The following is a 131,865-nucleotide window of genomic DNA, read 5'->3' on the forward strand; positions in this document are numbered from 1 at the left end:
ATGTTCTTAGAATTGCTTGTATTTCTTTGGTGTTGGTTGTGATCTCTTCTCTTTCATTCATGATTTTGTTGATTTGGGTCATTTCTCTTTTCTTTTTGATAAGTCTGGCCGGGGTTTATCAATCTTGTTAATTCTTTCAAAGAACCAGCTCCTAGTTTCGTTGATCTGTTCTACTGTTCTTTTAGTTTCTATTTCATTGATTTCTGCTCTGATCTTTATTATTTCTCTTCTGCTGGGTTTAGGCTTTAGTTGCTGTTCTTTCTCCAGCTCCTTTAGGTGTAGGGTTAGGTTGTGTACTTGAGACCTTTCTTGTTTCTTGAGAAAGGCTTGTATTGCTAAATACTTTCCTCTTAGGACTGCCTTTGCTGCATCCCAAAGATTTTGAACAGTTGTGTTTTCATTTTCATTGGTTTCCATGTATTTTTTAAATTCTTCTTTAATTTCCTGGCTGACCCATTCATTCTTCAGTAGGATGCTCTTTAGCCTCCATGTATTTGAGTTCTTTCCGACTTTCCTCTTGTGATTGAGTTCTAGTTTCAAAGCATTGTGGTCTGAAAATAGGCAGAGAATGATCCCAATCTTTTGGTACCGGTTGAGACCTGATTTATGACCTAGGATGTGATCTATTCTGGAGAATGTTCCATGGGGACTAGAGAAGAATGTGTATTCCGTCGCTTTGGGATAGAAAGTTCTGAATATGTCTGTGAAGTCCATTTGGTCCAGTGTGTCATTTAAAGTCTTTATTTCCTTGTTGATCTTTTGCTTAGACGATCTGTCCATTTCAGTGAGGGGGGTGTTAAAGTCCCCCACTTTTATTGTATTGTTGTCGATGTGTTTCTTTGCTTTTGCTATTAATTGCCTTATATAAGTGGCTGCTCCCATGTTAGGAGCATAGATATTTACAATTGTTAGATCTTCTTGTTGGATAGACCCTTTAAGTAGGATATAGTGTCCTTCCTCATCTCTTAGTACAGTCTTTGGTTTAAAATCTAATTTGTCTGATATAAGGATTGCCACCCCAGCTTTCTTTTGGTGTCCATTAGCATGGTAAATGGTTTTCCACCCCCTCACTTTCAATCTGGGGGTGCCTTTGGTTCTAAAATGAGTCTCTTGCAGACAGCATATCGATGGGTCTTGTTTTTTAATGCAATCTGATAACCTGTGTCTTTTGATTGGGCATTTAGCCCATTTACATTCAATGTAACTATTGAAAGATAGGAATTTAGTGCCATTGTATTGCCTGTAAGGTGACTGTTACTGTATATTGTCTGTGTTCCTTTCTGATCTATGTTGCTTTTAGGGTCTTTCTTTGCTTAGAGCACCCCTTTTAAGATTTCTTGTAGGGCTGGTTTTGTGTTTGCAAATTCCTTCAGTTTTTGTTTGTCCTGGAAGCTTTTTATCTCTCCTTCAATTTTCAATGACAGCCTAGCTGGATATAGTGTTCTCGGCTGCATATTTTTCTCATTTAGTGTTCTGAATATATCCTGCCAGTCCTTTCTGGCCTGCCAGGTCTCTGTGGATAGGTCTGTTGCCAATCTAATGTTTCTACCATTGTAGGTTACATATCTCTTGTCCCGAGCTGCTTTCAGGATTTTCTCTTTGTCTATGAGACTCATAACTTTTACTATTAGATGTCGGGGTGTTGACCTATTTTTATTGATTTTGAGAGGGGTTCTCTGTGCTTCCTGGATTTTGATGCCTGTTTCCTTCCCCCAATTAGGGAAGTTCTCTGCTATAATTTGCTCCATTATACCTTCTGCCCCCCTCTCTCTTTCTTCTTCTTCTGGGATCCCAATTATTCTAATGTTGTTTTGTCTTATGGTATCGCTTATCTCTCGAATTCTGCCCTCGTGATCCATTAGTTGTTTATCTCTCTTTTTCTCAGCTTCTTTATTTTCCATCATTTGGTCTTCTATATTACTGATTCTCTCTTCTGCCTCAGTTATCCTAGGAGTTAGCGCCCCCATTTTTGATTGTACCTTATTTATAGCCTTTTTGATTTCTACTTGGTTAGATTTTAGCTCTTTTACTTCTCCAGAAAGGGTTTCTCTAATAACTTCCATATTTTTTTCAAGCCCAGCTAGTATCTTTAAAGTGATGATTCTGAACTCTAGATCCAACATCATAGTAATGTCCGTATTGAGTAGGTCCCTGGCAGTCGGTACTGCCTCTTATTCTTTTTGTTGAGGTGATTTTTTCCGTCTTGTCATTTTGTGCAGAGGAGAATAGATTAATGAGAGAACAAAATGCTAGCAGAGTAACCACGTCCCCAGAAAATATACTCTAAACAAATCAGAAAAGACCTGAAGCAGTGGAAAAAGAAATGGAAAGAGAGAAAAAAGAAAAAGAAAAAAAAAAAAAGAAAAAGATAAAGTTAAAAACAAACAAAAACAAACAAAACAAAACAACAACAACAAAAAAACCCAGAATGTGATCAAATATGATCAGGCTGGTATACAGATCAGTGCCTCACACTAGATTTTGGGTATATTTTGGTCTGTTAGAAGAAAGTGCCTCCCAAAATTTTAAAGAAAGAAAAACTTATATATGTACAAAAATAAGGGTTGATATGATGAAGGGATGGAATATGACTGTAAAGATGGAAATTATAAAAAATTTTATAAAAGGAATTGATAAGAAGTTATTTGAAAAAACAAAGAAGAGACTTAAAAAAAGAAAAAAGAAAAAAAAAGGGAGAGAATATGATCAGGCAGGGGAGTAGAAAAAACCATATACTAGAGATTTAGGGTGTATTTTAATCTGTTAGAAGAAACTATCTCAAAATTTTAAAGAGAGAACAACTTATCTATATATATGCCAAAAATACAGGTAACTACTATGAAGGGGTAGAATATGACTCTAAAAATGAAAAATAAAAATGTTTTTTTTTTTTAAAAAAGGGATTGATAATATGTTGGTTGAAAAAGGGAAAAAGAAAAATTCAAAATAAAAAAAAAACAGTTAAAAAAATTAACTTTGAAAGACTAAAGAATCATGGTAAAAAAAGCCATGAATTCTATGTGCAGTATTCCCCTAGCGCTGGAGTTCTGCCGTTCTCATTGATCGGTAACCTTGGTCTTGGCTGGCTGTTCTCGCTGATCTTCTGGGGAGGGGCCTGTTGCCGTGGTTCCCAAATGTCTCTGCCGGAGGCGGAATTGCCCCGCCCTTGCGCCCTCCTGGCTAAGTAATCTGCTCGGGTTTGCTCTCCGGGGCTTTTGTTCCCTGCGAGCTTTCCGTACAGCTTTGGAGGCGGAGAGTGAACATGGCGGCCTCCCAATCTCTGCCCCAGAGGAGCCGAGAACTTGGGGCCCCGCTCCTCAGTGAGCTCCCAGAGAAAAGCCGTCAGTCACTCCCGTTTCCCCGGTCTCCGGCCGCACTCCGTGCTCACCCGGCCTGCGACCGCGCGCCTCTATCTCTGGCACCCGACCCCGGGTGGAGTCTCCAAACCCAGCAGATCCCTGCGGTGCACTCCCATGCGGCTCCTCCCGGGGGAGGAAGGTGAGTCTCCCCGGATCTGCCGCTTGTTGGGTGTCTGCTGGAGGAGCAGTGGTCCGACTGTGCCACGGATCACGGTTTATGGCCACCCCGAGCTGAAAGCCCGCACCTGGGCTCCGCCTCTGCAGCCGGCTTCCCTGCTCCGATACCTGGGAGCTCTGCCGCACTCAGGCACCCCGGTCTTTCTCTGGCCCCGAGGGTCCTGAGACCACACTGTCCTGGAGGGTTCCACCCCCCGCTTAGCCACCAGAGTGACGTCCCTCAGCGGACCAGACTTTTAAAAGTTCCGATTTTGTGCTCTGCGGCTCTATCACTTGCCAGAAGCGGCGGACGGACGCCCCTCCCCCGCGGTCTATCCTCCTGAATATCGCCTGGGATTCACTTCTCCACACGTTCTACCTTCCAGAAAGTGGTCGCTTTTCTGATGAGAGAGTTGTTGCTATTCTTTTCTTCGATCTCCTGTTGATTTTGTAGGTGTTCAGAATGGTTTGATCCCTATCCGGGAGAATTCCTGAGAGGAGACGAAATCCAGGTCTCCTACTCCTCCACCATCTTGCTCCACCCCCCCATCATTAGTTTTTGATGTAGTGATCCACGATTCATTGTTTTCATATAACACCCAGTCCTCCAGGTAGTATGTGCCCTCTTTAATACCTGTCACCAGACTAACCCATCTCCCCCCCCCCAAAACCCTCAGTTTGTTTCTCAGAGTCCATAGTTTCTCATGGTTCATCTCCCCCTCCAATTCCCCCCCCTTCATTTTTCCCTTCACTCTCCTAATGTCCTCCATGCTATTCCTTATGTTCCATAAATAAGTGAAACCATATGATAATTGACTTTCTCTGCTTGACTTATTTCACTTAGCATAATCTCCAGTCCCATCCATGTTGATGTAAAAGTTGGGTATTCATCCTTTCTGATGGCTGAGTAATATTCCATTTTATATAGGGACAACATCTTCTTTATCCATTCATCTGTTGAAGGGCATCTTGGCTCTTTCCACAGTTTGGCTATTTGTGGACATTGCTGCTATGAACATGGTGCATATGACCCTTCTTTTCACTACATCTGTGTCTCTGGGGTAAATACCACAGTTTGGTTATTTGTGGACATTGCTGCTATGAACATGGTGCATATGACCCTTCTTTTCACTACATCTGTGTCTCTGGGGTAAATACCCAGTAGTGCAATTGCTGGGTCATAGGGTAGCTCTATTTTTAATTTTTTGAGGCACCTCCACACTGTTTTCCAAAGTGGCTATACCAACTTGCATTCCCAACAATAGTGTAAGAGGGTTTCCCCCTTCTCCACAACCTCCCCAACATTTATTGTTTCTCACCTTGTCAATTTTTGCCATTCTAACTGGTCAAATCCTCTATTTCTTGTTTATCTTCTGCCTGGTTGCTCTATCCATTACTGAGAATAAGGTATTAAAATTTCCTCCTATTACAGTAGAAGTATCTATATCTCCTAATTCTGTCAGTTTTTCCTTTATATGTATTTTAAAGGTCTGTTATTAGATGTGTAAATATTTTTAATTGTTATATCAGCTTGCTGTATTGAAATTTTATTAATATAGAATGTCTCTCATAGACTTTTCTGATTTAAGGCTATTTTGTATGATATTCATATACCCCCCTCCCATTCTCTTGGTTACTATTTATATAGAATATCTTTTTCCATTCTTTTATTCTAAATCCTTTTGTGTATCTGAATCTAACGTGAATCTTTTGTAGGCAGCATATAGTGAAATCATTTTTAAAAAAAAAATCCATTTTGCCAGTCTATGTCTATTCATTTGAGTTTAATCGATTTATTTTTAAACTATTTGCTGATAAGGAGAAATTTATTTCTGTCATTTTGTTATTTGTTTTCTGTAGGGTTCATAACATTTTTGTCCCTCATTTCTTGCATTGCTATGTTATTTTGTGCTTAATTGAAACATTTTCATTCCTTACTCATTTTCTTCTGTGTGTATACAATAGCTATTTTTTTAAAGATTTTATTTATTTATTTGAGAGAGAGAGAATGAGAGAGAGCGAGTACATGAGAGGGGGGAGGGTCAGAGGGAGAAGCAGACTCCCTGCCGAGCAGGGAGCCCGATGCGGGACTCGATCCAGTGACTCCAGGATCATGACCTGAGCTGAAGGCAGTCGCTTAACCAACTGAGCCACCCAATAGCTATTTTTTTTAAATAAAGTTTATCTATTTATTTATTTAAGCAATCTCTACACCCAACATGGTACTCAAACTTCTGACCCAGAGATCAAGAGTCACATGCTCTTCCAGGCAGGTGCTCCATAACTATTTTCTTTGTGGTTATCATGGGCATTATATTTAATATCCTAAAGCTATAACACTCTAATTTGATTATATTAGTTTGAGTTCAGTAGCATACAAACTCTGCTCCTATATAGCTCCATCCTCACCCTCTTTAGTTATTGGATGTCAAAAATGATGCATTTATATAGTGTGTGCCCAAAAACATGACTAGCAATTATTTTTCTATGTATATCTTTCAAAACTTATGAAAAATAAAAAAGTGGAGTTACAAACCAAAATTACAATAATACTAGTTTTTATAATTACCCATGTATTTACTTTTACTGAAGATTTCAATTTATTCCTAAGGCTTTGATTTCCTGCCTAGCACCCTTTCATTCCAACCCGGAGGATTTCCTTTAGTATTTCTTGCAGAGAGACCTAGTGCTAATAAAATCCCTCAACTTTCGTTTATCTGGGAATGTCTTAATTTCTCCCTCTTTTTTTGATGCAGAGTTTTGCTAAATATAGAATTCTCAGTTGCCAGTTTTCTTCTTTCAGCACTTTGAAAATCTCAACTCAGGCCTTCTCACCTCCAGGTTTATGGTGAGAAATATGCTGAAATTTTGTTGGGGGTCCCATGTATGTTATGAATAAATCCTCTTTTACTACTTTGAAGATTCTCTTTTTATCTTTGTCTTTCAACAGTTTGATTATAACATGTTTAAGAGAGGGTCTTTTTGACTGTTTGGGGTTCATTGAGCTTCTTGGATTTATAGATCTATATCATGCTTCAAATTTCAGAGTTTGTAGCCATTTTTTTTTTTCAAATCTCTATTTATCTCTCTCTTCTCCTTTTGGGACTCCACAATGTTTATGTGGATCTTCTTGATGATGTCCTCTAGTCCTCAAAGCTGCATTTATTTTTTTTTAATCTTTTTAAAAAAAATTTCTGTTCCTCAGACTTGATAATTTCAATTGTCCTTTCTTCAAGCCCACCAATTATTTCATCTCCTTGTTCAAATCTGTTTTTAAATTGCTTTATTGTATTTTCTTTATTTCAGTTGTACTTTTCAACTCCAGAATTAAATTTTGTTCCTTTTATGTTTCCATATCTTTACTGATATTTCTATTTTGCTCATACATCATTTTTCTGCTTTTGCCCATGTCTTCTTTTACCTCTTTCAGTACCTTTAAGGAGACTGTAGTAAAGTCTTTGTCTAGAGCTAAGATGGAGGCATAGTAAGGGGACCCTAGGGTTGCCTTGTCCTTTGAACACAACTAGACAACTATCAAATCATTCTGAATACCCAAGAAATTGACCTGAAGATTGACAAAACAAACTGCACAACTAGAGGGAGAGAAGTGGCCACATCAAGGAAAGTAGGAAGTGAAGAGACATGGTTTGGGGGAGAAATAGATCATGGGTGCAGGGGAAGGAAGGGAGTCCTGATCCTGGAGCAACACAAGAGAGAGTGAAGAATACCAGGATACACACAAAAAGGACATTTCCCCAAAGTCATTGGCTGGGAAAACAAAAGGGGCTTATTTTGGTGAGTTTTTGCAATCACTGGGGCTCAAAGACTAGAGTTTTAGAGGTCAGCAGGCTTGGCTGGAATAGAGACCTGAAGGCACTGCCCTACTCCTGGAGAGAAGGAAGCAAGCAACCTCAGGGCAGACAGCACAATCTGAGGATCACCTAAGTAGCAAGGGGAAACACTGTTCACTCTTCTTGGAGCACATTTGTGAGAGGTGGTGTTCACAAGACACCTCTCCCAGACAAAAGAGCTGGAGGGCACCATCTCTCCCCTGCACTTCAGCATAGGTACAGAGACATGTGCCGAGGGCAGCTAACCAAGACACTGGCTGTTTAACCAGCTTTGCTCCAAATCCCATGCTCTTGTGCTCTAGCATGATTGCCCTTCTGAGTCAAACTTGCATCCATACCAGTGTGGTGAGACCCTCCTACAGAAGACCAGCACAGGCTCCTGCCACAGCAAATTCTTAAAGTTTAGAGTTTTAAAAGCCAGTAGGCATGGCTGGTATAAAGGCCAAAGTGCACTGTGCTGCTCCAGGCAGGGAAGCAACCTGGAGATAGTGTGAAACAGTTACCTGAAAAATGCCTGGGACACATAAGGGGAAATTAGTCCCTCTTCTGGGAGTGCTTCCCTGAGAGCAGCAAACACAGAGATCCCTCTCCAGGGACAAAGGGCATGGCTGGTGCCATTTCCCTCCCCCTGCCCTTAGCAGAAACTAACATCAGTAACAGCATGGTGCCAACACTGGCTGTCTAATCAGCTTACACTAAGTCCCACCCCCCTGCATTCTATTGGTACAGATTTTCTTGGGCAAGTATGCCTAAGGACCAGTACAGTGGGCCCCTTCCCAAGAAAACCACCACAAATCCCCACATGCACCACATCTACTGACGATATAGGTCTGCAAGGCTTCAGTTATAGTGGAAGTAGCATCAGGTCTCATTTAACAAGCAGACCAGAGCACACCTAGTTAAAACTTGCCACATTTTGGCCAACATCCAAACTGCCCACTGCAGGCAAGGAAAGCTTCTGCAGATGACTGACCTAAGGGATAGAGCAGTCAAAACATAGCAGCAGAGTAAATGCAGCACACACCAATGACACTCCCTAAAGCACCAGGCCCTGGATATTAAATGACCTCTTTTCATAAAGCCATTACTCTCAGGAGCAGGAAACACAACAGGCTTTCCTAACACACAAAAGAAGAGAGACCTAGACAAAATGCCAAGACAAGGAATTCATCCCAAAAGAAAGAACAAGACAAGGTCATGGCTAGAGATTTAATTGAAATAGATATAAGTAATATGCATGATAGAGAATTAAAACAACCATAGGATACTGACTGGCTTGAGAAATGCATGGAAGACTTCAGAGACCCTTCCTGCAGAGATAAAATAGTTAAAAAACAATCATCAGAAGAGAAAAATGAAATAATTAAGATTGAAAACTGACTAGGTGTAATGACCACAAGTATGGAAGAAGAAGAGGAACAAACAAGTGATATAGAGGATAGAATTATGGAAAATAATGAAACTGAACAAAAGAGAGAAAAAAACTATGGATCATGAGAATAGACTTATGGAACTCAGTAACTCCATCAAATGTAATAACATTCATATCATAGGAGTCCCAGAAAAAGAGAGAGAAGAGGAGCAGGTTTATTTCAGCAAATTATAGTTGAAAACTTCCCTAGTCTGCAGAAGGAAACAGACATCCAAGTCTAGGAGACATGGAGAACGTCCATAAAAATCAAGAAAAGCAGACCAACAGCAAAACATATTGTGTTTAATTGTAAAAATATACTGATAAAGAAAAAAATGCAAAAGAAGCAAGGAAAAAGAAGTCCCAAAATTACAAGGGAAGACCCATAAAGCTAGCTGCGGATCTCTCCACAGAAACTTGGCAAGCCAGATACACACATGATATATCCAATATGCTGAATGGAATCTGCAGCCAAGAATACTTTCTCCAGCAAGGCTATCATTCAGAATTGAAGGAGAAATAATTTCCCAGACAAACAAAAAATAAAGGAGTTTGTGACCACTAAACCAACCCTGCAAGAAATATTAAAGGGGACACCTTGAGGGGAAAGGAAAGACCAAAAGTGACAAAGAGTAGAAAAGAACAGAGAAAATCTCCAGAAACAATGACAAAACAAGTAATAAAATGGAAACAACTACATATCTATTAATAACTACTCTGAATGTAAATGGACTAAATGCTCCAACCAAAAGATACAGGATGCCAGGATGGATTTAAAAAACAAAAAACAAAAAAACAAAAAAACCCAAGACCCATATATATGCTGCCTAGAAGAGACTCATTTTAGACCTAAAGACAACTGCAGATTGAAAGTGAGGGGATAAAGAAAGATTTTTCATACAAATGGACCTCAAAAGAAAGCCAGAGAAGCAATACTTATATCAGACAAACTAGATTTTTAAGACAAAGAGTGTAACAAGAGATAAAGACGGGCACTATATCATAATAAAGGGGGCAATCCAACAAGACGATCTGACAATTGTAAATATTTATGCCCCCAACATGGGAGCACCCAAATATATAAAACAACTAATAACAAACATAAAAGAACTCATTGAAAATAATACAATAATAGTAGGGGACTTTAGCACCCCACTTCCATCAATGGACAGATCATCTAAGCAGAAAATCAACAAGGAAACAATGGCTTTGAACGACACACTGGACCAGATGGTCTTAACAGATATGTTCACAACATTTCATCCTAAAGCAGCAGAATACACGCTCTTTTCAAGTGCACGTGGGACTTTCTCCAGAATAGATCACATACTAGCTCACAAATCAGGCCCCAACAAGTAGAAAAAGTTTGAAATAATACCATGCATATTTTTCAGACCACAATGCTATGAAACTTGAAGTCAACCACAAGAAAAAAGTTGGAAAGACCACATATACATGGAGGTTAAACAACATCCTACTAAAGAATAAATGGGTCAGCAAGGAAATTAAAGAAGAAACTTAAAAAATACATGAAAACAAATGAAAATGAAAATATGACAGCCCAAAACATTTGGGATACAGCAAAAGTGGTCCTAAGATGGAAGTATATAGCAATACAGACCTACCTCAAGAAGCAAGAAAAATCTCAAATAAACAACTTAACCTTACACCTAAAGGAGCTAGAAAAAGAACAACAAATAAAGCCTAAAGCCAGCAGAAGATGGGAATTAATAAAGATTAGAGAAGAAATAAATGAGCTATGAACAAACAAACAGTAAAAGAGATCAGTCAAACCAGGAGCTGGTTCTTTGAAAGAGATGAATAGAATCAATAAGCTTCTAGCCAGACTGATCAAAAAGAGAAGAGAAAGGACTCAAATAAATAAAATGACAAATGAGAGAGGGGAAATAACAACCAACACTTCAGAAATAAAAACAATTATAAGAGAATATTATGAAAATGTATATGCCAACAAATTGGAAAACCTGGAAGAAATGGATAAATCCCCAGAAACATATAAACTACCAAAATTGAAATAGGAAGAAACAGAAAACTTGGACAGACCAACAACCAGCAAAGAAATTGAATCAGTAATCAAAAATCTCCCAACAAACAAAAGCCCATGGCCAGATGGCTTCACAGGGAAATTCTACCAAACATTTAAGAAGAGTTAATACCTGTTTTTCTCAAACTATCCCACCAAAATAGAAATGGAAGTAAAACTTCCAAAATCATTCTATGAGGCCAATGTTACTCTGATACCAAAACCAGACAAAGACTCAACTAAAAAAGAGAACTACATGCTAATATCCTTGATAAATATGGATGCAAAGATTCTCGACAAAATACTAACAATATATTAAAAGAATCATTCACCAAGATCAAGTGGGATTTAGTCATGGGCTGCAAAGTGTTCAAAATTCACAAATCCATTGATGTGATACATTACATTAATAAAAAAAAAAGGATAGTAACCGTATGATCATTTCAACAGATGCAGAAAAAGCATTTGACAAAGTATAACTCCCATTCATAATAAAAGCCCTCAACAAAGTAGGGATAGAGGGAACACACCTCAACTTAATAAAGCCCATATTTGAAAAACCCACAGCTAATATAATCCTCAATGGGGGAAAACTGGGAGTTTCCTAAATGATCAGGAACAGACAGGGATGTCCACTCTCACCACTCTTATTTAACACAGTACTGGAAGTCCTAGCCACAGCAATCAAACAACACAAAGAAATAAAAGGCATCCAAATCTGCAAGGAGGAAGTCAAACTTCTATTTGCAGATGACACGATACTCTAGAGAAAACCAAAACACTCCACCAAGAAATTGCTGGAACTGATACAGGAATTCAGTAAAGTCACAGGATACAAAATCGACATACAGAAATATGTTGCATTACTATACAGCAACCAATAATGAAGCAGCAGAAAGAGAAATCAGGAATAGATCCCATTTACAATTGCACCAAAAACCGTAAGAGACCTAGGAATAAACTTATAACCAAAGAGGTAAAAGATCTATACTCTGAAAACTATAAGACACTGATGAAAGAAATTGAAGATGACACAAAGAAATGGAAAAAGATTCCATGCTCATGGAGTGGAAGAACAAATATTGTTAAAATGTTTATATTATCCAAGGCAATCTACACATTTAATGAAATCCCTATCGAAATACCACCAGCATTTTTCACAGAGCTAGAACAAACATCCTAAAATTTGTTATGGAACCACAAAAGACCGTGAATAGCCAAGCAATCTTGGAAAAGAAAAAAAAGCTGGAGGCATCACAATTTCAGATTTCAAGTTATATTAAAAAGTTGTAGTGATCAAGACAGAATGGTACTGGCACAAAAACAGACACATAGATCAGTGGAACAGAAGAAAAAACCCAGAAATCAACCCAGATTTATATGGTCAATATATCTTTGAAAAAGCAGGAAAAAATACAGTCTGCTCAACAAATGGTGTTGGGAAAACTGGACAACAACACGCAGAAGAATGAAACTGGGCCACTTTCTTACACCATAAAAATAAATTCAAAATGGATGAAAGACCTACTACATGTGAGACAGGAAATAAATTCAAATAAATTCATGTGAGACAGGAAACCATTAAAATCCTAGAGGAGAACACAGGTAGTAATCTCTTTGACATTGGCTATAGCAACTTCTTACTAGATATGTCTCCTGAGGCAAGGGAAACAAAATAAAAAATGAACTATCATAAAGACAAAAGCTTCTACACAGTGAAGGAAACAATCAACAAAACAAAAAGGCAACCACCTGAATGGGAGAAGATATTTGCAAATAACATGTCTGGTAAAGGGTTAGTATCCAAAATATATAAAGAACTTAACAAACTCAGTACCCAAAAAACAAAAATCCAATTTAAAATGGGCAGAAGACATGAATAGACATTCTTCCAAAGAAGATACACAGATGGCTAACAAACACATGAAAAGATGCCCAACATCACTCATCATCAGGGAAATACAAATCAAAACTAAAATGAACTATTACCTCATACCTGTCAAAATGGCTAAAATTAACAACACAGGAAATAACTTTGGTGAGGATGTGGAGAAAGGGGAGCCTTCTTACACTGTTGGTGCTAATGCAACCTGGTACAGCTACTCTGGAAAACAGTATGGAGGATCCTCAAAAAGTGAAAAGCATAACTACCCTATGATCCAGCAATTGCATTACTAAGCATTTACCCAAAGGATACAAAAATATTGATTTGAAGTGATACATATAGCCTGATGTTCACAGCAGAATTATCAATAATAGCCAAATTATGGAAAGAGCCCAAATGCCCTTCAAGTGACGAATGGATAAAGATGTGGTATATATAGTGTATATATATATACTGTATGCATACATATATGAATGGTAACTGAGTGGAGTTACATACATATATGTATAGAAATATGTTATATACATATACATCTATGTATATGTTTACACATATACATCTATGTACCATTTATTATATATATGCATATATATTAAATAATGGTAACTAAATAATGGTAACTCTACTCAGTTACCACTCACGTATATATGTATATATGTATATGTATGTATATAATATATATATGTGGTATATATAGTGTATATACATATATATAGTGTGTGTGTGTATATATATATACAGTGAGCCGTGAAACAATTAAATCTTCAGATTTGCAACCAAGTGGATGGAGCTAGAGAGTATTATCCTAAGTGAAATAAATCAGTCAGAGAAAGATAAATACCATATGATTTCACTCATATGTGGGATTTAAGAAACAAAACAGGTGAACATAAATAGAAAAAAAAGAGAGAGGCAAATCATGATAAAGACTCAACTATAGAGAACAGACTGAAGGTTGCTGAAGGGGAGGTGGGTGAGGAGATGGGTTAAATGGGTGATGGTTATTAGGGAGGGCACTTGGGATGAGCCCTGGGTGTTGTATGTAAGTGGTGAATCACTAAATTCTACACCTGAAACTAATATTACACTGTATGTTAACTAATGGGGAATTTAAATCAAAACTTAAAAAAGTAAGTCTCTCATTTGGTCTTTCTCAATAATCATTTCTGTCAATTCATTTGTACCTCTGAATGAGTCAGACTTTCTTGTTTTTTTCTTTTTGTGTGTGTGTATGCCTTATAATTTTTTGTTTGTTGAAAACTGGACATTTGAATCTTACAATTTTGTAACTCTGGAAATCAGAAGCAGAAGAAAGAAAGGCAGACTAACTTTTGAAATATTGAGTGCATTGGGGCACATCACACACTCTGACATTTTCATGTGACTTTTTATTGCTGGAAATTATTTATGAAATGGGATAAGACATCTTATTTTTAAAATATGTAGTTGTATAATAGATTTTTGAAGTTTGTGAGAATACTTTCTAACCTTTTTCATTTCTCCAACCTTGCAAATATATTTGTATCATAGCAGTTGAATTTCTTTTGAGGCAATTTCTTTTTTATTTTTATTTATTTATTTATTTATTTATTTATTTAAAAGATTTTATTTATTTATTTGAGAGAGAGAATGAGACAGAGAGAGAGAGAGCATGAGATGGGGGAGGGTGAGGGAGAAGCAGACCCCCCGCCGAGCAGGGAGCCCGATGTGGGACTCCATCCCGGGACTCCAGGATCATGACCTGAGCCGGAGGCAGTCGCTTAACCAACTGAGCCACCCAGGTGCCCCATCTTTTGAGGCAATTTCACAAAGAACAAAACTTCTATCTATTTATGGTGATGAATAGAGTACAAACAAACCCAAATGAAATTTGGATACTGATCATTGGGTAAATACACAGATCAACTAAGTGCGTTCATTCTATACATTATGAAATAGAAATGATTCAAATTTGCCTCAGCAAAATTACACATGACCATTTGTCAAAGACCTTTAGTGTCTCTCATGTTGAATCTTTAAATGTCATGGTACTGCTTTAGACCATAAATGGCATTTGTATTGTTTATTTTAGTTCTTTCTACTTCTCTCTCCTTCCCTTCATCTCTCCCTTCTTCCCTTCCACCCTCCCCCCCATAGCAAAATATCTAAACTTCTCACTTAGGGCAGATTTTGTCATTGTGTTTAATGAAAAAAAGACATGGCAGCCTTAACGAAAAATGATAGAAGTCCTATATGCTGTACATAAAAACCATCAAGTACTTACCATATCCTAGACACTGAGATATTTACATGTCTCTTTATCCTGCCCATGCAGTATAAAGCATCCAGGGAACTTTTCAAAACACAGATACCCAGGTCCAGGCTCAGACCTGCTGAATCAAGGGCTTGTCACCAGTGGGGTCCTGTGCTCATAGCTACCTCAAAAGCCACTTTTATACTATCACCTTATTCTCATAACACTAAGCCATAGCTTGCTCTGTGCTATACTTGAGGAGACTGACTTACCTTAGTAACTTTCCAAGGGATACATGCCTGCTAAGTGGAGTTACTATTATTTAAACTCAAATCAATTTGATGCCATAGCCTATTTCATTTCCACTATGCAATATATTAGCAGTTTTTCTATTCCAAATGCCACAAAAATTTAACTTTTGTACGTTTTTTTCTCTCTTTCCCAAGATTTCTTCCTGGTATCTTTGGCTGCATTGTGGTGTTTTGTTTAAATGGAAAAATATATCAAGAAATTCACTTTTGTGGCTGAATAATATTCTGGGGTGTGTGTGTGTGTGTGTGTGTGTGTGTGTGTGTGTGTGTGACCTCTTCTTTATCCATTCATCTATTGATAGACACTTGGGCTGCTTCCATCATTTGGCTATTGTAAAATAATGCTGTTTTTATACTTTTTTGATTAGTGTTTTTTATCTTTTTTTAGGTAAATACCCAGTAGTGCGATTACTGGATCATAGGGTAGTTCTATTTTTAACTTTTTGAGGAATCTCCATACTGTTTTCCAGAACGGCTGCACCAGTTTGCATTCCCACCAACAGTGCAAGAGGGTTCCTTTTCCTCCACATCCTCGCCAACACTTGTTTCTTGTGGTTTTGATTTTAGCCATTCTGACAGGTGTGAGGTGATGTCTTATTGTAGTTTTATTCAGCCATAAATAGAATGAAATCTTGCCATTTGCAATGACATGGGTGGAACTAGAGAGTATAATGCTAAGTGAAATAAATCAGTCAGAAAAAGACAAATACCATATGATTTCACTCATATGTGGAATTTTAGAAACAAAACAAATGAGCAAAATAAAAAAAAAGAAAGGGACAGCAAACCATGAAGTAGACTCTTAATTATAGAGAACAAACTGATGGTTACCAGAGGGGAGGTGGGCGGGGGGATTGGTGAAATAGGTGATGGGGATTAAGGAGTGCACTTGTTGTGATGAGCACTGGGTGATGTTTGGAATTGTTGAATCACTATATTGTACACCTGAAACTAATATAACACTGTATGCTAACTATACTGGAATTAAAATTAAATTAAATTTTTAAAAAAGAATTTCACTTTTGCAAACCCTTATTTTTTCCTATATTTACCAGCTCCACTTCCATTTCTCTAATACATTTTTTTAGTTTTATTGAGATATAATTAACATATAAGATTGTATTAATTTTAGGTGTACCAGATAATTATCTGTTATAAGCATATGTTGCAAAATGATCACCATAAAAAGTTTAGTTAACATCTATCACCTCACATAGTTACAAATATTTTTTCTTGTGATGAGAATTTTTAAGATTTACTCTCTGAGCAACTTTCAAATATACAATACAGCATTGTTAAATATAGTCAACATGCTGTATATCTTAGAGCTAATTTATCTCATAACTGGAAGTTTGTACATTTGACCAACTTTATTCATTTCCACCACCCACTCCAACTGCCTCTGGTGTCCATCAATTTGTTTTCTGATTCTATAAGTTCTATTTTATGGGTTTTTTTTTTTTAGATTCCACATATAAATGAAATCATACAGTATTTATATTTTTCTAACTTATTTCACTTAGCACTATGCCCCTACATCTATCCATGTATTCACAAGTGGCAAGAATTTTTTATGGCTAAATAATATTCTGTCATGTATCTGTGTATATATATAATATTTCCTTATCATTCACGCATCAATGAACACTTAGGTTGTTTCTATGTCTTGGCTATTTTAATACTACAATGAACATGGGGGTGCAGCTATCCTTTTGAGATAGTGATTTCATTTCCTTCAGATATATACCCAGAAATGGAGTTGCTGAATCATATAGTAGTTCTTTTTTTAATTTTTTGATGAACCTCCATACTGTTTTCCACTATGTCTGTAGCAATTTATAGTCCCACCAATAGTGAACAAGGGTTTCTTTTTTTCACACCCTTGCCAGCATTTGTTATGTCTTGTCTTTTTGATGATACCCATGCTATCATGTGTGAGATGATATCACATTGTGATTTTGATTTGCATTTCCCTGATGATTAGTGATATTGAGCATCTTCTCATGTAGCTGTTGGCCATATGTATGTCTTCTTTGGAAAAATGTCTAGTTCCCTTTCCCATCTTTTATTCAGATTTTTATGCTATTTAGTTATATGAGTTCATTATATATTTTAGATATTAACTTCTTATCAGAAAAATGATTTACAAATGTTTTCTCCCATTCTGTAGTTGCCTTTTCATTTTGTTGATGGTTTCCTTTGCTGTGCAGATGCTTTTTTAGTTTGATGTACTCTTATTTGTTTATTTTTGCTTCTGTTGCCTTTGCTTTTTGTGTCAAATTTAAAAATTACTGTCAAAACTGACGTTAAGGATCTTATCCCCAATGTTTTCTTCTAGAAATTTTATGATTTTAGGTCTTATGTTCATTCTTTAATACATTTTGAGTTTATTTTTGTGGATGGTGTAAGATAGGGATCCGGTTTCATTTTTTGCATACAGCTGTCCAGTTTTCCCAACACAACTGTTGGGAAATACACTGTCTTTTTCTACAATATATTCTTGGCTCCTTTGTCATAAATTAACTGACCACACCTGCATGGGTTTATTTCTGGGATTTCTATTCTGTTCCTTTGATTTATATGCCTGTTTTTATGTCAGTGCCGCATTGTATTGATTACTATAGCTTTGAATTATAGTTTGAAATCCAGAAGGGTGATGCCTCCAGCTTTGTTCTTTTTCAAGATTCCCTTAGCTATTCAAGATGTTTTATGGTTCCATATAAATTTTAGATTGTCTGTTTTATTTCTGTGAAAAATGCCATTGAAATTTTGATAGAAATTGCATTATATATATAGATTGATTTGGGTAATGCAGACATTTTAACAATATTAATTCTTCCAATTCATGAACATAGTAAATCTTTCCATTTATTTGTGTCTTCTTCAATTTCTTTTACTAATGTCTTATAGTTAGTTTTCAGTAAACAGGACTTTCACCTCCTTAGTGAAATTTATTCATAGGTGTTTTATTCTTTTTGATGCAACTATAAATGGAATTGTTTTGTTAATTTCTATTTCTTTTTTTTTTTTTTAAAGATTTTATTTATTTATTTGACAGAGAGAGAGATAGCGAGAGCAGGAACAGAAGCAGGGGGAGTGGGAGAGGGAGAAGCAGGCTTCCCGTGGAGCAGGGAGCCCGATGTGGGACTCGATCCCAGGACCCTGGGACCATGACCTGAGCTGAAGGTAGACGCTTAACGACTGAGCCACCCAGGCGCCCAGTTGTTAATTTCTATTTCTGATAGCTCACTGTTAGTATATAGAAATGCAGCTGATTTTTGTATATTGATTTTCTATCCTGCAACTTTACTTAATTTATTCTAACAGTTTTTCAGTGAAATCTTTAGGATTTTCTTTCTTCCTTTTTTTATTAATTAATTAATTAATTAATTAAATTAAAACAATTTTTTTTATAATGTTAATCCCCATACATTACATCATTAGTTTTAGATGTAGTGTTCCATGATTCATTGTTTGTGCATAACACCCAGTGCTCCATGCAGAATGTGCCATCCTCAGTACCCATCACCAGGCTAACCCATCCTCCCAACCCTCTCCACTCTAGAACCCTCAGTTTGTTTTTCAGAGTCCATCCTCTCTCATGGTTCGTCTACCCCTCTGATTTCCCCCCTTCATTCTTCCCCTCCCGCTATCTTTTTTTTTTCTTAACATATATTGCATTATTTGTTTCAGAGGTACAGCTCTGAGATTCAACAGTCTTGCACAATTCACAGTGCTCACCATAGCACATACCCTCCCCAGTGTCTATCACCCAGCCATCCCATCCCTCCCACCCCAACCCCGACTCCAGTAACCCTCAGTTTGTTTCCTGAGATTAAGAATTCCTCATATCAGTGAGGTCATATGATACATTTCTTTCTCTGATTGACTTATTTCGCTCAGCATAACACCCTCCAATTCCATCCACATCATTGCAAATGGCAAGATCTCATTCCTTTTGATGGCTGCATAATATTCCATCGTATATATATACCACATCTTCTTTATCCGTTCATCTGTCGATGGACATCTTGGCTCTTTCCACAGTTTGGCTATTGTGGACATTGCTGCTATAAACATTGGGGTGCACGTACCCTTTCGGATCCCTACAATTGTTTCTTTGGGGTAAATACCCAGTAGTGCAATTGCTGGATCATATGGTAGCTCTATTTTCAACTTTTTGAGGAACCTCCATACTGTTTTCCAGAGTGGCTGCACCAGCTTGCATTCCCACCAACAGTGTAGGAGGGTTCCCCTTTCTCCGCATCCCAGCCAACATCTGTCCTTTCCTGACTTGTTAATTTTAGCCATTCTGACTGGTTCTATTTTTCACCCTTTCTTGCAAAAGAAAAAAAAAAGTGGCCATACAGCCCAGTTCTAACCATGGATATGTAAGAGAAGTTTGGAGGAGGGATTCTGGAATAACTCTCCCTCTTCCTTCTGGCGTTCAATACAGACATAGTGCTTGGAACTGCAGCAGCAGCAAGCCAACACATTAAAGATGGTAGAGTAGAAAGATGAAAGAGACAAGATCATGATGGACCACCCAGTTCTGATCTCACTGTCTCCAGACCTCATTTTACCACAGAAAAAAAATAAATCCCTATTTCTTTATAAGTCACTATAGTCAGATATTTAATTTGTTTCTACAAACATTCTTCACTAATGCTTTATGATAGCCAGAATAGTAGTCCCTCAAAGATGCCCACATTCTAATCCCAGGTACTTGTAAATATGTTGCTTTACATGGCAAAAAAAATGACTTTGCAAATGTAATTAAGGTTAAGGACCTTGGGGAAAAAAATTACCCTTGCTCAATCTAAAATGTGAGTCCTTAAAAGTGGAAGACAATTAAAGAAGAGTGAGTAAGAAAAGATGAAATGTGAAAAGGATTCAAGCTGCCAATGCTTTGAAGATGGAGGGAAGAACTCAGTGACTTCTAGAAGCTATAAATGGCCCTCAGCCTACGGCCAGCAAGAAAACATGGACAGGTCCTCCAACTGCAGAAACTGAATTTTGCCAGCAAACCAATGAGAGGGTAACAGATTTTTCCTTACAATCTCCAGAAAGGAATTCAGCCTGCCAACACCTTGATTTTAGCCCAGTGAAACCCGTGTCAGACCTCTAACTTACAGAACTGTAAGCTAATAAATGTGTATAGCTTTAAGCCACCAAGTTTGTGGTAATTTGTTAAAGCATGAATAGAAAACTGATACATATATGGTAACATCTTAGTAAATTCAGTTCATCTCCTCTAGAACTAAAAGAATCTTCAGTAATTCAATAATATAGCCTTGTAAAATTAAACCCATATATTCTCTGAATTAAAAATAAAATAGGAATGTTTGTTAGTTCTTCACTTATTAGTCTAAGATAGTTATTTTTTTGTTTTAAGGAAAAGTATTAGTCCATGCTTTGGGAGATAATATCACCGCTGAGGAACTGTCATGTAAAACCTCTTCCTGAGTGGGAACTGTACCTTCTGCCTGTGGTGGGGCAGATGGCCTGTTTGCAACATAGGAGAACAAGGTGGCATCGTGTGGGCTGTTACCCCTCACTTAAATTTGGACAACAGTGCCTTACATTATTTTATGAACTGTAAAAAAAAAAAATTAAATATCCATTATTTCATTGCTATTTTATAAAAAAGGATATTTTCATATTGAGCTTGTAAACTGTGCATTTGTTAAATTCACTTATTAGTTCTAGCGATTTTTTGTATATTAAGATTCTCTATGTAGGTAATCATGTCATCTACAAACAGAGACAGTTGTATTTCTTCTTTTTCTTTTTCTTTTTTTTTAATTTTTAATTTTAATTTTTTTTAAAGATTTTATTTATTTATTTGAGCCAGAGAGAATGAGAGAGAGAGAGAGAGAGAGAGAGCACATGAGAGGGGGGGAGGGTCAGAGGGAGAAGCAGGCTCCCTGCCGAGCAGGGAGCCCGATGCGGGACTCGATCCAGGGACTCCAGGATCATGACCTGAGCCGAAGGCAGTTGCTTAACCAACTGAGCCACCCAGGCGCCCTATTTCTTCTTTTTCAATGTCTATTCTTTCTCCTCCTGCCCTTCCTTGGTGCATTGACTAAGATCTCTAGTATCATGCTGAATAGGAGTGGTGAGAGTGGACATACTGGCCTTGTTCCTGATCTTAGAGGCATAGCATTTAGTTTTTCACCATTAAGTATGATGTTAGCAGCAGGATTATTTATATTATATTTATATTATTTTATTAATTTATTAATATATATTATATTTATATTATATATTTATATTATTTATATATAAGTATATATATATACACATAAATAGTAACATCTTAGTAAATTCAATTCATCTGAATATACTAAGTATATAAGGGTATATATATATATATATATATATATACCCTTTCTCAGGTTGAGAAAGTTCCTTTGTATTCCTAGTTTGCTGAGCATTTTATCAGGAACATCCAGTTGGGTTGTGTCAAATGTTTTTTTTTTTTTTTTTCCTGGATCTATCCAAATGGTTATTTTTTTCTTTAGTATATTGATATGGTGAATTACTTTGTTTGATTTTCCAATATTGAACCAACATTGCATTCATGGAATAAATCTCACTTGGTCATAATCTATTATATTTTTATATATCAGTGGATTTTATTTGCTAACATTTTGTTCAGGATTTTCACAACTATATTCCTGATAAAATTGGCCTGTGGTTTTCCTTTCTTGTGTTGTCTTTGTCTGATTGTGATGCCAAGGCAATACCGGCTTCACAGAATGTGAATGTGGATAAAAATTATATAAATATTTTGAAACTATTTTAGGTTACTATGTGTTACTCCCTTGACTAGAATTTAAATTCTTCAAGGATAACAGTTTTATTTTCTGGGTTTTCAAGTCAAAGCTTTAGTTCTATAGGGGAGAAGGGTTTGGGTGGGACTCATGATTTTCCCCAGTGGCATCACTCCCCTCCTGTCTGTCTGCACCACCATAGGAGGCTCTCTCCAATCTCCTGCCTGTCCTAGCTTCTAATCTCACCAGTGAGAATCTGGTGAAAGTCTGTGGGAAAGAGCCTGTGGGTGGGTACAAATTCTCATATGATTTAGGTGCCTCTCACACTAGCTCATACCTGCTTTCTAGCATCTGTCAAAAAACATTTGCCTCCTACTTACTTCTGTGGTATCTGACATCTTTTCCTGCCATGTTCTACCATTGGTTGGGCAAGTGCTTGTATCCTGTTTATCCTTGAGACGGCCTGCCTTTCTTTGAATTTGGAGGTATTTAGTTAACCTAAGACCTCAGGTCTCTAATGGGTTCAAGAAAATTATAAATATATAGTTTATCTAGCTTTTGCCTATTTGAGTGGGAACAATACTCCTTATTTTCTATATACTTAGAACTCTCCATCTTTATACTTTCTTATATCTTAATTGAAGTCTCAATTAATATATAATGAAATAGAATTTTAAATGTGTGCATTGAAATCTTTTCTAATTGGCCTTACAAGTACATAGGTTTTTCTATTGTAATAAAGAAAATGCATAGTACCTTATCTTTATTATTGTACAGTATATATTAGGGACATTATTTGACCAACGGTGTAACCACACAGTTTTCAGAAGGGACTTTTAGGAGGATTGAGAGTCATCTTTCAATGAGGTTGTCTCTCTTTTATACTACTGGAGGCTAAATGTCCAAGACCAAGGTGTCAGCAGGGTTGGTCCTTTGTGAGGTCTCTCTACTTGGCTTGTAGATGGCCACTTTCTCCTGTGTCCTTACAAGGTCTTCTGTGTGTGTGTATGTCCTAGTCTTCTCTTCTTATAAGGACAGCACTCAGATTAGGGCCACCCCAATGACCTTATTTTACCTTAATTAGCTCTTTAAAGACCCGATTTCTTTTTTTTTTAATTGCAAAAGGCATTTTATTTTTTATTTTTTAATAAATTTTATTTCATTATGTTATATTAGTCACCATATATTACATCATTAGTTTTTTTTTAATTTTTTATTGTTACGTTAATCACCATATATTACATCATTAGTTTTTTTTTTTAAAGATTTTATTTATTTAACAGAGAGAGACACAGCGAGAGAGGGAATACAAGCAGGGGGAATGGGAGAGGGAGAAGCAGGCTTCCCGTGGAGCAGGGAGCCCGATGCGGGGCTCGATCCCAGGACCCTGGGATCATGACCTGAGCCGAAGGCAGACGCTTGACGACTGAGCCACCCAGGCGCCCCTACATCATTAGTTTTTGATGTAGTGTTCCATGATTCATTGTTTGTGTATAACACCCAGTGCTCCATGCAATACGTGCCCTCCTCAATACCCATCACCCCCCTCCCCTCTAAAACCCTGTTTGTTTCTCAGAGTCCATAGTCTCTCATGGTTCGTCTCCCCTTCTGATTTCCCCTCCTTCATTTTTCCCTTCCTACTATTAAAGACCTGATTTCTAAATATAGTCACATTCTGAGGTACTGAGGGTTAGGGCATCGACATATGAATTTGGGAGAGCACAATTCAGCTCATAATGCTCAACTACAGCTCCAGTCAGGTGGCCCACTGCCCTGGTCCCAACTTCTAGTAGGCTCCAATCAGTATAGTCTTCCTCTCCCTGATTCAGGCCTAGGGACAACAGCTTCCCACTGTACTAGTCTCCTGCTGCCTCAGCAATTATCTTGGGTTCTGTTTACCTTGACACACCTTTCACTAAGAAATTCTTCATTGTAGTTACTTGAACAATCTCATTGTTCAATCTGATTGGATTCTATTTCCTGCTGAGATAGTGTTCTAGCACCTTCTCTGTGGATCCCCTTATCAACTTCCCTCTCCTGCTTCCAATGTGCCTGCACAGTGTATGGCAACTGTCTGACTCCTTGTCCATGTGCCCTATGGAACTGCAAATTCCTTGGGGGTAAAATCCAGGCTTTTTCATTTTTGTATATTTAGGGCTTAACCTGGTATCTGGTGTATAGTACACGTGCTAAAAAATTGTTGTACAATTAGTCATTGCCTAATGACTCACTTCCCTCCAACTCCGCCATCACTCTCTTTCCAGTATTACATTTATAGAACCCGAATACATCATCTCTAGGCTATGGAAACAGCTTTCTAGTGGATCTTACTGTTCCACCTTCAGTACTAATGACAGGTTAATCTTCCTAATAAATGATTCTCAGAGAGATGTAACATTCAAGACATGCACACTCAACCTTAACCTACCTTCAATTTCTCATTCTCCTACTATGACCATAACCACCACCCACTTTCCAGCTGCCAGCTTTTATGCTACTGCTCACACGCTTCCCTCCACATGAAGAAGCTGTTACCCTTTTTGTTTTCAGCTGGAATCTTATCAAGCCTTTGAGGTATGGATGTTCACAATATCACTAAATCATGGGTATTGTAAAAATTATAAAAGCAGCTTGGAGTAGGAGCAGGGTTTAAAGTCCTGAAGGCTTGAAGTTGTGCCATGGGTTAACCTAGTTTCTAGGTGGTGGGAAGGTGGGGGAATCCCAGAGGACAGGTCTGGGTAATGAGAGGGGGAACCTGGAACAGCAAATAATTTCTGCCACTAAAATCAGTTTTTGACTTCTAAGCAAGAGCACAATCTGGTACTGTCCTTATTATATCTAAACATAAGTCACATACATCATTCCCTCTATTACCACAGTTTTGGAAATGATACTTTATGAACCAAGAGTTTCAGAATGTGGCATTAAGACAGACCAATCCTGGGGTGCCTGGGTGGCTCAGTTGTTAGGTGTCTGCCTTCGGCTCGGGTCATGATCCCAGGGTCCTGGGATCGAGCCCCGCATCGGGCTCCCTGCTCCGCGGGAAGCCTGCTTCTCCCTCTCCCGCTCCCCCTGCTTGTGTTCCCTCTCTTGCTGTCTCTCTCTGTCAAATAAATAAACAAAAATCTTAAAAAAAAAAAAAAGGCCAATCTTATATTCCTGGCTCTAAAAAACCAAAATCATTGTGCTTGAAACACACGTGAGTGTATATGTTTATAAAGAACTTGCATGCCAGAAATAAGGAAATAAGAGCCAATTAAGGCAGTTCCATGAGTGCCTTTCTCTAAGTTCTCAAAGCAAATTTTACAAATTCAAAGTATATCACATTACATGGAAATTATGTATGAGACCTTTCCCAAAGACTTAATAAATAAATGTGAGTTAAGTATGGGGCAGTTTTGTTTATATTTCTGTATCCTCAGCTTCTGGCACAATGCCTAGAATATAGGTTTTCAATAAATGTTGGTTGAATAAATTAATAAGCTGCCTCGATGCTTGGAGATGGAGAATGTGTACAAGGACATCCAAGACCATGTCACCTGGAGAGCAGTAACTGGACTGAGGGAGAGTAGGCAGTGAGGGATTTAAGAAGTGGAAGAAGATGATTCATTGCTGAGATAGTTTCTAGGAAAATATTCAAATGGAACCTAACACAACTTTTGACTTGTTTTGGGAAAGATCAAAATGTATTTTTCTCCAGGGAGAAATACTGACATTGACTTTTCTTCAGCCAATATTTCCCTCTAGAAAGTATCAGTTGCCCATTACAACCCTTTAGGAGAACCCAGTTCTTGCTTAATGTGAAGCTTTCAGAGCTGAAAACTGCCCGGCCCTGCCCAGTAATGGAAGGGAGCTGCTCTTTTTCAACATTAAACACATAGATCTATTTTTAAATAAAGAAGAAGATGCTTAAATGATAATTAAGTATTTGTTCTCATTTAAAATGAATTCATATTTCCCCAAAATACAACATAGCTGTAGGGTGACTGTCCTGGGTTGCCCAGGACTAAAGGGCTTCCTGGGATACAAGACTTTCAGTTGTAAAACCAGGAAAATCCTGGGAAAACTGGGACAAGTTGGTCACCCCACATGATAGACGCTTTATACCTACTTAGAGAACCAAACTGTTCCCTCTTTTTATGTGATAACTAAATATCTTAGAAATAAGAAATTCGACAAAGTTGGGGTGCCTGGGTGGCTCAGTTGTTAAGCATCTGCCTTCGGCTCAGGTCATGATCCCAGGGTCCTGGGATCGAGCCCCGCATCGAGTTCCCTGCTTGGCGGGGAGCCTGCTTCTCCCTCTCCCACTCCCCCTTCTTGTGTTCCCTCTCTTGCTGTCTCTCTCTCTGTCAAATAAGTAAAATCTTAAAAAAAAAAAAAAAAGAAATTCTACAAAGTTAAGAAGAACAGAGAGTGACTGATGCAAAAACCATATATCTCTTTAGGAAGTAGGTAAAGAGGGCTAAGGGATTATTATCTTAACTCTGTGAAACTATTACACTTAATAACTGGAAGTGAGCATGGTCTGTTTCAAAGTAGTTCTGCAATACTTGATTAGACATTTCACCTCTGCAGTCCTAAAACAGACAGCTATGTAATTCTGACAATCAGAATCAACACTTACACTGATTCTAAAGTTCTAGATTTGCTATTATTCAAGAAAAGAAAAACCCACAAACATACTTTTATACCAAAAAGAAGCTTCATACCATGGTTTGAATAAAATAATCACAATGCAGAGAGCTTCCTGCTCCACTTGCTTGGTTGTTGTGACTGCAACAACAATAGTGACTTTTTTTTTATATTTCTTTTTTTTTTTTTAAGATTTTATTTATTTGTTTGACAGCAAGAGAGACACAGCAAGATAGGGAACACAAGCAGGGGGAGTGGGAGAGGGAGAAGCAGGCTGCCCGCCAAGCAGGGAGCCCAGTGCGGGGCTCGATCCCAGGACACTGGGATCATGACCTGAGCTGAAGGCAGATGCTTAACGACTGAGCCACCCAGGCACCCCAAGAATAGTGACATTTTAAAAGCAAAGGTTCATTTTAAATTGTGCATATCTTAAAAAGCATTGCAATGAGGATGCACTGAAAATACCCACATATCACACTGTCTTATATATCATTTATCTAACTATCTTTCTACCCATCTACTGTGCTTGCCACCTATTGCTGCCCACAAAAACCTTGACAAGCAGGAGGAGGAACTGCCATTTAAAAATCACAAGGTTTTCAATCTGTAGAGATAAGATTTCATATCACTTTCAAGACAAACTATGCCTTTGATAGGGAAAAAGCACCTTCATGGACCCTTTGATTACAAAAGAGCTAAAAACAGCACTCCCTTGTATTCTGGAGCAGAATAGAGGAGAAACTGATGTCATTATAAAGGCAAATATTAAATGTTTTTAGATTGAGACACTGTTCTAGTCTGTTCGGTATGCAAGTTGTGTATCAGTGAAGCAGGGGAAGCTTTGCCTTAGACTTTCTTGCCCTTTCTTAGGGGTTACTGGATGTATGAAAGGTCAAAGAGAAATATACATTAACTTCTTCTGAACTGAATGTACCCCATACTGCAACAGCTTGAATTTCTCTGCAGCTGTTCTTGCATTAGCCATTTAAACAGACCTGAAGTTGAAGCCCTGCAGAGATGAGGCACACAGGGGTGAAAGAGATGGTAAAAAGTACAAGTCAACCAATGCTTGAAGGGTGCTGGTCTTTGAATAACACCATGTGGCTGTAGCTGAGATCTTGGCGGGGGGTAGTGGGTAGAGTTTAGGGGGCAAAGGAGAAGGTAGTCTCCTGCAGAACAAGTTTTGATTGAGAAAATACAAGCACCTTAGTGTGGATAAGAAAGAAGATGATGCTGGTCTGTAGTTTAGCCCAAGCAGCTCTTTATGTATGATGGTTTTCTTATAATTCACAGGGTTTTAATGATGAATGACTAATCAAAATAATGATAAACATTAACAGATGTAAAATCCAACAGAGTGTTAAATAATGACACCATTATGTCATATGAAATGGACTTCCCCTCTCATGGTAAGTGAAGTTTCTCTTGGGACATTCCATTCTCTGAGGAAACCCCCTCCTCTCTCCAGCCCCCTACCCAGACTTTTTGAAGTATCTTCAGATTTAGTTCAATTTCTGCTTCACACAGAAGGGTGAAAACAAACAAACAAAACTAATCAACACAAAGCTCTTTAGTAGAGAAAAACCTTAAAGTAACATTTAGCAGATAGGTGTTATATTTGCTGAGGAGAGCTGTTCTTGACAAATCATTCCTCAGAGCTGGGGCTTCCCTTGACATCTTCCTTTATATCTTCACTTCTGGGGGGCCCCAGGCCCCTGCAGGCATATGAAGAAGTAGAAGCGTGCCTTTAAGAGGGTGGCTGGCCATGCAGATGTCATAAATGCAGACAGATGTGATCCTCTGACCAGGGACACTTAGGGACCATCCCACTTCCCACTAGATATAAGGCCATGTGGTCACTTTGAATAGGGTTTTATGAAAATTTAGAGGCCATCAACATAGTACTATGTAGAAGGTAACTGGTCAGGGCTCCTGGGTGTATCTCTTCATGCCCAGGTGAGTTAGGGTAAGAAAGCAAGGCCCAAGCTGTATCTTACACCAGTACTGTCAGGCAGATTAAAAAGTTATTCTACTGAATCTAAAAAGACATTAGTGGTTCAAATTTTAGTAGCTTTGGGCTGTGATCATCAACCTTGTAAAGTTGTGGGGGTTTTTTGTTGTTGTTTTTGTTTTTTTAAACCATGGAAAGTTTTAAAGAACGTGTTTGTCGTCTCAGGTAGACCTTTCTGGACAGAGATAGGGAAGTATGTAGTCAAGGCAAACTGTTCCAGACAAGGAAAATAACCATAGCCAACCAGCAAAATGGATGTTCATAAACCAGGAATGGTTTCTTAACCAAAGCTCAAAGAACAACATGATATCAAGGGCACAACTACAGACAGTACTGGGCTCTGCCAACTACAGCTAGGGCTGCAACTCAAGTGGCAGAGTACAAGAGTACAGGAAAGCATGAAAGCACTGTGTGCAAGGACTCCCCCCAACCCGCCTCCAGTCACACCAATGTGCACTGCATCACTTTCAAAAACAAAGGACAATAGGACTTTGGTCATCCCTAGATCAAAGAGCCATCCCACCTAGAAATTGCTCTACAAAAGGAAAAACAGGTAGATGAGGTGATGATAAGAGTATCTATCATAAAAAAGAATGAATGATTAGTGAACTCACATCTAGATAAATGCAACAACCTCCCAGTTGTGTTTTCTCTCTTTAACCAACAAACAGCAGAAAGTTTCCCCATATGCTAGGAACTATTGTAGGTGCTGGATATAAAGAGTGATGACAACTGGCCCCTGCCCTCATGAAGCCTACAATCCTGGAAGCTACGTATACTCACAATACACATGCATCCATGTTATAACCTGTAGGCTGTAGGCTGACAATAGTCACTTTCTACCTGATTTTTAGGAACCAGGGCTCTTATTCCCCCCTTTCCCTGGTAGTCTGCTCTATAAACTGCTTGATAACCCTATTCCTCCAGCACTGGCCTTAGCTCTGCCAACCCTCCCAGAAACTCTACACATAGCAGATTTTATTGACTCCCAACTATGTCTGCTAGCATCTCCATTTACCTCCTCCTAGATTCTCTGACCCCCTCTGCTGCCCTGCTTACCTACCTACATACCCATTCCTCTTACCATTCTTCTCTGATCTCACCAGATGCCTGTGCTCTGAGATCTGAGCTCTCCAAACCTCTAAAGGGGAAGGGGGACACCAAGTTCATAATCAGAAAAGACTACTTGGAGGGCTGGAAACTGGTAGCCTTTGAAAGGTTGAGGTCATTGAGGAGGCTACCCTTAGGTCAGGCTTCTCTGTGTGGCCTCAAACAGTCAACTGGGTAACCTCTTTCTGGACAGTTCTGGAGAAACAAAGAAAATGTTTTGTGCTTTTACTTAGGTAGTTCTAGACTCCATCTTTCTTCTTTCCACAATTCATTAGCTTTCTTTTACTTTTAGTCATGCTTTAGTTATGTAGCTCTTCATTTGAACTTCTTGTTCTTAGTTTGTTCTTATTTGACAGCATGGCCTAAGAATTCTGTGGAGGACTAACATTATCTATTAGTATAAATTTAACTTGTTATAAAGCAAGAGAAAGAGAGAGGGAAAGAGTGACAGAAAGAAAGAGTGACATTTTGTCTCTAAAAGATGTCATCCATGTGGTCCTAACATTCATTTTTTTTTAAAATGATTTTATTTATTCATTTGTCATAGAGAGAGTGGGAGAGAGCACAAGCAGAGAGAGTGGCAGGCAGGGGGAGAGCATGAGCAGGGGGGAGGGGCAGAGGGAGAGAGAGAGAAGCAAACTCCTGGCTGAGCGGGGAGCCCGATATGGGGCTCGATCCCAGGACCCTGGGATCATGACCTGAGCCGAAGGCAGATGCCCAACCGACTAAGTCACCCAGGCGCCCGGCCCTAACATTCAGAAGACAATGGCAGGAAATGCATTTTGCTCTACAAGGACTGGAGATATTTCTGATTGTCATGACACTGTGGGGATGATACTGACATATAGTAATAGAGACCAGAGATACTCTTAAATATCCTACAATGCACAGGACAGCCCCACAAGCAAAAAAAAAAGTTCAGCCCCAATATCAGCAATGCTGAGGTTGAGAAACTGGATTACAGTTTGTTCAAAAGGCCAAGGAAGATTACATAACTCCTTTTCACTTGGGCAGAGGTTTGTCTCAATTCTCTGAAATTATCAGTAATACCCCCAATGATCTGGCTGCCTTTAATGGTTGAGCTTCTGCTTGTGGGCTTTTGCACACTACCACCTTAAAGTTCAGTTATCACTCACTAAACACACCATTAATTGGTTATCCTTCATCACATGTGTATGGACTCAGCTTGTTAACAGATTCCTCCTCACTACGCACATGTGAAGGCTTTCCTTATTTGGAGTCATTACCAAAATTTATGGTGTTGGTTGTGTTGAGAGAGACAAAAATGGCAGGAAAGAAAGTGGAAGTAAAAATCTTACATGGGATGAAATTCCACTAGGCTTATGATGACTTAAAAACTTTATGAGTGAGAAAGAAAGCAAATAAATAGTTTCTACTTTAGATGTGAAACTTGCCAGCTGCTTCTAGGAGTCTCCTTCCCTTCTTTCTATAATCAGGAGCTATCAAGAATAAAAGAAGGAAGACAGAAAGGCAGTTGGAAATGGGCAGTTCACTGTTTGGTATGAGAACTGAACCTGAAAATCTCTGAGGTGTCGCTATGAAAATGAAAAGAAAGGAAACCAGGACATATTGCCCAAATTGGATCAGACTTTCCCTTTTCCTTTTCTTTAGTCATACACTTGCAAGATATGACAAACTGTTAATTATTGTGTGATGATAAAGAGAGGTAGGATTAAGCTCTAGGATAGGGTGGGGGGAGTGCAGGGAGACAGTCTCTCATGGAGAAACCTCCCACAGAACATATTTTTAAAATGACTCTTCTGACTTCTGATGTTAATGGTCTTCTCTTTTCTCATTTAACCAAAAATAAAAATTTGAGAATTTGAAATGAGTTCTGGGCATGTGGATCTTGTAGGACCATATTGAATGAAAGCCAGAGTATCCATTTTGACTGTTAGGAGATAACCATCACAGGTTGTGAGCTTAGGAGAGGTTATAAGAAATGAATAAGAGTACAGAAATGTTCCACATGGATTACAGAAGAAAAATTGCGTATGGATCTGCCATTTATGGGAAAGTACCAACTTATGAACTGGTTATGTTCTTGAAAGTTCATCTGATTACTAGAAACAACAAGAGCACAAATGAAGTGGAGGGAAAAAGTAGTTCATTGATTTCTGGATAGGATCTTCAAAAATTTGTAGTCCAATGCTCTCTAAAATGAGGAGGAAAAAACTGGTTCAGAAAAGTTGATCATCTTGCCAAAGATCACTATGAGATTTAGGAACAAAGGTTGGTCTTGGGATTCCCCAGGCAGTCTACTAACCATGTTGTTTTACCTATAAGCAGGAAGTGAGTAAAAATAGTGATGGTGAGGAGCAGAGGGATAGGAGATGTGCTGTCCAGGTGTCTGGAAGGTGAGGGAGAGAAGAGGAAGTGAAGGTGGTAGAGAAGGAACACTCCAGAATCAAGGGGGCGGGTCTGTATTCTGTCCAACCTATGGGAGACAATTTGCGTGTACACTGAGTGGGGGCTTCCTACATGTGGGGTTCTGGTCCCTGCTATTGCCCAGAAGATATGTGGCGTACAAGGAAAGAAATGACTCAGATGGAATCTGGAAGTTCTTTACAAAATGTCAGCATCAGGGCGCCTGGGTGGCTCAGTTGGTTAAGCGACTGCCTTCGGCTCAGGTCATGATCCTGGAGTCCCTGGATCGAGTCCCGCATCGGGCTCCCTGCTTGGCAGGGAGTCTGCTTCTCCCTCTGACCCTCCCCCCTCTCATGTGCTTGCTCTCTCTCATTCTCTCTCTCTCAAATAAATAAATAAATCTTTAAAAAAAAATGTCAGCATCCTTCAGAATCTAACTGATGGTCTCAGTCCTCTAGAATTCATTAATTTATTCAACAAATATATACTGAACCCCTATTTTATGCCAGGTACTGTCCCAGACCATGTGGCTATAGTAATGAATGAGACAGGTAAGGTCCTTCACATCAGGAGGCTGCTTTCTAGTGAGACAGATAAAACGTAAGCAAACAAGTATGATAATGTCCAATTATGTTAAATGCTATGAAGAAAATAATACAGGGTAACACGACAGTGACTGAAGAATCTACTTTAGATTGGGTGGTCAAAAAAGCCTCTCTGAGGAGGTGACATTTGGGCTGAGACCTCAAGGACAAGAGCCAGCTTTGCAAAGGGCTAGGTCTGGGTGGAGAGCACAGCCCATACAGAGTGCATGATCCAGCCTGGCAGGTTCAAGAGGCACACAGAAAGCCAGTGTGGCTGTAACTTGTTGAGCAAGAAAGAGCAGATGAAATGAGGTTATCAGGGGTGAGCCGAGCCATATTAGATTGATGTGTATGTTCATTTAACAATTATTAAGCACCTATTTTGTGCAGAGCATTGCTAAAGATATAAAAATAACACTGAGAAACCCCTACCTCAAGGATTCCGTCCCCAGGGAAGAAAGTTAAGAGCTTAGTAGGGGTGATAGAATTCTCAAAACAATTCTGCTACAGGTTAGAAAGTATTCTACTCCAGACACAATCATAATGCAGACATTACTATGCTGTTTAGCAAAGACAGGGGCTTTCCGGAAGCAACTGTGTCAATACAACCATGCACCTAATACAGCCAGTTTATAATTTGAAGATGGGCACATACTATAAATCCAAAGACACGGTATGAGGTCTGAGATCTGGCCATCTGCTCCCCCACGGTAGGGAGGTTAGGTCATCCCAGAGATGAGTCACTGAGCCCACCTTTCCCCCTTTCCCCACCGGGTGAGCCTTCTCGGTCTTCGTGGGTGGGGCAGGGCCATAGGAATCCCCCAACCGGGGCCTAAATCTGTCGCCCTCAGAAAACCCAACCAGGGGAGCCGCGAAGACCAAAGCTCTGATTAGCACCTGATTCACCGAGGCAGTCAAGGCAGGGCGGTGACTACTGGTAACAGGTCCCCCCAGCCGCCCCAGGGGAAAAGGTCTGCGGGAGTTTTGGTGACCCTGATCCCGGGGGAGGTGGCCGGGTGACGCGCTGCGGCCGGGTTGGGGAAGCGCCTGCGCGACCACCCGGCCCCGCCCCCGCCCGTAAGTCCTTCTCCCGGAACGCTCGCTGCCGGGGCTCCCGCCGCTGCGTTGCGCGTGCGCTTTGGGCTCCGGCTCCGGCAGCCTGGAAGCTGTGAGCTGCGCAGGGCGGGGCGAGCGGTCGCAGCGCCCGGGAGCCCGACGACGAGTACCGGGGAGCCGGCCGGGGAGGGGTTCTTGGGCGCTCACGGGGCGTGCACTGGCAAAGCGAGACCATTTCCCGGCAAGGGCGCCAGTTCCTCCGCTCTGCTCGGCCGGGAAGTCCGGGGCGGACTAGCGGAAAGCCCTACCGTCCAGGCCAGCTCCCTGGAGCAAACCGAGTGGCCTGGATGTCCCTGATTATTATTGTTGTTGTTGTTTATACTGCGAGCACGAAATTCCTCCCCAGGGCCTCCTCCCCCGCCCGCTCCACCTGCTCCTCCCTCCTGTTGTAACATGCCATTAGTGAGCCTGCGACCTCATTTCCAAGGGTGCTAGAGTTCGCATTCAGCCACCATGGGGAATGGGATGAACAAGGTAACGTGTCTTTCTTTCGTTTTTGCTGGTTTTGTTTCCACTTTCCAGGCTTCCCCCTGGCTGGTGTTTGCTGGGCAAGGAGAGCCCTCGACGGGTGCCCCCTCTTCGCGCTCCGACCTGTCTGACCAGGTCGTGTTCCACCGCGGCTTTGACACTGCGTGCGCTTTCCTCTAGTGGGAACGGGAGGGAGGGGCAGCGCGCCTGGCGCGGTGCCGGTGATGTCTCTGTTTTTGAGGCCCCCCCCCCCCCGGCCTCCTGCGGGCTTCCGGGTAAGCAGTCCCCCGCGCCTACCCTGCCAGCCGGTGTGCTTTGCAACTGAGAGCAAGCCGTGCCCTTTAAAAGCGTTGACGCTTGTTCTGCCGAGACCTCAGCTGAGCTCAGAGGGGTTGTGGTTTCTTTTTCTCCCTTCCCCTTCTTCACTCCCAAACTCGGCTCTTGAAGCGTCACCACCCACATTATTAGTAAACTGGAGTAGATAAATATCTTCTATTATTTAATTTCCTCTTTCTCCCACATTCTTTTTTTTTTTTTCGTGTGGACAGAGAAGTTGACAGAGACCTAAGTCCTGAGGTGTTACCTGGCAGGGATGGGGGTTTTGAGAAAACAGACTGAGAGCTGATTTATCCTGGATTATATGGGTTCTGCAACAAGGGCAACCTGTTGGCTGGCTGCTTGTGCTGATTTTGCCTTATACAAAATTCGTGTTGCTCTCTTCTTTTCGTCTCTGTTCTGGCCCCCACCGTCTGCTTTTCAGTTTCCCTAGAACCCCCTTCCTAGGTTGTGAGATAGTCTGTCTTTCCTGACAGTGGAAGATACCAGAAATTAGCTCTTGCAGTTGAGAGCTGCCTGGGGTGTATATTCATATCAACCACAAGGTTGAGGATTTTGTGATCTGGTACTGCTGGTTTAAAGGAGAGAAAAAACTTTTAAAAAGCCCTCCGCAAAAGCAAGTACCTCTTCACAGGTCTTTAAATGGTCCTGGATCAGAGGTTAGTTTCTGGCCTAATGCTTGTGTGCCCCCATTCTATTTCACTCACATACATCTCCACATAGATTCAGCTTTCATATTTGGTGGATAAAACCATGTGGCTGGCTGGCTTTCCTTCTTTCTTTCCTCTCTGCACTAGGGTCAGCAATGGTTTGGTTCTTTCAGCTAGAGTGTAAAGTGCGATGGGGAGTGTTAGAAGTTAAGGTTGGGAAGAAAGTGCAGTCACGGGTAATCCTGGGTACCCAGTTAACTTTTTTCTCCTGCCCACATCATGTTTATTGTGTTCTGCAGACTTAGTTTATAGAAGAACTGTGTGATTTGGCCCTGCATATCTGAGGCTTTTTGGTAACCAGAATGGTATTCCTTGTGTGGGGTTTTTTTTGGGGGGGTGGGGAAGCAGTGACCAAGATTAGAAACAGACTATTTCTCTTGGATAAATACTTGCATTATGTCCCCGGGCGCCTGGGTGGCTCAGTCCTCAAGTGTCTGCCTTCGGCTCAGGTCCTGATCCCAGCGTTCTGGGATGAGCCCTGTTTCGTTCTCTCTCCTCAGTGGGAAGCCTGTTTCTCCCTCTCCCACTGCCCCTGCTTGTGTTCCCTCTCTCGCTGTTTCTCTCTCTCTCTCTGTCAAATAAATAAATAAATAAAACCTTAAAAAAAAATCCATCAGCACCATAAACCTTCTGCTTGTTAAATGAAAACATAACAATAAAGATGCTTCCACAAGTTTGTGGGCTTGTAGTTGTACCTCGGTTTTCCTTTGGTTCTTTCTACAGTTTTTTTCACTTGAGTTGTTCACTCTCCATCGCTTTTGCATTTGATTTGTAGTATTTTATATTATGATTCAAAGAACATACTTAAGAATATGAATATGAATGATTGCCTAAGGTTCAAAATTAAGGCTTTTCAGCAAAAACAGTCATTCTTATTGTGACTTTTACCTTTAAAGGAAAGTAATAAATTTCTTGCTGTTATTATCATAATCATTTTGTATTGTAAATAGAGCTACTATACCTAATGTAGAGATGCAGAAACATAATAGATTTCGAGAGGTCATTAATTTAACAAATATTTATTGTGTACCTACTATTAGCCAGCTAGTTGAGAGGGCAGAGGGAGAGTACAATGGTAAATGACACAGTCTTTCATAGAACCTTTGGTATAGACCAGAGGTTGAGCCAACTGAAGTGTTTGCCTCCCATTGTCACAGGCTAGGTTTCCTATGAAATCCAGGGACAGCTCGATTTTTACCAGGTAGAATGCTTTTTGGAGGACACAGAGCAGCTAGGAAAGAAGAAGCCATCAGCCTGGGCAGCTGGGTTCCAGATGAAGTGAACCAACCCTGGCAGTCAATGGGGGGTTAAGATGTTGGATTGGGAGGGTCCTCACATCCTGCCTAGAATGGTAATACTTGCTTCAGCCCACAATCAGATCATTAATTCAGGTTGATCAAGATAAAAATATGCACATGGAGAGGGCGCCTGGGTGGCTCAGTTGGTTAAGCATCTGCCTTCGGCTCAGGTCCTGATCTCAGGATCCTGGGATGGAGTCCTGCATGGGGCTCCCAGCTCAGCAGGGAGTCTGCTTCTCCCTCTCTCTCTCTCTCTATCAAATAAATAAATAAAATCTTTTTAAAAAATGCACATGGAGAAGGATTTGGGGCAGATTTCTCTGATAAAATGCTTGGCCAGGTAGACTAGATTTTTGTTTTTCATGGGGTATTATAGTACTTAAGACTAATAAGGTGACAGTGAGTATAGGAGTTTCCATGATAGGTCCTCACCCAGAAGAATAGCAGGTTCAGACCCTTGAGAGAACTTTGAGTCAGTTGGGAGTTTTCAAAGACTCCACAGAAACATGACATTTGCATGCAACAGGCTGTTTAGTTTAACCCTAATCCCACTAGAGACATTTACTAGGTTGATCTTTAGCAGCATGGTGAGGCACTCTGCATTGTGGCTATGAGCCAGACCATCTGGCTTTGCGTCCAGGCTCTGCCACTTACCAGCTGGGTGGCTTTGGGCAGGTCACTTAACCTCTGTGCTCCTCATCTGTAAAACGGGGATGAAAATAACAACACTGACTTCATGGGGTTATGGTGAAGATCAAATGAGTTACTCTGTGCAGTGAAGTCTCAAAATAGGGCCTGACACACTATAAACTCATTAGTGATTACATTTTTGGCCAATTCAGAGGATCTATTTGAGAATTGCACAAAAAGTAATCAAAGATTATTTTAGTTGCCTGCCTTCCTCTCCTCTGGATGAATGTCAAACATGAAGGAAGAGAGAAGGTGGCTTTTCCTATTTTGCAATTAATTTGGAGCTCTGGGGAGTTTTTTCAGGTTACTTTTCAGAGTCTTTAGAATTCACTTAGGCTGAACTGCCATCCTAGCACAAAGGAAAGATTTCCACTACTTTCACAATCAACAGGAACTAGGTTTCAAACCTAGCATTAGGACCTTAGTAATGTTATTTAATCTCTCTGAGGGTCCATTTCCCAATCTGCACAAAGAGGATAAGACACACTGACTTCCCACGGTTATAGTGAGGCTTAGATTTTATAAGCTGTAGGCACATGATATGAGGCTTAAAAAATAATAGATCACAACTGCTGTGTTCTCTTTTTCTATTTCCTCGTCATCTTTAATAGGTCATAACATAGAAGCCTCATTCCCTTACATTGCCTGTGTAACATGCTGTGTCCTCCTAACTGAGATGGACATGATGTTCTGCCACACAGGAGACTGGAATGTATTGATGAGAACATCCTCCATGAGGACATGACATGTACATAAAAACTGCTATACTTGAAGCAGTCAGAAGAAAATCTATGTTGTTTAGTTCCTAAGTTTTCTTTTGCTAAGGATGACCAACTTCTGTGAGATGGGAAAGGAATCTTGTCCCAATAACCTTAGGGCACAGATACTGCAAATCATGCTTTTAGTTCCAAGGGCATTGTATGTTTTTATTTGTAAATGGTCTTAGAAAAGCATTTCTATGGTTAACATTTTGATTCTGCAAATCAACTTGCTTTTACAGATGGGAAAAATATGAAGCCTAGTTTAAGACACACAGGAATACATGAACAAATTCTAGCTAAGGCTTTTAATTTCTAGCTTCTAGCAAGGTACTTTGTCACTAATCTTGTAACTTTGGGCAGTTCCTTCTGATCTCAGCTTAAACACTTTTACTCCAGCAGGATCCTTGGCCGAGATCAAATGCCGCCTAAAATTATACTCATTATCTACTTACCCCACTCTCCTGAAGTTATCTGTCTTACCCTCTGGAACCTCCACACCTCCCCACCTCTCTCTTCCTTTTCTCTTTTCCCCCCACCCTCCCTCACACACACACACATACATACAACCTGTGTTGTGTAGAACAGTAGCCGTTAGTCACAGGGCTATTGAGTACTAAAATGTGGCTAATTGCAAATGAGGTGTGATTTAAGTATAAAATACACACCAGACTTTGAAGAGTTAGTACAAAAAATTTTAAACCATTCTATGAATAATTGTATATATTGGTTACAGAAATATGTTTATATATTGGTTGTGCATTATAACTATTCCGAATATATTTCAGTTAAATAAAATATATTAAAATTGATTTCATCTGTTTCTTTTTACTTTTTATGTGGCTACTAGAAAATGTTAAATTACATATATGGCTCACATTCTATTTCCATTGGGCTACCACTGTTCCATGAGAAGCCCACTGTGGGGAAAGACAGAGGGGCAGGGCTAGCACAAAGCCTGATTTGGAGTGCCTCTGCCACTCTGCTGCTTCATGAGTGTGATCTTGAACAAGTCACTTAATGTTTCTGAGCTTCAATTTCTTTACCTCTTTTGACTCATAGAGATGGTGGTTAGCTTATCCAGTCTCATTTGCTCAAAAATGAATATGGTGATACTTCCCAAATTCTTGAGAGAAGCAAATGAGAATTTATTAGAAGACATTCTTGCGACCTGTAAAGTGCAAATATGCACTGCTATTAGCGTGAGTCGATTTGTCCCATTAATGATTACAGTGATGACACTGCTTTAGGGTGGCTCTGTTCTCCATAGGAAGATAAGGGAGTAGAGCTGAGAAAGTTTAGTTCAAGGGGAAAAGATCAAAGACATGAATATGCCTCCCTAGGCATATGCCAGAGTTCCTCAACCTCTGCACTATTAACATTTTGGGCTGGGTCAGTCTTTGTTGTGGGGGTTGTTCTGTGCATTGTAGGAGGTTTAGCAACATTCCAGGCCTCTACCCACTAGGTGCCAGTTGCACTCCTCCCCCATAGTGACAACCAAAAATATCTCCAGGTATTTCCAGATATATGCTGGAGGGCAGAATTGTCCCCCATTGAGAGCCACTGGCCTAGGCTTCCCCCCTCAGCCGAGAGGGTCTGGCTGATCTAGAACTGGATCATTATCAAAAGTTGAATAGGGCTGGGCGCCTGGGTGGCTCAGATGGTTAAGCGTCTGCCTTCGGCTCAGGTCATGATCTCAGGGCCCTGGGATCGAGTCCTGTATCGGGTTCCCTGCTCAGTGCAGAGCCTGCTTCTCCCTCTCCCTCTGCCACTCCCTCTGCTTGTGCTCTTCTGTCTATCTCTCTGTCAAATAAATAAATAAAATCTTTAAAAAAAAAAATAAAAAAAAAGTTGAATAGGGACTTAAAGGTTGAGAATCTCTGTTTTCATATGGTGAGGGGCTAGAAGGTTAGACATCCTTGTGCTATTAATGCTGCTGTTTCCATGTGACAGCACCTGACTTGCCACCTTCATAATTTATTCATCTGTCCATCCACCCATTCATCAGATTATACTATTGAGCACCTGCTATTGTCAAGGCACTGTGCTAGAGCCTGTACTGGGAGATGAATGTGAAAGACAGGAAGCCCTGTCACCCTGGCCCCAGGCAGCTTACAGGGGACTCCCTCTGTGGGAAGTAGGCACACCATGTACGCTGCTGTATAGACAGACTGCTCTATGCTAGTAATCTGTCTTCTGTCCTCTATACTACCTTCTGGATATTTTCTCTTTTCAACATTATAGTTTTATTTCATATTGAAGGAACAAATGCTTACGGCTTTATTCTAAGTGCATACAAGATTATTCTCAGATTTTTTTATTTTCTAGAGAGAGCGCAACTGGAAGAGGGAGAGGGACAGAATCTTAAGCAGACTCTGTGCACAGAGTCCAACATGGGGCTCTGTCTCAATGACCCTTAGATCATGACCTCAGGTGAAATAAAGAGTTGGACACTCAACTGACTGAGCCACCCAGGTGCCCCAAGAATATTCTCAGATTCGTCTTTTTGCAAATGCAAACTGGTTAAGTCCATGGCCAAATGGCATTAGGAAAGTCTGTGACATTTGACTCTTCAGAGAATCCACCAAAGTTCTCCCCCTCATTCCTGGCTTTGAAATCCAGAAAGTTCTTTCTGACTTAGGAAGAATTAAGATTATCCCACCCCCACAATCTTGTGCTGCTGCCTGATCAGGAATTTTATCTCTTAAATCTGTTTGGGTGGTGTTCTTAGATTCCATGGCATCCTGAAGCACTAAGGGAAATGTTTAAAAAAATAAACTCAAAATATTTACTGCCCTTAGAAGCAGTATTGTTTTGTTCATAAGTGCTTTTTTGTGGTGAAGGATTTGATTTTATGCATTTCTGTATGGACAATGTTAGAACAGTGTGGGTGTGAAGGATACTGATCAAGAGGAGCCATTAACCATGGAGAATCTTTAGCATGGTCTCAAAGTATTTCTGCAAGTGTCTTCCTTGGCATTTTCTATTTCTAGACAGTCTTTTATCAGAAAACAGAATCTTTTTTTTTTTTTTTTAAGATTTTATTTATTTATTTAACAGAGAGAGACATAGCGAGAGCAGGAACACAAGCAGGGGGAGTGGGAGAGCGGGAAGCCCGATGTGGGACTCGATCCCAGGACCCTGGGATCATGACCTGAGCCGAAGGCAGACGCTTAACGACTGAGCCACCCAGGCGCCCAAAACAGAATCTTTTTTGACTAGCATAGTGCTAGAGAGCATCTTCCATTGCCTTTTATTATCTCTTCATGTGCCAGACTCTGTGGCAGGCTTTTGAAACAGAGCAGGGCGCACAATAGACATACCCCCTGCTTCAAGGTCAGTCAAAAAAGTAAGCAAATAATAAAATAATTTTAAGTACTGATAAATATGATGAAGAAAATAACAAAGGGATGTGATGGAGGGTGTCAGGGAATTTAGCAGTCAGGAGAGACTTCCTTAAGAGCTGTCATCTCATGGGTGAATAATGGGGGAAGAACATCCTCTGCAGAGGGAAAAAAGAAATTATTTCTGAGGCTCAAAGATGATTAGGACCAATCTGGTTGTTGTTATCTTAGAGTCATAGAATATTCCCAAACATATCCAAACTGTATATATAAACTTCTTTCCTTGATCTATGCTTTTCTTCCCTCCCAGGTGGTAATGATTTCACTCCCCTTGTGTTCTTGCTTCTGGCTTGAGTTGAGACTTCATGAATTGACTGACTGCCCAGCCATGTTGTCCAGATGAACATTCTGCTCTTCCATGGACTCCTCTATAAGCTATCTTTCTGCTGGAAAATTATTTCATTTCATTTTCTCTTTCTCTGTACTTAAGGATTACCAGAAACAATCATATCAGGGAAGTGGATGGGTCAAAATTTTTGTTTCAAGTTTGAATTATGAAGCTGACCAGAGTAGAAGTTTAAATATTCATGGGGTTTCTATTCTTCTTGAAAACAAAAATCTAATTTCTGTCTCTGCCAATGGCCAGCCTTCCTTTGTCTTATTTTGTAATTCTATATGGAAGAAACGACAAAAACTGGGATTGAGCCATTCGCTTTCTATTTCCGGCCCTTGAAACACTAGGTTACTCTTGTGGTCCTGAAAAGGAAGTTTAAAGTTTACTGACATCTAAAATCTGTCTTCTTTTTACATCTGTGGAATTTAAGAAACAAAACAGATGAGTATGGGGGGTAGAAAAGAGACAAACCAGAGATAAACTGAAGGTTGCTGGAGGGGAGGTGGGTGGGGGGATGGGTTAGATGGGTGATGGAGATTAAAGATGAGCACCAGGTGTTGGATATAAGTGATAAATCACTAAGTTCTATACCTGAGACTAATATTACACTGTATGTTAACTAACTGGAATTTAAATAAAGACTTGAAAAAGAAGAAAAGAAAAAAATTTTAGGGACACCTGGATGGCTCAGTTGGTTAAGCGTCTGCCTTCGGCTCAGGTCATGATCCCAGGGTCCTGGGATGGCTTGCTCAGCGGGGAGCCTGCTTCTTTCTCTGCCTGCTCTGCCTGCCACTCCCCCTGCTTGTGCTCTCTCTCTCCCTCTCTCTGACAAATGAATAAATAAGTCTTTAAAAAAATAAATTTTAAATAAATATAGAAATGTGCATCAAATGATTTTTAGTAAGTTGGCTCTTTGATTTTAGTAAGTTTAAGCCTCTTTGCCAGCACTGTGCCCTGGCATCCCTTTGGGATGCTGCTCTCGTCCAGCTCTGGCCCCTGTGTTACTGGTGTGGCCATCACTGGCCCCTCTGGAAACCTGCCCAGGGCAGAAAGGGGCAAGGTTTGATTTCTCAGGCTTTACTCACCATTGTTTTTCGTATCTCTCCTTTCCTTGCTTTACCTCTTCCCACCTTATTCACATTCTCTTTTTGTTCATTTATTCATTGAAAAAACATTTACTTGAGTATCTACCAATCAAGGGAGAACCATCTAAGTTTAGAGAGAACATACTCACAAATATGATGCAGGCAGCAGATAGAGGTCATAAACTGTAGTCCATGAGCTATAGTCGGCTTGCAGATGTGTTTTATTGGTCTATCACAATATTTAAGGTTTTGTGTTTTGTTTTTTGTAGTTGATAGCAGTTGAAAATTGGGCTGTTTCCCTTAAAACCTGGATGCTGGAATTGGGGGTCCCGCCCTGCATCTTTGTATGGTCACCTCAGCTATGGGGAACTTTGGGGGAAAAGTTAGGCATGGGGCTGAGGCTGCAGACATAGCAAACTTACTACTTGAAGGTCTCACTTGCTGAGGTGCCAGATTTAGGTTTTATGGTGATAGCTACTTAGAACCCTAATAAGGTTTTAATCTGAAGAGTTACATAGTCAATTTTGCACTTGGAGGCAGGTTGAGCATTCCTTTGGAGGGATAGGTCCAAAGGTAGAGAGATCTTTAGGAGGCTGTTTCATGTCAGAGGAGAGGCACTAAGAAGCTGAACAAAGGTACTGCACAGAAGTTTCAAGAGGAGCAAACAAATTGGGGTGCTATTGAGGAGTAGAAGTGTGTGGTTTTTTTTTTTTAAATTTTATTATGTTGTGTTAATCACCATACAACACCATCATTGGTTTTTGATGTAGTGTTCCATGATTCATTGTTTGTGTATAACACCCAGTGCTCCATTCAATACGTGCCCTCTTTAATACCCATCACCAGGCTAACCCATCCTCCCACCCCCCTCCCTCTAGAACCCTCAGTTTGTTTCTCAGAGTCCATAGTCTCTTATGATTTGTCTCCCCCGATTTCCCCCCCTTCATTTCTCCCTTCCTACTATCTTCTTTTTTTATTTCCTTAACATATATTGCATTATTTGTTTCAGAGGTACAGGTCTGTGATTCAGCAGTCTTACACAATTCACAGCGCTCACATAGCACATACCCTCCCCAAGGTCTATCACCCAGCCACTCCATCCCTCCCACCCCCCAGCCACACCAGCAACCCTCAGTTTGTTTCCTGAGATTAAGAATTCCTCATATCAGTGAGATCATATGATAACATGTCTTTCTCTGATTGACTTATTTCGCTCAGCATACCCTCCAGTTCCATCCACATCATTGCAAATGGCAAGATTTCATTCCCTTTGATGGCTGCATAATATTCCATAGTATATATATACCACATCTTCTTTATCCATTCATCTGCTGATGGACATCTTGGCTCTTTCCATAGTTTGGCTACTGTGGACATTGCTGCTATAAACATCGGGGTACACATACCCCTTAGGATCACTACATTTGTATCTTTGGGGTAAATACCCACTACTGCAATTGCTGGGTCGTAGGGTAGCTCTATTTTCAACTTTTTGAGGAACCTCCATACTGTTTTCAGAGTGGCTGCATCAGCTTGAATTCCCATCCAACAGTGTAGGACGGTTCCCCTTTCTCCCCATCCCCGCCAACATCTGTTGTTTCCTGACTTGTTAATTTTACCCATTCTGACTGGAGTGAGGTGGTATCTCACTGAGGTTTTGATTTGGATTTCCCTGATGCTGAGTGATGTTAAGCACTTTTTCATGTGTCTGTTGGCCATTTGGATGTCTTCTTTTCAGAAATGTCTGTTCATGTCTTGTGCCCATTTCTTGATTGGATCATTTGTTCTTTGGGTGTTGAGTTTGATAAGTTCTTTATAGATTTTGGATATAGCCCTTTATCTGATATGTCATTTGCAAATATCTTCTCCCATTCTGTCGGTTGTCTTTTGGTTTTGTTGACTCTTTCTTTTGCTGTGCAAAAGCTTTTTATCTTGATAAAGTCCCAATAGTTCATTTTTGCCCTTGCTTCCCTTGCCTTTGGTGATGTTTCTAGGAAGAAGTTGCTGCGGCTGAGGTCAAAGAGGTTGCTGCCTGTGTTCTCCTTTAGGATTTTGATGGACTCCTGTCTCACATTGAGGTCTTTCAACCATTTGGAGTCTATTTTTGTGTGTGGTGTAAGGAAATGGTCCAGTTTCATTCTTCTGCATGTGGCTGTCCAATTTTCCCAACACCATTTGTTGAAGAGACTGTCTTTTTTCCATTGGACATTCATTCCTGCTTTGTCGAAGATTAGTTGACCATAGAGTTGAGGGTCCATTTCTGGGCTCTCTATTCTGTTCCATTGATCTATGTGTCTGTTTTTGTGCCAGTACCATGCTGTCTTGATGATGACAGCTTTGTAATAGAGGTGGAAGTCCGGAATTGTGATGCTGCCAGCTTTGCTTTTCTTTTTGAACATTCCTCTGGCTATGTGGGGTCTTTTCTGGTTCCATACAAATTTTAGGATTATTTGTTCCATTTCTTTGAAAAAAGTGGATGGTATTTTGATAGGGATTGCATTAAATGTGTAGATTGCTCTAGGTAGCATTGACATCTTCACAATATTTGTTCTTCCAATCCATGTGCATGGAACGTTTTTCCATTTCTTTGTGTCTTCCTCAATTTCTTTCATGAATATTTTATAGTTTTCTGAGTACAGATCCTTTGCCTCTTTGGTTAGATTTATTCCTAGGTATCTTATGGTTTTGGGTGCAATTGTAAATGGGATCGACTCCTTAATTTCTCTTTCTTCTGTCTTGTTGTTGCTGTATAGGAATGCCACTGATTTCTGTGTATTGATTTTATATCCTGCCACTTTACTGAATTCCTGTATGAGTTCTATCAGTTTTGGGGTGGAGTCTTTGGGGTTTTCCACATAAAGTATCATATCGTCTGCAAAGAGTGAGAGTTTGACTTCTTCTTTGCCTATTCATATGCCTTTGATTTCTTTTTGTTGTCTGATTGCTGTGGCTAGGACTTGTAATACTATGTTGAATAGCAGTGGTGATAGTGGACATCCCTGCCGCGTTTTGCCTTAGGGGGAAAGCTCTCAGTTTTTCCCCATTGAGAATGATATTTACTGTGGGTTTTTCATAGATGGCTTTTATGATATTGAGGTATGTACCCTCTATGCCTATACTCTGAAGAGTTTTGATCAAGAAAGGATGCTGCACTTTGTCAAATGCTTTTTCTGCATCTATTGAGAGGATCATGTGGTTCTTGTTCTTTCTTTTATTAATGTATTGTATCACATTGATTGATTTGCGGATGTTGAACCAGCCTTGCAGCACAGGAACAAATGCTGCTTGGTCGTGGTGATTAATCCTTTTAATGTGCTGTTGGATCCTATTGGCTAGTATTTTGGTGAGAATTTTTGCATCCATGTTCATCAGGGATATTGGTCTGTAATTCTCCTTTTTGATGGGGTCTTTGTCTGGTTTTGGTATTAAGGTAATGGTGGCCTCATAAAACGAGTTTGGAAGTTTTCCTTCTGTTTCTATTTTTTGGATCAGTTTCAGAAGGATAGGTATTAATTCTTCTATAGATGTTTGGTAGAATTCCCTTGGGAAGCCACCTGGCCCTGGGCTTTTGTTTTTTGGGAGATTTTTGATGACTGCTTCAATTTCCTTAGTGGTTATAGGTCTGTTCAGGTTTTCTATTTCTTCCTGGTTCAGTTTTGGTAGTTGATACATCTCTAGGAATGCATCCATTTCTTCCAGATTATCTAATTCGCTGGCATAGTGTTGCTCATAATATGTTCTTAGAATTGCTTGTATTTCTTTGGTGTTGGTTGTGATCTCTCCTGTTTCATTCATGATTTTATTTATTTGGGTCATTTCTCTTTTCTTTTTGATAAGTCTGGCCAGGGGTTTATCAATCTTGTTCTTTCAAAGAACCAGCTCCTAGTTTCGTTGATCTGTTCTACCGTTCTTTTGGTTTCTATTTCATTGACTTCTCCTCTGATCTTTATGATTTCTCTTCTCCTGCTGGGTTTAGGCTTTATTTGCTGTTCTTTCTCCAGCTCCTTTAGGTGTAGGGTTAGGTTGTGTACTTGAGACCTTTCTTGTTTCTTGAGAAAGGCTTGTATTGCTAAATACTTTCCTCTTAGGATTGCCTTTGCTGAATCCCAACGATTTTGAATAGTTGTGTTTTCATTTTGATTTGTTTCTCTGAATTTTTTAAAATTCTTCTTTAATTTCCTGGTTGACCCATTCATTCTTTAGTAGAATGCTCTTTGGCCTCCATGCATTTGAGTTCTTTCCAACTTTCCTCTTGTGATTGAGTTCTAGCTTCAAAGCATTGTGGTCTGAAAATATGCAGGAATGATCCCAATCTTTTGGTATCAGCTGAGACCTGATTTGTGACCTAGGATGTGATCTATTCTGGAGAATGTTCCATGGGCACTAAAGAAGAATGTGTATTCCGTTGCTTTGGGATGGAATCTTCTGAATATCTGTGAAGTCCATTTGGTGCAGTGTGTCATTTAAAGTCTTTATTTCCTTGTTGATCTTTTGCTTAGATGATCTGTCCATTTCAGTGAGGGGGGTGTTAAAGTCCCCCACTATTATTGTATTGTTGTTGATGTGTTTCTTTGCTTTTGTTATTAATTGGCTTATATAAGTGGCTGCTCCCATGATAGGGGCATAGATATTTACAATTGTTAGATCTTCTTGTTGGATAGACCCTTTAAGTAGGATATAGTGTCCTTCCTCATCTCTTATTATAGTCTTTGGTTTAAAATCTAATTTGTCTGATATAAGGATTGCCACCCCAGCTTTCTTTTGGTGTCCATTAGCATGGTAAATGGTTTTCCACCCCCTCACTTTCAATCTAGGGGTGTCTTTGGGTCTAAAATGAGTCTCTTGCAGACAGTATATCAGTGGGTCTTGTTTTTTTTGTCCAATCTGTTAGCCTGTGTCTTTTGATTGGGGCATTGAGCCCATTTACATTCAGGGTAACTATTGAAAGATAGGAATTTAGTGCCATTGTATTGCCTGTAAGGTGACTGTTACTGTATATTGTCTGTGTTCCTTTCTGGTCTATGTTGCTTTTAGGCTCTCTCTTTGCTTAGAGGACCCCTTTCAAGATTTCTTGTAGGGCTGGTTTTGTGTTTGTAAATTCCTTCAGTTTTTGTTTGTCCTGGAAGCTTTTCATTTCTCCTTCTATTTTCAGTAACAGCCTAGCTGGATTTAGTATTCTTGGCTGCATATTTTTCTCATTTAGTGCTCTGAATATATCATGCCAGTCCTTTTTGGCCTGCCAGGTCTCTGTGGACAGGTCTGTTGCCAGTCTAATGTTTCTACCATTGTAGGTTACAGATCTCTTGTCCCAAGGTGCTTTCAGGATTTTCTTTGTCTCTGAGACTCGTAAATTTTACTATTAGATGTCGGAGTGTTGAGCTATTTTTATTGATTTTGAGGGGGGTTCTCTGTGCCTCCTGGATTTTGATGCCTGTTTCCTTCCCCAAATTAGGAAGTTACCTGCTATAATTTGCTCCAATATACCTTCTCCCCTCTCTCTTTCTTCTTCTTCTGGGATCCCAATTATTCTAATGTTGTTTTGTCTTATGGTATCACTTATCTCTTGAATTCTGCCCTCGTGATCCAGTAGCTGTTTATCTCTCTTTTTCTCAGCTTCTTTCTTTTCCATCATTTGGTCTTCTATATTACTGATTCTCTCTTCTGCCTCATTTATCCTAGCAGTTAGAGCCTCCATTTTTGATTGCACCTCATTAATAGCCTTTTTGATTTCGACTTGGTTAGATTTTAGTTCTTTTATTTCTCCAGAAGCGGTTTCTCTAATATCTTCCATTCTTTTTTCAAGCCCAGCTAGTATCTTTAAAATCATCATTCTGAACTCTAGTTCCAACATCTTACTAATGTCTGTATTGATTAGGTCCCTGGCAGTCGGTCCTGCCTCTTGTTCTTTTTTTTGAGGTGATTTTTTCCATCTTGTCATTTTGTCCAGAGGAGAATTGATGAATGAGAGAACAAAATGCTAACAGGGTAACAATGTCCCCAGAAAATATACACTAAACGAATCAAAAAAGACTTGAAACCGGGGGAAAAGAAAGGGAAAAGAAAAAGAAAAAAAAAGAAAAAGAAAAAGATAAAAACAAAGAAAGAAAACAGAATATGATCAAATATGGTCAGGCTGGTGCACAGATCAGTGACACACATTAGATTTTGGGTGTATTTTGGTCTGTTAGAAGAAAGTGCCTCCCAAAATTTTAAAGAAAGAAAAACTTATATATGTACAAAAATAAGGGTTAATACAATGAAGGGATGGAATATGACTGTAAAGATGAAAATTATAAAATATTTTATAAAAGGAATTGATAAGATAAGAAGTTGGTTGAAAAAAGAAGAGGATTTAAAAAAAAAAGGGAGAGAATGTGATCAGGCAGGAGACTAGAACAAAACCATACAGTAGAGTTTTAGGGTATATTTTGATCTGTTAGAAGAAACTATCTCAAAATTTTAAAGAGAGAACAACTTATATATATATACCAAAAATAAGGGTAACTACTATGAAGGGATAGAATATGACTCCAAAAATGAAAAATAAAAAAGATTTTTTAAAAAAAGTGATTGATAAGATGTTGGTTGAAAAGGGAAAAAGAAAAGTTAATAAAAATAAGACAGTTAATAAAAAATTAACTTTGAAAGACTAAAGAATCATGGGAAAACCATGAATTCTATTTGCAGTATTCCCTTAGCACTGGAGTTCTGCCATTCTCATTGATCGGTAGACTTGGTCTTGGCTGGCTGTTCTTGCTGATCTTCTGGGGGAGGGGCCTGTTGCCATGGTTCACAAATGTCTTTGCCAGAGGCGGAATTGCCCCGCCATTGCCGGGTCTGGGCTGAGTAATCTGCTCGGGTTTGCTCTCCGGAGCTTTTGTTCCCTGCAAGCTTTCCCCACAGCTTGGAAATGGTGGCCTCCCAATCTCCACCCTGGAGGAGCTGAGAACTCGGGGCCCCACTCCTCAGTGAGCCCCCAGAGAAAAGCAGTCAATCACTCCCGTCTCCCCGGTCTCCTGCCACACTCTGTGCTCACCCGGCCTGTGACCGAGCATTTCTATATCTGGCACCTGACTCCATGTGGAGTCTTCAAACCCAGCAGATCCCTGCGGTGCAGTCCCGCGCTGCTCCTCCTGGGAAGGTGAGTCTCCCCGGATCTGCCACTTGTTGGGTCCCTGCTGGAGGAGCAGTGGCCCGACTGTGCCGCAGATCACGGTTTATGGCCACCCCGAGCTGAGAGCCCGCTCCTCAGCTCTGTCTCTGCAGCCAGTTTCCCCGCTCTGATACCTGGCAGCTCTGCTGCACTCAGGCACCCCCGGTCTTTCTGTGACCCCGAGGGTCCTGAGACCACACTGTCCCAGCAAGGCTTCCACCCCCCACTTAGCCTCTGGAGCGACTTCCCTCAGCGGAGCCGACTTCTAAAAGTTCTGATTTTGTGCTCCGCTGCTCTATCACTTGCCAGAAGCGGCCGACGGAGGCCCCCTCCCCCGCCATCTATCTTCCCGTATATCACCTTGGATTCACTTCTCCGCATGTCCTACCTTCCAGAAAGTGGTCGCTTTTCTGTTCAGAGAGTTGTTGCTCTTCTTTTCTTCGATCTCCTGTTGAGTTCGTATGTGTTCAGAATGTTTGATCCCTATCCAGCTGAATTCCTGGGACCAGACGAAATCCAGGTCTCCTACTCTCTGCCAACTTGCTCCCCCGGCCTGGCAGGGTTTATAATTTTTTAGCATAGCCAAGGGTGATGAGAGCAAAGAAATGTGATACTGCAAAGTAGGACCAGTAAGGGGTATTGGGAAACTAGGGGTTACTTGGCTTGGCTGCAGATTGGAGAGAAATGGGGGAAATCCTTCAGGGGTAGGTTGGAGCCATCCTGTGGAAGCCAAATTGAAATTTTCAGTTGAATTTCAGTTTTGGCTTTCATTTTTCTTGGGAAAGTGTTTGCCACTCAACATCATCTAGAAAATGACCCAGTGAGAATATGACATTACAAAATTAATTGGATGGGACAGTGAATTTAATTCAGTGGAGACTGCTCTAGCCCATGCATGAACTGAGGCTCTGACTATGGGCCAAGGAGCCAGGACTGTGCTAGGACTTTGTAACTCGCTGGGCAGAGAGGCACTAGGGAGGGCGCCGGGGTGGGGAAGTGCCATGGTGGGAGTGGGGTCCAGGTTTTTATTCTGGGGGACTGGGAGAAGGTGACATCATCAGGAAACTTGAGGAGTTGATGATGGGGGTGGGAAGGTAATGTTCTGTTTTATATAGCCCTGACTGGAGTTGGCTTCTAAAGGATGGATTTAGGAATCATAAAACCATGGTTCTAGAGCAGCAGGGCACAGAGGTGATCTAATCTCATGTCCTTGCTTTATTTTATTTAAAAAACAATATGAAATCTATTATTTTAATACTAGAATTGCAAAAAGGAAAAGAAAAACTGGACCATAATCTTTCCCCTAAATAACCCCTCTTGATTTAAAGAGAAAAAAAGTAAATTGAAGTAATGCATGCACACAATTGTAACATCCAAACCATATAGAAAAGTGCAAAGAGAAATAGAGAAGTGGCCCTCCTCGGACCCTTCCCACCAGTCCCCAGTGTTCCCCTTATGTAGGTAATATGATAATGAAGACATTGGCTGCATACACAACTTTACCTTTCCTCTATTTTTATCATGGCATTTTCGAGATATATTAAATAAAAATATATGAAAATATCTTTCTAATGGCCCTACACATCTTAATCATCTTAGTGGTATTTAATTTAGAGCCCTGAAAGCCTTCCATGGCTGCCTGTGTCTGCTACATTCAGCCTCGCCCACAGCCTGGACCACAGCCTCCTCCTCTTCTTCTCTGCTGGTCTCTGCCTCCCTCATGCTCTCTTCTGGTAGAGACTGGCCTTCTTTCTCTGCAGTGGTGGTTTCCATTGCTCCCCTGCCTGTCCTTCCTTCTTTCCTGACCCACTGCTCTTGAATTGCAGGTCCCTTCTGCAAATCCTTGGGGATCCCAGAGTTGTCAAATCACCTCTCCTTCCCTAGGCAAGAAGCTCCACAAGGGAAGTAGTAGGCCTTTGGCGGGGCCCCGTGTCACTCCATCACACCTGTATCCTGAGTGCCCAGCATGAAGTCTACATGTGACAGGAATCAGTAAACCACTCATCTACTGTTATACGTTCTGTGATTTTGGGGTTCATTATAACTGTCAATTATACGAATCTGGAGCCATTTCTGGTCAATGTTATAAAAGAAAAATTATTCTTACTAAAAATAGCGAGGAAGCCTTTATTTGACACTATTGCAATAGGAGGAGATACTCGTGCAAGTGAGAAACTCAACTCCCAATACAACAGGAGCAAGTGGGGATTTATAGTCACCAGGCAAGGTGAGGGAAAGATGGAAAATTACTGAAAAGAACTTGATTAGATATCAGGGGTAGAGGAAGATGAGCTTGATTGGATATCAAGAATGGGAGGGTTCTTTTTTTTTTTTAAAGATTTTATTTATTTATTTGAGACAGAATGAGAGAGAGAGAGCACATGAGAGGGGGGAGGGTCAGAGGGAGAAGCAGACTCCCTGCCGAGCAGGGAGCCTGATGCAGGACTCGATCCCGGGACTCCAGGATCATGACCTGAGCCAAAGGCAGTTGCTTAACCAACTGAGCCACCCAGGCGCCCAAGAATGGGAGGATTCTTGATAAACTGGCTTAGCAGGATTCTTTGCTAAAAATGGCAGGCCACGGATGAGGCCTAGTCAAGAAGAAGGCTCAAAGGAGCCTGAATCAAGTTTGATTAAGGAGGAAGTCACTATAACTGTCAGCTAAGAGAGCCACGTGATGACTGTGCCCTTTAGTATCTAATGTCGCCTCCTGATAAAGATAGGAGAGACCCTGGAGAATGGGAGATTGCACACGAAAAAGCTCTGTGCAGCCAAGAGCTGCCAGAGAATATCAGTTTGATCCATCTCCAAGATGAACTTGTATTGTTCTTATATTTTAAAACAGGAACGATCCAGTATTTACTCCACCCTTCCTCCCAGGAGAATCCCAAAGATGGATTCTGTTTCGAGAAAGACCTGTCAGATGTTTTTGCTCCTGGGCAGTGGATGCTACTGTTTTCCTCTGAGATACTGTTTCACGTGTTCCTAGTTACAGAGCTAACCAGGCTTACCTCAGTGCTATGACTTCAGCCATGGATATAACTGACTTCTCAGTCCCATGGGGCACTCCAAACTAATTTTGCCTCCCTGAGTATTCAGTGAGCCAGGGTGATCGCACATTTCCATGCCCTGCTCACTTCTGGGCCTTGCCTGTTGTCCTGAAGGATAGATGACCCTTGAACAACACAGGTTTGAACTACGCGGGTCCACTTACGCAAGGACTTTGTTACAGTACTCTAAATGTATTTCCTTTTCCTTATTATTTTCTTAATAACAGTTTCTTTCCTTTAGCTTACTTTATTGTAAGAATATAGTATATAATATGTATAACATGCAAAATATGCATTAATAGACTATTTATTGGTAAGGCTCTCGGTCAACAGTAGGCGATTAGTAGTTAAGTTTTTGGGAAGTCAGAAGTTATTGATGGATTCTCAGCTATGTGGGGAGTTGATGCCCCACCCCCTCATTGTTCAAGGGTCAACTGTAATTTAATAGAGTGTCTTTTCCTTCTCACAAGTATCCCCGTTTGGTCTCTGATGTTCTGTTGTCCCTCAGCTTGGCAACCTCCCCACCCCAGCACAGAAGCTAGCCCTAGACCTAGTATTACTGAGCTCCAGCAGACTGCCTTCACAGTGCCACAGTGCATTCCCCCTGCAGTGACTTGAACAGATGCCATCAATTTTTAGCAAGGCAGCTGGTTGTCAGGAAGATGCTCAAAGAAATCTGCACACGTGAAGAATGTTACTACATGCCACTTTCAGCTTTCTTGGTGGGAATGGATAAAAAATAGGGAGTGTGAAACAGATGAAGCTGAGCAGGATGTGGGATGGTAATGCTGACAGGAGGGTGTCGCCAGGGCACCAGGGGTCTGCAGTGGCCAGTATGCTCTATGCACTTGGAAATCATGTCAGGTGATGTAACTTCCAAAGCAGTGTCTATATTTGGATTTAAGACTCTTCATACAAAGTAGTGGCAGGACAAGAATTAGCTTTGTATTTTGCAAAGTGGGGGGTTGCTTGTGAAAAACCTAGTCCCTGGTTCTTATCTCAGCTCTTTCTACTGAATCATTCTATATAGGGGCTGGGGCTGGGGCTTGTTCAGAAATCTGAATTTTTAACAGCTTCTGGTGATTCTGATGGATTGTCTTGTTTGAGAACCACTGCCTTAGGAGAAGTAGACATTTTGGAGCAACTGTATGTTCTTATTAACTTGTGCATTTGGACTGTTGGTGGGAATACAAGTTGGTACAGCCACTTTGGAAAACAGTGTGGAGGTGCCTCAAAAATTTAAAAATAGAGCTACCCTATGACCCAGCAATTGCACTCCTGGGTATTTACCCCAAAGACACAGATGTAGTGAAAAGAAGGGCCATATGCACCCCAATGTTCCTAGCAGCAATGTCCGCAATAGCCAAACTGTGGAAAGAGCTGAGATGCCCTTCAACCGATGAATGGATAAAGAAGATGTGGTCCATTTATACAATGGAATATTACTCAGCCATCAGAAAGGATGAATACCCAACTTTTACATCAACATGGATGGGACTGGAGGAGATTATGCTAAGTGAAATAAGTCAAGCAGAGAAAGTCAATTATCATATGGTTTCACTTATTTGTGGAACATAAGGAATAGCATGGAGGACATTAAGAGAAGGAAGAGAAAAATGGTGGGGGGAATTGGAGGGAGAGATGAACCATGAGAGAATATGGACTCTGAGAAACAGGGTTTTAGAGGGGAGGGGGAGTGGGATTGGTTAGCCCGGTGATGGGTATTAAGGAGGGCATGTACTGCATGGAGCACTGGGTGTTATACGAAAATAATGGATCGTGGATCACCACATCAAAAACCAATGATGTATTGTATGGTGACTAACATAACATAATAAAATTAAAAAAAAAAAAACTTGTGCGTTTGGACAATTCATTCATTCATTTAGTAACTCTTTATTGACTAGTAATCATGAGCGAAGCCCTGGGCCAGGAGCTGGGTATACAGCAGTGAGTGACAGGATGTGTTTGCTGTCCAAAGAGCTTTCCATTCTAGCGGAGGAGACAGACCTTCACCTAGCAATACCCCTGTGACATATCACTACAAGGGGAGTACTGAGGACTGTGGATGCTGAAGCCAGTGTCTATCCCAGAGTCTGGGCTCAGGACAGGCCTCTCCAGGGTGTGAGTCAGCGCTAGGACCTGTAGGATGAAGAGAGTAGGAAAATAGCTGCTGGACATGGGAACAGTATGCACAAAGGCCTCAGCAAAGGGAGATTTGCTGGAGTTGTGAGATAAGTGGGGGATGTTCACATTGTTTTGAGAAAAGGAGGAGTCAAGGGGGAAGGGTAGGCAGGAGATTTGGAGGGCTGGAGGCCCTTGGGTTTGGAACTAGACTCTCAGAATGCCAAGGACCCCGGAAGGGCTTGCATGTAGATCTGTTGGGGGGAATTCTGGTCTTTAAAGGCCCACGAGCTGATGGACACCAACGTGTGGCCATTCACAGGCTATTTGATCAGGCTTCCTAGTGGCCATGGGCAGGCCAGAGCCCTGGAGACAAGGATGCCGGGTCATCTATGCTAGCTATCTGGGAAGGTGCTGGGAAGTGGGTGTGGCAGGCAACAGGCCTGGGATGTGCTCCCACTGCTCTGGTGAGGGCCCGGCCTTTGTGTGCAAAACACTGTCAGCATCAGGTCTGTAACACTGACATCTGATCTGTGTCTCTCCCCTAGATCCTGCCTGGCCTATACATCGGCAACTTCAAAGGTGAGTTACCTTTTCTTATTAATGTGGTAAAATATGCATAATATAAAAGGTGCCACTTAGGCCATTTTTAAGTGTACACTTGAGGTGGCATTAAGTACACTGCTGTGCAGCCATCCATCTCTGGAACTCTTTCGTCATCCCAAACTGAAACTCTGTGCCCACTAGACACTAACTAGTCCCTCTCCCCCAGTGCCTAGAAAACACCATTCCACTTTCTGTTTCTGTGGATTTGACCGCTTTAGGTACTTCGCATGAGTGGAGTCTTTCATGCGGTGTTTGTCCTTTTGTGTCTGGCTTATTTCACTGATCATAATGTTGATTCATGTGGTAGTATGTCAGAATTTATTTCCTCTTTAAGACTATATGTATATATAGGCTATATGTATATATATTATTTTTATTTTTCCTTTCATCTGCTGATGGACATTTTGGGCTGCTTCCACCAAAGGTGGAATCAAGCATGATTGAGTGAAGGTATCGACTCAGTTTACACCAAGTCTGATCTGGACATGGCCACCACTTTTGTCCAGGCCCCTTGCTGGGCCCTCATACTTGTGAGGGCCCAGCAATGGATATGTGCATACTTAATAGGATGCAGTATACTTAGGAAACTTGCAAGGCTGCAAGGCTGGAGAGAGCCAACCGTCCTCATAGGCATCTGAAATTCCTCCCTCCTAGAACAAGCGAGAACACATTCCTGTCTGTTTACAGCTTGCGCCTTAAATTTGAGTTCAGGTTCAAATTGACTGTAAAAAAAATCTTTTTTTTCCCCAATATATTTTACTTTATTTTTATTTTATTTTATTTTATTTTGTTATGTTAATCACCATACATCACATCATTAGTTCTGATGTAGTGTTCCATGATTCATTCATTCATTCATTTGTTTGTGTATAACACCCAGTGCTCCATTCAGTACATGCCCTCTTTAATACCCATCACCAGGCTAACCCATCCCCCCACCCCCTCCCCTCTAGAACCCTCAGTTTGTTTCTCAGAGTCCATAGTCTCTCATGGTTCATCTCCCCATCTGATTTACCCCCCTTCATGTTTCCCTTCCTACTATCTTCTTTTTTTTAACATATAATGTATTATTTGTTTCAGAGGTACAAGTCTGTGATTCAGCAGTCTTACACAATTCACAGCAATCACCATAGCACACACCCTCTCCAATGTCCATCACCCAGCCACCCCATCCCTCCCACCCCCCCACCACTCCAGCAACCCTCAGTTTGTTTCCTGAGATTAAGAATTCCTCATATGAGTGAGATCATATGATACATATCTTTCTCTGATTGACTTATTTCGCTGAGCATAATACCCTCCAGTTCCATCCATGTCATTGCAAATGGCAAGATCTCATTCCTTTTGATGGCTGCATAATATTCCATTGTATGTATATACCACATCTTCTTTATCCATTCATCTGCCGATGGACATCTTGGTTCTTTCCATAGTTTGGCTACTGTGGATATTGCTGCTATAAACATCGGGGTACACGTACCGCTTAGGATCACTACATTTGTATCTTTGGGGTAAATACCCAGTACTGCAATTGCTGGGTCGTAAGGTAGCTCTATTTTCAACTTTTTGAGGAACCTCCATACTGTTTTCTAGAGTGGCTGCACCAGCTTGCATTCCCACCAACAGTGTAAGAGGGTTTCCCTTTCTCCACATCCTCGCCAACATCTGCCGTTTCCTTACTTAATTTTAGCCATTATGACTGATGTGTGGTGGTATCTCATTGAGGTTGATTTGGATTTCCCTGATGCCGAGCAATGTTGAGCACTTTTTCATGTGTCTGTTGGCCATTTGGATGTCTTCTTTGCAGAAATGTCTGTTCATGTCTTCTGCCCATTTCTTGATTGGATCATTTATTTTTTGGGTGTTGAGTTTGATAAGTTCTTTATAGATTTTGGATACTAGCCCATTATCTGATATGTCATTTGCAAATATCTTCTCCCATTCTGTCGGTTGTCTTTTGGTTTTGTTGACTGTTTCTTTTGTTGTGCAAAAGGTTTTATCTTGATGAAGTTCCAATAGTTCATTTTTGCCCTTGCTTCCCTTGCCTTTGGTGATGTTTCTAGGAAGAAGTTGCTGTGGCTGAGGTCGAAGACCTTGCTGCCTGTGTTCTCCTTTAGGATTTTGATGGACTCCTGTCTCACATTGAGGTCTTTCAACCATTTGGAATCTATTTTTGTGTGTGGTGTAAGGAAATGGTCCAGTTTCATTCTTCTGCATGTGGCTGTCCAATTTTCCCAACACCATTTGTTGAAGAGACTGTCTTTTTTCCATTGGACATTTTTTCCTGCTTTGTCAAAGATCAGTTGACCATAGAGTTGAGGGTCCATTTCTGGGCTCTCTATTCTGTTCCATTGATCTCTGTGTCTGTTTTTGTGCCAGTACCATGCTGTCTTGATGATGACAGCTTTGTAATAGAGCTGGAAGTCCGGAATTGGGATGCTGCCAGCTTTGCCCTTCTTTTTCAACATTCCTCTGGCTATGCGGGGTCTTTTCTGGTTCCATAAAATTTTAGGATGATTTGTTCCATTTCTTTGAAAAATGTGGATGGTATTTTGATGGGGATTGCATTGAATGTGTAGAGTGCTCTAGGTAGCATTGACATCTTCACAATATTTGTTCTTCCAATCCATGAGCATGGAACGTTTTTCCATTTCTTTGTGTCTTCCTCAATTTCTTTCATGAGTATTTTATAGTTTTCTGAGTAGAGATTCTTTGTCTCTTTGGTTGGATTTATTCCTAGGTATCTTATGGTTTTGGGTGCAATTGTAAATGGGATCGACTCCTTAATTTCTCTTTCTTCTGTCTTGTTGTTGCTGTATAGGAATGCCACTGATTTCTGTGCATTGATTTTATATCCTGCCACTTTACTGAATTCCTGTATGAGTTCTATCAGTTTTGGGGTGGAGTCTTTTGGGTTTTCCACATAAAGTATCATATCATCTGCAAAGAGTGAGAGTTTGACTTCTTCTTTGCTGATTTGGATGCCTTTGATTTCTTTTTGTTGTCTGATTGCTGTGGCTAGGACTTCTAATACTATGTTGAATAGCAGTGGTGATAGTGGACATCCCTGCCATGTTCCTGACCTTAGGGGGAAAGCTCTCAGTTTTTCCCCATTGAGAATGATATTTGCTGTGGGTTTTTCATAGATGGCTTTTATGATATTGAGGTATGTATCCTTTATGCGTATACTCTGAAGAGTTTTGATCAAGAAAGGATGCTGTACTTTGTCAAATGCTTTTTCTGCATCTAACGAGAGGATCATATGATTCTTGTTCTTTCTTTTGTTAATGTATTGTATCACGTTGATTGATTTGCGGTTGTTGAACCAACCTTACAGCCCAGGGATAAATCCCACTTGGTCGTGGTGAATAATCCTTTTAATGTGCTGTTGGATCCTATTGGCTAGTATTTTGGTGAGAATTTTTGCATCCATGTTCATCAAGGATATTGGTCTGTAATTCTCCTTTTTGATGGGGTCTTTGTCTGGTTTTGGGATCAAGGTAATGGTGGCCACATAAAACGAGTTTGGAAGTTTTCCTTCCAGTTTTATTTTTCGGAACAGTTTCAGAAAAATAGGTATTAATTCTTTTTTAATTGTTTGGTAGAATTCCCCTGGGAAGCCATCTGGCCCTGGGCTTTTGTTTTTTGGGAGATTTTTGATTACTGCTTCAATTTCCTTAGTGGTTATAGGTCTGTTGAGGTTTTCTGTTTCTTCCTGGTTCAGTTTTGGTAGTTGATACATCTCTAGGAACGCATCCATTTCTTCCAGATTATCTAATTTGCTGGCATAGAGTTGCTCATAATATGTTTTTATAATTGTTTGTATTTCTTTGGCATTGGTTGTGATCTCTCCTCTTTCATTCATGATTTTATTTATTTGGGTCATTTCTGTTTTCTTTTTGATAAGTCTGGCCAGGGGTTTATCAATCTTATTAATTCTTTCAAAGAACCAGCTCCTAGTTTCGTTGATCTATTCTACCCTTCTTTTGGTTCTATTTCTTTGATTTCTGCTCTGATCTTTATTATTTCTCTTCTCCTGCTGGATGTAGGCTTTATTTGCTGTTCTTTCTCCAGCTCTTTTACGTGTAAGGTTAGGTTGTGTACTTGAGACCTTTCTTGTTTCTTGAGAAAAGCTTGTATTGCTCTATACTTTCCTCTTAGGACTGCCTTTGCTGCATCCCAAAGATTTTGAACAGTTGTGTTTTCTTTTTCATTTGTCTCCCTGGATTTTTTAAATTCTTCTTTAATTTCCTGGTTGACCCATTCATTCTTTAGTAGGATGCTCTTTAGCCTCCATGTATTTGAGTTCTTTCCGACTTTCCTCTTGTGATTGAGTTCTAGTTTCAAAGCATTGTGATCCAAAAATACACAGGGAATGATCCCAATCTTTTGGTATCAGCTGAGACCTGATTTGTGACCTAGGATGTGGTGGATTCTGGAAAATGTTCCATGGGCGCTAGGGAAGAATGTGTTTTTTGTTGCTTTTGGATGGAATGTTCTGAATATATCTGTGAAGTCCATTTGGTCCAGTGTGTCATTTAAAGTCTTTATTTCCTTGTTGATCTTTTGCTTAGATGATCTGTCCATTTCAGTAAGTGGGGTGTTAAAGTCCCCTACTATTATTGTATTGTTGTCAATGTGTTTCTTTGTTTTTGTTATTAATTGGCTTATATAATTGGCGGCTCCCATGTTAGGGGCATAGATATTTACAATTGTTAGATCTTCTTGTTGGATAGACCCTTTAAGTAGGATATAGCGTCCTTCCTCATCTCTTATTACAGTCTTTGGTTTAAAATCTAATTTGTCTGATATAAGGATTGCTACCCCAGCTTTCTTTTGGTGTCCATTAGCATGGTAAGTGGTTTTCCACCCCCTCATTTTCAATCTGGGGGTGTCTTTGGGTCTAAAATGAGTCTCTTGCAGATAGCATATCGATGGGTCTTGTTTTTTTTATCCAATCTGTTAGCCTGTGTCTTTTGATTGGGGTATTTAGCCCACTTACAGTCGGGGTAACTCTTGAAAGATATGAATTTAGTGCCATTGTATTGCCTGTAAGGTGATTGTTACTGTATATTTTCTGTGTTCCTTTCTGGTCTCTGTTACTTTTAGGCTCTCTCTTTGTTTAGAGGACCCCTTTCAATATTTCTTGTAGGGCTCGTTTCATGTTTGCAAATTCCTTTAGTTTTTGTTTGTTCTGGAAGCTTTTTATCTCTCCTTCAATTTTCAATGACAGCCTAGCTGGATATAGTATTCTTGGCTGCATATTTTTCTCATTTAGTACTCTGAATATATCATGCCAGTCCTTTCTGGCCTGCCTGGTCTCTGTGGGTAGGTCTGTTGCCAGTCTTATGTTTCTACCATTGTAGGTTACAGATCTCTTGTCCCGAGCTGCTTTCAGGATTTTCTCTTTGTCTCTGAAACTCGTAAGTTTTACTATTAGATGTCGGGGTGTTGACCTATTTTTATTGATTTTGAGGGGGGTTCTCTGTGCCTCCTGGATTTTGATGCCTGTTTCCTTCCCCAAATTAGGGAGTTATCTGCTATAATTTGCTCCAATATACCTTCTGCCCCTCTCTCTCTTTCTTCTTCTTCTGGGATCCCAATTTTTCTAATATTGTTTTGTCTTATGGTATCACTTATCTCTTGAATTCTGCCCTCGTGATCCAGGGGTTGTTTATCTCTTTTTCTCAGCTTCTTTATTTTCCATCATTTGGTCTTCTATATCACGGATTCCCTCTTCTGCCTCATTTATCCTAGCAGTTAGAGCCTCCATTTTTTATTGCACCTCATTAATAGCCTTTTTGATTTCGACTTGGTTAGATTTTAGTTCTTTTATTTCTCCAGAAGCGGTTTCTCTAATATCTTCCATGCTTTTTTCAAGCCCAGCTAGTATCTTTAAAATCATCATTCTGAACTCTATTTCCGACTTCTTACTAATGTCTGTATTGATTAGGTCCCTGGCAGTCGGTCCTGCCTCTTGTTCTTTTTTTTTTTTGAGGTGATTTTTTCCATCTTGTCATTTTGTCCAGAGGAGAACTGATGAATGAGAGAACAAAATGCTAACAGGGTAACAACGACCCCAGATAAATATACACTAAAGCAATCAGAAAAGACCTGAAACCGGGGGAAAAGAAAGGGAAAGAAGAAAAAAGAAAAAAAGAAAAAGAAAAAGAAAAAGAAAGAGAAAAAGAAAAAAAAGTATATGGTCAAATATTATCAGGCTGTTGAATAGATCATTGCCAGACACTAGATTTTGGGCGTATTTTAGTCTGTTAGAAGATACTGTCTCCCAAAATTTTAAATAAAGAAAAATGCATATACTGAAATAAGGGTAAATATGATGAAGGGATGGAATATGGGTGTAAAGATGAAAATTATAGAAGATATTATAAATGGAATTGATAAGAAGTTGGTTGAATAAAGAAGGAAGAGAAATTTAAAAAAAAGGGGGAGAGCATGTGATCAGGCAGGAGACTAGAACAAAGCGATACACTAGAGATTCAGGGTATATTTTGGTCTCTTAGAAGAAACTGTATCCCAAAATTTTAAAGAGAGAACAACTTATATATATATATACCAAAAATATGGGTAACTATAAGAAGGCATAGAATTTGACTCTAAAAATGAAAAATAGAAAAGAGTTTTAAAAAAGTGATTGATAAGATGTTGGTTGAAAAAGGGAAAAAGAAAAATTCCAAAAAAAGAAAAAGAAAAAGAAAATTTTAAAAGTTAACTTTGAAAGACTAAAGAATCAGTGGGAAAAAAGCCATGCATTGTCTGTGCTGTATTCCCCTAGCACTGGAGTTCTGCCGTTCTCATTGATCGGTAAACTTGGTCTTGGCTGGCTGTTCTTGCTGATCTTCTGGGGAAGAGGCCTGTTGCCAAGTTCTCAAATATCTTTGCCAGAGGCGGAATTGCCCCACCCTTGCCGGTCTGGGCTAAGGAATCTGCTGGGGTTTGGTCTCCGCAGCTTTTGTGTCCTGCAAGCTTTCCGTAGAGCTTTGGAGGATGGGAGTGAGAATGGCGGCCTCCCAATTTCCACCACAGAGGAGCCGAGAACTCGGAGGTCCCACTCCTCAGTGCACCCCCAGAGAAAAGCAGTCAATCACTCCTGTCTCCCCGGTCTCCGGCCGCACTCTGTGCTCACCTGCCCGGCCTGTGACTGAGCGTTTCTATCTCTGGCACATGACCCTGTGTGGAGTCTCCAAACCCAGCAGATCCCTGGGTGTGCTCCCTCTCTGCTCCTCCCGGGGGAGGAGGGGGAGTTTTCCTGGATCTGCCACTTGTTGGGTCCCTGCAGGAGGAGCAGTGGCCCGACTGTGCTGTGGATCATGGTTTATGGCCACCCCGAGCTCAGAGCTTTCCCCTCAGCTCCATCTCTGCAGCTGGCTTCCCTGCTCAGATACCTGGGAGCTCTGCTGCACTCAGGCACCCCCGGTCTTTCTGTGATCCCGAGGGTCCTGAGACCACACTGTCCCATTGAGTGTTCCACTCCCCGCTTAGCCACTGGAATGACGGCCCTCTGCGGAGCAGACTTCTTCTTCTTCTTCTTCTTTTTTTTTTTTTTTAAGATTTTAGTTAATTTATTTGACAAATGGAGACAGCGAGAGAGGGAACACAAGCAAGGGGAGTCGGAGAGGGAGAAGCAGGCTTCCCACTGAGCTGGAGCCTGATGCAGGGCTCGATCCTAGGATGCTGAGATTATGACCTGTGCTGAATGCAGACGCTTAACGACTGAGCCACCCAGGCGCCTCAGAACAGACTTCTAAGAGTTCCGATTTTGTGCCTTTCTGCTCTATCACTTGCCAGTAGCGGCTGATGGAGGCCCCCTCCCCCGCCGTCTATCTTCTCAAATATCGCCTCGGATTCACTTCTCTGCATGTCCTACCTTCCAGAAAGTGGTCGCTTTTCTGTTCAGAGAGTGGCTGCTATTCTTTTCTTCGATCTCCTGTTGAGTTCATAGGTGTTCAGAATGGTTTGATCCCTATCTAGCTGAATTTCTGGGACCAGATGAAATTTAGGTCACCTACTCCTCTGCCATCTTGCTCCTCCCTCCCAATATATTTTAAATTACTTTAATGTCATAGGAAATTAACCATTAAGATAATTGCTAAAAATACACATAAAGGAACATCTATCTTTCATAAGCAGATGATGACTATATCTACAATTCATTTAACTGTGAGATCCCACCACTGTAGTCTATATTCCTGTGAATCTGTATCAGGTTTTCTTCCCCCAAACCATCTGAACTGGTAAAAAAAAAAATACTGTAGCATGCTATGTTTACTCCTCAGAACCCTCAAAAAGGGGATACCTTTGTAAAGTAAATTGTGCTAAAATAGTATATGAGAACCTAATAAGACATACATTGGAACAGCCCAGAAAATTTTAGGTTCTACCCACTGATTAACAAAAATGCACCAGGAGAAACCACATTGGATGAGAAAATGCATGATGCTGATCTTTTTGATTTCTCTGCATAATGTTTATTTCCTCCTCTTCTCTTCCCCCAACCGCCTTTGGCTCCTAGTGCTGTTAATTGGCCTTAGAGAGAATTGAGTATAGGGAGCTGACAGCTGCTAATTGCTACTAGAACATTTTAAAAATAGTACTAGAGTTCTTAAATTAGTAGGCTTTGTAGTTCTGAAAAAGCAAGTGCTTTGTGGTAGGTAGGCGGTAGTACTGGACTACATTAAGGAGCAACTATCTTTTGGGGTTACCTAGGGAGTTATTAACTGCTTTCATGAAGATAGGAGAATGTCTTTGTGTTTGAGAACAGAGTTTAGGATAAATTCCTAGAAGTAGAATTGCTACGTGAAAGTGTTTACAAATTAAAAATTATAATGCATACCAACCAAATTCAGTACTTCTGCCAACAGTTTATTTATGAGAGTTTTATCCTTATTCATAGTAGGTTACTTTCTTCTAGAAGGTCACATGTGCACAATTTTAAGGCACATTTTTAAAACTCTTTGTACTAAAATCTATACCTATTTCTTTTTTTTTTTTTTTTTTATTAAAAGCTTCCTCTCTATTTTTGAACTGTTCTCAAAAGGGTTTATTATTTTTCATAAGATTAATGGGATACAGGCTTCTTTGTTAGGTTCATTCAATTAAATGTTTACCTACATTTCTATTTGTCTTTTTCTTTTTTTAATTTTTTTTAGTTCTTATGTTAATCCCCATACATTACATCATTAGTTTTAGATGTAGTGTTCCATGATTCATTGTTTGTGCATAACACCCTGTGCTCCATGCAGAATGTGCCCTCCTCAATACCCACCACCAGGCTAACCCATCCTCCCACCCCCTCCCCTCTAGAACCCTCAGTTTGTTTTTCATAGTCCATCGTCTCTCATGGTTCGTCTACCCCTCCGATTTCCCCCGCTTCATTCTTCCCCTCCTGCTACCTTCTTCTTCTTCTTTTTTTTTTTTCTTAACATATATTGCATTATTTGTTTCAGAGGTACAGATCTGAGATTCAACAGTGAATTCATTCTTAATGAATTCACAGCGCTTACCAGAGCACATACCCTCCCCAGTGTCTATCACCCAGTCACCCCATCCCTCCCACCCCACCCCCCACTCCAGCAACCCTCAGTTTGTTTCCTGCGATTAAGAATTCCTCATATCAGTGAGATTATATGATACATGTCTTTCTCTGTTGGACTTACTTCGCTCAACATAATACCCTCCAGTTCCATCCACATCATTGCAAATGGCAAGATCTCATTCCTTTTGATGGCTGCATAATATTCCATTGTGTATATATACCACATCTTCTTTATCCATTCATCTGTCGATGGACATCTTGGCTCTTTCCACAGTTTGGCTATTGTGGACATTGCTGCTATAAACATCAGGGTGCACATACCCTTTCGGATCCCTACTTTTGTATCTTTGGGGTAAATACCCAGTAGTGCAATTGCTGGATCATATGGTAGCTCTATTTTCAACTTTTTGAGGAACCTCCGTAGTGTTTTCCAGAGTGGCTGCACCAGCTTGCATTCCCACTAACAGTGTAGGAGGGTTCCCCTTTCTCCGCATCCCAGCCAACATCTGTCGTTTCCTGACTTGTTAATTTTAGCCATTCTGACTGGTGGGAGGTGGTATCTCATTGAGGTTTTGATTTGGATTTCCCTGATGCCAAGCAATATTGAGCACTTTTTCATGTGTCTGTTGGCCATTTGGATGTCTTCTTTGCAGAAATGTCTGTTCATGTCTTCTGCCCATTTCTTGATTGGATTCTTTGTTCTTTGGGTGTTGAGTTTGATGAGTTCTTTACAGATTTTGGATACTAGCCCTTTATCTGATATGTCATTTGCAAATATCTTCTCCCATTCTGTCGGTTGTCTTTTGGTTTTGTTGACTGTTTCCTTTGCTTTGTAAAAGCTTTTTATCTTGATGAAGTCCCAATAGTTCATTTTTGCCGTTGCTTCCCTTGCCTTTGGCGATGTTTCTAGGAAGAAGTTGCTTCGGCTGAGGTCAAAGAGGTTGCTGCCTTTAGGATCTTTAGGATCTTTAGGATTTTGATGGACTCCTGTCTCACATTGAGGTCTTTCAACCATTTGGAGTCTATTTTTGTGTGTGGTGTAAGGAAATGGTCCAGTTTCATTCTTCTCCATATGGCTATCCAATTTTCCCAACACCATTTATTGAAGAGACTGTCTTTGTTCCATTGGACATTCTTTCCTGCTTTGTCGAAGATCAGTTGACCATAGAGTTGAGGGTCCATTTCTGGGCTCTCTATTCTGTTCCATTGATCTATGTGTCTATTTTTGTGCCAGTACCATGCTGTCTTGATGATGACAGCTTTGTAATAGAGCTGGAAGTCCGAAATTGGGATGCCGCCAGCTTTGCTTTTCTTTTTCAACATTCCTCTGGCTATGCGGGGTCTTTTCTGGTTCCATACAAATTTTAGGATGATTTGTTCCATTTCTTTGAAAAAAGTGGATGGTATTTTGATGGGGATTGCATTGAATGTGTAGATTGCTCTAGGTAGCATTGGCATCTTCACAATATTTGTTCTTCCAATCCATGAGCATGGAACGTTTTTCCATTTCTTTGTGTCTTCCTCAATTTCTTTCATGAGTATTTTATAGTTTTCTGAGTACAGATCCTTTGCCTCTTTGGTTAGATTTATGCCTAGGTATCTTATGGTTTTGGGTGCAATTGTAAATGGGATCGACTCCTTAATTTCTCTTTCTTCTGTCTTGCTGTTGGTGTATAGGAATGCCACTGATTTCTGTGCATTGATTTTATATCCTGCCACTTTACTGAATTCCTGTATGAGTTCTGTCAGTTTTGGGGTGGAGTCTTTTGGGTTTTCCACATAAAGTATCATATCATCTGCAAAGAGTGAGAGTTTGACTTCTTCTTTGCTGATTTGGATGCCTTTGATTTCTTTTTGTTGTCTGATTGCTGTGGCTAGGACTTCCAATACTATGTTGAATAGCAGTGGTGATAGTGGACATCCCTGCCACGTTCCTGACCTTAGGGGGAAAGCTCTCAGTTTTTCCCCATTGAGAATGATATTTGCTGTAGGTTTTTCATAGATGGCTTTTATGATATTGAGGTTTGTACCCTCTATCCCTATACTTTGAAGAGTTTTGATCAAGAAAGGATGCTGTACTTTGTCAAAAGCTTTTTCTGCATCTATTGAGAGGATCATATGATTCTTGTTCTTTCTTTTGTTAATGTATTGTATCACGTTGATTGATTTGCGGATGTTGAACCAACCTTTCAGCCCAGGGATAAATCCCACTTGGTCATGGTGAATAATCCTTTTAATGTACTGTTGGATCCTTTTGGCTAGTATTTTGGTGAGAATTTTTGCATCCATGTTCATCAGGGATATTGGTCTGTAATTCTCCTTTTTGATGGGGTCTTTGTCTGGTTTTGGGATCAAGGTAATGCTGGCCTCATAAAATGAGTTTGGAAGTTTTCCTTCCATTTCTATTTTTTTGGAAGAGTTTCAGAAGAATAGGTATTAATTCTTCTTGGAATGTTTGGTAGAATTCCCCTGGGAAGCCATCTGGCCCTGGGCTTTTGTTTTTTGGGAGATTTTTGATGACTGCTTCAATTTCCTTAGTGGTTATAGGTCTGTTCACCTTTTCTATTTCTTCCTGGTTCAGTTTTGGTAGTTGAAACATCTCTAGGAATGCATCCATGTCTTCCAGGTTATCTAATTTGCTGGCATAGAGTTGCTCATAATATGTTTTTATAATTGTTTGTATTTCTTTGGTGTTGGTTGTGATCTCTCCTCTTTCATTCATGACTTTGTTGATTTGGGTCATTTCTCTTTTCTTTTTGATAAGTCTGGCCAGGGGTTTATCAATCTTGTTAATTCTTTCAAAGAACCAGCTCCTAGTTTCATTGATCTGTTCTACTGTTCTGTTAGTTTCTACTTCATTGATTTCTGCTCTGATCTTTATTATTTCTCTTCTCCTGCTGGGTTTAGGCTTTATTTGCTGTTCTTTCTCCAGCTCCTTTAGGTGTAGGGTTAGGTTGTGTACTTGAGACCTTTCTTGTTTCTTGAAAAAGGCTGTATTGCTAAATACTTTCCTCTTAGGACTGCCTTTGTTGCATCCCAAAGATTTTGAACAGTTGTGTTTTCATTTTGATTTGTTTCCATGAATTTTTTAAATTCTTCTTTAATTTCCTGGTTGACCCATTCATTCTTTAGTAGGATGCTCTTTAGCCTCCAAGTATTTGAGTTCTTTTCGACTTTCCTCTTGTGATTGAGGTCTATTTTCAAAGCATTGTGGTCTGAAAATAGGCAGGGAATGATCCCAATCTTTTGGTACTGGTTGAGACCTGATTTATGACCTAGGATGTGATCGATTCTGGAGAATGTTCCATGGGTACTAGAGAAGAATTTGTATTCCGTTGCTTTGGGATGGAATGTTCTGAATATAACTGTCAAGTCCATTTGGTCCAGTGTGTCATTTAAAGTCTTTATTTCCTTGTTGATCTTTTGCTTAGACGATCTGTCCATTTCAGTGAGGGGGATGTTAAAGTCCCCCAGTATTATTGTATTGTTGTTGATGTGTTTCTTTGCTTTTGTTATTAATTGGCTTATATAATTGGCTGCTCCCATGTTAGGGGCATAGATATTTATAATTGTTAGATCTTCTTGTTGGATAGACCCTTTAAGTAGGATATAGTGTCCTTCCTCATCTCTTATTACAGTCTTTGGTTTAAAATCTAATTTGTCTGATATAAGGATTGCCACCCCAGCTTTCTTTTGGTGTCCATTAGCATGGTAAATGGTTTTCCACCCCCTCACTTTCAATCTAGGGGTGTCTTTGGGTCTAAAATGAGTCTCTTGCAGACAGCATTTTGATGGGTCTTGTTTTTTAATCCAATCTGATAGCCTGTGTCTTTTGATTGGGGCATTTAGCCCATTTACATTCAGGGCAACTATTGAAAGTTAGGAATTTAGTGCCATTGTATTGCTTGTAAGGTGGCTGTTACTGTATATTGTCTGTGTTCCTTTCTGGTCTATGTTGCTTTTAGGGTCTTTCTTTGCTTAGAGGACCCCTTTCAATATTTCTTGTAGGGCTGGTTTTGTGTTTGCAAATTCCTTTAGTTTTTGTTTGTCCTGGAAGCTTTTTATCTTTCCTTCTATTTTCAATGACAGAAGAAAAAGTATATTTAAACAAACCTCTTTTTTTTTAAAAGATTTTATTTATTTATTTGTCAGAGAGAGAGAGTTCACTCAAGCAAGGGGAGGGGCAGACAGAGGGAGAAGCAGGCTCCCCGTGCAGCAGGGAGCCTGACCTGGGGCTCGATCCCAGGACTCTGGGATCAATACCTGAGCCGAAGGCAGATGCTTAACCGAGTGAGCCACCAAGGCATCCCTATTTAAACAAATCTTTAAAATTCAAATCTTGGGCAGGACCAGAATTCAGAAGATTCTGCCCTAGAGTGTCAGGAGGCTGCTTTGGAGCACTCCACCAGCTGCTCCTCCTCCTTCCACCGTTTGCTGCCCCGCCTCGTCCGTGCTCTTCTGTGCGCCCAGCTTGATGTTGCTTCTCCACTGGGGCTAAAATATACATGCTGGTGGCGATTGGGAAAATTGCCTTTTGGTGAGAATGTGGAAGCTGGCTGCCAGTGGGATCCTAAATGATTCCAGTTCCTGTTCAATTCAAACTTAGTGATGCCAAAACTTGTGATAGTTGTGGGGCAGATGGGTGTGTTTGGAATTGAGTCCTATATGTGTGACGTAGATGGCTGTTATGCACATCTGAATTTGAAGCTTGAGATGGTTGGAGCAACGAAGAAGGTCTTAAAACCAACATTTTAATATTACTTTTAAAGACTTTTTTTTTTTTTGACTTTAAAGTGGTACATGTTTATTGCAGACCGTTTAGGAAAATTTTTCAGTCTCTGCATGATCATCAGGGCTTCTTAAAATTGCCGATTCCTCTTAGGGTCATGAGATCTAGCCCAGCATCATTAGGCTCTGTGCTAAGCAGAGAGTCTGCTTCTCTTTCTCTGCACCCCCCCAATAAACAAACAGACAAACAAACAAATCTTAAGAAAAAAAGAACCTGCAGATTCCTCAGCCTTGTCATAGACCTTGAACTAAGTTGAAGCCCCAACTTAGTTCATAGGCATGTTAAACTTTCAGAGCCTCTTGTGTTGACTATACCAAAAAAACTGTTTAAAAAGTTTTGAAACACTTGTAATTCCATCTTTTCAAGATTGTCACTGTTAGAGCTAATTCCCTATAGTAGTTTTCCCTCTGTATGTGTGTTTGTCTTTATTATGTTTTTATAAATTGAGTTCACATTGTATTTATAGTTTGATAACTGCTTTTACACCCTGCTTAACATTATATCCTAAGCATTTTCCCATGTCATTAATATTCTCTAGAAACATGATAAGTAAATATTTGAGTCAGTCCATTTTACCCTGTATCATTTAAAAAGCTTGTCCCAGCTCAGGACATGGTCATGTGGGGAGCCTTTTCTTGCTGGACCCCTGTTTTGTAGATTAGCAGAAGGGTTTCAACTTGAGGATATTTATTCAGTCTTTCTTATGCAGCATTAGGTAGGAGCATTAGAAGGGAATGTAAATTTTGGTGTCTCCTTAGTTTCATATGCAGATAATTAGCTAACTGATAACTTACTCTGTTTGGGATTTCCAGAAAATGTTCCATTTTTACTTTTGCCCTGAAGTGAATTGTAGATGTTATAAACCACAGTCTAATCTGCGTTTAAACCATCCCTGCCTTTGACATCAGGGTACATAGTAAGTGGGTCTTTTGTATGTGATTTTAACTTAGATTATTAATCATTAATAACAAACAGCAACTACAAAATGACCCTATAGGTTCACGTTCTTTAAACAGCAACAATCGTGATTACAATGTTTATTAATATAAATACATTTCAAATTTTAGGTGACCACTTTGTATCAAAAAAATCTGACAATCAGAAATAAATTTAGTCATCTACAAAATACATTAAAGCAATAGTCCTAAATTCCCTAGGTCTAGATTTATTCTGGGTATGGTGAATTATGGAAGTTTCAAGAAAGAAATATGCAAGGCATTTTGTATTTTTTCCTGGCTAAACTTTACAAATAATTCACTTGCAGAGAAGAATAAAATCGTCATCTTCTTTCTTCTATGACAGATGCCAGAGATGCAGAGCAATTGAGCAAGAACAAGGTGACACACATTCTGTCTGTCCACGATAGTGCCAGGCCTCTGTTGGAGGTAAGGGAAAGCTACGTGCATGGGTCTTTATTTGTATATATGTACATATGTATATATTTGTATGTATGAGTGCATAGGACATTAATGAAGGCAGCCACATTCTCTCTGACCCCAGTGTGCCCCTATTAATGTTGTGCACCTGTAGCCATATTAATTTTGTTTCGAGGCCATATTTGTGTGTTATGCCCAGTCTGTGGCATGGCGGAAGAGTGTATTCTTTCTCTGATTATTTTCCCTGCTACATTGCTAGCTCAGCTTCCTTGGCTTTCTTGACTCAATGCCAAAGAATTAGCTGTTGCTACATTTACTTCTAGATTTTAAGGACATTTAAAACTCATTTGCATTCCCTTCAATATTATCCCTGGTTTTAGAATCCAAAAGAATTCAGGATGCTCATTTCTTAATTTTTTTTTTTTCCATTTAAGCTCAGTTATCTACCATTTACATTTAAAGACAAAAGACCATGGAAGATAAATTGTCACTGGAGATTTCCAGGGCTTCTGATACAGAGACTTATCTGTGTAGAAGCTATTGTTAAGGTTTAGGTTTTCGAGTAAACAGGGTGTGTCTGCCTGTACACTAATTCCAAAAACATCTTCGCATCTTAAATTTTATGCTAATGGATGGTTTGAGCTGTTGGCCAGGAGTAAAATCTATTTCTGTTTATTAGCCTCGACAGAGCCCAAGTGACCTTTTTTAAGAAAAAAAAATACATGTGTGGTTGTGATGCCTATGTGTTCTTCTGTTTTAGGGTGGGGTATTGGAAGGGGAGGGGTGACTCGTTCTGGAAGAAATAATCCTAGTTCAAGCTGTTTTCATTTAAATTCATATTATGCAAGAGCAGGTAGTATACTTTTTATTTTAAATTTATCTATTTTCCTTAGCCATTAGAGCTGCCGGCTTTCAGATAGTGTAAAAGAAATGAGGACATGGAATAATAAGTGATTCCATTAAATGTTATAGTACCAGAGAACCATGGGTGGTGAAGAAACCTCAGTTCACTTCTCCAGATTGGTGAACTCATACTTCCTTCTGTTGTTTCGGCTTTTTTTTTTTTTTTTTTTAAGGTGTTATAATTTGTGTTACAACATGATTTTGTTGGAAACAATAACAACAGCACATCATTTTTTTGGAGATTAACAGTTCCTTTGAAAATGGCTACTCCGTTTCTTCATCCATCAACAATAGTTTATATTTAAAATATAGCCAAGCTATGGCCAAGATAATAAGTTAAATGCAAACTGGTCGTGATTGACTTCCTCTTTAAATCACAAGATGAGGCTTGAGGCTTCCTTTATTTTAATAAATTACATAGATGTCCTTCCCACCCTCACCCTCCAGGCCTGCCTTACTACTTTATGTTTCATTTAATGGAACACATTGCCATGTATGAACATGGCCCTTAAATCTGTTCACATTGTAACTTCTGTTTAGCTGCAAGACCTTCATGTGTTAGAAATTAAAAGAGCTCTAGTCTTTATTTGTCCAGCCTCCTCCAGGTTACATGTGGGAAACAAAGGGCTAGAAGGTAAAGTAGGTGGGACTGTAACCCTGTAAAAAGAGACACTGTTTGTGTAAAAACCTTAGAGCTGTAGGAAAACTGCGTTTCCCTCATCAGTATTCCTTTTTATCCCCTCATATTTCAGTCTATAAGGACAAATGCTGCCTTGAAAAAAAAAAGGAGAAATTCTGTGCCTTTTCTTCAGAGACAGCTTTTACTTAGCGGCATCCTGTTGTAGTCTTTGAATGCTATTATTACCTCAGCTTGATAATAAGTACTTTTCTTTGATTTCATATTCATTAAGAGTTAGACCATCATTTTATAGCATAATTTAGGTTAATGTTGCCCCTCTTATTTTGTTCATTTTTGAGTTCACAAATAATTCATGGATACATTCTTATAAAAAAATTAAAACAGTACCTCTCTGATTGCACAAGTGGGGAAAACTCAGGCACCAAAAGTTATTTGAACTCATATGCTCACATTAAGTTACTGGGATAGAAGAGGTTTGCCAGGGTCCCAGAAGTTTCAGAACTTTGTTTAGCCCTCTGCCTATGCATAAAGGCACTCTTCTGTCTTAAATTCTTTTTTTAGGACTTTATCTATTTACTTGAGATAGAGAGAGAGAGCACAGCAGGGGGAGCAGTGAAGGGAGAGGGAGAAGCAGGCTCCCCGCTGAGCAAGGAGCCTGACTTGGGGCTCAATCCCAGGACTTTGTGGGGCTTGATCCCAGGACTCTGGGACCATGACCCGAGTTGACGGCGGATGCTTAATGGACTGAGCCACCCAGGCGCCCTCTGTCTTAAATTTTAAATTCAATTCCAGAAGTCACGATCTCACACAGCCTGAGATGAGTCAGGGAAAATGTTTGGAGTTGGAGGGAATTGAAGGATGGATTTTATTCTTCAGCAGCTCTGTGTTATGCTGGCCTTGATCATTAGGGGGAAGTAGAGCAGGGATGAAGGTGAGAGGGCAGACTGTGTGCAGAGCCAAGCAACTGCATTAGCTGAACCCCAACCTGATAAGGGGCCCTAATAAAAGGTGGAAGGATAAGGGATGCTGGGACCTCCTTCATGTTCTGAGATCTTCAAAGCTCCACGCATGTTTATTGAATGGGCCCTAACTTACTCTGGGCAGCACTAGTCTGGGGCTGGGCTGGGAGCGGCAAGGTTGTTATTGTTTAAAATTGAAGAGTTTCAGTGCTACTGATTCTATGCAGGAGTTCTCCAAGCCCTGCTGCCATGTAGCTATATATTGGTCACTACACTGTAGGTACTTCTTTGGTTCATTTCCAACAAATATCTGAATGGGTTTAAAAGCACTGGGTGCTTAACATCAAGTATCCAACACTTTTATAATCATTAGGTATGCTCTTATTGTGATGGAGGCTAAATGAGAGAGGGGTCATATTGTGCAATGTGGTTTCTAGAACAGAGGTCATAGGTCAAGGGCTTCGTGAAGATTCTAAAAGGATAGACTGTTGAACAGTATGCCTGGGATATGATGCTTTTCAAAAAAATAAAGAAGGTCAGAGAATTTAGCACACCATAGGCTCCTCCAGAAGATTCACAGATTTATTGACAGAATAAAAGCTTTCAAGTTCTGCATTGAAGACATACATTTATCAATCTTTCTAAATAGGGAACCAGTTTGTGTGTGTGCCTGCTTACATAACACACTACCTATTAACATCCCATGGGACTATATTCTGCTGAATACAGTCATGGACATTCAGATTAAGAAGGACTCAGGAAAGGGGTCTGCTATCCCTCAAAGTCCAGGGTGAGCCTCCGGGGTGAGCACTTGTTCAGAGCGATGCTTACATAACTGGTAAGCTAAGGCAACTGTGGTCAAGGAAAGGGTGCCAAACCTGATCTTATTTGCAAATGAGGCTGCCTTAGTATAGATTATTGTGAGAACCTAGTATTTATAGAATGGAAGATTGCACAGTTTTTGTACCTGTTGCATCCTCTGTGGTCATAATGACTTGTAACCTGTTGTAACACCTGACCAATGACAATACTATAAAGTGCACTTGCCATGAAAAGCCTCAGGATATGCTATATACATCTTTAGTTATTATGCATTTATTGATTTTACTTTGGGAGGGACTTTTAAGGAACTCGTGACTTGGTTGACTTCAGTTAGATTAGATGTGATTCTCCACTATTTGGGTACTTTTTAGACAGGTCTCCCAACATAGTGTTAGCAGGGTTTTGTACCCTTTCTAGCAACCCTATAGGCAGAAAGAAATGCAAGAATTAAAGGTACTGTTCTCAGGCCTTTGCAGTGGTGGGGACTCACCTTGCCTCTGGTCATTTAGTGAAGCCAGGTGATATTTGGTGCTTCCTTGGTGGATGAGTCAAGATTTGTTTATCCTTTGAACCATGGGGCAAGGTGGTAAGCCAAGAGAAGGAGGTCCAAAGCCCCAATTCCTGTTTCTCCAGAAGAGTATCTGAGGAGTAGATCTTCCAAAGTGAAGATTCTTAGAAACAGTAGAAACTTGGGGGCCTTTATATTCACTTGAGTGAGCCCTAAACTAATATCTAAGATTCTGAAGAGCTCTGATGGCCTTTCCTACTGCTCTGTGTTTGATATAGACATCCCAGCCGAACAGAGTCCCAGGGATCACTTACCTTGATTCTATCACTGTGTAGACAAAGAAGCTGAAGTTCCGAGACATAAAGGGACTTGCCCACAATTCCATAGTTGGTCCGGGTAGCTTGGGAGGAACCTGGGTCTTCTTTCCCAGGGCAGAGATTTCCCCAGAGTGCCTTACTGTCTTGATCCTCTCCTTACATGACTGATGCTTGTGAGTCTGCCAGTAGGTACTGCAATATCGGCTTTGGAAAGGGTTATACTATTTGTGTCCTTATTGGCAATGTATGAAAGTTCCTGTTTTCCCGTAGTATCTCCTGCACAGAATTTTATTCTTCATCACTATTAATTAGCAAAATTTTTGTTTTGTTTTATTTGCTGTGAATGCCATCCTCACACTGTTGAGACTCTTGTCCAGACAGTTTATCCCTTTGAAAACAGGGAGTGATTGATTGATTGATTGGTTGAGCTCCTGCTATGTGCCAGGCCCTGGGACAGATGGTAGAGATAACAGAAGTGAAGCAATGCCAGTATTTGCCCTGATGAAGGCCTTAGAGTATAAACAAGATATACATTATGGATATTTAATAAATACTACTAATAATTAAGTCCAGTGAAGGAAGAGTTCTGGCTCCAGGATAGGCCCCCAGTGCTAGGAGACAAGTAGGAACAGAGGCTGTGGAAGCTCAGAGAACAAGGTCCCTCTGCCACATGAATCTGGAGGCATTTGATGGGGTTTTTGGAAGTGACTTTGTTGGGACTTTTGGAAGTGAAGTTTCTGGAAGGGAATTTGAAAAATCTGGTCAGTGGCAGTCCAGCCAGGAGGAAGCTGGTAGTGCCACGACCTGACTTCTGGTAGAGCTCTGACCCCGTGACAGACACACCAATCACCTTCAATCCTCCAAAAACCCAGAGCCCATCAAGGCAGATGGCATTGTCCTGGTTCCTTCATAGCAGAATCAGACCTGGTGACGTGTTCACATCACCTCCGACAAGTGGCAGGGCCAGGGGAAAAAAATTAATTGCCACATTTATTAATTTCAAATAGGAATTAAGTCCAGACCCATAATTAAAATATTTAAGGAGAAAAAAGCCTTGTCTGTTTCTATGTTTAGGACTTGGTCGGGGGGTTGCTTGCTTTTGCTGGGGTGTTTCCTTATTTGTGACTTGTGTTTTCAGTGCCTGCTGATGGCTCCAGATATGTAGGATGGTGAAAACTCGTGTCACAAAGACAGGCCTTTTCATATCAGGAACCCCATATTGTTTATAGGTGCTGAGGAAGTAATGTTGAGCAATGAAAGATTTCTCCCTTCCCCTGAAAAAAGAAACAGAACTCTATCTTTCTAATGTAAAATTTTCAGAGTTTGTTTCATTTTTCATTCTGTGTATTTAACCAGAGCACCTGCAGGAAACAAAACTATTTTTTGCTATCAACAAAAATGCTTTAAAAAGTATTCTTATTCCTTCACTGGACTAATTCTCCAAATAGTTTTAATTTTTAAATGATGTGTATTTTAGGATTAAATAGAAGAACAGTAGTTTATATGCATATATTCAAACCAGGATATTGTATGTATATCAGGTAGGTTTTTGAGCTTGAGTTCAGCTTGGATATGTATTCTTTCCATTTTAAGTTGTGACTTTTATACTTTGAACCACTGAAGTTTTTTTTGTTTTTTTTTTTCAAAGAAAAGTCGTAGAAGGCACTTATTCCTCGTAGTTCTGTTTTATATTTCCTTTAACACTAAAGACATTTTTTTGAGGTGCCCAGGCTCCCAATTCAATTTTGTTAGTTTTGTTTATAGTTGGGCATGTCTTCTGGTTGTAATACTTACTGTTATCTACATATCTGTACTGCTGTCTTCATTACCCACTTATTAGAAAACTCTCACCAAGGTGGGATGTTCAGTCTACTTGGGCAGCGGTGCTGGGAGATTGAGAGGCTCCTTGGCAGACCTTGATCATCTGCTATTATGTTTGTCTGGTGACCCACCCCATTTCACTACCTCAAAAGTTTAGCTGGTTTCCCAAGTGTAAAGCAAACTAGAACCAAGGTGTTAAATGGCATTTAAAGTTTAACAAACTATGCTTCTATGTGTTCTTTTCTCTTCCACCCTCTTGCCTGCCCAAGCCCTACCCTTCCTCACAGCTTGGCCCTCGCTCTCCTTCTGAGAAGGACACTCCCAGTGCCCTCCAACCTCAGGACTTCTTCCCTTTTCTCTATAATATTTGTAGTTTGTACTCTTAACTGGGTTGTGAATTGTATGCACTCCGACAGCTTCTATAGTCTACTGAATGGCTATTTAACCACTGTTTGATGAACTAGCTGTTCACTGCCTGTGTCCAAGCTCCTCAGCTGGCCTCAGGCCCACTTCAGGCAGGTGCCACTTTGGGATTTCTTTGGTCTTCCCCAGCACTCAGCCTGGGTCTGCACACAGGGGCCCCCCTGCAGATGCTTACTGATGAACTGAGAGCCACATGCATTTTCAGCTCCATTCCAGAGTGAGAAATCATGTCTTTGGTCATTTGTGGCTCATTGAGGGGTGTGAAAGAAGAGCTGCACCAAGAATGATTTAGCCATGAGTAATAAGTGAAGCCAGAGGATCTGGTTAATGCAATGCAGCCTCATTTATGTGGGTTGTTTGTTCTGTTCCTCACTTGTCAGTAAGTGTTAGCAAATATAGATGGACTGTCTTATGGAGCTCTTGTGGACTCTAGTTCAGAATTACCTCTTGCTGATTTATAACCCAGAATCTCCTGTGACACTTCTGTGACTTTCTGATTGATTTCTTAAGGATCCTTCAGCTACCTTTGGTTTGCATTAGAAGCTTGGTCCTACAAGGAGGAAAGTACATCCAAAATGCAGTGAATGATCAGTTGAAAGGTTTGCTACAGCCAAGGCAGCCTGCTTGAAGTGCAGGCAGAAATGGTTGAGGCATTGTTTCAGATTTCAAGGAGCTTATAGCCAGATCGTGAACATTCAAGGTACAGGGGCTTGTGTTCTGGCTCAGGAGGAAGATCCTTATTGCCTGTGGTCCTCCTTTGGCAGCCACACAGGCAGACTTGCATGGTGTCACCCCCTAGCTCTGGTACCCGTGTCAGTCCTCAGCTCTCGGGACCCAAGGGCCCACCCTGCTCATGACCTTCAAGTCACAGGAGCTATAGGCCACATTTCCCATAACATATTTCCCCTAGGAGGATAGATAATTGATGAAAGTCACACATTCATCTTGTACCCACAGAGGTATGGGCAACGATGTTCACTACAACTCTGTTTGTAATGGCAAAAAATTGGAGCCAGCCCACACATTCAGCAGAAGGGTAGTGCTCAATTAGGATACATCCATATTAAGAAATACTCTGCAGCAATTCAAAAAGAAGGGGCAGGTTTATATGTATGCATGGGGAAACGTTAATTCTTAAGCAAAAGAAGCAAGTTGTAGAATAACATCCACAATATGATCCCATTTATGTAAAACTAAATATTAGTTATATATTTCTGTGGGTAGATATATATGCTTGTAAGTGCACAGGTAAGGGTCTAGAAGGACCATACTAGATTCCTCAGAATGGTGAAGTGGAATAGGATGGGAGAAGAGGGTAGGAGGATGAGTTTCACTTTTGTCTTTATTTTTATTTATTTTTCACAATGGGAGTATCTTCGTAATTTCTCTTTGAATGAAGAGGGGTAGGGAAGGAGGGTAGGCAGGTGGGTGACCATACTCTTGGTGTCTGTAGTAGTGACTAGTAGATTCCATTTGGATGTTCAGGTTTGGCCAGAATGGGTTCTGTGGTAGCAGTGTTCCCTGTGTATTCATATGTGCATGTTTGACATTACACATGCTGCATCCTTGTCGTCCATGATCAGGGGTATAAACCATTCATTTCAATCATCTTAATCTTAAAAGGGAGAAGATAGCCCAAGACAAACCTTTCAACTGTACAGATTTTATTTTCAGTATCAGTTATCCTCTACTTGATTGTTTCACTTAAATGAGTTTATGTCCTTTCTTAAGATTCACAGATTCCCTAGTGCTGCAGCTTGAAGCATTGGGCAAGGTTTCTTACTTGGATTGGCCATTGTATCCATTGTGGATGATTTTAGTTATTATATTGACATTGTAAAAAACATCACACTCTTGAGGTCCAGGGCCTTTGAAAACAAATCATTGTTTGACCACTGTTTTCAGATTGACAGTTGTTTCCAGTGAACCCCAGTTGTTTCACCTCTCTAAGAAAGTCTCTTTGATGCCATCCAAATGTCGATGGTACCTACCATACCAAAGACTTACAGCAGCTTTCATGTGTTGAGGTAAATTTGTTTGAAGCCAACCCCAGACTTAAATAGAAATGACTCAAATAGAAATGATCATGGTAGGTATCGAAAACTGTCTAGTAATTGTTCTTTCTTGAATCAAGCTGTATCTGAGTTCCGTGTGTGTGGGCAGTCAAGTGCATTAGACAGCTCCATCTGGCTGCTGACCCTTCTGTGACAAGCTCATTTGCAAATGGAGTTCTAAAACCAGAATTCCAGCATGAATGGACTAAAAGGGACTTGAAATATTCTAGTACTTCATTGGTTCTAGGGAGGAAACAGTGCTTTTTGTTTCTAAATGAAAGAGACCTATGTTAACCTTTCTTTTCTCTGGCTTTCTAGAACACCCTGCTTTTCAGGTGTGGACCTTCTCTTTAGTACTCAAGCTGACTGACCAGCCTCGCCACGTAACTGAAGACTTTTACAAAACACTCCTGCTAAACTTTTCTCTAAGTCAAGTCCCAGGGTTTTTTTTTTTTTTTTTTTTTTTTTTTAACATTTCCTGCTGAGTGCCCTGTCTTGTCCATCTTGCCCTGACTCCCCTGTGTGATCAAGTACTGAGCACATTGTGTGCTGAGTGCTGTGTTTCTGAAGTGGGCTTGCCTTGTTTGCATCCCTCCTTTTCCTCAATGGGAAATATACCAGTGGCAAGATCTCCCGGTATCTCCAAACCAGTATCTCAGGAAAAGCATGTAGCACATGGTCTCCCATCTGTGCTTCAGCTGGAGTGATAGTATGCATTGATACAACTACGTAAATTGCCCATAAATGCTGAAGCACAGGGTAGAAGCTCTTGTCTATACAAGATTTTCACCCTCATGGACTGGGAAATTTGGGGAAGAATTTGTAAAGAGGGGTGTTTAGGCAGCCTTGCAGGACTAGTATGGTTTGGTTCAGTGGGGAGATATGTCTTGACTAGGAGCAGCCCTTCCGGGCTGGTCAGGAAGGGGGAAATAAGCCCTGGAGCCATAGAAGATGTGTGGAAGTCGGCTGATTATAGAGTGGAGAAGGTGGTCAGCATGGTGGGGGTAAGGGTGGGGCCATATTCAGTTCTCCTTTTGGCTAAATTAGGAGTTATTCCTTCAGATTCAGCAGATGTTTACTGACCTTGTAGCAAGGATTGGGGATAAAATACAAAGAGAAGTAAGATGGCCCCGGTATTTAGAAGAGACAGGCACAGAAATACCTTTAGGGGCACCCCAGGGCACAGAGCGGTTGGAGAGAAGAAGCTCTGGTGCAGATATAATGCACTTCTGCAGTTCTTTGGCCATCGGCCCTTAACAAAAAGCTCTTAGTCATGACTGTGCTGGGTGCTATGAGCACTAGAAGGGGGAGAGTAAGTGACATAGGAGCAAAATCTGGAAAGCTTTAATAGGGACCCAGTTTTGCTAAGGAGTTTAAAAGGGAAGAGCAGCTTAGTTTGGAAGAAACAATCAAAGTGAGCATCCTGGGGGAAATATGTTTCTGGTTCCAGGTTAGGACAGCACAGCGTGTGGCTGGCAGACCATCGAGATGGTGATGATGATGCTCAGGCATCATGGTGGTCGTGGCAGAGGACATCTAGCCCAAGGAGACTGAACAGGTTTCAGACTCCTTGGGTGAAGGGCCTTTGGGTCTGCAGTCAGAGTTGGAATGAGAAATTAAAAGTGGTTGGTTGGTTGGTTGGTTGGTTGGTTGGTTAAGACCCAAAGCTGAAGGGCCTTTGGGTCTGCAGTCAGAGTTGGAATGAGAAGTTAAAAGTGGTTGGTTGGTTGGTTGTTGGTTGGTTGGTTAAGACCCAAAGCTGAAGGGCCTTTGGGTCTGCAGTCAGAGTTGGAATGAGAAGTTAAAAGTGGTTGGTTGGTTGGTTGGTTAAGACCCAAAGCAGGGTATAATGGTTCTATAGGTGCTGTTGTTTTTAGCCATAAGAAAAAGAATGATTTAAATGTAGCTTGGTTTACTGAAGACTGGTCTAAGCAAATTTGCCATTTTCAGGTGCCCCTAATAATTCATCGCTGGTAGGCACTGCAGGTGGACCTTGTGCCCGCTGCAGCTGCAAGGGAAGTGATCCAAACTGACTTTAAAAGGCCGAGAGTAAAGCAGCGGCACCTCGCTAGTGTCATCATTTCAGTGCTGGCTCAGTGCTCAGGTCAGGCCCATCCTGCTCTTTGAAGGGCCCCCTCTCTGTGGTCTGACTCCTGAGATGTTTTGCAGACCTCTGTGTGTGTGCTGGGGCAGAGGATGCTGTCAGACCCTGGGTTTGAATTGAGAAATTATTTCTCCTTTCAGTTATCACCACAGTTAGTACAGATGTTGAGTTTCAACATTCAGTACTGAGCAGCGGCATCTTCAACTAGCTCTTACCCTCTTTTCTAATGGGAAGACAAATGAAATACATGGTGAAAGTTTGAGCTAGTCAATCCATACCTGTGTACGGCACTGGTGAGGGAAAAGAAGTAGATGCACCTAAAATCTGAATTAGAGCTTCCTTCTCTGGAGGGCCAAACAGACATGCTTGTTTGCCTCTCAGATTTTTCCCCAAGGAAAGGGAGACAATCCGTAAGATTCCCTTGGTGAGAAGCACAGCCAGCTGCCAAAGAAGGGAAAGAACATGTGGGAAAGCTGCCTTTGGGTTGTCCTTTTATCCTTTAAATGGTTGCAAAGAGAGAGTTTTTCTGATATTCTGTGACCATGGAGAAGGTATCTCAGGCAAACAGAGCTGAGCCCAGATCTTGAATTGGGCCTTCTGGTCATGGAAACTATTCCTAGGCACAGTAGTATAGAGATCATTTCAGAGTGTACTGGTTTTTAAAGCCGGTTGGGGCTTAGCAATGGTGGAACTGGTCCAAAATGACTTTCCCTATTTAATGAAATACCTTGTTAAGGAGACCAGCCCCATAGCACCCAAGCAGAAGGCAATTCCAAATCTACTGTAAATGATTAATTTAAACTGCATTATAGAATGCTCTAATACTATGCCCTAAAGAACAAAAATGATCTTGTAGCTAACAAAGTCAGAATAACATTTCCAAGTATTTTTTTTTTTTTAATGTTCCTTTAAACTGAGGCTAGCCACCTTTTCTCATGGAAACCTCTCTTGCCGTTGCTCCTGCATGCGTGGTGGCAATGTGGTTGAATAGTCTCAACCAGTCATCTTGAGGTCCTGCTGACCCCAGTGAGGGAGGGACCTCTGGCCTCCTTGGTAGCCAGTGCTCACTCACTCCTTGTGAGTCCTACACGGGCTCTAACAAAGGTGGCCTGGGACTTCCTTCTATGCCCAGTGCAAGAGGATGCAGCTGTCAAAATAAAAATAGACCATCAAATTGCTTTCAATGGCAGCAGTGGGGGAGGGAAGATTTGGTGACGTGCTGCCCTTTCAAAGGCAGGCCATGGAATGTTGACCAGCCAATCCTTAATATGCAAGGAAATGTACCCCCCCATTATGTTTGGGAAGTAGGACACCCCTTCTGTACATGAATGTACCATGAAACATAGAAATTTAATGCCATCTCTAATAATCCACGTTTACCTGCATTATAGGTGCTTATGTTCAGGAGAAATGGGAGAGTTACTGTTCTCTGCTCCACTCTTCTCTACCATCCCAGCCCATGGCTCATTCTCACTGCTCTGAGCAACATGGCCCTTCTGTGGCTCACGTGCTGACCTTACCATGTGTAGCCTTTGCATGTCATAAGCATTAGCCCTACTCATGTACAACTGGCCAGTTCTCCAGGGCAGGACCCTGCTCTGGGTCAGTGTTTGTTTCATTCTTCAAACCATTTCTAGGTCTGATCCCACATAGAGGAGGTGATATTAGGCCTGAGGGATTATGAATGCTCTTTAGAAAAAGCTTCTTAGCTTTTTCAAAGCTGCACATTACATCCAAGACTGAAGACAGGGGGCAATCTTCAAAGTTGATAACTCACCTTTCAGTGAATTTATCATTCTGTCATAAGTGAGAGAGTCTGAGAACTCATTTGCTTAATAATCTGCAAAAGAGGAGACAAATGACGTTCGAAACAATACTGTGTTCCTGCCTGAGTAGGGAGATGCATTTAAGAAGGGAAATAGTCACCTTCTTGCTGAAAAGGTGAGGATGACTCAGGCAGATGTGCTCATCCAGGTCTGGAAGACAAACTGAAGTGTGAGTGTGGCTGTCTCCACTGGTTCTTGTGAGCCGTCTGCTGTCCGCGTTCTGCCGCCTGGTCTGTGCGATGCCGTATTGCTCCTAACCCAAGGATGCCATCAAGGGAGAGATGACTGACAACAAACTTGCCTTTTCCATTTATTGAGCACCTTCCAGCTGCACTTAGTGTGTTTCACATATTCCATCTAATTTCTTTGTCAAAAATGTCAAAAATTCGAGGAAAATTCCTCTGTCCCTTTCTTTTGCAGAGTAAGGAAGAGAACTGAGCACAACCTATGATTTAGAATACTGCAATTCTAAGAAGGTGGTGTGCTCTATCAGATATCATTTAAATGTAGAAGAAACGTGTGATATGCAAAACAGACCTGAAGCCATCAAAATGACTCTGAAATGTCACTGTCTAGACTGGGCTCAGCACACTTTTTTCTTTTTCTTTTTTATCAAGGGACAGATAGTAAATATTTTGAGCTTTGTGGGCCCTAAGTTTCCTGTAACATACACTACTTCTCTCCTGTAGCATGAAAGGTGCTGTAGACAATACATAGATGAACAGGTGTGACTGTGTCCCAATAAACAGGGGCCTTTTTGCCAACTCTGCTGGCATCTTCCAGGAGTCTGCGTGCCAGCCATGTGGTGTGGTGTCAGGGCATTTAGAACGGAGCCGGAGCCAGCCTGAGGCAGAAGGAGATGATGTCAGGGAAGGCTGTGTGCATAGGGCTGGTGGGTTATATCCGGGGCGGTTCCACTAAGGAAGTGCCCCTGGGAGGAGTCCTGAAAGAGAAGGGTATTCCAGAGGGGAAACAAACAAACACTGGGGAGAAGAAGGAACTCTGGGGAGGAGTGGGCAGGAAAGTACAGAACATTTGGAGAGATTCTCAGGCAGCCTAGGTACCTGGAGTATGGTGACCTGGGGGAGGTGAGCTTAGGAGGTAAGTTGTAGGCAGTACTGAAGGATTTTGAAGAAGATTTTTACTTTGCAGACAGGTTGGATCCACTGAATATGTTTTAGCAGCTGAGGCAAATTTACCTTTGTATCTTTTATGTATGGTAGCTGTAGAATGCTCCTGAAGTATCTATTGCTGATTTCTCCTGATTTCCAAGCATCAGTTTTCAACCATGGTAATTTTTTGGTATGGTCATTTATCATTAGCATTCATTAAGTAATATTGTAGAATTACTTGGTTTGGAGAGATTGCTGAAACTGGCCCTGTTTTCATGAGTCACACTGAATGTATCAGCGGTCCTCAGACACAACTGAAATCACAGAAGAGGCTTTCAGTGGTGAGTTGGAGCTGGCGTGAATCTCCCTCACCACCTTCCCATAACCCGCCCGTGTTGGCTCAAGGAAATTCAGTGTGCTGACTATGCCCACTTTAGCCTTTCATTGAAATAGCTTGAGCAAAAATAAGCATTTGGGTCCTCATCTGTTGATCTGACAAGTCAAATGTATGTCGTTTTTTGACTAACCTGAAAGAAGCCAACAGGTGTTGGAGGTTTCTCATTTGCATTTTCTCTCGCAAAATCAAACCAAAGGCTAAATCTTGTCTCTCCACTCCGACCTTCCCACCCCTCCCCACCCCATCAAGTACCACAGAGTTCTTGGAAGTTGTTATTTGTAGTAGTGTTTCCTAAATTTAGCTGGTGCAGGAAGAATCAGTGGCAAATGGGTGCCTGAAGAAAATGCATCTTCAGTTTATAGCCTAGACTCAAAACATATATTATGTAGCACAACTAAAGGACTGTATTTATCTTCTGTGGTGATTTTCTACAGTATTCCTATGAGATTTCTGTTATGGTACAAACAAAAAGGGAGATGGTCAAGAATCTCACCCCCTAGACCTTACCTGTTTTTTTGTTTTTGTTTTTTAGATTTTATTTATTTATTTGAGAGAGAGAGAGAGTGATTAAGAGAACGGGTGGGAGGAGGGGCAGAAGGAAAAGCAGACTCCCCTCGGAGAGGGAGCCTGATGCAGGACTCAACCCCAGGACCCCAGGATCATGACCTGAGCTGAAGGCAGACGCTTAACCGACTGAGCCACCCAGGTGCCCTGTTTTTGTTTTTTTATGCCTACTTCTAGTTCTTAGTCCACAGACATACATAAGTTTTTCCAGATGTAATCTTTCTGCAGATATAATTTCATATTCTACTTTTTCCTTTTAAAAAGTGTTATTGGCTATGTGAAAATTCTTAAATTGAGGAGAAATAATGATCAAAATCCATGGGCCAGGTCCTAGGTTTGGCATCCATGTATACAGCCTAGGTGGAGATCTTCCTATGCTTTCTCTGGAGTAAGACACTATGAAGAGGTGACTTTAAAAGCAGAGTAAAGCTGTCAAACCTTGCATGTACATCTGAAAGCATTTTCAAGTCAGCAATTGCCATCTCTTGGGTGTATGACCTTCAGGAGTGTGGTGAGACTAATTTTTTCAGGTTACCTGCCTTTAGGTTTATATGAAAGTGCAGAAGTAGTCAAATTCATAGAGACAGAAAGTAGAATTGGGGGTTACCAGGGTTAATGGGAGTTAGTGTTTAATGGGTACAGAGTTTACATTTGGAAACTAGAAAAAGTTCTAGAGATGAATGGTGGTGATGAGAATGTCAATATACATGATGCCACTGAACTGCATACTTAAAAATGGTTAAAGTGGCAAATTTTATGTTATGTATATTTTACTACAATCATAAAGTACAAAGTGATTGTCTCAAGTGGGAGAGACTTTTGTTTTTTGTAGTGGTATATAAACTGTGGTCTTGCTTCTGATCAAGTGTGGGACAGTCTAAACCTAATTCTTTTTAAATTTCGTTCCTTTTTTGGAGTCAGATTTTTTGATAATTTGGTGAATTAGGTCTAAATGAGGTCCCCAACTTACTTTGCTCAATTCATTAATGGGCATTAGATGATCAGTGTTAATAGAGTTCCATGTGTAGGAATTGCAGAGTCCAATTCAGTGTACCACCCTGATACCTCATAAATGTGATTGTCAAAGAAAAAATGTCATCTCTTTCAGAGGGTTCCTCCTTTGTACACCCATGTTGCTATTGGTATTTGGATGGGATAAGATGAGAAACCAAGATCCAAGATCAGGTCGTTTTTATTAGCAGCTAAAATGATTTTTCCATTGCATAGATTTCCTGATTCTGGCCTCTTAGTGAACTCCATCTCCTACTTAATGTCTCCTCTTAGGTTGTGAATAAGTCCTTGTAGAAAATAGTTACATTCTATAACTGGTTTTATTAGCTTTCCTGAGAGAGAGAAAACAGATCTGAAGGGCTTGATCTTTCTTTTCTTTAGAAAAGTAGGATGTCACCTAGGTTCTTCAGAAGCCTCTTACTTATGTTTCAGAAAGAAAAGAACAGTGAATTTTAGAAATTGTACTTGAAACAAGCGAGAGTTTGATCTCTTTACTAGTCCTGAAATCAGAATCTTGCCCCTGCTTTTCAAGTACTTGCCTATGTATCGTTTTAAGTGTAATCTTTAGTTTCAGCCCCAAAGAAAGGCAAAAACCTTACTTTTGGTGGTTACTGTGCTTGTTGAAACAGAAAACAGGAAAATATTAGAACTTTTGAGAATATGGACTTAGAAAGCCTTAAACTTTGTTCAAGAAGAATCTCTGGAATACTTTCTAAACTTTCTTCTCAATTGATGTCTGTTGTCTCTTTCAAAACCTAACACAAAAACTTCACCCCAAAAACTTTCTTGGGATGATCCTATTGAAGTCTGACTTCTTTCCTGTATTTTCCCAATGTTTTTCCACACTATGTAATACTAATTGATGTGTTGCTTGTTATTATGAATATTCAGTGTATATGTAGTCAGTGTAAATATGAGGCTTTTTCTTAATTCTTTGCCTTTTTCCTCTGTCTGGTCCCCACCTTATCAGTATTAATAGCATTCTCAGGATGTATTAGGCCATTCAAAATGCCATGTAGTCAAAAGAAATTTCCTGCTCTTTCTTTGTCCCTCCTAGAAATCAAGATAGTCTTAAAGCATAGACTGAGCCCCTTTCCCTTAACTAAACTGGTTTTTGTATTCTGGGCCAGCTGCCTAAATTGATAATCTGCAACTTGACACTTACTAGCCCCACAGAAGTTTAATATTAATTGGCTTTCCACCAATCACTGTTTTGGAACATCATGGAAAGTATTAAATTTTTATCTATTTAATAATTTTATTTCAAAGATAATTTTAGTTTTATGGTTTTTTTTTTTTAGTTTTAGAGGTAGTATGTAGGAGTAAATATCATATAGCAAATGCTATAGGAATAGAAACATTGCTGTTATTTTTTTTTAATTCCAATATAGTTAACATATAGTGTTATATTAGTTTTGGTGTACAATATAGTGATTCAGGGATTCTGTACATTACTCAGTGCTCATCATGATAAATGTACTTTTGATCCCCTTCACCTATTTCACCCACCCCCACACCCACCTCCCCTCTGTTATTTCTTATTACTTATGAATTTTTCAGATTGTTCTAGAATTTTGTTCTAGAATAAGATATTTGTTACTTTTTTACTTCGTTTGCCATGCTTTCCATAATTTAGCTTAACACATCTGTCCTGCCCCGTACTTCTGTCTCTACAAACCTCAGTATTAAAGAATGGTTTTTTTTGGGGGGGAATCCATTAATACTAGGATAATTTTAAGTCTCTCCAGCTTGTAGCACTGAGGTCCTTAATACTGTCTGCGCTCTTGCTGCTTTCTGAATTAGTAATTAACTGCCATGAATTGTACATATGTGCAGGCATCTGAAGACTTTTTTCAGGTACTTTATGTTCTGCAGTCTGTGGCCTCCAAGAGAGATACTTTTCGTGCTTTGTTAATGACTAAGCTAAGATAAATAGATATTCTTGGGCGGTGAGCAGCTGAACCTTTTTGACAGTTTTGACTCCTTTCTTTACTGTATTTGCATAGTTTGTTCCCTTCTTATTGTAGATCACAGTGAGCTGATTCTTAACCTAGTGTGGACAGTCAGGAGACTGTGTCTGGAGCATGTGCATGCAGTGTGCCCTTCCTATGTCATGGCTAAAAGTTCAGCTCTCTTATTTTTATGGTCCCCAGGCATGGGCACTTTATGATATTTTTCTTCCCTTGTACTATTCCTGTAGTGTGATCGTCATGATCTTCATGTTATTTGGTTTTCACCTTGTTCAACCGATATTTAGTGTTTACTATGTGCCAAGGAAGGTTATTGTTGTTGTTCTACTTTTGAGAGAACATGATCTTTTTTTTTTTTAAAGATTTTATTTATTTATTTGAGAGAGAGAGAATGAGAGACAGAGAGCATGAGAGGGAGGAGGGTCAGAGGGAGAAGCAGACTCCCTGCCATACAGGGAGCCCGATGCGGGACTCGATCCCGGGACTCCAGGATCATGACCTGAGCCGAAGGCAGTCGCTTAACCAACTGAGCCACCCAGGTGCCCGAGAACATGATCTTATGTTTTATATTTTCTCTGTCCTTCCTTAACAGTAGGGGATCCCCAAACTTGTAGCTGAGAGCTACTTTGTTCCTCCTTAGAAGCTTCACAGATGGGAAGCTGTAGCTGCCACATGCCCATCCCAGCTAGTGAGGGTGAGGGGCCCAGCATGGCTGAAAGTGGCCTCCTCATCATCTGTGGGCATGGAGGGAGAGATACCCTTTGCCATCTTCCTGCATCTTGCTCCTGCCTTATGGGGCCAGCAGCCTTTTCTTTTTCTCATCAGGCACCAAAAGGGGGAATGGGACTCCACTCAGGGAACACCTGAAGGAAGTGAAGTGCTTTCCAGTCACACTGCCATTGGCATTTATGGTGAATGCTCTTAATAAGCTAGGAGGTATTTAGCCTCCCCTTCTGTTCATTTTTTTCCTTTCCTTCATTTTTTTTTTTTTTTCTTTCCTCCCATCATATGGGCTAGGCTGATTTTAGATCCTGTGAGGATTAAATGGCTGTCAGTCAGCATGTGTGACTGGCAAGCATTTTTATCCTATGTTAGAGGGGATCCACCTCAGCATCCTTGATTGACTGAAGTTGTCCAGGCTGCCAGTCACAGTGGAAGGGAAGGTGGAAACCTTAGAATCCTCCCCATCCTTCTGGAAGGATTGGTCTGAAAGAGGTTGGAGGAAGTGTGTGGGAGGAAAGAATTTCATAAGCTTCTGAGCCTGATCCATGGCAAACTCTCACTTAAGAGTAAAAGAAAAAAGTAAATGAATCATTCCAATGATGGATTTATGAAATGATCAGTATGTGTAAATATGCCCATAAGCCTGCTTGGCCTTGATGGAGGGAAGTAGTGAAATTACTTATGTTTACAGTATCATTTCCTTTTCCATTTTCCTTCCTTTTAAATCACTGCTTTAATACCTCTCTGGGTTTGGAGGTGCTTTAGAATTTCAGACAACTGCCTTGATATTTCCAGCAGAGCACAGTGCCCACTGTCCAGGAAGAAATGAGGACAGAGACAGGAGGCAATTAGGGATGACAAAGTGAAGGTTAAATGAGGGAGAAACATCCTCTGGCCCATCCCTAAACTTTACCCTCAACATGTTCAAGCCTGTTTGGTCTCATGTGAAGTATTCTCACATGGAGAAGCAGTGGTAAAGCTCATCTTCTTCAAGAGCATTTGTTGGAAGATGTAATGATTGACTGAGAGCTGGAAAAAAAAAATGTATGTGGATATGAATTAAGCAAGATTTTTTTTTTTTTCTGACCTCTCATAATACTAGGAGGCAGGGAGGGGGATTTTATCTCTTGGGTCTTAGTGACAGACAGCTGATTGCACTCTAAACTGGTTTAAGCAGGAAGGTGCTTGTTAAGAGATAGCGGAGAGCCTATGGTCTCCTCAGAAGAGCTGGAGAAACAGGCTTTCAGCTGAAGTTAAAGGAACAATACTTAGACCACATCACACAACTGGTGAGATCTGCTGCCACGTCTGCCCCCAGAACCACCTGCTTCTACTGCCACTTGCACCTGCCAAGCAGGTGCTCTTTACCCATCTGACTCGTCCCGTGTCCTGTTTCCAAATCCACCTCAAGTAGGTGTGTCACATGATGAAACCCAGTCCTGAGTCTACACCCTAATAGCAAAGGAGGTTGAAAAATATAGGTTAGGGGTGCCTGGGTGGCTCAGTCGTTAAGTGCCTGCCTTCGGCTCAGGTCATGATCCCAGGGTCCTGGGATCGAGCCCCACATCGGGCTCCCTGCTCCACAGGAAGCCTGCTTCTCCCTCTCCCCCTCCCCCTGCTTGTGTTCCCTCTCTCACTGTATCTCTCACTGTTAAATAAATAAAATCTTAAAAAAAAAAAAGAAAAAAAAATATAGGTTACATGGATTCTGTATTGGAAAAGTAGGATTCACAATGTTGGGAAGTATCCAAATGTGGAGGTCTAGAAGGGTTTGGGGCAGCCACAAATTTAGATGTTACTTACAAGAGTACATTCGTAAATACGATATAGAAAAGCCTCATGATATGAATTAACAATAAAATTTTAATGATCAACTGCAAAAAATTCAAATAATTCTAGCAGACATTTTATGACTATTTGCTGAGGGACTTGTGGTAGTCTATATATTTCTATATATTTCTCCTTCATTTACCCTCTTAGGTGGTTATTTTTTCAGTGTTTGATGTGTTTCTTCCCCTACTTTATTATCCATGACACGGTGGCAAGATCCTATGAGATTAGGCTATCAAAGGAGGAAGGGTTTAAAAATGGTTCATCTAAGTCCTCACAGAACCATATTCTTTTGCAAAGGTTGCTGAGATTTCTAGATTTTCTATTTTTACATGACACTGAAGACCTTTGGAACTATACTTTAAATCCCTCTGAAGAAGAAACAACCAGTTTTTTTTAAAGATTTAATTAATTAACTAATTAATGTATTTATTTGCGAGAGATAGAGCACAAGCAGGGGGAGGGGCAGAGGGACAAGTAGACTCCCTGCTGAGCAGGGAGCCCAAGGCAGGGCTCAATCTGAGGACCCTGAGACCATGACCTGAGAAGTCAGACACTTAACTGACTGAGCCACCCAGGTGTCCCAAAACAACCAGATTTTTAATAAAATTTAAATTTAGCCTGAGTTTTTATAGCATGAATTTACACAGACTTTTTTTTATAGATTCTCATGGAGACCTATATGAACTTTTTTTTTTTTTCAAATTGGGCATTCTTTTTAAAAAATGTAACAGTTTGGTCCACAAACTTTTACTCTTTTGAAAAGCAAGCAAAATAAATCAAAATATTTTGAATGTGTAAAGTTCCTATTAATGCATCGGGGAAATTGTAATTTTTCAATTACTAAAATTTGATATAGAAAACTCTGTAATATAATGTTGTAATTTTTAGTCATCATGTTAAGGTTTTTACTAACAGTGCTTCCTTTTTGGCCACTCAGGATCTTAAGTGAAATAGATTTTTAAAAATGTTGAATGTGTAAACAAGCATCGGAAATGATAGTTTTGGAAACTTGTTGACACTTCCTGGGAAGCACTCAGTTATTTCACTTTTTTGATAAACCTATCTAAACCTACAAGCTGTTTGCAAGCCAGAGCATGAATATTTGTATGTGTGGTCACGGAAATAACTAGGAACCTTAATTAAAGAGTTTTTCCCTGGTTCCTTGGCAACAAAAGATGAGTGAAAAACTTCTCCTTTTTACTTTTTATTTTTTGACCTGAGTAAATAGTTCCTTTAAGTAGTTTTCTTCACTAAGTATCATCTTTTTATTTTTTTATTTTATTTTATTTTATTTTATTTTTATTATTCTACAGGGGGTTAAATACCTGTGCATTCCAGCAGCGGATTCACCATCTCAGAACCTGTAAGTTGTTTTTTTCCTATATTTTTTGGAGATATTAAAAATTGCAAAGGACAGTAAAGTCAAATAACTAAAGGGCCGTGAAGTCATCAGAGCCATGGGATGCCAAGCACAGAGGTCTGTGCGGCCAAGTTAGGCAGAACTGTAGCTGGAGGCATGCTGTTTGTTTGCCAGTCCTTCAACTATACAACACTGACTGATGGGACGTCTACAAGAAGAGCCTCATTTTTAAAAAGGATGCCTCAAACCAAACTTTCAGCATGTTTATCCTCTCTCTGGAAGCAAAGATTTAAAGAAGCTAATGGGTTTTGTCTAAGATAGGACTGTCCAGTAGAAATAGAATATGAACCACAAATGTAAGCCATGAGGATAATTTTAAATTTTCTAGGAGCCAAATTAAAAAGAGTAAAAAAAGGAACAGGTGATAATAGTTTTAATAATGCTTTATTTAACCCAGTATATGCAAAATACTGTCATTTCAACATATAAATATAATGAAACTTGCCCAATATAAAACAAAATTGAGATTTTTTTTTTTACATCTTTTTTTTTCATACTACAAAATCTGGTTGATGTGGGGAAGATTGTGGGGGGGCGTGTAGGACAGGGGAAAGGTGGTATAGAGTTAGACCAGGAAGGGTAGATTGGAAGCAGGGACAGATACGTTCTATGCAAGGCCTGTTTTCACACTAACTCTCTGTATTTCACAGAAAAAGTCAATCTTTAAGATTGAAGATGGTGGAGGAAAGATTTTACTAGGATCACTAGGAAAACAGTAGTAGCGTGGGTCTAGGAGGAGAAGAAGCAGCAGAGAACTTCCTTGGTTACTAGTCGTGTCAAGAAACAGAAGTGGTTGGAAGGGCATGGTGTATACGGAAGGAAGTGAGCCACTGCCTTTCTCTGGAGACCACAGCAATCTTCTGCCCATGTTTTGGTGGCTATTTTTAGAATGGTTGCTTTGCTCTTATCTCAAACTGAGATTCTAACATACTTTTGAACTTGTCAATACCTGATTGGCAATGACTCTTCGGAGGAATCAGATTGTCACACATTCTGGGCATTTGTTGTCAGAGAAGGCACTTGATTGCCCCCAGGACTTTTCAGCTTTGCTAGGAGCCAAGCACTGTGTTTGATGTCCAGGACAATGACTGGCTTACCAAATGAAGATTGAGCATTGAGCAGCCCTGCACTACGTAAACAAATAAGCAGTAGACCTTGATGTTAGATATCTTAACTTTAAAACTAGTTACATCTACCTTGGGCAAGTCATTTAAACCCATCTGAGCTTCAGTTCCCTCATTTGAAAAATGCCTGCCTTCAGGATTTTTGAAGATAAGATCACATATATGAAAGTGTTCTCTATGAACTCTAAGCAGTTTTGAAAATAAGAGTATACTTTTACCCTCTTCAAGGTGTGTTAATTTATCTTGAGAGTTACAAAAGAAGATAGTTGAAATAACAAGTTTCGGTGCTCAGGAGGCCACTTCAGTGGAAGATTTGGAAGATTTCCTTACATGGAAAGGCCAGAGTGACAGAAAATGTTTCTCTGAGTTGCAGTGTCTCATGGGTCAGTTCAGATCTTCTGGCAAAACCAGCCCAAACATAGGCACCTTGGGTCCAGAGGACTAGCCCGTAAGATTTGAATTTGTTCTCTCCCATCTCAAATATGTGCAGAGGTCTTGTTAAGATGTGTGATTTGCCTTTTTAGCCCTTTCCTCACATCTTGGTAAAAGTGTAGGGTAGGATTCCAATAGGTGGTTATTACAGCACCCAAGTGTGAGGCTAATGACAGAGAGAACCTGAGGAGAATGCACCACTGTTACTATTTTGAGTGAAGTCCTACAGCAGTACAACCTCTGTTTCAGTTGGAAAATAAAGTCAAGACCATAACTCATCGAAAGGCAGAAAAGCTGTCACTCTCCCGTTGGGAGTTAAGTTCACAGGCACTCATGTGATTCTTCGGGGAAACTTTTAGTTTTCATCCATTAGTAATAGCAAGTCTTACGCATAAGTAAGGATTTGGGCACATCAATGTCCATGATTTTGTAAATATTTCTTGCTCTACTGAAGTTATATGGAAATTGTGGAGTTAAGTTTGGAATATGAGTATACTTTGTATGTTAAGAGACAGCCTATGAAATAGCTTGAGTTTCTCTTTACCTTTTACGAATGTTTTATTGGAAGCATAACATGCCTTTTAACAGTGAGCATGCTTTCATGATATAGACTATTAACCATTGGCAAGTGGAACACTTGATTCTGTTTATATGATCCATCTCACTTCAGGTAGCCTGTGGTTATTACTCAGCAAATATTAGGAACATATAGGTTGACAGTGAACCTTCACCTTCTGTACCATCAACCAATGTAGATGGTCAGGAGACAAATACTCTTAATGCTCTGGTTAACAAAAGCAAGAGAAATCATGTCTGTCACTGGAAAATATGCCCTGGGTAACTCAGACAAGTAGAACTAGTAGTTCTTTAGTCTAGCCACTTTTAATTACTGATGCCTGAGAAATCTTATATTTAATGACAAAATAAATTCTAGAAAACTATATCCCTGTTGTAAACTTACAGACTTTTAAAATTATTTCCAACTTTGGATATAGTTTAAGTTTTATATCCTAAATCTCTCCCCACAAATCCTTATACCAACAGGAATTCTTCTTTCCAGTTTTGCTTAGTAAGAGGTTTGTGACCTTTTGAAACTAACTGCTTTCACTTGGTATTCAGTGGCTGTAAACTGCCCAGAAAGGTCAATTTTCTGTCTTGGCTTTAATCCTCACAAACTCCCCCTCTGATCTTCCAGGAACTTAAAATGCAGAAACCTGGTTGAGATAACATTAGCACATTAAAATCTTAGCTCAGTTCCCCCAACTACCTTGCCTTTCAAAGTCAGGAAATGTGAAAGTTCAAGTTCTCATGGTCATAATAAGCCCACAGACCCCGGCTGGTGTGTTTTGCATGAATTGTCACAATTAGAGGCATCCTAGAGTTTATATCAAATGCACATGCTACATGTTCTCTGGCCGAAGTGGAGCGGGCTAGTGAATTCAGGCTTTTGGAAATACTTGCTTTTGCTTTCTCTCTGTACTTTCGTATGCAAGTCATTTTAACCTTATTTCTCTCATCTGTAAAATACCTATCTCACACAATTTTTGTAGTATTGGGTTAGATAAGTGAAAGTGTTTTTTATGAACTCTAAGCATTTCCAAAAAATAAGATTATATTTGCTGTCTATCCAAGTAAGGAGTATTAATGTATTTTGAGAGTGAATTACTGGATGTATAGTAGCTCATTTATTCATTCTTATTTTAATATTTATTAAATTGGTATTTTGTATTTAGACATTGTTAAGGGAATAATTACTTTTTTTTTTTTTATCTTCTGTCAAGTCCAGGAGAGTTTGATCTGTGCTGTAGAGTTGGTAGCATTGCATCATTACAAGAGAGCCTTTGTGACATTCAGTGGTTTGAGTATCGAGCAGGTCTCTGAATTTCTTGAGGTTTTTGTGGGGAGAAGAGGTATTAGCAATACAGTGAGCTTATATTTAAAATATCAGTAAAATTTCCTTGCCTTATTCTACCTCCTTATCTTTTTGTGTATGTTTTCTTTAGTTTAGCTGATGTCTTCTGTACATCCAGCTCTCTCTTTCTCTCGCTTACAATTTTCTTTAATTATTAAAAAGCAGTTTTGCAAGACCAAAATGATGTGGGCCTTGGAGTGCTGTGGTCCTATTTCCAGACAGATGCATACTTACTTGAGCATTCATGTGCACACACACACATGCTCACACATGACTCCTGAGGACTTTGCAGGCCATGGAAATGAGAAATACTCAGAAAAGGTATATTGAGTTTTTCATAAGACTTCACTTATTGAACTTAACTATTTTTTAGTCTTAAACTGTGTCCTCCTCTCAACTATTCTTTGTGAAATGATGTTATAGTAGGTGGTAAAAAGGGTTTGGTTTTGTTTTTAAAATGACCTTATGTGGCAAAATGAAAAGCACGATACACACCACATGTGTGTTTTAATTCCCCCCCCATTAAAAAAAAAGTTTAAGTGCAGGAAATACAAAATGTGGGAAATCCTTGATATAAGTATGAGTAGTTGTATGTGTTCAATGCCTGGTGCTGAAAGAGCAGCTCAGCCAGTGTCTGTCCTGCTGGAGAATGTTCCTTCCTGCTTGCTTCTGGGTGAGGCAAGAGCGAGCTTCACAGTGTTCCAGCCGAGGGGGCCCACACACAGCTTGGGAGCCTCTGCCGATTCTGCCCCAGGAGAAACAGCTTTCTGATCTGAGCCCAGATAAAACATTCCACCCACTTGCTTTTTGCCTTTTTGCTTTTTTTCTTTAAGCATTCCTTTTTTAGGAGGAAAACTCTAAGAGTGCTTGCCTTTCCTGTTTTTTTTCCTCCTTTGCTTTCATATACAACATGCATGCACACATGTGCACACATATACACATATGTACACACATGTATGTATGTGGGAAGGAGAAGCGTCCTGGGTCTCCTGTCAGTACAACCTGGTCTGATACTGCTGACTTTGGAGTAAGCCCAGCTACCACTCAAGGTACGTGGCCAGATCCCTTGGGCTACTGCTCAGATAAGCAGAGTCCTCAGCAGGAGAGGGCTGCCTCTGATCCCGCAGTGGGGATCACAGCCTCCAAATCTTGCAGTCTTGGAATAAGAACTAGTTGTTCGGCCTCAAAAAATGAGCATCATGTGGTGTAGTTTTGCTAGATCCCATCCACCATCCTTTCTGTGCACTCTCCGAAGGTCAGGGAAACTTTGCTGGTCCTGTCTCTTGGCTTCCGGCCAGAGAGGGGAGGAGGCTCTTCAAGGAGGACAGCCAGCTCAGACTGAGGAAGGGGGACAGTGGCAGCTGCAGGGCTGTTTGATGGGTCTCCTCTGAAGTGCCCCTCTGCCCTCCCCAAGATGTTCTCTTCAGATTGCTGGCAGCAGCAAGCACTATGAGGTAAGTTTGTGACACACGTAGGTGGATGAGCCCCTCTGGCTTTCCTCCAACAGAACTTACTCACATGTCTTTGTATGGAAGCGAGGGTACAAAACGAAGAGCAAGAATAGGGAACCTGTGTCCATTGAAACAGCCTGTGGTGGGATGGTGCTTAAGATGCGCGCTTCTGCTTCACATCAGAGAATTGGGCAACAGGAGCCAGAGTCTCGGGTATTTCCTGCTGTGGAGGAGGGAGTTTAATGACCAGCGCTAGAGTTTATGTCATCAGCTTCCCTGGAAATAACCCCCGCTCCCTGCAGCACACCAAAGCAGCGGTAAATGCGCCTGCCTCCTGGCTTTACGTGGAAAAAGCATTTCTAGGAACGTCTGCTTGGTGTGGCCTTGTGCCCATCTGTGCTTATGAGTCAGGTTTTGTGGTGGGGCTTTGAGCCATCCCTTCAGTGGCATCATTTACACTCCTGGGCTGGGCTGTGAGCTGTCCCCACACAGATGCCTGCCCTGGGGTTCCACAGCCCTTGCCCCAACACGGTGGTGGACAGGAGCCATCTGTGGGTTTGTCCTAGACTTAAGGTTGGCACAGTTAGAGCTGAAAGAGGAAAGGGCTGGCCGGGAGCAAAGTGGGGGCACCTCCTCATGGCTTCCTTGGCCCCTCAGCTCTTTCACACACTCTCTCGGGGCTCTGGCAGGTCTGCATGTTGCCCTGCCGACCCCACTCCCACCCCACTCTCTTATTCTGAGGAGAGGAGGGACTGACTTTTGAACCCAGATACACCGGACAGTATTTGAGCCCCAGGTTTCATTGTGCATGTGGTTTGGTGCATGCAGGTATGAAAGCCAGATGGAAGGAGTTGTTCCCACTCGCAGGTTTCAGCAAAGGCATTCATTTGTTGTCATTTTGCAAAATCCTGGTGAGCTCCACAGCACTGACCGTGTTCCCCTAAAACATTAAGTCCTGCCCACTCAGAGGGGCACTGTTAACTCTCATGTCACTCGGGCCTTTGCAATGTGTTCTGGGGCAGTCTGTGGTTTGTTCACTACTCAGGCAATTGTCACTCATTTTTAGATTTGTTTTTCCTTTTCTGGTTGCTGTGCTTTTCCCTGCCCGTCTTGTCACAGATGAAGCTCTGCTCGACTAGAAAGAGACCCATAAAGGACAGGCGTGAGCATGGGCTGCAGGCATGGAGAGGACTCTCCGAACCTTTGGATGCCCCGGTGTGGCTGACCTCGTGGACAAACATGTGTACCCTCTAGCCACTGCTAGACTGCAGTCAGGGATGAGCTCTGAGTTCCGGGCTGCCTGTCCTGGTCCTGGGATCTGCAGTCAGACCCACCCTACCCTCTGGCATGTCTGCCATGTGCAGCGGCCAACACAGGAGGATAGGCTGGCCCACGAAGCAGATGGCAGACAGGCAGCCTGTAACCACTCCTAGGCCAGATGAGTTGGCCCAATGTTTTTGCTTTCTTTTGTTTTTTATTTTATTATTATTATTTTTTTTAGTAGGCTCCACACTGGGGTATAGAGCCCAATGTGGGGATTAAACTCACGACCCTGAGATCAAGACCTGAGCTGAGATCAAGAGTCAGAGGCTTAACCAACTGGGCCACTCAGGTGCCACTTAGCTCAGTGTTTTTAAAACTGTTGAATTGGTTGCTGTTATCAGGTGGATTATATTTGACTAAAGTAGCAGAGTATCTGATTGATAATGTTTTAAGTTACAGAGAAATTTACTTAAAGCCTTGACTAAGAAACCTGGTGGTGGGTGCTCCCAGGCCTGGGCATCAGTCCCCTGAGGTCTCCCTTTGCATCCTGCTGCCTCTCCACGCGAGGGGCTTTATCACCTGTGGTTACAGGGCAGCTGATGCAGCTGTAAGCATGATGCTAGCAGGAAACCTGGCGCAGAGATAGATGACTTTCCTTTCATTAGGAAGGGAAAACTTTTCCAGAAGTCCCCACCCCACAACCTTTTCTTTACTTCTCCATGGCTGGAATCAGAGGGAAGGGGGACTGTTCTGACAAACTTTGCTGCCCCAAACTAAATCAGCGCAACTCAAGATGTCTGGCCACAGTTTCAATACTTCAAAATCAGAAGACTTCGCTGCAGACTGTTTTTGCTTGAGAGACAGGAAGCTCCAACAGCACCGAGCCTTCTCTCCCGCCTCCGGTGGGCCAGGCTTCTGCCAGTCACATCACAGTGCCCCCCATCCCTTCACCCCTCTGAGCACTCGGCTTCACTGCCTGGCTTCCACAGGCTTCTGCCTTACAATCCTTTCTGAGATCTCTTTTCAGTACTGACACTTCAGATTTCAGGAATTACAGCAGGAATCTTATCTTGCCTGCTTTATATACCAAGCCAGTGTTTGTGAGTATAGTTGCAATGCCCAGAGTAATTTTATAAGTTTATGTCTGGGAGCATTTGTGCCTGGGAAAGTTAGCAAAAGCATGTCTTGCAATGTTCTGGTACTTAAAGATTTTAGTAAGAGTCTGGAGTCCTTGGGTTCGATCCCTAGGACTTTTCATCATGCTTTATGGTTGGTCGTGGAATATGTACATGTATGCATGCACATGTATAGTTTCCTGTATTATCTCTCCATCTTAATCTAGCTGGGCACCTACACTTAGGTTGCTAAGTTTCTTCTGTATTTAATACCTGGCTGAGTTTGTTATGCCATACCTGAATTTCTCATTGTTACATTCATTTATCCTGTCATCCTTCATGAAATGATAGACCTAGCTTGTGTGGTTGGAAACTACATCTCATTCTTCCCTGAATCTCCTGCAGCTTTGCAGAGTTCCGGTAAATAGTACTCAGTTGGTGTTTAAAGGAGGATGAATTTATTCCATGGGCAACTTTAGGTGTTTTGCTGCTCTGTAACTCAATCAAAGGTAAAAGACCTCAAAAAGCATGTACTCTGTAGGTCGTCTTGGAGTATTTATAGTTAACCCACCAGCCAGTCCAGAACATGCTCTAAATGATGCTGGTACATACGTGCAGGAGAAAGGGTGTTAAAAAGGCTAAGGGTCAGAAGAAGTAAGGATCATGGTTTCATTGTCATAAAGGACTTTAGAGTTTGCAAAGCATATTGGCATATATCACCTCATTCCACCCTGTAAGACATTATTTCCACTTTATAAATGAAGTTAAGAGAAACTAAGTGACTCTCCCAAAGTCACACGGCCAGTAAGTGGCTGAGCAGGGATTGAAGCTGTATTTTCCCTTTCCCCACAGCCCTCTGATGACATGCCGACAGGATGTACCAAAGTCAAGGGAAACCAATATGGGAGAGTATTACTAGGTTTTTCAGATCATCAAAAGTAAACTCCCTCTTAGCACTAGGGAGCCTTCATGATATGGGCACCTTCTTCACCTGAATGGCTCTGAATGTGCGTAGATGGTGTGTGGATCATCAGTGTGGGGTCAGTAGTATGCTCCTGAACATTCAGGGGCCCCAACCGACCCCTGGGCTAGGCAGAAACCAACGCCCACACACATACCAGTCAGTGGCAACGCTGTGTTTCAGGGATTCCTTGCAGAGAAATTCTGAAAATCCCAGAAGATGGGCAGCCCTCCCCAGGCCTCAGCATTGTGTGTGACAGATTCTAACGCTGAGCCAGCTCCAGCCCCAGACAGTGTGACCACGGTCTTGAAGCTGTGGGACTCTGAGACCTTTTCAAGAAACCTCAGGCGGATTTTTCTTTTCATCATGTGTTGAGTAAAGTAGAGAGATGTCACTTCTCTCTTTTTTCTCCCCCGACAGGACAAGACATTTCAAAGAAAGTATTAAATTCATTCACGAGTGCCGACTCAGGGGTGAGGGCTGTCTTGTACATTGGTATGTATGCCTCTGCCAAATCATAGCTTAGTGTTTCTACTGAGCCTGATTTCTCTCAAGGGTTTTTCTGTGTGTGATTAATTATTTCAACTCCTAATGGTTCTGTCTGCCCTCTGAATCTTGAATACACACCCCATCTGACCCCTGCCATTTGTTAGTCATCGTTTGTTTTTGATGAAAGAGAACCCTATGATTTTTTTTTTTTTTTCATTTTCACTTAGGATTTTCATTTTCACAGTTAGGATTTCTGTAGGGACTGTCAAGGCTATGGAACCACAGGAGCCTCTTTTCTAGCCCATGTCTATTATTCCCTTGGAATAGCCTCCTGTGGAGGGTACAGGTTTTGTGGGCTCATCCCTGAAACCTCAGCGCCCTTTCAAAACACTGTTTCTTTCTGGAGAGTTTTGATCACATATGTGGTGTTTAACATTGCATTAGTGTAACACCAGAATGACCATTTCTTCTCCATTTACAGATGGGGGCTTTTATGTGTGTTTAGCTTAGTACTTTGCTTTGAAAAGATCTGAATAGGATCTTAGAATTAAACAGTTTATATACAGCTCTCCACCTGCATTCAGCTACACTTCATATGGATCTGAATACATATACATAAGTACATACACACTGCAAAAAAAAAGCTGTTATAATACACATAACCCAAGGATAATGCACATAAAGTTCTTAGCACTATACCTGGCACATGGTAAGCTCTCAGGGAATGTTAGCTCTCATATTTTATTTTTTTATTTTTTTAAATTTTTATTTGTTTTATTTTTAAGTGAAATATAGTTGGCATTAGTTTCAGGTGTACAATATGGTGATTTGACAATTATATACATTATGAAATATCATTAGCACTAGTACTCATATTTATCACGTAACTAATATGTTAAAGGAACCAGCAGCCAACAGTCTGGAGCCAGAACTCTGCTGTTCATTAAAGTGCAAGCTGAGCATGTTCCCTCTTTATATTGTATAAGACTCCATATTGAGTATTACTCAGCCACAAAAAAAAAAAAAAAAGATAAGATCTTGCCATTTACAGCAACATGGAGAGATTAAAAGGTATTATGCTAAGTGAAATACATCAGAGAAAGCAAATACCGTATGATTTCACTTATATATGGAACCTGAAAAACAAAACACATGAAAAAAACAAAAAACCAAAAGGCAGAACCAGACCTATAAGTACAGAGGACAAACTGATGGATGCCAGAGGGGAGGGAGTGAGAGGATGGGCAGAATGGGTGAAAGGTAGTGGGAGATGTAGGCTTCCAGTTATGGAATGAAAAAGTCATGGGAATAAAAGACACAGCTCAGGGAATACAGACAATGGTATAATTGTGTTGTACGGTGACAGAGGGCAGCTACACGGTGAGCACAACCTAATGTAAAACTTGTAGAATCACTATGTTGTACACCTGAAATTAATGTAACATTATATGTAAACTATACTCAGATTTTTTTTAAAAAGACAATATTATGTTGTGAAATATATTAAAAAAAAAAAAAAAAAGCTTAACAGTCTTTTGAGTTTCCCCAAAGAAGTTGCTATTTCAGTGAAGGCTCTTTGGAAATGTAAAGTGATACCTCCTGGGCTGTGTTGCTGCTGATGTTGGTGACAGAGGAGATCCAGTGCAGGATACCCAGAAGAGCCCTTCATAAAAACTAATCTGTTCTAAAGGCCTGTAACCCATATCAGGAGAGCAGGGACAGTAGTTTGATTGCTTTAGAAAAAAATGATGTTTGGTAGTTTTATGCAGTTCTTGATACTATGTGATTTATGTTTTTTTTTACTTTTAAAAAGAGTAGGACATGTACCAAATTGTAGGTTTTATAATGTTCATCTACATTTGCTTTAAAGAATTTTGGGGGTGCAGTTGGAGCCATAAAGGGGGAGTTCTGTAATCCTGTGCCTGGGCTTCTATGGCTTCTGGTGAATATTAGACTCTCCAGGTTTGCAGCCAAAGAGGATGTATTTTTTAAAAGCTCTCTTGGTATTTCTGATATAAAAGCCTAAGAAAGAGCCACTACTTGAGAATGGTTGTCTTTTATTATTATTATTATTATCATCATCATCATCATCATCATTTGAATATGTGTAGCCCTGATACTCTAGGAATTTGTATTTCATATGGTTATATAAATCTGAAGATAGGCCTTTCTAAAAATGAGAAATTTGCTAAACTTCCCCATCTTAAACCGTTGCTAGAACACTCTAAATCTGACGCAGCACAGCCTTCTGTGACCACCTTAATTTGCATATGCATTTAAAATTGGTCCCCTTACTCAGTCTGCTAGATATAATTAACCGTTATTGACCCCCACATCCCAGAGCACGTGGAATGTGCCCTCTCTTGTGCTCTGCTCAGTTATTTCAAAAAGAACACAAACTGTTTCATAAGAGCTTCTGTATTTAATGGGCTTTCAGTTATAGATCTAGCCTTCATTTATCTAAGAAAACCAGACTTAAACAAAACAAAAAACCATGAAGCCTTCTAAACTGCTGCAGGTTGTAAATAGATTTATTGCATGGATCCCAGACCCTTCAAGTTCCCTTGATGTGCTTTAGTTAGTTATTTTTTCTGTCTGAGGAAATGGGGACTATCTGAAGAAGGGCTCAGGAGCATAGAGAATCATAAAACTGGTGTCCAAAGCCATAGCCAGTAGAAGATCTGTAAAAAAAAAAAAAAAAAAATGAGGCTCACACATATACTGATGCCTGAGATTCTAGTGTAATAAAGTAGAGAGAAGCTCCTATGTTTCTGAGTAATTTCATACTGGCTTGCTGTCCACTCATAATCCAAGGAGGAGACTTTCTAAAATGAGATCCACAGAATCCCCTGCTCTCGATGAATGAGGAGATAGACTCATGGACTGAAACCCCTTGCCCCTGTGGGTTCTTTTGGCCCTTGCAGCCTGGCCGGTGTCTCCAGGAGTGTGACTCTGGTGATCGCATACATCATGACCATCACCGACTTTGGCTGGGAGGATGCCCTGCACACTGTGCGTGCAGGGAGGTCCTGTGCCAACCCCAACCTGGGCTTCCAGAGACAGCTCCAGGAGTTTGAGAAGCATGAAGTCCACCAGGTAACCATGCTCAGGGGACTTTGGTGATGTGAGCAGCAGCCTCTGGGAAGATGACTCAGTCTTTCTGTGCACACCTAGAATCAGGGAGGTTGGAGTTTGAAAGGCCCACAGAGGACAAGAATGCCCCACTTGCATCCCAATCAAAGTCATCACTGGTCCCTTGTTCACCAGCTGCAGCTGTAGGACATTATCTTTTAACATCTTCAGACCCCATATTAACGTCTGTTTATTGCCCTTTGGGCCAAGTGCCATTTTCTTGGTTTGGCTTGCTTTCATGTCCTCAGGCTAAAACCTGGAAGAAGCAGTTATTTCTCTTGCTTGACACTGGCCGGCCAACCACAGATCTCTAATTGCCCAATGCCCATTTATTCCTTGGTTATATGTGGCAAAATCTGTAACATTAAGTAATAGGTGAAATCTATGTAGATGCAGGTGTGTGTGTGACATTTTGGTTTTGTTTTCAACTTCTCCAGTACCGGCAGTGGCTGAAGGAAGAATATGGAGAGAGCCCTTTGCGGGATGTGGAAGAAGCCAAAAACATTCTGGGTAAATATAAAGAACAAGGGCGTGTGGAGTCCCAGCCTGGTACAAGGCGGTGGAGCAACTTTCAGACCCTGCCTCCTTTGGCCTACAGCAACTATACGACGGAGACCTAATAACTGAGTGATCTGATGCCTGCCTGTCCATCCCTTGTCTTCAGTGCATTTCTGCCGGGTGCCCTGGTGTGCTGGCTGCCCCCGTGGAGGACAGGAAGGGGAGGGTGGCAAAGGTGGATACAGGCTCCTCCTCCATGAATCCACGAACCCTGCCCCAGGCCCCTTCATCCTGCCCACTCCTGCCCTGCCTGAGCTTGGGGAGTCTGCTTGGCTGCCCCACACCGACTCGTGCGTGCGCCTGAGTGCAGGCGAGTGTGTGTGTGTGTGCCCATGTGTGTGGATGTGTGAACTCTAAATGTTCGTATTGCTGGAACAGTCACAAAGTCCATGCTTCCATGCTTGGTATCACCACCTTTCCTTTTGTCCATGACTCCACATGGAAATCATTTGAAGTTAACATCTTAAAAGCTGCTCAGCATAAAGCAGCCTTTGGCTGGGAGCAGACGGAACCCAGAGTGGTCATGGTGAGGGCAGCAGGAGGCTGGACTCCCTTCTGAGGGTGGTTCCCTGGGGCCCTCAAAGGTGTGTGGGGTGTGCTCTGAGCATTGCCTCGATCTTAATGAAAGTGCCCCAGGCTGTGTGGTTCCTGCCACCTCAAGTCAAGACCCTCTTCTCAGCCTATCATGTCCCTGAGTTCTTGGTGTGTGTTCTCAGTGGCCCTGACTATATTTCAGTTCCATGGGGGGCACAACCACCTCAGCCCAAGCTATATGCCCAGGGCTCCCTTCCTTTCTCCTCCTGTCCAGCTTCACTTACTCTCAACCTCTTGTTCTCTTGCTGTTATAACTCTGCAAGGGCCTCTTTGCAACATCTGCATGCATCTTCAGGAACTGGGAAGAATGAGCATTTATTAGGCACTGTAGCAAGTTTGCATTTAAAAATACATTTTAAAATGCCTGCACACTAATTAAGCACCTTCATGTATGCTGTGGATTTGATATGTGATCTCAGCTACCTCATTAAATGTTTTTTGAAAAGGTATTTTTGTTATTGTAATCAGCTCATAGTTGAAAATGTTTGGTCGTGATTGCTTTTGAAGCCAAAGGGCAAAAGCATCAGTATCATTGAGCTATTTAAAATTTCTGACTTGAGCTCCAGTAGTGCTTTTTGGTGGGTAAAATTCCACATTCAGGCCAAGCCCAGCAGGCCTGGAGAGCATCTGCAGTTTGCAGTGTGGGGCAGCAGGATCCTGGAATTCTGTGAGCAATTTCGTGGTCCAGTCTTTTACACCAGCTCAAATTGTTTAAGCACACAAAGCCACAAGAAGGAAAAAGTATACTTGGCTTCTCCCTAAAAAGATGTTGCAGCCCAGTTTCTCCAAATTCCACCGCCAACAGAGCCTCTGACTAAGAAGAGCAGGAAATGCTCTTATATATGCACAGGAAAGCATATAAAGGGTAATGTCACAGGTGAGCCGCTTTGGGGACCAGGGAAAACTCTATACACCCACACAGGCCCTAGATATACACCAGAAAAGGGAAGCATGGCCATGGAATTTTCTACCTACAGCTGATACAATTTGTCTATAAAGTCCATTTTTTTCCTTGAACCAAAAAGAAATGTGAATATACTCACAGAAAAAGTATGTAGGATTATCAGCTGAAATGCTGAAATATGTGTGTACATTTATGAACATTTATGAACATTTATGAACAATTCCTGGAGGTCTTGAAATGTTGTTTTAATTTTTGTTGCCAGTAATGTTCTTTCTCCACAGCCACTGCAGGAATTCTGAAGCACTGGGCCTTTCTCAGAAGACTGTAAGGTACCTGAAGTTTCTGAAATATCGCAAAGCCACAGAGTTTAGGCTGGTGCTGCCAAAAAGAAAAGCAACCTAGAGTTTATTTTTAAGTATCCAGAAGCGATTTGTAAATTTGGTTTTCATTTTAAACTGAATACATGTGTAATGATGTTCTATGTTGAGAACTAAAGATACTCTTCCCCAAGAGAAAATATTTTTACCTTAATACCACTACTACAGCAATATCTTTAACCTTAACTTTGGGTTTATAAAGCAATCTCAAGAGCCCTACTGCACTGTTTTGGTAACTGTTTAGTAATCGTGATTGCTTCTCATGAGAATTGTGCTGGGTAAACTCTGCTTGTGTGTTCTTAAATTCCCCAGCTTGGGAAATACCTCTTGCTGTGTGCTCTGCCCATGGTTTGTGTTCCCCATGGTGGACTTTACCAAAAGCTACACATTTTTGTTAACAAAGGGCCACCGAGCATTGAAGTCCATGTGCAATGCACTCTTCCTTAGCTGAGGTGTGGATGTCATACATGTTCCTGCCGCTGAGGGTTGTGAAGCAGGATTGGAGCCTGCTCCTATAGCAGTAATTGCTGGTGTAATTGCAGAGACCACTCTTTCCTCCAGAAGGTAGTACAGGGGGCACTTAGGAGAAGTGAATTAATTTCACCATGAGAGAAAAATTGATCCTCAGCGTGAACAGAAAGAAACCCAGAAAGTGGACTCATAGTTCTCTGGCACATGGCACCTCTGGAATTACTGCATTTATCACAAGGGTGAGGGGTGTGCAGCCCAGGTGCTCCATGAACATTTGCTGCACATTGTTGAATGCAGTTTACTCTGATTCCATATTCAGCTTTTAATTTGAAGAAACACAGACTGGCTTGAAGAGCAATTTAAGTCAGTTTCCTAAATTTTCCTTGTCTAAATCTAGTGGAGGAAGAAGGAGATTTAACGTTTCCCTCCAAGGATAATTTGGGCCTGAACTAAGGGCAGGTGGATAGAGGAGCTAATATACATGGACCCTTTAACTGTAGGTGGCAGGCTTCACCTATGTTCTGAGTTTCTGCTTCTAATGCCTGGAATCTCCTGACAAGGGCTCAGGGAAGGGGCTGGAATGAAGAGGAGGACCCTTTGCACGGGCGGCAGCCCCTGCCAGGTGTGGGATGATATGCACTGATCAGTTTCAGTCATTAAAATGCTTATTCTGACTCAGCAAGCCTGCCTGGATGTAGCACAGGTAATCCAGTTGTAGGAGCCTCTGAGTGCTCTCATGTGCCAGCCCTGAAAGCCCTGAGATGTCTCCACTTCCCACTTGTGAGTGTGTGCCAGAGCCTTGTCTCTGTGGAAAACTCGGGAACAGTGGCCAAGACGTAGTACAGAGCCTCAGGAAGACCTCCGTGCTGTGGGTAGGACAACGAGGCAGCAGAATTAGGAAAAAAGGTTTTCTGGTGATGGCCCCAATCCAGTAGAGGCACTCATCCCTCACAGGCTGACATCCTTTCCTGTCCCCCTCCTCTTGCTATAGGACCAGATCTGGCACCAACAATAATCCTCTAATAATTGTCTGGTGTTCTGTGGGTTACAAACTATCACTGCAAAGCTTTATAAACCCACAGAGGGTATTATATTATTCATTTGAGGCTCAAAGAGGCCAAAAAATACACCAAAAACGGAAAATGTTAGCTCTGATTTGCCTGAATTTTGAACTTTTGAACCCGAATCAGTGGGTTAAGAGAGGGAGGAGCTGAGCTGCCCCTGCGCTTTGAACTTAGAAGTTTGTAAGGCTCTAGTGGGCCAAGGGGGAACCGGCACCCCTGCAGCAAAGCTGTATGGCTGCAGAAGCCAGAACCTCTATTTGGTTGCTTCCCCCACCACACCCCTTTCTCCCTGGGGGGTTTGGGGCCCCATCAGTGGAGTTGGCAGTTAGGAAAATTGGCAATTGCAGAGTGGGTCATAAGGACCAGTATAGGTGGTCCTGGTGCTATGTGTGGGGGAGGGGAAGAGAAACACCATTCCAGTTTTGGGGTGAGGAAGGCAGTGTTCAGGGAAGGCATCTTGGAAAAAGTGATACCTAATTTGAGACTTCAAGCTTAAGTGCTGGAATTAGTTGGGCATAGCGGGAGGAAGGGGAGTCCAGGCAGAGGCCCAGCATGTGTGTTAACTTGGTGGCATGAGGGAGCACAGTGCGCTGGGGTGACCCCAAGTCACTCTGTGTGACTAGGGCAAGAGCCAAGGGGTGGGCAGTGATGGTAAGTGATACAGACAAAGCTGCGCACCCAAGCAAGGGCCCAGTCAGCCAGGTTGATGCCATTGCTTAGTATGTGTATAGTACCATACCTTAGTATACAGTAGCTGGTTTACTTCTTATACTAGCCCTTGGAGCTAATCAAGCTCAGAGGTCGTGCCGTGCCAGCTTCCCACAGGGCTGATTCCTGAGCTTAGAGCCTCATAAGAAGCATGCATGCCATTATGCGGATGTAATGAGTAGGGGTGGGGGCTCGCTGAACTTGCTAGGGCAAGCAGGTACCATGGTTGGTTGGTGTGTAGGTGGATAATGGAGGGTCCACATTGGAGGCCAGTCGGGGGCAGCTGTTACAATCATCCAGGTGATTGAAGATGATGCCCTGAACAGGGTCATGGTGGTGGAGAAGAAGAGGGGCCAAGGAAGCAAATAGATTTGGGCTTGAGGGAGGTTGGGAAGGGAGAAGCAAATGCTCTTGGTACTGCACTGAATGTGAGGGACTATGGATTTTGTGGCCTTGACACTCTGGAATCTTGCTTCCAACACAATGGTTCTTTGTATCAACATCCTCCTTTCCTTTGATGGTGGTGTATGGGCTCTGAAATGTCAAAGTTAGATTTAAGGGGACTGCCAGACCTAGGGCCTCCAAGGGCAATCATCCCAGCTTTGCAGGTTAGGTCCTCAAGTTTATCTGTGCACCCAGGACAGACTCCCAGGAACTAGACTCATGACAATGTGGAATTCAGATGTCCAATTTTATAATTTATTGTGAAAGATAAAAAAGTATCTTTATGAAAACCAGTTTTATTCCCTAGGCTAGTTCTCTTTCATTATCAGGATTTTGGAGGAAGCCAAATTAGTCATTAGGCATTGTCCTGTGAGATGGACATGGAGCTAAGAGCCTTTGCAGGGGGCAGGGGATAATCCTGATCTGATATGCCCCATAATCAGATTGCTATTCCCATAGCATATGTAAGTGGTATTTCTACCAGGCTCCTGCTTTGCTCGCTGAAGTCACCTTTCCAGGGTCTAGCAGACCATCCTGTTTATGTACAAAGGTGATCTTTGACTTAAGTGACCTTGTTTAGAGCACCTTCATTAACCTTGGGTATCCTCATGTGTCTTCAATAGCATTTATGCTTTTCTGTAAGGATGGGTTCCCACTAGTGGCTTTTTTTCTCATTTATTGGGTGCTTGTTCTTTCTAGTTTCTGTCACAGTAGGGAACCCCACTTCCAACTTCTGGTGCTGTTTCGTGTTACTCATGCATAGAGACAACTTAGAAAATCTAGTGATTTGTGTGCGTGTGTGTGTGTGTGTGCGCACATACATCTGGGTCTTATGTTTTTTAGTTTTGTTTTAGAGAAATTCTTAGCTTTCAGGGGAGTCATGTGTACAACATCAAGGGCACCTCAAACTTGAGTACCTTAGGTGGCAGCTACCTGGGGCAACCAGGGAAATGTCAGAGCCCATATTACACAACCAGAGCCAGTCACAAAGGGCTGCTCTGCACACCAGTATCTAGTCATAAAAATAGGGAACACACTAAAAATCAAAACCCTGTGATCCCACACTAGATGACTCCTCCCATCCTGACCCTAAGTTATTAATAATTTTATTAAGAATGTGCTTTCAACATGCTTATATTTATATATGTACTTAACCAGAAATCACCAAGACTTCAGAGGGAAGTTCTTCTTCCCTTTCCTTTTTATTGCCCAGAGAAGGGGAGAAACTGAGAAGAAGGAGAAGAAAAAAAAAAAAAAAGCTGCCTTTGACTTGTCACCGGAGGCTTGAGCATGTCAGTTGTTCCCTTCTTAGGATTTAGTAGGGTCTCCCTTAGGCCTTAGGCTCATGGACTTGGATGCATGTAATGCACTGGCCACATTTCATCATGCAGAGAGATCTTGACACTTTGCTCTTGTTTTCCTATCCCCACTATAGATCTTGAGACCTGTCACTGCAGTAACAGGACATAATTAGTTCAGCCAGTACCAAAATTAGTAATCAAAATTAGTATCTATTTTGTAGCTGAGGCTTAACCACCTAATAAACATCTGACTAAAGGTTGCAAGTGCTGTGCCTGTGTCTCTTTCCATCGGGGGAAAGAATTGCCAGTATGTATTTGAACATCTGCAAGTTTAGGTTTATTTTGGCTCTGGATATCTATGCAAACTGTTGATCAAGAGTTAGTAATTTGCAGTTAATTTTCCTGAAGTTTCTAGTTCAGTTATTAGAGTCTGGTGTCAAAAGAGCTATTTTAGCAGGTGACTGAAATTACTAGGCAGTTCAACATTCTGAGTGTGATGTTGACTATTTAGAGGTGGGGTTAGGAGATGTATTGGATGAGATTGTACCTGAGCACATCCTTTATTCAAAGGCCTACTTAAGAAAACTAGATATGGGGTGCCTGGGTGGCTCAGATGGTTAAGTGTCTGCCTTCTGCTCAGGTCATGGTCCCAGGGTCCTGGGATAGAGCCCCGCATCGGGCTCCCTTCTCAGCGGGAAGCCTGCTTCCCCCTCTCCCACTCCCCCTGCTTGTGTTACCTCTCTCGCTGTCTCTCTCTCTCTCTCTGTCAAATAAATAAATAAAATCTTGAAAGAAAGAAAAAGAAAGAAAAAAGAAAAGAAAACTAGATGGGAGCCAGGGGTAAAAAAATAAAACTGATTTTTGTGGGTTTAACAACCCCTTCTAGGAATAATGTAGTTTTTGGAAATAGTGCTGATCACACCATTTGCCTATTTGTCCAACTTGACCCAAGAAGGCCGAATTACAGTGGCCTTTCTACTTAGCTTCCCAGTCCTCTAGGACACACATCAGTGACAAGCAAATATATGAATGGAACATTGCCATTGACATGGTGTTGGTCCCTCTCTCCCCATCAAGTCTGTTCATCATCAAGTGCTTTGCCCTCAGCCTCTTGTGCCCTTCACCAGAAGTGGCCAAACCAGCACAAACAGGAACCATACTTTCTGGTGAGCAGGTTTGCCTTTTGTTGGTTGGCTGTGGGTTTCCCCAAGGCACTGATATGGAGCCTTTTTGGAAAATACAAATCAAAAGCCCTCTACATGTGCACTAAAGAAATGTCACCTTCTGCTTTGCAAAGGGTGTGCCCTTCAAGTCAAGAGACCCGAGTGGCGCTGAGCTTCCTCAGAATGGGAATCCCTAGAGAAGCTCGTCATGTGCCAGGGGTTAGATGTTTGGATTCTCCTTTGGATTCTCTCACCGAGGTGGTGACAGAGAGAAAGGCAAGAAGGTGTGAAAGCAGAGGACCATTTCTAGACTGTTTGCAGAAGCCTTCATGAATCTCCCCAAATCAGGTTCATCCCAGAGGTGTACTGCAGATGTGAGCTAAAACCCATTTCATGCCTTGATATTCACTGTCCCACAGCAGAGAGGCCTATTCTCTGCTTTGCCAGAGCCCCTACCTGTCATCTTCCACCTTCCACAAACAGGAAGGCACAGGTCCTGATAGAGCAGGTTGGGGGAGATGAGAGGCCAAGGTCCTGGACTGGTGACCAGGCAGCCAAGATAGTCACATGCCAGACAGGCCTGACTGAGGTCCATTTTCATCCTGGTTCTCTGGAATACCTTGGGGAAGTCCCAGAGGAGGCAACCCACTCATGTGGGGAACTTCTTCTAAGACTGGAGTAAAGAAGCTCCCTAGAAGGGATGAGCAGTGCTAGAGGGCACCCTGTGTCGTGGCACAGTGATATGGGCAGAGACAGCCTCACAGCCTTCCTGGGTAGCATTTTATGTGTCTAGAAAGGCCTTTCTAATCATGAAGACCTCCCATCTAGATAACAAGATAATCAGCCTCGTGATGGTCAACAGTTATTCAGCACTTAATGTGGGAGAGAAGCTGGCATTGAGACTTTTTCTTGAAATCTCTTCTGACAACAATCTCATGGGATAGATTTCACTATGGGAGAATCCAGGTTCTAGAGAACTGGAGCATTGCCCAGTCTCAGGGCCAGAAAGTGGCCAAGTGAGGATTGGAATCCAAGCAATCTGACTCAGGTGGGCCTAAATGTCACCACTCCTTTCGAAATGCACTACCCCTGCGAGGCTAAGCTAATAAAAATGCTTACAGTCCTGTGCATTTCTGTTCAAGATTTTTTCTGAAGGTGGGTTTATGTTAGATAAGAGGCCTAGTGGGGAGATTTAGGTGGGAGATAGGTAAGTATAGTTAAATAGGCACACGAGAAAGGCATTTCTTTTTTCTTTCCGTCAAAATCTACCCATTGTGTGTACACCATGGCTGCCACACTTACCTCTGACTAGGCATTTCTGATTTAGCCTAGAGTAGCAGGCAGAGTGCTGAGATGTCCTGAGGCCCCAGGAGGCCCTTTGCAAGAATACGGAATGGCCCATGTGTGTACAGGAAGGGGGGAAGAGGGCTAGTGCCTGGTACTTTAAGCAGATGGTATTCTGTCTCTGATGTGCCATCATTATGCAAATAGAGGAACCTCAGTGAGGTTTTTGCAAGAAGTTCAGGGATTTGCTGTCATTCAAGTCAAATAACTCAAATGGAGACACTCATCAACAGTGGATGTCAGCAACAGTGGATGTCAAAGCAACCAGAGACTGACAGGACCTCCTTTCAACCCCTGGGTCTGAGGGCCAGGGCTGGGAGATGGAGTTAATAGAGCCAAGTAAGAAGTGAGCCATGCAGGGGTGCCCGGTTAGGACCTGAGCAGGGCAGGTCTTTAAGAAGTATGGGAGGCTAGGAGGAAGCAGAGTAGAAGTTTCCCATCTGGTGTCCTCCTGTCTTATCTCCCTGAACCTGATGGGAAGCTGGCCAACAGAGGATTCTGCATGCCATGGCCATGGGGGACAGAACAGGGTGATTTGCCATACAACAGGCAGCCCTGGAGCTCAGCCTTGGTTAGGGCGGAGATACAGTGATAGGATGAAGGAAGTGCCACAAGCTTCCAAGAAGTATCTGAGTGTCAACAAGCTGATACTAAAAGTTGGTCTGAGTGGGGAGCATGGGTTCTCCTACACACTTCGTCCTGAAGTGTGCTATCTGGAGCTTGGCCTGTGACTCACTGCTTTTATCTTTAGAAAGCATTTAGAAGCATCCATGCCTGCCAACGTGCCCCCACGGATCTGTGTTTCCCTCTGGCCTCTCTGGAGAAATGACACCCTCTGACATGAAGGCCATCAGCCGTGGCATCTGAGCCTCTGCTACAGACTGTGCCCATGTGAGAGGCCCCCACCCCCTGTACCAAAGCCCATGAAGAGTGGGGGAGGATAGTTTGCAGTGCCTCAATCATGCTGCAGTGCCTGCGGCCCACTGGGAAAGCTATGTCATGAGATGCTTATAGAGCTAGCACTGTGCAGACTGCCATGAGGGAAAGGAGAAATTAGGCAGGGCAGCCCTGTCTTCAGATTTTGAGTTGGAGAGAGAAGATAGTCACTCCCAAATATTCTGTGGACAAATGCTGGGCACAGAAGCATGAATGCAGGCCAAGAGGACCACAGATACCTCATGGAGAGTGTCCTGCTGGGGATGGAAAACTTGGAAGAAGAGTCAAGGGCATCCTGGGAAGAGGGTGACGTGCAAGTAAAGGCACAGACATGAGTGAACATGGTGTACTGGGAAGTCCAGGACCTGTCTTGGAGAAGGTGACTATGAGGGAGGCGAGGGTTGGAAAGTTGAATGGCTAATCTTATCCTGCCCTGTAAACTGTGGGAAGCCATGGGAAGGCCTTGGATTGATTTGGGTCCCTCAGGATGGGCTGGAGGCAGGAAGGTAGAGCAATTAGGAGGGGAACAGGATCATAGCCTGGACCGGATGCCCCATGGGACCTCTCCAAAGATGAATCTACCAAGTGAGGCAACATAGATAATGACCATCTTGAAGTAGTGACAAGCAGTGCTGGTTTGCTTTCTCCAGAAGCAGAAACAGAGTTAGGGGTACAAAAGATTATTGGTGACAGGAGGGCAGGAAGCTGATGGGGCAGTGGGGCTATCAGGCTGCAAGACAGTCCCACCTCCTCTCCACCAGAGGAGCCTGGGGGCAGGCATGACTGGTTGCCCCAGAAGAATGGCCTGAGCTGCCAGGCAAGGCAGCCCTCCGAGGCCAGAGCTCAGGGACACTTACCATGCTTGCAGGGAAGGACAGCCTGACACTCTCCAGGGACACCTGGTGCTAAAGTGCAACCTTGCAGAGATACTTCTTCCCAGTGTCTCACACAGCAGGGCTGTCCAGAGTACTTCACCCAAACTCCAGTGTTGGAGCCTCCAATGTGGCTTGGTCATTTGGGTGTCTCTGGCAACTAGAAGCCCTCTCCCCTCCTTTTCTCCCCTCCCCTCCTCTCTCCTCCCCTTGTCCTCCTCTCTGTCCTCCTGTCCCCTTCTCACTCCTCTCTCCCAGTTCTCAGATTAGAGCTGGGTGTCGAGGAAGCATGAAAGCAACACCAGGAGTTAGGGGATTCCAACTGTCCCTCCTCACAATGATTGCAGCCTCAGCAGCCACCAGAGATGCAGCAGGACCTTTCCATTCCTGGTACAGGAGATGTAGAGACACATTGACTATAGAGCATTTATTAAAAACAAATTTTGATGTCCTCCATGCTATTCCTTATGTTCCACAAATAAGTGAAACCATATGATAATTGACTTTCTCTGCTTGACTTACTTCACTTAGCATATTCTCCTCCAGTCCCATCCATGTTGATGCAAATGTTGTGTATTCATCAGGAGAAGGAAGGGAAAATGAAGAGGGAGAATCAGAGGGAGAGATGAACCATGAGAGAATATGGACTCTGAGAAACAAACTGAGGGTTCTAGAGGGGAGGGGAGTGGGGGGATGGGTTAGCCTGGTGATGGGTATTAAGGAGAGCACATACTGCATGGAGCACTGGGTGTTATACGAGAACAATGAATCGTGGATCACTACATCAAAAACTAATGATGTATTGTATAGTGACATAACATAATAAAATAAAATAAATAAAAATAAATAAAAATAAAAACAAATTTTAATAAGTAACTAAAAGATAATCTGTATTTTATTACCAGCCAGAGCCAGCAGTTTTAAACTATTCCAGTGATAAAATATATCTCCCCCCCAAAAAATTATTTTGTTGGTCTAAGTTCTTTTTTTTTAAGATCTTATTCATTTATTTGAGAGAGAGAGAACAGGTGAAGGGGTAGAGGGAAAGGGACAAGCAGACACCCCACTGAGTACAGAGCCTGACTCGGGGCTCAATCCCATGACCCCGAGATCATGACCTGAGCTGAAACCGAGAGTCTGAGGCTTAACTGGAATGAGCCACTCAGGACCCCTGTTGATCTAAGTTCTAAGTCTAAACAATGGCTGTGTCTGCTGTAGAGTTTTAATAATGTATGCATAAGCTTAAAATGTCCATATTTTTATTATATCCTTTATTAACAATATGTTCTATATGGAAGTGAATGTGGAGAACTCCTAGTTTATGGGCAGGACTGGGGCATAGGGAATCAGCTGGTCTATTGTTTGGGGGTTTTTTGTTTGTTTTTTTCTTTTCCAGTAAATTCAGAATGATCTAGAATCCAAACTCTGTGATAATTACATTTCTACACTTGCAGAGTAGATTTGAAATACCCGAGGATCTTATATGCAGTCCCTTCAGTCTGGCATTCTGAGTGACCACTTGAATGTTTACTTGGCTTTACAGTTTTTTGATTGCAGACATATTAGAAAACCACCAGAATTGGTTCCAAAGAAACACAATGCTATTTATGGAATTTGATGTGAAATGGGATTTTTTTTTTTGCATCTCTTCCAATCTTATCCTTTTGTTTAACACCTTTCCTAAATACTTGTATATCTGTTGCTCCACATGAAAGAAATTTTTCAAAATTAAAATAAAGCAAGTGTTCTGTGATCAATGAAGAGTGAAGGTCAATTGACAAATCTGACATAAAAAGTTCTGTTTTGACAAAATCATTGACAAATTTGCAGAAGGCTCAAAAACAAATTGTAATTATTCATTAATGTGACAGACCAACATCTAGGTATATATTTCCCCCATTTTTCAACATACACATTATTGTAATTAAAAAGTATTCATACATGGCTTTTTCCTTTTTACTGTGATATTTTTGTTTTTATTTATTGCCATGATAACCAATATAAAATTCAATAAAAGAACATTTTTACAGCATGTGTAAAATGTCCCTTATTATTCTTTTTTCATTCCATGTCATTACTGATTGTAACAGAGAGGATCAGGTATTAAATGCATAAGTATGCTTCTATGTTCACAAGGTCCTTCATGAAAAACAAAACACATTTTTATGTGCTTCACTTTCTTCATTCTGTATCAGTCCTCTCTCCTTAAGCAATATTGGAGGCCTGGAAAACCTGTGTGATTTCACTATAGCCTATGTCGGTGGGTGTCCTGTCCCCCTATTCTAATTTGGTTTTATCACATTTCCTAACACCTAGGATTTGGCTAACTGTTTCCATTTTATTTTCTCTGTAGAGACAGCAGAGAAAAGATAATGAAAATTCTCCAACTTTTCACGTTTCTTTCATTTTTTCTGGTTCTTTCTTCAAAGATAATTAAAGATTACTTTGGTTATTTTTGAGAATGCTCGGTAAGAAAGCTGCTTTATTTTCCCTGTGTTATGTTCTCCTATGGGTATTCCTTCCATTAAGAGGCTCATTGTAAGAAATTCTACATTTCACAAGAGGTCAATGGAAGCTGAAGTTTCCCCTTTTCTCTTTGTCAAAGAATTCCCATTAGTGTGTCTTTAAATTACCATCTCCCCTAATACATTTCAGAGTCAGATATAAAATAATTCCATGTACATATAATTTTTTAAGACTACTTCTCTTGCTGGGCGCCTGGGTGGCTCAGTTGGTTAAGCGACTGCCTTCGGCTCAGGTCATGATCCTGGAGTCCCGGGATCGAGTCCCGCATCGGGCTCCCTGCTCAGCAGCGAGTCTGCTTCTCCCTCTGACCCTCCTCCCTCTCATGCTCTCTGTCTCTCATTCTCTCTCTCTCTCAAATAAATAAATAAAATCTTTAAAAAAAAAAAAGACTACTTCTATTGCAAAATCACAGTACACCTCTTTTTTTTTTTTTTTTTTAAGATTTTATTTATTTGAAAGAGAGAGAGAGCACAAGCCGGGGGGAGGGACAGAGGCAGAGAGAGGAGGAGACTCCTTGCCAAGCAGGGAACTTGACACGGCTCGATCTTAGGACCCTGAGATCATGACCTGAGCTGAAGGCAGCTGACGGAGCCACCCAGGCGCCCCCACAGTACACCTCTGTTTGATGATGGCAACTAATTAAATATTTAAATGTATTTGTGAAGTTTTGATGACTTCCAGTCATAAAACATGTCCTTCCTTGGTGCTGAAAATCACTAAGTCCATTTCTCTAATGTAGAAGTATAAGCCCCTGACAATGGACCTTCAGCTTCTTGAGGGCAGGTGCACAGTAGGTGCTCACGTTCTGTTCTGCCATGAACTCTTGTCAAATCACCGGTCCTGTGGTTTTCTCTGCTCCTCCCAGCCTTGCCTGTTGTCAGGACCTCTTCTGGCCTTGCTCTATTTAGGTGGTTGCTGCACCCTGTGGGCCAGCAAGCATGGCTACAGGACCCTCCCAAGAGTCCCCTGGCTCCCCTCTCTGCCCTCCAGCCCCAGAACTCCAGGACATCAAAATCTGTGCTATTACTTCTGCAGCTTTTCTCCTGTTTCCTTACCAGTGTGCCTCCTTGGAACCACATGTTTGCCATCTCTTATGTGCTGGCCAAGCAATCAACCAGTGAATAAAAAGCCCCTCTGTTCACTGAGTCCTTCCTGCCCACCAACCCAATTTTTAGAAATATACTTGGGACCTTCTTTGTCTCCATACAGTTAGCACTTCGGGAATTGCAGGAAATAATGAGCGCTCTGTGGAATGGACAGGACCTGGTTTAGCACCTGGAGCTTCATGATCTTCCCTACATGCTGACATCATTTGTTTCTGAGCCTTTCTTTAAAGAAATAATAATAAAATCAAATGTTTGCGAACTCAATCTTAGCCTCTTAAAATTTCTTATTATGAAGGCCTTCAACTAGCATCCTAATCTTGTTTTATTTTGCTTTTTAAGCAAATAAGAGGCTAACATATTCATTTCCTTTTTCTGTATTTTAAGTCAAACAATCCAAATTCTTGGCAGCCCCACCATGCATGCAGCAGTGGGTTAGACCCCTGCCCAGCTGAGCCCACATATCCACTCAAGAGGGTTGAAGACTGCCTTTGGGTGCAGAGGAAAGGCCTGTCCAGGGTCTCCTTCTGTGAATTGCTTCTGCAGCCCCAACTGGAGCCCATCCATACTTTGCTGGCTTCACATATCTTCTTGTGGCTTTGATTTTTAAATTATTATATATTTCTTAGAATATCATTGACCTTGTCACCTTTCACTCAAATCCATGCAGTTACTATCTGATAGCCTTGTTCTGTTTCCTGGATTTCTTCATTCACTGCCTTTCTCACAATTTACACTCATTTCTCAGAAGAGTTTGATGCTGATTGTTTGCTGTGAAACTAGCTCTGAACAAAGTTCATGGTACCAGTTAAAACGGCTATTTAAAGCAACTTCTAGAGATACACAGCATCTGTTACTGGAATCCCACCTCTCTAGAAAAGATGTGAGCTAACATCGAATAACGTGAGTGATGAGCCCTAAGCCAACACACTGATGGCCAGGGTCCCCAGGAAGACTCCTGATTCAGATCTGAAGTGCCGTTGGTACACTGCTGTACACAAACAGTATCCAGGTATATATATCTGTTTTAGTTTACAACGTCTTTTCTTCAGGTTTCTTGAGGAAAAGTTTAGACTCTCGATTTTCTGTCCAACAGCTTCTTTCTGAGATTATGAAAATTTGCCCCCTACCCAAATAAAAGAAGTCTAAAATTCTGAAAATTACTTTTATTTGGTCAATTTTATGATGCTTTATGTTTTCCATCTATAAAGCACTTTTGCATATATTAATTCATTTTCCCAACAAACCTATGGGATTACTAGCATCCATATTTAGGGGCTAACTAGCAGATCCAGATCTAGATGGAACTCAGTTCTGACTCTTAGTCCAGTGCTCTTTGCACTACACCACGTTGGAACCAATGGACAACGAGCTCTTCATCTGAGCAAAACACAAAGATAACCTGCCAAAATAATTTAGAAACAAAGATTGAGGCAACTTTATCATATGACATAGTTGGTTCTCAATGGATTGATTTATGAATTAATGAAGCAGAAATGAATAGTAAAAGAGGCCACAGTTAACTAGACTATGAGGGAATGTTGTCTCTACATGATACATTTACGCAGGAAAATTCCTTTCCTCAAGGACTTTAATCTGATCTTGTCCTTGAGGCTTATAGATCTGAATTGGTTTTGTGGGATCCACTGAAGAAGCCTGGAGAAGCCAGTGGGTGGCATCTAGATTAGGAGGGGCAGCAGATAGAGATGGGGTCTATCTGGGAACACAGTTGGAAAAGTAAAGAAAAACCAAGCTAGAAGAACTAAGAAAGACAAAAGTGCAGGAAAGAAGCAAGGAACAAGGCAGAAGCTGTACGGGAGAGGGAGTGAGGGGAGGTGGCCCACAAACTGAACAAACGGAATTTGATCTAGGTCAGGAAGGGTTGTTCAGGAGCAGGTGCTCACACAGAAGGAGTACCCATACCCATGTGCTCCTAGGACTATGAGGGGGAGTGAAGGGATGCTCACCATCTATAGTTAGGTCAAATGTGTAGTTACACTTTTCAAGAAATACAATTCTGGACCACTGACAGCTATTCAGTTTAATACCAAATCATCAACTGTAAGTTAATATACCATTAAGACCATAGAGTTGGGGCACCTGGGTGGCTCAGTCGGTTAAGCATCTGACTCTTGGTTTCAGCTCAGGTCATGATCTCTGGGTCCAGGGATCCAGCCCCACACTGAGATCCATGCTCAGCAGGGAGTCTGCTTGAGGATTCTCTCCTCCCTCTGCCCCTCCCCAAACTCATGCATTCTCTCTCTCTCTCTCAAATTAAAATAAATCTTAAAAGATAAAAAGACCATAGACTCAATATCTTCTTGCCCAGAGGTAAAAATTGTTTTGCCCTAAAGCTTTTCAAAACAAAAACAAAAACAAACCCAAAAAACAAAACAAAAAAACCCCCCAAAACCCTCTGATGTCCATAGAAAAGAATCAACTTTGGGTGCCTGGGTGGCTCAGTTGGTTAAGCAACTGCCTTCGGCTCAGGTCATGATCCTGGAGTCCCGGGATCGAGTCCCACATCAGGCTCCCTGCTCAGCAGGGAGTCTGCTTCTCCCTCTGATGCTCTCCCTCCTCCCTCTCATGCTCTCTGTCTCTCATTCTCTCTCTCGCAAATAAATAAAATCTTTAAAAGAAAAGAATCAACTTTTTCCAAAGAAAAGTTTGAGTAGGAAAAGAAGCAATGGGGTAACTGAAACGTAGTTATGACAACCATTTTGAGAGACAATGAGTAAATATTTAAAACAACGATTAAGTACAATGGTGAATATATCTCTGACTTTCTTAGCTAGAGTAAACATAGTCAGGATGTTGAAATAATACCCCCACACTTTGGTTTTTATAAGTTTAAAACTCTAAGGTTAAAAAACAGAATACTATTATTTTCTTTGGAAGTAAGACAACTCAGTATTTCAGAAAATAGCCTAACTTACACCACTTAGGTAAGAAGGATTTTATTTTGTCCAAACAATATGTTTTTTGATCTGATTATGGAGCATGACAACTGTCAATGCATGGAAAGAAAACTTTTCAAAATTACTTCTGATGCTTATATTTATTTATTAACAAAGAAAAAAGGTAACATTTAAGGTGAAAAATAAATCTTTGGATCTTCTTTAGCAATGTCACCTTTTCCTTAGTTCCATATTTTAGGAGATGCTTATTTTTAAAATGTGTTTGTTACCTGAACCCTGCTCAGCAAAATGGTGTGTACATTTCACAGACTGCATGGGACAAATACTCTTGTCTTGATAATCTTTCAGTGAGGGTTGTCATAGTTGATCAGCAAAAATCAAAGAGAATGTTCTACATGACATTTTCTAGGAAATTGGTGGGATTTAATCAGGTAGATCAGCATCCTTCCTGCTCTCAGCCTCCAGTTTGCAAATTGGGCCTAATCAGAATTATTTATTGTTTCAAATACTTTTCTTGAAATGTTGGCAGGCATCATGGTTGGAGGTATGGCCTTCCTGGCTGCCTTCTTGCTCAGGTTGAGTATGATTTCTCTGGTCCTTAATTTACTAGCCCTGAATATAGGGGCAGAATTTCTCAGAATTGTAATGTTCTGTAACATAGCACATGCAGAGTTGTTAAAAGAAAAAAGTATCTTTTGTGTGTGTGGCCTTTGGGGGAAATTTAAATTATTGAAATTATCTCTTCCCTTTCATGATCCCACAGTTTCCAGCTGAATGAGGGAAATGGGTGGGAGGATGAATTTATTACCAGTACATTCCTTTACGCAAAAACTTTGCCGGATTTAAGTCTTGGGATAACTTACCCAAAAGGCCCAATTTCTAACCCATTTCTCTCTTTTCTTAGCTCCATCAGAGCTGAAGATTCTAGAAATTTCAAGTGCTGCCTCACTTAGGGTTGTATATTTGGCCAAGTTAATATTTTTGACAGGGAAGGCTCCCCCACCCCCTTTGCTAACAACCCCAGACAGGTCATGAACCCCCTGAAAATGACTAGGCCTCTAAGCAAAGAGTGCATATTTTGTACAGTAGATAATTTAAACAGCAGCTGGACCTTCTCCAAGAAGACATGTGCTGTCCCTTTTACAATAAGAGAGTCCCCAGAATTTCTTTGAATAGCAACAACAGCTGTCATTTAATGCACACCAAAGAAGAGATTTTTTTTTTTTTTTTTTTTTTTTTTTTACTGCGGCAGAGGTTTGAGTGGGCAACAGGGAGATTCTGGGTGGTTTCAGACCTTTTTCCACTTCACATATCATGTCACACTAGGCATGTTTCATCATGAATGTGAATTATTTTATATGCTAACAGAAAACATAGAATGTCTTATAAGACAAAACCCTAATAATCACCCTGTCTTCTTCCTTGCCATGTTGAACATGGGTGACCATGCATACACATTATTTTCCATAGAAAGATACACACCAGAACTAATTAAACAGCCCGTTGAGTTGCATCAGGTGCTAACAGACGTTGCAGCTGTCTGGCCGGCAAAAATATTGTGGCTTGCTTTAACGGTCGTTTGGGTTGATAGAATGTGGGGAATCTGATCTCTCTGTTTTTAGGAGACTATTTCCCATAGTTAAAGGAAATCTATGGAATTGGGTTTTCCTCATGTTTTCTCTTCTTCTGCAATACATTTTATCCTCCTATTTTTTCATGTTTTTTTTTTTAAATCAGCTTTATTGAGGTCAAGTTTACATACCATAAATTCACCCATCTAAAGTATGCAATTCAATGATTTTATTTATTTATTTATTTATTTATTATTTTAATCACCATACATTACATCATTAGTTTTTTTTTACTGACTTCTTTTTTTTAAATTTTTTTTATTATGTTATGTTAATCACCATACATTATATCATTAGTTTTGATGTAGTGTTCCATGATTCATTATTTGTGTATAACACCCAGTGCTCCATGCAGAACGTGCCCTCTTTAATACCCATCACCAAGGCTAACCCATCCTCCCACCCCCCTCCCCTCTGGAACCCTCATTTTGTTTCTCAGAGAAGCAATGCAATGATTTTTAGTACACCTACCAAGTTGTGCAGCCATCACCATAATCCAGATTCAGAACACTTTTGTTATCCCAGTAAGATCCCTCATGACCATTTGCAGTTAACTCATTCTCATCCACAACACTGACAGCTACTAAACTACATTCTGTCTCTGTAGATTTGCCTTTGCAAGATAATTCACATTAATGGGATCATAGAGTGTGCAGTCTTTTGTGTCTGGCTTCCTTCACCTAGCATATAGTTTCTGAGATTCCTCCATGGTATAGCATGTATTGGTGGTTCTTTCATTTTCATTGAATAGCCTGGGTTTGCTTTTTATTGGAGTTAAGGGCTGATCACTGGTGGATTGGACCAGTGGTTCTACACAACTCTGGAGGCATTTTTGATGGTCATGGCTGAGATGGGGGCTGATACTGGCATCTGATAGAAAGAGGTCAGTGATGCTGCTAAACAACCTGCAATTCACAGGACAGCCCCCATGACACAGAATTACTACAATGTCAGTGGTGCTGAGGTTGAGAATCCTGGGGTTAAACTTCACATCAGGGTACATGTTTAAAACCAAATGTTGCATGATGGAAACCCTCCCTTTGATTTGTACTACATGTCTTTGTATTAGAGTTCTGTTTGTCTAAATTTTATGTATGTTTAAAATATGAACTCATTTGTGAAACATCTTTTTTTTACCATTTGGGAAAACTCTAGAATCTCCTAAAATATTATTCAGTAGGTTGCACTGAACAAGAAAAGAAGAGTACAGAATTCTTGTTTCCTGGTTGAGATCTCAATTCAATCTGGTTGTGAAATTTTAGCAACAGAAAAGAAGCAAATGGTGGTAACTTATACAGCATAAATTCCTAGGAAGCTGCAGGAACTGTTGGAAGGTTCATAATAAAGGCATTTAATAAAGTACATTGTCTACTTAACAACAAATTGCACCATCATTTTTGTGGCATGACCACCAATGTTACGCACTCTAGTTATATTTTGCCAGTTCAGCTCCAGAATTTTGAATCTGCTGTTATCCTTAACATTGGTGAATAAAGTCCTCATAGGAGCAGAGACTAAAAGAAAACAGACCTGAAAAAAACAAAAATAAAGAGCTCTTCTCACCCAGCGTTTGGTGCATAAAACCCCTCTTGGGAATAAGAAGAAATTAGCCAGAATTAAAATATTTTGTTTTATCTGAGACCAGGGACACACTGGCTGCTTCATTTTTTTTCTCTAGGGTAGTTGAGATGCCAAGGGGTGGAATTCTATCTCTTAGATCTTTTGAGTTTTGTGTGATGATGAATTAGGACCAAAGTACTCTGTTTGTAGCTTAATAACATAAAAGGAGACTGATGTGATGTGAGTCAGTAAACCATACTTGGCAGAGACTACCTTTGGGAATTTGACAAATAAACAGCGGAATCTCAGCTGCCCTAGGCAACTTCTCCTCACTCTGACCCCTCTTTTGTTCCAGTGAGCAGCTCTGCCTCAGCCCTGCCAGATGCAGGCAGAGACAGAGAAGGGCGAAGAGGTGGACAACTGAGGGTAGGTGTGCTGGCTGAGAGGAGAGAGGAAACAGAATGGGGTCTTCTGGCATCTCTTCTACATTTTCATGTCCTTTAACATGCGAGTCTCATTAACACCTCCTATTTACACTAATAGTAAATCACATCAGAAATACATGGTGGAAGTAAACTGAGGACAATATACATGCATACACAAACGTGTATATACATACAACATGCACACACATGTATACACACAGCTGCACACACAAATTGCCTGTAGAGACATGTACAAATGTATGCACATATACGTTAACATACAAAACATACGACACATGCATACACATATGTGTGCACACAGACACACACATAACACACATTCCTCAGAATTACCATAAGCACTCTGTACACATTTATTCATCACTGCTGTCTGTGTTATAGTAAAGGACACTTACGCTCTGAGAGGTTTAGTAATTTGCTCAGAGCCACACAGCTGATAGTAGAGCCAGGATTGAAACCAAGTTTTCTGTAAATCCAAATTCCAAAGAGAGAAGCAATACTAAAGAAAATTTTGACTTTAAAAAGATGTAACTCCAACAATAAAAAGATCAGTAGTTGCAGGGGTGGGGGGAAATGAATAGGCAGAGCACAGAAGCAGTGAAGATACTCTATGATATTATAGTGAAGGATACATGTCATTATACATTTGTCCAAACCCATTGAATGTACAACACCAAAAATGAACTCTACTGTGAACTATAGACTGGGTGATCATGATGTGTCAATTGATTGTAACATATGGACCAATCTGGTAGGGAATGTTGATGGTGGGGTAGGGAAGAGGCACATGGGAAATGTCTGTACCTTCCTCCTAATTTTGTTGTGGATTTAAAATTACCCTAAAAAAATACAATCTGTTAAAAAAAAAAAAAAGATGTGTGCGCACATGAACGTGTGCTTCTTAAAATAAAACTAGAGTTTTGCTAAGCGAAATAAGTAAATCAGAGAGAGACAATCATCATATCTCACTGATACGTGGAATTTGAGAAACAAGGCAGAGGATCATAGGGGAAGAGAGGAAAAAATGAAACAAGTGGAGTTTTTTTCTAAAGATAAAAATGACATATGCTAATTACTGAAATAGCATATATGTATATGAAATATAAAGAAAAAAGTAAGAATTATCTCCATTTCGAAAGGGGAACCCTCTTTGGTGGGAATGCAAGTTGGTACAGCCACTTTGGAAAACAGTGTGGCGGTTCCTCAAAAATTTAAAAATAGAGCTACCCTATGACCCAGTAATTGCACTACTGGGTATTTACCCCAAAGACACAGATGTAGTGAAAAGAAGGGCCATATGCACCCCAATGTTCATAGCAGCAATGTCCGCAATAGCCAAACTGTGGAAAGAGCCGAGATGCCCTTCAACAGATGAATGGATAAAGAAGATGTGGTCCATATATACAATGGATTACTCAGCCATCAGAAAAGATGAATTACTCAGCCATCAGAAAAGATGAATACCCAACTTTTACATCAACATGGATGAGACTGGAGGAGATTATGCTAAGTGAAATAAGTCAAGCAGAGAAAGTCAATTATCATATGGTTTCACTTATTTGTGGAACATAAGGAATAACATGGAGGACAATAGGAGAAGGAAGGGAAAAATGGCGGGGGGAATTGGAGGGAGAGATGAACCATGAGCGACTATGGACCTGAGAAACAAACAGGGTTTTAGAGGGGAGGGGGGAGCGGGGATTGGTTAGCCCAGTGATTGGTATTAAGGAGGGCATGTACTGCATGAAGCACTGGGTGTTATACGAAAACAATAGATCGTGGATCACCACATCAAAAACCAATGATGTATTGTATGGTGACTAACATAACATAATAAAATTAAAAAAAAAAGAATTATCTCCATTTCTTCACCTAAAGATAAGCAATCTTAACATCTCTTTAACTTTTCTCTTGCTCTTGCTCTAGGTAGTTAGATAGATAGGCACACAGATATGTACATGCATAGATAGATAAATAGATGGTAGGGTTTTATATAAACAATATAGTATAGATACTATCTTGCAGCAGACTTTTTTACCCAACAGTATAGGTTGACAATTCTTGTTAATATGTCTAATTTTGTATCATCATTGCAAGGACCACACTGATTCATAACTATAACCTACTTGATTTATATTCTCTCTTTTTTTAAGCCCTAATGTGAGGTTGGAACAAGACAAAAAGATCTCATAAGCCCAACAATGGGGCAAAAGATGCTTTTGAGAAAGGAATCAAGCCAGCACCATCTGTATGAAACAAACATTTAGGAAGTCAAAACCTCTTGATTTCTTATTACTTAAAATTCTTCAGCCTAAACTCTTTAAGCCCAGGTAAGCCCGCTAACAACTGGATTTGCACTAATGCAAAAGTTTGACACCAGAACTAATATAGTGGAGACCTATGACCTTAAGAGTCCATGCTATCCCATGAGCATGTTTTCCATTCTACAGAGAAGCTCAGAGAGGCTCTTGCCTCAAGTGGAGGCTCAGTCATTTCTCTGAGCTGCTCTCCTTCATTCCAGAAAGGATTCCAAGATCTTATGCTTGACCTTCTTGCTTACATCAATGTGTTCCTGCTCTGTGCTAAATGCTGGGAAAGCAGATTCTCTTTTTTTTGGACATTGAGATTGCAGCCAATTTTTTCAGTGTTATTCATTTCATTCAGCAAGTATTAACTGAACACCTACCATATACCATGCAGTCTTCTAGGTCCAGGGATACCTCAGCAAACAAGACTAACATGATTGCTAGTGAGAGGTAAAAGAAAGTCAATTTCCGGGGTGCCTGGGTAGTGCAGTCGGTTAAGAATCCAACTCTTGGTTTCAGCTCAGGTCTGATCTCAGGGTCATGAGATCGAGCCCCGAGTTGGGCTCCATGCTCAGTGCAGAGTCTGCTTGAGATTCCCTCTCTCCCTCTGCTCCTCCCCCCACTCATGCTCGCTCTCGCTCTCTCTCTCAAATAAAAGAAATCTTTAAAAAAAGAAGAAGAAAAAAAAAGAAAGTCAATTTCCACAAAAGGAAGTTAGGGAGTTTAGGGGGCTGGTATGTACAGCACTCCCCTGTATACCCTCATGTAACAGTTTTACAAGTCTAGTGACTTTCTCCTTAAGATTATTTTTCAGAAGTGCTATCTGGGGTCAATGGATCTGCATATTTAAATACTCTTCAGAAATACCAGATCAAATTGTACTTCACACAATAGAGCAGAACACTAGATTGTGGCTTTCCATTTACCTTCTCTCTCTCTCCCTTTCTCTCTCTCTGTCTCAAGGATAGGTAATTACAAGAAGGAAATGTAAGTGAAGGCCTCCTCCCCCAATATGACTTTAAAAAAACTATTCCAGAGATAAGTATTTGATTTCCAATGATGAGAGAAGGGATGTGTTCTCAGAATTATTTGTGTTCATCTCCCTCCAGAGCCGATTAGTGGACACAGCTCTCAGACTCTCAGAGACGAGCAATTGTTGTGTGTTGTGCTTCCTAGTCCCCTTAAGAATGTGTCTGTTCTGATGAATGGATAAAGAAGATGTGGTATATATATACTATGGGATATTATGCAGCCATCAAAGGGAATGAAATCTTGCCTTTTGCAATGACGTGGATGGAACTGGAGGGTATTATGCTGAGCGAAATAAGTCAATCAGAGAAAGACATGTATCATATGACCTCACTGATATGAGGAATTCTTAATCTCAGGAAACAAACTGAGGGTGGCTGGTGTGGCTGGGGGGTGGGAGGGATGGGGAGCTGGGTGATAGACATTGGGAGGGTATGTGCTATGGTGAGCGCTATGAATTGTGCAAGACTGTTGAATCACAGATCTGTACCTCTGAAGCAAATAATACATTATATGTTAAAAAAAAAAAAGAAGAAGCAGGAGGGGAAGAATGAAGCAGGGGGAATCGGAGGGGGAGACGAACCATGAGAGACTATGGACTCTGAGAAACAAACTGAGGGTTCTAGAGGGGAGGGGGTGGGGGGATGGGTTAGCCTGGTGATGGGTTTAAAAGAGGGCAAGTTCTGCATGGAGCACTGGGTGTTATACGCAAACAATGAATCATGGAACACTACATCAAAAACTAATGATGTAATGTATGGTGATTAACATAACATAATAAAAAAAAGAAAAAAAATGTGTCTGTTCTTCCATTGGTGGCTACTCTGTGCCCCTGGGAAATGTTTGCCTCCAATAGAAACTAAAAAATCTCTGGGAGCCAGAAACTCTCAGAAACAGAGGAGGAAACTGTTGCCTTTTAGAACTTTACCCCCAAACCTTCTCCCTGGATGAAGCTTGGCAGTTCCCCTTCCCCCAGTACCTCCCTCCTCTTTTCAAGCCTGCCTTCTGTGATCTCATTCTTAGGTCCTCTTTGGAGATATTTTATTTTTTAAATAAGAGGATTTCAATTACTATTAATTTTATTTAAAAAAAAATTTTAAGACTACTTATTTGACAGAGAGAGAGACAGAGGGAGCACAAGCAGGGGAGCTGGAGAGGGAGAAGCAGGCTCCCCGCTGAGCAGGGAGCCCGATGCGGGGCTCGATCCCAGGACCCTGGGATCATGACCCAAATTGAAGGCAGATGCTTAGCCAACTGAGCCACCCACGCACCCCATCAATTACTATTATTTTTAAAATGGTACTCAGGAAATGTTTATCCCAACTTTGGAGACATACCATGACCTGAAGAACAACCAGGAGGGAAAAGTGACGTCAACTGTAGATGGTGAAATATTGCCAAGTCATCCGAAGCTTGGCAGACTCTGGCTTCCTGCACCTCAAAATGAGAGAACATGCTCTTTTGTATTTATATACTGTCTCCTCCACTGAAAAAGCACAAAACATTTTGACAAGAGTTTTTTTAACCCATATAATATTATAATTAGGAAGAAAAGGTACTTTTATTGGTCCTGAAGGGAAAGTAGCTCTATTTCATTTTTTACTCCATCACAGAGAGTAGGATGATGGCTAGAGGAAGATGGTACCACCAACTTGTCAAGGGTTTTATAAGCCTCATGTCATTCAGGGTCATGTTAGCACTGATATTTCCATTCTCAGTCTGGAATGGAAATATGCTGGGAAATTTGATCAGGGTCACATAATTAGAAATTGTGCAGCCAGGACTCAAACTGAATGTGGCAGCCCCATTGGCATGTTTTTGACCCTGTCACATACTGCATAGGAGCCAAGGTACTATGGAGGGTGAGGCAAAAATGCCCCCACGAATTCATGCCTTGTCCTGGAGCCAGGATGAGGCCAACAGGAATCCAAAGAGCGCAGGTCCTGAGGGTACAGGTCTGCATGTCTTCCTGTGACATGGGCTCTGTGGGCAGGACCACACTGGCAGCTTCAGAGGGAGCGCTTACCCCACCCTTGGTAAGCTCTCATGTAAATGCCTCAAAGGAGTTGATAAGAAAGAGTCTGGATTCTGAACTTTGAATGGAATGGAGCTGAGGAGCAGGGCTGTCAGCCACTTGGGATCCCCAGGCTTTACTGGAAAATCCCAAGTCATCTAATAAAATGATCTACAAGAACTAAAAATAAAATAAAATAAAATATTAAAAAAATGTAAAACATACAAAGTACAATATGGCAACTAGCTAGGTTCCCCCTATAAGAATTGGTAATTTACTATTTTGTCATATTTACTTTTTTCTGTAAAACAAAATGTTACAAATATAATTTCTATAACCTTTAAAAACAAGCAAAAATATCTTTTCTTCACACATGGACATATAAAGGCTACAAATAGTTAAGAGAATGAGGGGGTCTAGGGCGCCTGGGTGGCTCAGATGGTTAAGCATCTGCCTTGGGCTCAGGTCATGATCCCAGGATCCTGGGATCGTGTCCCGCATCGGGGTCCCTGCTCAGTGGGGAACCTGCTTCTCCCTCTGCCTCTCTCTCTCTGTCTCTTATGAATAAATAAATAAAATCTTAAAAAAAAAAAAAGAATGAGAGGCCCAAGTCACAGTTGTAGTGGCCTTTGGGGAGGGTCTGAGGGTAGGACTGGAGTGAAAGAAACTGCAATTTAGGTGGCTCCCCGTGAAGCCAGTATGTTCA

General features: G+C 41.1%; 1 protein-coding gene across 2 annotated transcripts; it reads left to right on the forward strand.

The window, feature by feature from the left end:
* Nucleotides 1-33,939: 33,939 nt before the first annotated feature.
* Nucleotides 33,940-110,776, forward strand: DUSP22 (dual specificity phosphatase 22). Of its 2 annotated transcripts, XM_035030702.1 has the most exons (8): nucleotides 33,940-34,341; nucleotides 55,826-55,859; nucleotides 71,531-71,613; nucleotides 92,905-92,954; nucleotides 101,690-101,764; nucleotides 104,683-104,854; nucleotides 105,328-105,400; nucleotides 107,228-110,776. In XM_035030702.1, exons 1-8 carry the CDS (start codon nucleotides 34,321-34,323, stop codon nucleotides 107,272-107,274), a joined length of 555 nt encoding a protein of 184 aa, XP_034886593.1. In that variant the 5' UTR covers nucleotides 33,940-34,320; the 3' UTR covers nucleotides 107,275-110,776. The 2 variants fall into 2 exon arrangements, with proteins under 2 accessions (XP_034886593.1, XP_034886592.1); XM_035030701.1 differs by having other exon boundaries at nucleotides 33,941-34,341; nucleotides 105,328-110,776.
* Nucleotides 110,777-131,865: the final 21,089 nt, after the last annotated feature.

The sequence above is a fragment of the Mirounga leonina genome, unplaced genomic scaffold (genome assembly GCF_011800145.1).
Source record: "Mirounga leonina isolate KUSES-001 unplaced genomic scaffold, KU_Mleo_1.0 Mir_366, whole genome shotgun sequence".
NCBI classification, from domain to species: Eukaryota; Metazoa; Chordata; class Mammalia; order Carnivora; family Phocidae; genus Mirounga; species Mirounga leonina.

Bases quoted from the DNA above. Each gene is read 5' to 3' on its own strand.
- DUSP22 (XM_035030701.1), top strand. From the start codon at position 34,321: ATGGGGAATGGGATGAACAAG. The intron at 101,765-104,682 runs GTATGTATGCCT...TGGCCCTTGCAG, and splicing joins GAGGGCTGTCTTGTACATTG to CCTGGCCGGTGTCTCCAGGA. The intron at 104,855-105,327 runs GTAACCATGCTC...CAACTTCTCCAG, and splicing joins AGAAGCATGAAGTCCACCAG to TACCGGCAGTGGCTGAAGGA.